This window comes from Bacillus rossius, chromosome 5, assembly GCF_032445375.1.
Source record: "Bacillus rossius redtenbacheri isolate Brsri chromosome 5, Brsri_v3, whole genome shotgun sequence".
In the NCBI taxonomy this organism is placed as follows: domain Eukaryota; kingdom Metazoa; phylum Arthropoda; class Insecta; order Phasmatodea; family Bacillidae; genus Bacillus; species Bacillus rossius.
The window spans coordinates 80,274,217-80,408,493 of NC_086333.1; the positions used below are offsets into that span (position 1 = coordinate 80,274,217).

General features: G+C 41.2%; 2 protein-coding genes across 24 annotated transcripts; one reads left to right on the top strand and one right to left on the bottom strand.

Annotated features, from left to right (window-relative positions):
- Window positions 1–42,716: 42,716 nt before the first annotated feature.
- Window positions 42,717–104,357, top strand: LOC134532100 (troponin I). Of its 23 annotated transcripts, none has more exons than XM_063368392.1 (9): window positions 42,717–42,816; window positions 62,846–62,881; window positions 71,127–71,144; window positions 72,540–72,668; window positions 74,139–74,262; window positions 77,785–77,885; window positions 96,123–96,166; window positions 97,788–97,929; window positions 103,616–104,357. In XM_063368392.1, the coding sequence occupies exons 2-9, from the start codon at window positions 62,867–62,869 to the stop codon at window positions 103,679–103,681; spliced, it is 639 nt and encodes a 212-aa protein (XP_063224462.1). In that variant the 5' UTR covers window positions 42,717–42,816; window positions 62,846–62,866; the 3' UTR covers window positions 103,682–104,357. The 23 variants fall into 23 exon arrangements, with proteins under 23 accessions (XP_063224462.1, XP_063224464.1, XP_063224466.1 ...); XM_063368394.1 differs by lacking the exon at window positions 77,785–77,885 and adding an exon at window positions 78,533–78,633; XM_063368396.1 differs by lacking the exon at window positions 77,785–77,885 and adding an exon at window positions 85,939–86,039.
- Window positions 104,358–108,243: 3,886 nt separating this feature from the next.
- On the bottom strand, window positions 108,244–119,163 carry LOC134532316 (serine protease inhibitor dipetalogastin-like). The gene is made up of 8 exons (XM_063368734.1): window positions 118,980–119,163; window positions 116,045–116,197; window positions 114,086–114,232; window positions 112,599–112,748; window positions 111,908–112,078; window positions 110,643–110,816; window positions 108,831–108,989; window positions 108,244–108,299 (listed from the first exon to the last, which is right to left on the bottom strand). The coding sequence occupies exons 1-8, from the start codon at window positions 119,161–119,163 to the stop codon at window positions 108,244–108,246; spliced, it is 1,194 nt and encodes a 397-aa protein (XP_063224804.1).
- Between the last annotated feature and the right edge of the window lie 15,114 nt (window positions 119,164–134,277).

Consider the following 134,277-nt stretch of genomic DNA (forward strand, 5'->3'; position numbering starts at 1 on the left):
TGCAACTGGGTTCCTCTCAGTGAGTGGCAGGAGTCGCTGTGTACCTCTCAGTGAGTGGCAGGAGCCACTGGGGAACTCCAAGTGAGAGGCAAGAGTCACTGTGTACCTCTCAGTGAGTGGCAGGAGTCACTGAGGCCCTCTGAGATGGAAGCAGGAGCCACTGTGTATCTCTAAGTGAGTGGCAGGAGCAACTGGGTTCCTCTCAGTGAGTGGCAGGAGTCACTGGAGAGCTTTCAGTGAGAGGGTGGAGCCACTGGGGGACTCCAAGTGAGTGGCAGGAGCAACTGGGTTCCTCTCAGTGAGTGGCAGGAGTCACTGAGGCCCTCTCAGATGGAAGCAGGAGCCACTGTTTATCTCTAAGTGAGTGGCAGGAGCAACTGGGTTCCTCTCAGTGAGTGGCAGGAATCACTGAGGCCCTCTCAGATGGAAGAAGGAGCCACTGTGTATCTCTTTGTGAGTGGCAGGAGCAACTTGGTTCCTCTCAGTGAGTGGCAGGAGTCACTGAGGCCCTCTCAGATGGAAGAAGGAGCCACTGTGTATATCTAAGTGAGTGGTAGGTGCAACTGGGTTCCTCTCAGTGAGTGGCAGGAGTCGCTGTGTACCTCTCAGTGAGTGGCAGGAGCCACTGTGTACCTCTCAGTGAGTGGCAGGAGTCACTGAGGCCCTCTCAGATGGAAGCAGGAGCCACTGTGTATCTCTAAGTGAGTGGTAGGTGCAACTGGGTTCCTCTCAGTGAGTTGCAGGAGCCACTGGGGAACTCCAAGTTAGAGGCATGAGTCACTGTGTACCTCTCAGTGAGTGGCAGGAGTCACTGAGGCCCTCTCAGATGGAAGCAGGAGCCACTGTGTATCTCTAAGTGAGTGGTAGGTGCAACTGGGTTCCCCTCAGTGAGTGGCAGGAGTCACTGGAGAGCTTTCAGTGAGAGGGTGGAGCCACTGGGGGACTCCAAGTGAGTGGCAGGAGCCACTGGGTTCCTCTCAGTGAGTGGCAGGAGTTACTGAGGCCCTCTCAGATGGAATCAGGATCCACTGTGTATCTCTAAGTGAGTGGTAGGTGCAACTGGGTTCCTCTCAGTGAGTGGCAGGAGTCACTGAGGCCCTCTCAGATGGAAGCAGGAGCCACTGTGTATCTCTAAGTGAGTGGTAGGTGCAACTGGGTTCCTCTCAGTGAGTTGCAGGAGCCACTGGGGGACTCCAAGTGAGTGGCAGGAGCCACTGGGTTCCTTTCAGTGAGTGGCAGGAGTTACTGAGGCCCCCTCAGATGGAAGCAGGAGCCACTGTGTATCTCTAAGTGAGTGGTAGGTGCAACTGGGTTCCTCTCAGTGAGTTGCAGGAGCCACTGGGGAACTCCAAGTGAGAGGCAAGAGTCACTGTGTACCTCTCAGTGAGTGGCAGGAGTCACTGAGGCCCTCTCAGATGGAAGCAGGAGCCACTGTGTATCTCTAAGTGAGTGGTAGGTGCAACTGGGTTCCCCTCAGTGAGTGGCAGGAGTCACTGGAGAGCTTTCAGTGAGAGGGTGGAGCCACTGGGGGACTCCAAGTGAGTGGCAGGAGCCACTGGGTTCCTCTCAGTGAGTGGCAGGAGTTACTTAGGCCCTCTCAGATGGAAGCAGGAGCCACTGTGTATCTCTAAGTGAGTGGTAGGTGCAACTGGGTTCCTCTCAGTGAGTGGCAGGAGTCACTGAGGCCCTCTCAGATGGAAGCAGGAGCCACTGTGTATCTCTAAGTGAGTGGCAGGAGTCACTGTGTACCTCTCAGTGAGTGGCAGGAGTCACTGAGGCCCTCTCAGATGGAAGCAGGAGCCACTGTGTATCTCTAAGTGAGTGGCAGGAGTCACTGTGTACCTCTCAGTGAGTGGCAGGAGTCACTGAGGCCCTCTCAGATGGAAGCAGGAGCCACTGTGTATCTCTAAGTGAGTGGCAGGAGTCACTGTGTACCTCTCAGTGAGTGGCAGGAGTCACTGAGGCCCTCTCAGATGGAAACAGGAGCCACTGTGTATCTCTAAGTGAGTGGCAGGAGTCACTGTGTACCTCTCAGTGAGTGGCAGGAGTCACTGAGGCCCTCTCAGATGGAAGCAGGAGCCACTGTGTATCTCTAAGTGAGTGGCAGGAGTCACTGTGTACCTCTCAGTGAGTGGCAGGAGTCACTGAGGCCCTCTCAGATGGAAGCAGGAGCCACTGTGTATCTCTAAGTGAGTGGCAGGAGTCACTGTGTACCTCTCAGTGAGTGGCAGGAGTCACTGAGGCCCTCTGAGATGGAAGCAGGAGCCACTGTGTATCTCTAAGTGAGTGGCAGGAGCAAATGGGTTCCTCTCAGTGAGTGGCAGGAGTCACTGAGGCCCTCTCAGATGGAAACAGGAGCCACTGTGTATCTCTAAGTGAGTGGCAGGAGTCACTGTGTACCTCTCAGTGAGTGGCAGGAGTCACTGAGGCCCTCTCAGATGGAAGCAGGAGCCACTGTGTATCTCTAAGTGAGTGGCAGGAGTCACTGTGTACCTCTCAGTGAGTGGCAGGAGTCACTGAGGCCCTCTCAGATGGAAGCAGGAGCCACTGTGTATCTCTAAGTGAGTGGCAGGAGTCACTGTGTACCTCTCAGTGAGTGGCAGGAGTCACTGAGGCCCTCTCAGATGGAAGCAGGAGCCACTGTGTATCTCTAAGTGAGTGGCAGGAGTCACTGTGTACCTCTCAGTGAGTGGCAGGAGTCACTGAGGCCCTCTCAGATGGAAGCAGGAGCCACTGTGTATCTCTAAGTGAGTGGCAGGAGTCACTGTGTACCTCTCAGTGAGTGGCAGGAGTCACTGAGGCCCTCTCAGATGGAAGCAGGAGCCACTGTGTATCTCTAAGTGAGTGGCAGGAGTCACTGTGTACCTCTCAGTGAGTGGCAGGAGTCACTGTGTACCTCTCAGTGAGTGGCAGGAGTCACTGAGGCCCTCTCAGATGGAAGCAGGAGCCACTGTGTATCTCTAAGTGAGTGGCAGGAGTCACTGTGTACCTCTCAGTGAGTGGCAGGAGTCACTGAGGCCCTCTCAGATGGAAGCAGGAGCCACTGTGTATCTCTAAGTGAGTGGCAGGAGTCACTGTGTACCTCTCAGTGAGTGGCAGGAGTCACTGAGGCCCTCTCAGATGGAAGCAGGAGCCACTGTGTATCTCTAAGTGAGTGGCAGGAGTCACTGTGTACCTCTCAGTGAGTGGCAGGAGTCACTGTGTACCTCTCAGTGAGTGGCAGGAGTCACTGAGGCCCTCTCAGATGGAAGCAGGAGCCACTGTGTATCTCTAAGTGAGTGGCAGGAGTCACTGTGTACCTCTCAGTGAGTGGCAGGAGTCACTGAGGCCCTCTCAGATGGAAGCAGGAGCCACTGTGTATCTCTAAGTGAGTGGCAGGAGTCACTGTGTACCTCTCAGTGAGTGGCAGGAGTCACTGAGGCCCTCTCAGATGGAAGCAGGAGCCACTGTGTATCTCTAAGTGAGTGGCAGGAGTCACTGTGTACCTCTCAGTGAGTGGCAGGAGTCACTGAGGCCCTCTCAGATGGAAGCAGGAGCCACTGTGTATATCTAAGTGAGTGGCAGGAGTCGCTGTGTACCTCTCAGTGAGTGGCAGGAGCCACTGGGGAACTCCAAGTGATCAGTAGGCGTCACTATGTGCTTCTTAGAGGATGATAGGTTAAGTCTGTGGATATATATTTATGTGGCAATCCGGAGTGATGATGGCAACATTTAGCTTACAGATACAATTGGAGACATGTTAGTGAGTGCAGGGATATTTTTTCCTAGTAAACATACTTATGCTTACAAAATAAGTTATATTAATTTAATTTATTATCTAAAAATATATAGGCTGAATGAATTTTTAGACAACTAAAGTACTATTTTGTCTGGTTCTTTAAAAATTGTTACACAATTTTAAAAACTTTTATTTTTTCGAATGTATATTTTTTTTACAAATAAATTTAAGTTATCTTTATATTCAAAATGATAAACATAATGTTAGTAATATTTTTTAATAAAATTTTATTTATCTATTTCTCAAGATTGTTTTTCTTTGTTTACTTCAATACTTCACTTATTTTTTCTATTGAATAAATGAATTTAATCACGAAATCAGCGAAGTAGTAGAAGTAAAATTATTTTGAGAGCAATATATACCCTTGAAATAACCTCCTACAAAGATCGTTTCATAATGGCTTTATAAAATATTTTGTGGCCTTTTTTTGCAATTTTTATTAGTTTATATTTTTTAACACTGGTAGAGTATTAATTGGAAAAAAAATTAAATATTAGTTTCTTCAAGTATGAAGCATTTATTTTTGTATTTAAGGAAATTTTTTATCTTAATTTACAAGGAATTGGAGTTAATGAAATAAACAGCGCAATATAGGTCGGCATTATTTTTTTTTGTACAGTAAACCTCCCAGTCAGGTTTATTTTTTAAAAAAATAAACACTAGCTTCCGAGCTGAATGCCGGCGGAGACACAGTGACACAGGCGCTGTGTTTACCACCGGACAGAGAGCAACGCACTCTGCGACCATGCGCAGAACAGGAGTGGCTGGCCAATCACGCGTCGCGCCGTTGGCAGCCCTGCTGCCGGCCGCTTTGACCGGGACTCGCGCCTCGCTCACGGGGAGAATAACAACCCCCACCCCCCTAGTCCTACCATGAAGACACACTTAACAAACCAGTTGACCTAGCTACGTATAACTGACACAGTTTCAAAACAGTAATTACTAGAGACCGGAAAAATTCGCGAATTAATTTCGCGAAAGGCTAAAATACAAATAGTTATACCTCAGTGCTGCCTCTGCTATTGGCTCACAACTCACCTGGATGACGCTGGCCCAATGAGAAACACCCAACCAAAGCTTTATCGAATCACAGGCTGCTACGTTGGAACGCCTCACAAGACAGCAGCCAATGAGTGGGTGATATTTTACCGAGTGTACGCAGAACTATGGAGTTCATCCTGGAGTTAATTGAACCCGCGAATTTCTCTGGTCCTTAGTTATTACCTTAGTTATTAAAGTAGATAGAAAAAAATATTAGATACAGTTTATTTACCATAACCTGGAGCTTCAGAATGATTAGAATTCCAATACTTTTTTTTTCTGGCTTACACGTTAATTTGTGTATACATTATTTAAAAAGTAGGGCTTAGCAGGAAATTGTTAACTTAAGTTTTAATGTTATTTACTTAGGGAAGTTTCTTGCGAGGGTTAATTTTACGTGGTTTTCGGATTCAAAAAGTTATGATATCTACAGGGAACTGGACAGCAGAAGACACGCTCTACTCCTGGAAAAAAAGTGACTTTTTTCACTTCCTTGCGGTCAAGCAGGTAGCTGATTCTTCATAGCTGCCTGTTCGTCAATCAGAGATCAGTTTTCGCGTTGTCGGGGTTCCGCAGGCAACTAACGCCTCGGCTCCGGACTCGTCATCAGCTGACAGACGAGCTGACAGCTGACAGCAGACGATCCCCAGTCAGCTCGTTTTTCAGGTTAGCCAAATGAAAACACGAGTTTGTGAAATATTTCCCGGCCACTGCATCACAGTTGACTTCATGTATTTTCCGCAAAAAAAAATATGTCAGCTCATTATGCATGCTCTAGCGATTGTTTCCTTGTATTTTGGAAACGTCTAGAAGAGAATATTGTCCTGTTGGCCGGTCCATTCATATCACGTTTGTTTCCACACTGAAAGACTGTGATTCGTGGGTCGACAGTACACATTCACCTGAAAGAAACCCAACCAATCAGGAAACACAGACGATGGTACATGTTTTAACAATCATCTAGTATCGAAAACTTAAAGGCATCTGCACACTGCCAGTTGCCTGGCAGCAGGAGCTACATCGTACACAGTCGAGGTTCACTGCCTTACTGCACGAGAGCTTACCAACATCATGTGTCTCTATTTTTAGTCTCTTTTTTTTCTTGGGTTGTGTAATATTTAGAGCTTGGTTTGAATCCCTACATAGCCGTAATGATAACACCGTGGAGCGGGCTAGGTATGACAGATGACAAGACAAGGCCCGTCCTCTAAAAGAGCCTGAGAAGTTTATAAATAAATTTAGGATAGTTAAAAATTGATTTTCCTTTTTTTGTAATCATTTACTAAAATCACTTCGCAAACCTGCATGGAAAAACTTACGATCAATAAAAGGGTTTTTGAAGCTTATAGTTACTTTACGTGATACAAAAGCGAGGGTTGGTGTTTAGAAACACGAGCACGTGTTTTGTGAGGAGTGACGTCACCACACAGTGTCGTTCCAGTGACGAGTGCCCTGCTATTCTGGCGGACATTGCTGAGGCTTCCTGGAAAGCTACCAAGGACTTTAGTTGGTTCGCTGGCCTTCACGGGCTTCAACAAACTGTGTTTACAGCGGGTGAGGTCCAGTTACCATTCAGAACAACATTTGACTCGTAGCCACCGAAGACGGGTCGAATAAATTCACACTTGCTTTGAGTCAGGCCTGTCATTCTGCATATAGTTAGGATCATTATTGACTCACTGACTCTGTAACGCCAAGCAGACATGAATACCTTGGAGGCAAGTTCTTCATTGAGCACAAATATTAGCCTACTCCATAGAGATTTCAATAAAGTAGGAAACAGAATATTAACAAATAGAACAATTTCAAATACAGCTACATAAGTGGAATAGGCCTACATCTTAGTTAAGAGTATATTCATATTTTTCAATGGGAACCTTAGGAACCTTAGAATAACTATTCTTATAATTACTAATATCAATAAGGCTTGTATCTCAGAAAGATTAGATCTAAAAATGTAGAAATATTTGCCTTTTTGGAAACCTAAATTAGCGTCACTGGGAATATTTTGATGATATTTTTAATTTTATATTTAGCCCTTTAAAAAAATCTAAATGCTTATATCGTTAAAGTTTATATTTTTATTATAAAACTTTTGCAATTGTTGTCTTTTATAAATGTGTGTGCATTTGTGTGTTTGTATGACCGGAAGTTTTTTTTTTTTGCAGATTTGCTCTTTTGTAGTTGCGTCTTTTTGAATTTTATATTACATTATTCTTCTGTGGTATCTTAATTTCTTGCTGTTAAGATATGTTAGTAGCGCAGATAAAGTATTTGTTACATTATTGCATTTAAAGGGCGGCTTAGGCGCCTTACAACATCCTAGACTTATAATATTTTTAGCAGAAATCTCGCAGTTTCTTGAACTTGGTCCATGAAAGTTTTCGCGGGTTATTTTTTTGCCCCCCTCGGGCCTGACCACGCGGCGCGGGAGTCAGTGGGGCCAACCTGCGGGAGACGCGCGCCACGTGGTTCGCCCCGGAGAGCTGGCAACGCCGCTCTCTCGGGCAGAGACGTCCCGCCCGCTATTTACAAACAAGCCTCTGGCCCCCGCTGCCATGACACGTGAGCTGAGCCGCCGTACCTGGGGCTGGCCTGTGTCACGCGACGAGGCGGTCCTCCTAGCGAGAGCAGTCCTTACTAGGTACAGGCAGGTCGCTTAAGGCGGTTGTCTGTAAAGTCGGTTTACGGACGATAATTTTAAGTGATAACTTCATAAGAAAACATTGATGAAAAATTGCATACTTTTTAATTTTCAAATTTTATTTACAGTTAATGCAATATTTAATTTGAATAATTTTTTTTTAAATATAATCACGAACTATTCTTAGAGACCTGTCAAATTCGCGGATTCATTTCGCGATAGGATAGAGTCCAAATACTTTTGACATTATTTTGCTTCAGTGATTGGGCCACAGTTTATCTGAAGGACTCTGGGCAAATGAAAAATCTTTAACAGAAGAATTGGCGAATCACGATCATTCCAGTCAACAGGTGTTACGAGTCGGCAACCAATCACCTGATGTAATTTGCACGAGTGCGTAGAGGATCATGGAGTCTATCTATTAGGGATTCGAAATCGCGAATTTTACAGGTCTCTACGAATCACGTAGCACCAGTCGATGTGTTAGCGTTTTTTTTTAAAAAAAAAAAACAGTCAGTCTCGAGATCACATCGAGAAACAACACATGGTCCTGGTGCTCGCCCACGACAGCCAATCAACACACGAGCTCTCCCGAAGGGACTGGTGGGTGGTTCATGAGTAGAGACCGGAAAAATTCGCGGGTTCAATGACCTCCAGGATAGACTCCACCATCCTCTTCACACTCGGGCAAATGCCAACTGTTCATTGGCTGTTGACTTGTGAGTCGTCTCGACTGGGTAGCCTGTGATTCGACACTTCTATGAGCGAGGGTCTCTGATTGGCCCTCATTACTCCAGATTAACAGTGAACCAATGTTGGAAGCAGCACTAAGGTATAATTATTTGAACTGTAGCGTTTCACGGAATGAATCCGCGAGTTTTGTCCGGTGTGTGCTCGCGAGGAGCGGAGGTGAGACAGCGTGCACTGACCTCAGAGCCCGCGGTGTTGCCGAGGAGCGCCGGTCCCAGCGGGACCAACCACAGGTGTTGTCAGACACCACAACGGCGACGGACCGCACCGGGGAGGGTGGTGGGGGGACCCTCAGACGCGCAGCGAGACGCGGGCCCGACTGCCGGCCGCCTGCTCCGCTAGCGCCCACGTGCTCGCGCGCCGCCAGCCGCCGCCAGGAGCGCTCGCGTCGCCTCAACGGCGAGCGGCAACAGCGCCCCGGTTGAATGGGGCTGTTCCGCCATTGGCCCGCCGCGCCGCTGACGTCAGCGCATTGATTGTCACATCTGCCCCGCCTTCTCCCCCCCTCCCTCCTCTCCCCTCTCCCCCGCCGCGGGCAACAGATAAAGACAAGTTACCTTTTTGAAAAACAGGTCAACTTGGGAAACAAACATTTACCCCCCTCCCCTAGGAACACACGGCCGCGGCTCATGTCCCTGAAGATGTTGGCCCGGGGGGCGGAAGGGGGAGAGGGATTTAAAAACAGAAACCAATTTTACGTCGTGCCTTATTCCCCCCTCCCTTCCGGGACCTGCTGACCCACTTCCGGCGAGAGAGGACGTGAGCGAGGGCGCGAACCCGGGACCCGTGTGTCTGCCGGTCCAGAGACTAGTGACGAGCCCACGACCTGTGCCATTGGCTGTTCTGTTGGTGTCAGAGTCGCAATATGTGGGACAATCTACAAGAAGTGTCGTTTGTGCTGTCTCCAACACGGGCTGTTGCAGAGTCAGTAATGTATGAAATAGAGAGACGTGTTTGCTTATAAATGTCCTCTATATTTTAATGTTATCATGTTTAATTGATACCAGTCTTATAAAGACTGACCTCTACTGAATATTCCTGGGGGCTTACTAAATAACCTTGAAAAACCTAACACGTTTGTTTGCATAAACTTGATAAAAAATTTTGTGTTGGTTTGTTTCATTGAAATTTATTGATGTATTATTTTAAATCTAAATACTTAACAAAAATGATATTGCAACCAGTTATGTGTTGAAATAGTACATGAAATTCGATGTTAATCTTTTTGACAGTCACACATTCTTTCACAATTATTTTCAATCTGGCTTCCTATACAAACTTTATGTACTTTTAAATTTGCTCTCTTGGTTAGAGAGATGAGATAAATAACACTTTCAGCATTTAGAATGGTACAGAAAGTCTACCATTGTTATTTTCACTTGTCAAGACTCTCTATAACGTAATGAATTAGACCACAGGTGTCAAGCATGTTCTTCCTCTATGTTTTGAGAACAGACCAGAGAGTGTCTTCTTTAAGAACGTATTGTCGTTTTCAACAGTGGAATTAATGTTGGACACGGTCTTTCGGAAACTAATTGCTAACTTTTAAAATTCAAACTGAAGGAAATTTGAAGAAAAAGTTGAGCTTATGACGATTACAAGTTTGACACTTAGTGTTGTTCCGCCTTTATTCAGTGCCGTGAGATACCCAGCTTCAATGTTTACTGATGGCTAGGGACAAGTATTTTTCGCGAAATAATTTGGACGCCTACTAAACTACAACAAGGTATATCCGCACCAGCAGTTTCTCCCTAGTGATTGGCGGCCGTCTGCGAGAGAAGTCGTTGCCTTATTCGACCAGGCCACTCAGGACACGTTTGCTTCCTCACTGAATTGCTGTGATTGGTGTTGTAACAACCGACATGTGCCTGGAAGAAACTCACCCAATTAAGAAACACAGCCGATGCTACAGTGTTTTAACTTTCAGCTAGTCTCGGAATATTTTCACGAAATATGCATGCCCCTACTGATGGCAATTCGGGCCGCCTGCAGCTTATGCAACCAGCTCAGCTTTACGAGCTAGCGGGTTGCCTATGCGGCCAGTGGTCGCCACCTCACGACACGAAGACCACACAACCAGTCTCTCGCAGGAGGTGGTCGCCGCTTACGTCCAACATCCCTCGCCATTTGTGGTGACCCATGGAGCGTGTGCCTAGTTCAGCCAATCAGCGCGTCCCACAGGCCACTGCAGCCGTCGCTGGCCCCGAGACTACACCAGCAGGAAGCAGTGACACAGTCAAATGGGACGTCACGGAATGTTCCGGTGACCAGTGGTCACACTGCAGTGACCGCATGCCTGGCGAGGACAGTCACTCTTCGGTAGCGAGGTCACATGCGATGTCACAGGTCTCTAAGGAGGAACCCACCGAAATGCCTACAGAGAAGACTTATTAGGAGAAAGGCTTTCAACTTAAAACTGATGCGAGAGAATCACTAAACGGTAAGTAAATTTAGGAAATTTTTTTTAAACTAGTAACTCGAGAGTGTATTTAAAATATCTTCACTTCTGGAGAGGCTGTTGCTGGAAAAGTTTATTGAATAAGCACAAACGATAATTGTAAAGGACTGGCTTCGCGAGTGAAAAGGTTCGCTCCGCAGTCACGCACAATAAACATGTACGCCATGCGGGTTGATAATACATTTTTTGACGTGATAACGTCTTATAAATCAATGAACGCCGGCTGCACGCACGAAAAATTTATCACGTTCCGCCTGAGCTCGTGCGTGCAAGAACCGGCCAACCACCGTGCGAGAAAAATCTTCTATAATATCAAACAGGCTAAGGCGGTGTTTTTTTTAACTAATTGTTCGTGATTATATTTAAACAAATTATTTAAATTAAATTTGCAAAAAAAACTGTAAATAATATTTGAATATTTAAAAGTATGTAATTTTTTCATCAATGTTTTCTTATGACGTTATCAAGTAAAATTATCGTTTGTAAACCGACTTTACAGGCAACCAAAATTTTTTATAAATAACTTTGTTGGGTTAGCTATCGGTTGTATACAATATCTGCTCTCGGGGTGGATGGTTCGCCCAGGCTGTTGCCCGCAGTGACGTGGGAAGGAGCAAGGGGCGTGGAACCAGCTTGCACGCGCGGGGGGCGGAGCCCGGGTGCCCTGGTGATCCCTCTCTGGCCAGGGACTGGCGCCGGGACACCTCGAGGACACGCCAGAAACGTCCGCCACGCTTCCTCCTCGTGGCGAGGCAGTCATCGGGTGTCTGCTGCAGCTGGGAGACTGGTTCAGCGACGGCTGAGATAGTTCTAGTTACCAAAAAAAATAAAAGAGGCACCCCACACCAATCACTACACAGTTCAAACTACGGCGAAGAAGTGAAATTACACTGGAATTATATTTATAATGCTTCAAACTGATTCAAAACAGAGAGGTTTTAACACTGTTTCGGTAAAATCTCACTAATTTGTAGGGACCGGAAAAATTCGCGGTTTCGATGGCCTTCAGGATAGTCTACGCATTCCCCTGCACACTCGGGGCAAATAACGCAAGTTCATTGGCTGCTGACTTGTAAGTTATCTCAGCTGGTTTTGACTTTGATTAGATCTTTCTTTGGTTGAGGGTGTATAATTGGTTGAGATTCGTCCAGATTAACAGTAAGCCAATAGAAAAATCATCTAAAAGGTATATGTATTTGAATTTTAGCCTATCGCCGAAGGATTCGCGAATTTTTCCGGTCTCTAATTACATCACGTCCGCCATCTTGAAATTTTGTAATTTTTATATCAAAAATAAATAAAAAATAAATAAAATTATTAAATGATTTATTTAATTACAAACTAAGTACAATTTTAATAAAAATGCAATTATCTAATGGAACTTGGAGTTTTCGGTTCGAACCCGGTGAGGTCATTCGTTTAAAAATGTGGACGGATCCTCCCTCCATGGAGGCTACCAGCGACCCCCCCCCCCCCCCACCTCTAATACCAAGGAATATATATTACTCCAACCAGTATGACGTCTTTCTGTACAGAAAGCCAACCACTGAGCCAAGGCTGCGGCAGAAAAAGCTGCACAAGATTGCGCCGCTGCACTACAGCGTCAGATGCATATGCAACTGGAGGACTTGCACAGCAGAGCCCCTCCAGCCACATCACCATTGACTGAGATGTCGTCCAGCCCGCCAGCCATTACTGCAACTCCAGCTGTTCAACCATCAACATGTGGCTCAACCCACACAAGTACAACCTGCCATACGACACACTTGGACCAAGCTACGTTGCTCCACCATCCGGCCAAGCATTGGTCAGAGTCCATCCCAACGTTCTCCGGGAAATCCCAGGAGAATCCTATCAGATTCCTCAACAAATTTGAAGAATATTCCCGTACATTTGCCTTGACGGATAGCGAAAAACTTAAATGCTTGAATTTCGCATTAAAAAGTACTGCTTTCTATTGGTGGGAACTGCATAGCACCCAGACCAGTTCTTTTGATCAGTTTAAGGAAAAATTTAAGAACCAATCTTGGAGCTTAAAGATACAGGGAAATCTGAGGGCTCAGCTTCATGCTGATCGCTTTGATAGTAGGAAAGGTGGATCTCTCGAAGTGCATATCTCCACCATGTATGAGCGCACGTGATATCTGGACATAACTATGTCAGATGAAGAATTTATAGCTACCATGTTCACACAACTACCTGTAGCGTACCAGATCCAGATGTCCGGTCACACGTATCGTGATTTGACTGAGTTAGAGACCACGTACTGACAGTAGACAAGTTGCAAAAACTGCAAAAGGGGCAGACGAGCAGAGATGAGTCTGACCATCCCCAGCAGCAACAGCCCTACCACAAGTCAGGTCCAGTAAATAATTACTGGCAGAACCGGCCAAAGGAAGACCGGAAAGCTAAAGTACACACCAGTAACATTTCCAGCACAATATATAACTCCAACCAGTATGAAGTCTTTCTGTACAGAAAGCCAACCCACATAGACAGGTATCTACAGTCAAGTTCACACCACCCTCCATCTCAGAAGAGAACAGTCATCTCAACTTCGGTAAACAGAGCTCGAGCCATTTGTGAAGAAGACAATATTGGGGAAGAAATGAAACATCTTACAAGTGCTCTTCAAGCGAATGGCTATTCAAAGACGGTAATCAGGAAAGCCATGAAACCACCTCAACAGAAAAAGAAAGAACATATTCCTAATAAAGCCTTCATTCCTCATGTCAAAGTAATTTCTGACCAAGTGGCAATAATTCTTAGCAAGCAAGATATTCACACAGTTCTCAAACCCATAAACAAGATTGAGGGGTCTCTGACATCGGCGAAAGACAAAACCCCTGCCGAAAACCTAGCCGGTGTGTACAAGATTCCATGTTCATGTGGCAAGGTATATACGTATACGACAAACTGGCAGACGAATAATTACAAGAGTTAAAAAAACACATCAATAGAGACCGGAAAAATTCACGAATTAATTTCGCGATAGGCTAAAATACAAATGGTTATGCCTCAGTGCTGCCTCTGCTATTGGCTCACAACTCACCTGGATGACGCTGGGCCAATGAGAAACATCCGACCAAAGCTTTATCGAATCACAGGCTGCTACTTTGGGACTTCTCACAAGACAGCAGCCAATGAGTGGGTGACATTTGACCGAGTGTACGCAGAACTATGGAGTTCATCCTGGAGGTCATTTAACCCGCGAATTTTTCCGGTTCCTATTTGCGTTCTTGGATATTCCCCCCCCCCCCCCACCCCCCCCCCCCCCCCGGTCCGTGACAAAGAGTGCATGACTGCAATGGTCGCATGTCCGAGAAGTAGTGTTGAACAGGGCACAGGTGGTCCAGAAGTGAGGGGTGTCCTGTGGGTGTCCGGTGGGTGTCCTGTGGGTGTCCGGTAGGTGTCCGGTAGGTGTCCGGTAGGTGTCCGGAGTGGTCGAGGACAGGCAGGCTGACGCAGTCTCGAGGGGCCTCCTTGCAGTTATTGCTGTGTGTATCGGCGCCCCTCCGCCGCCGGTATTGACGTCGACAACGCCTGCGCGGAGGGAGGGGAGGGGCGGCTACCCCTCTGGTTCTGACGTCGTCATGACGTCAGAGTTGGGCCTCCCCCGCGGGGGAGGGGGGTGTTGCCACGTGCTCCTCGCCAGACCGCGTGCCGGGTTCGAGTCCCGCTGCCTCGCTGAGCGGCCACCCCGCACTGGCATACCTGCTCGTTGACCCAGAGAAATGGTCACGACAGCTCAACTGCAAATAATTGTGTGTTTTTCCGCATCTATATCTACAGACCTGAAAAATTCGCAGATTGATTCCGTGAAACGCTACAATTCAAATAATTATACCTTAGAGCTGCTTCCGACATTATTGGTTCACTGTTAATCTGGATTAATGAGGGCCAATTAGAGACCCTCCTCATAGAAGTGTCGAATCACAGACACTCGGTCGAGACGACTCACAAGTCAGCAGCCAATGTACAGTTGGCATTTGCCCGAGTGTGTAGAGGATAGTGGAGTCTATCCTGGTGGTCATTGAACCGGCCAATTTTTCCGGTCTCTACTGAAGACACTTTGGTCAGAATGTACGTGAAAACTGTGTTTGCAGGTTGTTGAGACGGCGATTTATCAACAAATGTTGAAGTTTTTTGCAGTTTTATTTCCATTAAAGTAAATTAAAAAATACATTTGATATCTGTAATTAGTTTAATTGCCTCATTTATGTATAAATAATATTTTATCGGTGATTTTCTCTTTCTCCGTCAGACCTACGTCTCAAATGGACGAGAGCATTCAAGTTCACCAAGTTTTTAATATAGCTCGGAGTGTTTTTATAAAATACATCAACAACGCGTTTGGCCGAAATAACAAAACATATTTGTAGCATTTTCTCCATTTAATTGTTTGCTACGACCATGATGACTGCAAATCGTCGATAAATACATTCTAAATGTAGGCTTGTATATAAATAAAGATAACTGTCTGTAGTATGAAACTACTGCACGGGAAAATAAAGTGGTGATTGTAAATGCTGAAATAAAATTATTTTGCCATATTACCAAACAGCCACTTCATCAAAAAACCAAGGATAGAAAATTAATATTAAAAATAATGGACATTTCTTAGATAAGGTGCTCCGCTAAAATATAAAATTTGTAATTGCATTAAGGGGTTTTTCTTTAGTACTACGTTTCCTGAATAATGTCGTTTAGTATTTTTGTTGCTAAACTAACCTAGCCAACCATTTACACAAATTTATAGTATTTTAAATGCCGATTGCATAATATAGGTAAACAAACTTTCACGCCATTTTACAGTATTTGAAGTTAGACTCGCCTAATCCAACCAGCCATTCATACGATCTAACGGTATATTAAATGCAGCTAACCAAACCTAACCAACCATTCAAATGATTTTACAGTATTGTAGCTAACCTAACTTAACAGAAACGTAATAAAATGGTAAACTACCATAAAACTACTTGAAATATCTAAATGACCATTTATATAAATATCAAATTTTAAGGAGGTAACTCAATTATAACATTTTCAGATGTTTAATTATATTTGTTCAGAAAATTACCAAAATAATTACCTAAACAACAATGTTAAGCCTGCTTTGAAGCATGAAGATAAACATTTCAAATTTATATACCACTATTATTTTTGTTATTACTGAAAAAAGAACATTACAGAAACTTATAATTTAATTAACTACAAATTTTTGTCATCCGATCCCAATCAATACTTGGGGACACGTTTATAAGTTTTCCAAAGTTTATGTAAATTAATCAAATAATATAAGTAAACATATATGTTAATTCACGTGTCAACATAAGATTGTGGTGGCTAAATGAACAGTGAACTTTTGTCTGCATCCTACATTCGTGACAAGGGTATACGAAGTTTAGAGAGCCATTTAAAAAAAAAAAAATTAAAAAAAATTTTCTCAACTTTTTAAGCATAGGCCCGGACAAAAATAAAACATTTTCTCAACATTTGTTGCTATAAAAAAAATTATCTTATAATTCATACATTCCTACCTACCTTGCTTTGTGATTAACTATTGTTAAAATTAGTATTTTTGCGCAAATTCACTCATTTCTGCCAAGTTAGAGTTTTAGAAGAAAGTGTAATGCTTTATTTAATTCACTTTTGTTCGTTTACTGCCATTAAGACGACCATATTGCGTACATTTAAGCAGTCTCTCATTTAATATTATCAAACCACGGTAAATACCCGTGCTAGATTAGCGCCAATATCGTCTGCAGTATCTCCATCGTGACGTATGTGCGCAGAACGATATAAAAAAAGGCCCACAAATCGAGCAGACCTGTGTACTACTCAGGCCATGATTGTTCAGTGGCTAGGGACCGGAAAAATTCGCGGGTTCAATGACCTCCAGGATGAACTCCATAGTTATGCGTACACTCGGTCAAATATCACCCACTCATTGGCTGCTGTCTTGTGAGACGTCCCAATGTAACAGCCTGTGATTCGATAAAGCTTTGGTTGGGTGTTTCTCATTGGCCCAGAGTCATCCAGGTGAGTTGTGAGCCAATAGCAGAGGCAGCACTGAAGTATAACTATTTGTATTTTAGCCTAACGCGAAATGAATTCACGAATTTATCCGGTCTCTAGTGATATCCAATTATTAGAGTCCCGGAAATTTCGCGGATTCCTCTGGCCTCAGGATAGAATTCAAAGTTATAGGTGTGATCGACCCATGTTTACTTTCCCATTGGTTGATTTCTTAGCGAGAACATTTTTATCCTTGTTATTTGGCACTACCTGATTCGCTTACTTTTCTCCTAGCTGGACATCGTTGGCTCACGGTCGTAGAGGGGCGTGTCCAGATAACTGCGGTCCAATCATGAACACAGTGCGACAGTGTGGAGGTTTGCGTTCTAGCTTGCGACTAAACGAATGCGCGAAAATTCCGTGGCTCTACCAATTATTTCTCGTGGCTCTCGGAAGGCTAATTTTCCTCATGCGGGGTTGATTTCTGCACCGACGAGCCGCACCGCGTGTCTGGCGCGTGGGCCCCGCCCACGTGGTGACGTCACAGCCGCCACCGCCTGGCGCTGAAGGCACGCGTTCAGACGTGCCCTTTCGCCCCGGCTGAAGTCTCACTCGGCGATCAGGGGCTTCCCCGGCATCGGCCTGTTGGCCACTGCGCGACACTGCGCGACACTGCGCGACACTGCGCGACCCTGCGCGACACTGCGCGACACTGCGCGACCCTGCGCGACCCTGCGCGACACTGCGCGACCCTGCGCGACACTGCGCGACACTGCGCGACCCTGCGCGACACTGCGCGACACTGCGCGACACTGCGCGACACTGCGCGACACTGCGCGACCCTGCGCGACACTGCGCGACACTGCGCGACACTGCGCGACACTGCGCGACACTGCGCGACACTGCGCGACACTGCGCGACACTGCGCGACACTGCGCGACACTGCGCGACACTGCGCGACACTGCGCGACACTGCGCGACCCTGCGCGACACTGCGCGACCCTGCGCGACCCTGCGCGACCCTGCGCGACCCTGCGCGACACTGCGCGACCCTGCGCGACACTGCGCGACCCTGCGCGACACTGCGCGACCCTGCGCGACACTGCGCGACCCTGCGCGACACTGCGCGACACTGCGCGACACTGCGCGACACTGCGCGACACTGCGCGACACTGCGCGACACTGCGCGACACTGCGCGACCCTGCGCGACACTGCGCGACACTGCGCGACCCTGCGCGACACTGCGCGACACTGCGCGACACTGCGCGACACTGCGCGACACTGCGCGACACTGCGCGACACTGCGCGACACTGCGCGACACTGCGCGACACTGCGCGACACTGCGCGACACTGCGCGACACTGCGCGACACTGCGCGACCCTGCGCGACACTGCGCGACACTGCGCGACCCTGCGCGACACTGCGCGACCCTGCGCGACACTGCGCGACCCTGCGCGACCCTGCGCGACACTGCGCGACACTGCGCGACCCTGCGCGACACTGCGCGACACTGCGCGACACTGCGCGACCCTGCGCGACACTGCGCGACCCTGCGCGACACTGCGCGACACTGCGCGACACTGCGCGACACTGCGCGACACTGCGCGACACTGCGCGACACTGCGCGACACTGCGCGACACTGCGCGACACTGCGCGACACTGCGCGACACTGCGCGACACTGCGCGACACTGCGCGACACTGCGCGACACTGCGCGACACTGCGCGACACTGCGCGACACTGCGCAGCCACTCACAGGGACACAGCCTACCCTCGCTTCAATCCCCCGCAGCAACTGCCACTGAGCCGAGAAGGAAGTTATCACAATGATAGCAGTCGGTGGGTTGAGCAGTTCCTGGCTTTATTGTGCAGTGGGTTTCCGACGCCGAATTAACCCACGACATTTCCGCGTGTCTGCACGTAAATGATGTTTGTAACGTTGAGGCGAGCTTTGTGTGCCTTCTCTCCCTAACAACCGCCTTACGTAAGTACTTCCTTCTTCCAGCCATTCACTCGCGCTTTTTTTTTCCCTGCCAAAGATGTACATATATGTTTCCCGCGATGTTGGCGCTTCCGGTAGCGGACATCCGCTTGCCTGTCCCGCCCACGCCTTTGGCTCCTCATTCACCGGGTCTCGTCTCAAGGTCGCGGTAAGTCGCGGGCGGTCATCTGCGGGCTGATTGGAGCGCCGAGCCAGCCAATCACAGCGAGGGGCCGCCCGCCCCCCTCCCTGCAGACACCGCGCCAAGTTTCAGGACATCCGAAGAAGACTGGGAGAGAACTAGTGCCCTAGACCAGAAGATATTCTAGAGTTATATGCAGAGTATAAAGTATTCATCATTGGAAGATTATCAAGCAGATCTGATGACAGAAGGGACAAGAAATTGTAATTGTATTTGCGAAGCTGATGTAATATTGAGAGGAAGAGTTGAATCGCTCACAAGTTCCTGTAATTAATTGTATGAATCTGTTTAGGATATAAGCAAGTACCTAATACAGCAGAAAGAAAGAAGAAAGATCATATATAAATATAAACAGAACATCTTGCATAGGTTTCTTGGTGGTCCTATATATATAATCGCATTTAATCATATATAATTATATACTCTATATAAATAATTATATATATGCCCTTAAACCAAACTAAATTAAAAAATAATTAAAGAGAATGTATTGGCTAATGTTATACAGAATCAAATTTGGAAAAGGTAATTCCTTCTTGCATACCCTAGGGGTTTATATCAAGAGGATAAAAGTTTAAATATATGCCTATTAAGAATAGGATTAGTGAGTGAGACACCGCGCTACGTCTCCGACTGGAGATGGAAACACAACAAGTTGAAAAGTTTCCCCTATGCCTGCGTTGCATTATTCGCGTCCCGCAATACTTTATAAACTAGTTATTGGAAAATGTCGTCTCTCACTTTATAAACCCGGCATAGCTGTGAATTGGCATTATATCATGTTCTGAACTATTTAGACGAATTCAGATTTCTTGTGCCACCATTATTGATATAATATAGCTAGGGACAGGAAAAATTCGCGTGTTAAATGACCTCCAGGATGAACTCCATAGTTCTGCGTACACTCGGTCAAATGTCACCCACTCATTGGCTGCTGTCTTGTGAGACGTCCCAACGTAGCAGCCTGTGATTCGATAAAGCTTTGGTTGGGTGTTTCTCATTGGCCCAGCGTCATCCAGGTGAGTTGTAAGCCAATAGCAGAGGCAGCACTGAGGTATAACTATTTGTATTTTAGCCTATCGCGAAATGAATTCGCGAATTTTTCCGGTCTCTAGTGATGAGGACTAAATTAGACACCCTCACTCATGGAAGTGTCGAATCACAGGCAACAGCCAATTAACAGTTGGCATTTGCTCGGGTGTGTAGAGGATAGTGGAGTCTATCCTGGAGGTCATTGAACCCGCGAATTTTTCCTGTCTCTACGCATCATATCAACAGTCAGCTTGCTGCTTGCTACGCAAGCGCGAATCTATTAACGTTTCAAGGTTAGCCTGTGGCAAGATCAGTCCGCAAATTCTTCTAGTCGCGCATCATGAGTCTTCTTGAAACATATATTTTAAGTCACTTAATGTGATTGAATCAGCGCTCTTAAAATTAGCTATCGGATTAATGAACGTTTTCCCAATTTGTTCACAAAATCATTTTAACCTGCCAACAGAATATTTACGAATGTAGATTGAATGAAATTTTGAATATTAAAATTTATTATCATCACTTATAAGTTATAAGTGCAATAATAAAAGTAAATTTTTCAAGATACATCCGGATGTTTACTTGGGATGTTTCAAAATGTAAAATTATTGTTAAAAGTTTGTAACGTATAAATGACTTTAAAAAAAAGTAATGTGTATATATGTATATTTAACAACCAATAAATATTTTTAGGTAGTTAAAAATAAACAGAAAAACGTTGCTTTCATTTACAATTAGATTTTCGTGCAAATTACATTTTATAATAAAAACCTTTTTAATCTTAAAAAAAAATTCCCTTGTTTTCTCCAGTTTTATTCATCAAAATTATTTTTAGGCGAGAACACACGAATAAACGCCCAATATTTTTTTACGATTTCGGTTATAATGGGATTATAAAAATTCTATATTTTTACAGGTTATTCTTATAAAGGAAATAAAGGGAAAAATTGTATTACTGTAACTGCAGATCATGCTAATTAAGACCAAAATTATAAGGTTTTATAAGCATTATCATACAGTAAACTTTTGCATAATAGATACTATAATTAGGCTAAATACATATCCAAGATCAAACTTGTGAATTAGAAAAGATTCAATAAAAATGTGTGGCTAAAAAAGTGCATATTATGAATTTTTCCAACAAATTAATTATTTCATTATAGCTAGGAAGAAAATGTAAGAAAAATAAAGTCTAATTATTCAACCGATTCATATTTTGAAGTTCATGAAAATTTGTTTTCTACAGCTTTGCCATGTGAACATAGTAAAAAACAATGTACAAAAATGACTTTTCCCCTCAGTCACTTATCTCAGCTCAGTTTATGTAATTTTTAAGTAACAGGGAGAGCAGCCAAACATAAAATTGTAGCGCTGATTTCGTGTGGTATGATTTTACTTAAAGACGTAAGGCTACGGGGTTTCCAGAACTACAAGTGTTCTTCGAAAAATGTTGTTTGTCGCTCATAAAGCGAATTGTGAATGTGATTGGTAGAGACCAGAAAAATTCGCGGGTTCAATGACCTCCAGGATAGACTCCACTATCCTCTACACACTCGGGCAAATGCCAACTGTTCATTGGCTGTTGACTTGTGAGTCGTCTCGACTGGGTAGCCTGTGATTCGACACTTCTATGAGTGAGGGTCTCTAATTGGCCCTCATTACTCCAGATTAACAGTGAACCAATGTCGGAAGCAGCACTAAGGTATAATTATTTGGATTGTAGCATTTCACGAAATGAATCCGCGAATTTCTCAGGTCTCTAGTGATTGGATTCGAATAATCGACCTCCCGATATTAACTTGAGAAATCATAGTTCCGGACCAGCGATATGTACTTTGACACCTGAATGAACGGCAGGAAGGGAGGTCCTGTAGAGTCCTGTTGCGCCACTGAGTCGGGCAGTGTGGCTCGCTGCCTCGCTGTGGATCCACACAGCTGACCTCCTTCCCCTCCCCTGCTCCTGTTGCCCGGGAGGGGTGGTGTGGCATCGCTGTGACGTCAGAGACCCTCCCCGACACCATTCACGGGGTGGCAGCCCCGCCTGCTGCCGGGTCGTCGACCCGTGCCTCACACCGTGCCTCACGAGGCTCGTCTGGCGGTGGGTCTTTAACCCGTGCCTCACGAGGCTCGCCTGGCGGTGGGTCTGTAACCCGTGCCTCACTCCGTGCCTTACGAGGCTCGCCACATTGTGGGTTTTAACCCGTGCCTCACGAGGCTCGCCTGGCGGTGGGTCTGTAACCCGTGCCTCACTCCGTGCCTTACGAGGCTCGCCACATGGTGGGTTTTAACCCGTGCCTCACACCGTGCCTCACGAACCTCACCTGGTAGTGGGTCTTTAACCCGTGCCTCACACCGTGCCTTACGAGGCTCGCCACATGGTGGGTTTTAACCCGTGCCTCACGAGGCTCGCCTGGCGGTGGGTCTGTAACCCGTGCCTCACTCCGTGCCTTACGAGGCTCGCCACATGGTGGGTTTTAACCCGTGCCTCACACCGTGCCTCACGAACCTCACCTGGTAGTGGGTCTTTAACCCGTGCCTCACACCGTGCCTTACGAGGCTCGCCACATGGTGGGTTTTAACCCGTGCCTCACGAGGCTCGCCTGGCGGTGGGTCTGTAACCCGTGCCTCACTCCGTGCCTTACGAGGCTCGCCACATGGTGGGTTTTAACCCGTGCCTCACACCGTGCCTCACGAACCTCACCTGGTAGTGGGTCTTTAACCCGTGCCTCACACCGTGCCTTTCGAGGCTCGCCACATGGTGGGTTTTAACCCGTGCCTCACGAGGCTCGCCTGGCGGTGGGTCTGTAACCCGTGCCTCACTCCGTGCCTTACGAGGCTCGCCACATGGTGGGTTTTAACCCGTGCCTCACGAGGCTCGCCTGGCGGTGGGTCTGTAACCCGTGCCTCACTCCGTGCCTTACGAGGCTCGCCACATGGTGGGTTTTAACCCGTGCCTCACACCGTGCCTCACGAACCTCACCTGGTAGTGGGTCTTTAACCCGTGCCTCACACCGTGCCTTTCGAGGCTCGCCACATGGTGGGTTTTAACCCGTGCCTCACGAGGCTCGCCTGGCGGTGGGTCTGTAACCCGTGCCTCACTCCGTGCCTTACGAGGCTCGCCACATGGTGGGTTTTAACCCGTGCCTCACACCGTGCCTCACGAACCTCACCTGGTAGTGGGTCTTTAACCCGTGCCTCACACCGTGCCTTTCGAGGCTCGCCACATGGTGGGTTTTAACCCGTGCCTCACGAGGCTCGCCTGGCGGTGGGTCTGTAACCCGTGCCTCACTCCGTGCCTTACGAGGCTCGCCACATGGTGGGTTTTAACCCGTGCCTCACACCGTGCCTCACGAACCTCACCTGGTAGTGGGTCTTTAACCCGTGCCTCACACCGTGCCTTACGAGGCTCGCCACATGGTGGGTTTTAACCCGTGCCTCACACCGTGCCTCACGAACCTCACCTGGTAGTGGGTCTTTAACCCGTGCCTCACACCGTGCCTTACGAGGCTCGCCACATGGTGGGTTTTAACCCGTGCCTCACACCGTGCCTCACGAAACTCACCTGGTAGTGGGTTTTTAACCCGTGCCTCACACCGTGCCTTACGAGGCTCGCCACATGGTGGGTTTAACCCGTGCCTCACACCGTGCCTCACGAAACTCACCTGGTAGTGGGTCTTTAACCCGTGCCTCACAGCGTGCCTCACGAAACTCACCTGGTAGTGGGTCTTTAACCCGTGCCTCACAGCGTGCCTCACGAAACTCACCTGGTAGTGGGTCTTTAACCCGTGCCTCACAGCGTGCCTCACGAAACTCACCTGGTAGTGGGTCTTTAACCCGTGCCTCACACCGTGCCTTACGAGGCTCGCCACATGGTGGGTTTTAACCCGTGCCTCACGAGGCTTGCCTGATGGTGGGTTTTAACCCGTGCCTCACACCGTGCCTCACGAGGCTCACCTGGTAGTGGGTCGTCAATGAGTGCCTCGTTAGAATCCACTCAGCGAGTTCGAACTGAGTCTCGTCGAGACTGCAATTCCACCAACTGTTCACGCTTGCGCGGAAGCATATCTTCTCCGAAGCGTGTTTCGTTTAGAGACGAGATGTACTACTAGCATCTTAGCGTGTCGCTTAGTTGGGTACCTACTTATAATGTTGGCACTTGATAACTTCTTCTACTTTATTAATTCAGTGTCTCCCTGACGTACTTCTCACTCGTGTTAGGAAATAATAATTAGGATTGACCTCCCGTGCAAGTGAATCGAAGAGTGTGACACTTATTTTCGAGTCAAATCACAATCAAATAAAACAGAAGGATAAGTGACTTTGTAACTCTTACATCAGAGTAACAGGAAACAAGTGCGCACGTAGCTATGTAAAGATTTATCTGAAAACACGCCTTTTAGCCATTTTAACACTTCCGAAAATACAATTTAAAAACTTAATCTGGAAACCAAAATTCTTATAGGCCCTCAGCGAACTCTCAAATGCTTTTCGTAAACAGACAGGACCCCATTCGGAAATCTTGAGAATTTTTCAAATCGCGTAGTTTTTCCTGAAGCTCTGCGCACCTTGTGTGTGTGCTCAGGTAGGCGGGGCCCTTGATGAATGGAGATAGATTACTTTTCATTGATAAGAGGCATATTCAGAGTATATATATATTCAATGGTAATACAGTTACAACAGCCCTGACTAGATGGATCCCTTAAGGCGCTAAGGGTGACATTGGCTGGTCCATCACACGTCTCTTCACCTTTACGCGCCATGCAGATAACTGGCTTAGAGTCTTATAGTTGGTAACACGTCTCTATGGGACTTTAAACGATGAGTTTATGCTTGTAGGTTGGAATATGATAGTTAAATGTCACTGCATCTAACTATCCTACTTAACAATACGTACCTACCAAATCTTTCGCGCCGATTCATAATACAAACACAACCACTACAGGAAAGTGACATATAAATGCTATTCGTAATCATAAACCCTTTAATAAATCTTGAGTGATTTCTAAATGTAACTTTGTTTACATATATTCAGTATAATAAAGCACACAGACATTAAAAAATTATTACTTTAAGATTTGCAAACTAAGTAAACTATACGTATATACCATCAAAGTGACATTCTATATGTTAACTTTTTAAAAAAAAATATATTTTTGTATAAATATTCTGAGTTATATCGGATAGAAAAATATAAATATTTGCTGTTTAACAGTATAGATTAATAAAAATTTTACATATTGTGAATTTGATTCTAGTATTGAGTGATATGATCTCGTTCAGTCCTTTTTCCGTGTATCCAAATTAAAACGAGCGACTGTGCTGCTATCTACTGGATGTCTAAACAATCTCTGAAGCGCACTCTACCGATGGATAAACGAACTAGCTGCGCCAACAGCCCGGCGGGACTTTCAAATATACGGCGGGAAATTTGAATGAATGTGAAAATTAATGGAAAACTGATCTTGATGTATGTTAATACTGTTCTGACAAAGTTTTAATACCTGATATAAAAAAAATTAACTCTACAAAAATGGTTAAACTATGTCAGCATAAACAAAACGAAATGTAACCCCATCAAAACTATAAATATTTTTATTCCTTTATGTTTATATACATATATACACGAACACACTATAAATTATATACACATATACATGTACATAGACTGCTGCAGTGTTTTGATTTTGATTTCATATTTTCAGTATTTGTTACAACCTGTTTAATAAAGAATCTTTCAAACGAAAGATATTTCATTATGTTAATGTCAAAATTTGCGCCAATTTTCCTCTGTAGTTATTTTTTTTTTTTTGGCAAATATTAAAGGCTTTATTGAAATTCTCTGCCTTGAAATAGATTTAACAGCATTAAAATACACAAAAAAGAATTTTTTCTACACACATATATACTAACCTTTACATGCAGTTTGGCCCACGAGGTATTTTTTTATGTTAACACATACCATACTCACCTATTAACGCAAAACAATTCAAACAATTTTTTTTTACCTAAATGATATGTATTAATGATATTAAACAATTCTCAGTTAATAATCCAGTTATGTCAAATTTAGCTTGTAATAATAAATAGCTCACATTATAAACAGATTTCATGTATCGCCACAAATGCTATTAATAATGGATAAAAAATATGAAATGCTGATTTCTAAATGATAGAATGATAGATTATAAAATTGTAAATAATAAAAAAATGTTGGCCCTGATTTTACACCTTTTTTTGATGCTGTAAATTATTACTGAAGTAAGCATTAGCTTTGAGCGTTGTAAACAATTAGCACATTCCATTTGATCTACCGCAATAAAAACAATTTTCAAGTTCATTGCCATATCACAAGCTATATGAAATAAAATTTTACGGAGATTGATAATCCAGACGAGCTGTTAAAGTGGAACAGATAGAAAGAGTGATAACTTTTCTATAACATGATAATGATGACTTTTTTAAGTACTGAATAAATTACTTCCAAGTACCGGTTCGGTATATAAATAAAAACAACGGTATTTATTTACTTGGGCGGTATTTCCGAAAAAAAATGTTAAAAATCCGAAAATACCTTTATTTTATGCTCTTCAACTTCCTCTTTTCATTAAAAGCGGCGGAGATTAGAAATTCCAAATACTTTAGGAGATATCGAATTTTTAAATTTCTTCATATGTAGTTGAGCGGTATTTGCGAAAAAAAATGTTAAAAATCCGAAAATACCTTTATCATATGCTCTTCAACTTCCTCTTTTCATTAAAAGCGGCGGAGATTAGAAATTCCAAATACTTTAGGAGATATCGAATTTTTAAATTTCAGCACAAAACCAGCGCATTCCTGTGGCGTGCGTGCACAATTGTTTCTTGTTTACGTACGAGTATCTGTTTTTTTTTTTATTGGATAATGATGTCACGTGATTGTTCGTGATAGGCCAGAATTCAAATGAACTAATACGTGATTATTTAGTTCAATTATTGTTTAAAACGGTGTTTAATTACCGCCTCCAACTTAGGTGAGTTTTTAACGTTTCTAATTTTAAAGTCTTATTTGTTATTTTGATATTGTTGCGCAAGTAATAAGTAACAAAAAAATTACGTGAGTTGTTACTGTACATCCTTTGTTACGGGTTTGTTATGTAAGGTCAGTTACATTATAAATAATTTAAAACTACAGAATAATTAAAATTAATTCACATTATTTTTAATATCACCTTAGTTTGAAAGTATTTATAATGTAACTGACCTGACCTAATCGACCATTTTAGTTTACTGTTCACCCTCTGTCCGGGTTTGTTTGGTCAGGTCAGTTTACATTATAAATATTTTAAAACTAAACAGCCATTAAAATTAATTCACAAAATAATTTTTAATGTCGGCTTAGTTTGAAAGTATTAATAATGTAACTGACCTGACCTAATCAACCATTTTATTAATTACGCATTCACGATTCACGTATTCACGAACACGGAAAAATAACAAAAATGGCGCCGCTCGAATGGTTCCACAGGTCTTGTATTGCAAAAATAAAAAATTCGATATCTCCTAAAGTATTTGGAATTTATTATCTCCGCCGCTTTTAATGAAAAGAGGAAGTTGAAGAGCATATGATAAAGGTATTTTCGGATTTTTAACATTTTTTTTTTGCAAATACCGCTCAACTACATATGATGAAATTTAAAAATTCGATATCTCCTAAAGTATTTGGAATTTCTTACCTCCGCCACTTTTAATGAAAAGAGGAAGTTGAAGAGCATAAAATAAAGGTATTTTCGGATTTTTAACATTTTTTTTCGGAAATACCGCCCAAGTAAATATTTACCAAAACAACACCATAAGATCCACTCATATTACCCAGAAAAAGTAATAATATAAATAATAATAATAATAAATAGTTTTCTAATAAACGACCATATAGTAACAACCAAAAACCTGATAAGGTATTTAAATATTTATAAAAAATAATTTAGTAATTTTCAAGATTCTATATAAATATGTCAACAAATAAAATAAAACAATAAAAATTTTAAAGTAAAAAAATTAACAAAAAAATCATTAGTAGTTTTATAAAATGTCTGAAGTGACTAGTTGTATGCCCAGCTGTTGCTGTCCATATGCCCAAAAAAAGATGATCAGGGAAATATTTTATCCATTAAAGTTATACCCCCTGAAAATGTTATTGAAACGAATTAGTAAGCCGTGTTATCGATCAGCGACTAGCGATGCTGACGCTACCTAACAGGGCGCGTCGTACCAACTTCCAAAAACGTACAGCGTCGTAACCGCTACATAGCGCGCGGAGTTGTAACTAAGATAAGTTCTCTTGCACACATCTCCCGCCAAGAGCGCTGGTATTCACAAAATCTTTGGTAAATGGTATCACACCATAAATACGTTTTACATTCAACTTTACGATATTGATATTGTTTAAAACGTTGTAAATTATAAATAATTATTTAAACTAACTTAAAATACAACCGAAGCCTAACTAAATAATACCAAAAAAAAATTGGTTATCTGTAAAGTCGGTTTACGGACGATAGTTTAACGTGACAACGTCATAACAAAACATTGATGAAATGATTGATCCAGAAGAAAAGGAAATAAATCATATTCGGCCTGAGGCTGAGCCGTAATAGGTTTTTGCAACCAAACCATTTAGGCATTAAAAATATTATATTATTTGAGGAAGAATTATTTTTTTTAATTTTTCTATCTTTTGCATGATAAAATCTACCTCTGCATACTTTTATGAATAAAATTGAATCATTTTTATTGAGTTATCACTATTTTGTATGGATACAAAGGAGTGAAATGAAATGTGCAATTGAATTAATAAATTTACTTTTATTTGCATTCATTAATTCAAATATATTTATTACTTTTGAAATTTTGCGAGCGCCATTTTTATTTTTACAAGTACAAAAAAAAAAATTTCGCAGCTGTCGGATTTCGTACCGACAACCTTAACTTTAAAAGTTAAGTACGCTAACCACACGCCCACGAGGCCATACTAAGGTAATGTAGTTTCAAATGTTATATGCATATATTTTTAAAAACTTTGTTCACGTTAGAGGCTATAATATTAACACGATTTTATAACAAATACGCATCCCAAATACATCAAACTTATTTTTAATGTGTTACAATATTTTTTAAAACATTGTGAAAAAGATCCCGGGTGTAATTTGAATTATTATGTGTAACTGTAAAACACCATTGTTGGTTCAAAACGTATTTGAATTTTCAACATTACTTTTCAATAACCGTACCGATTGTGCTAAAAATAGGTGGACGATCGTTAAATTACATAATATTAATAATTCAAACGACGAAAATATGATTGAAAAGTCAAATCGATGGTTTTCCAAACGAGTGGAAGAGAGATGCCACGCATGCGTACAATGAGCAAACAGAACACATCCGTAGTGGGACATCCGTAGTGGGACACTTTTTCGTGCGTGCAGCCGGCGTTCATCGATTTATTAGACGTTGTCACGTCAAAAATAAAGGGGGTTTTCTGTAAAGTCGGTTTACGGACGATAATTTTACGTGATAACGTCATAAGAAAACATTGATGAAAAATTGCATACTTTTTAATTTACAAATATTATTTACATTTTTTTGCAAATTTAATTTAAATAATTTGTTTAAATATAATCACGAACAATTAGTTAAAAAAAAAGCCCGCCTTAACCTGTTTGATAATTATAGATTTTCTCGCACGGTGGTTGGCCGGTTCTTGCACGCTCGGCTCAGGCGGAACTTGACAATGAGTCATGCCTTTTTCGTGCGTGCAGCCGGCGTTCATCGATTTATAAGACATTATCACGTCAAACCAAACTATTTGAGGAGTCACAGACCGTGCGTCTCTATTGCTCACGTTTAGCCAGTAGTGCTATCGATATAATTTTATAAAAATACATTTTATAAATACATACGTCCGTCGAACAAAGGGCTAATGCTTTTGAGAACCTTTAAAATAAAATTAACATCATTAAATATTTGTCTTGGTGTACATGATATACAATAAATCGCTTTTTGCCGAAAAAAAACTTAAGCATGTGAAGTGCTATAAAAATTATACAACTTCAATTTTTTTGTCATCTGCTCACTTCCATGACATGTGTTCTTAACAGTTCTAGTAGCGATTAGCTCTCGTTTGTAACTATAACTAAAGAAATGGCGGTTACGAGAATCTTTATCGGGTGAGGGGGTAATTTTTATTTTAAATAATTTAAATTTAAACGTGTGTAATTACATTACTATTGGCACTAACACACTGGCTTATCCATATGGGCCGACATCAGTAGCGGTAGGACGTAGTCGACGTGACTTCTGACAGATATTCGGAAAAATATTTCGTAACTTCTGGGGGGGGGGGGGGGGGAGTATATCGCCACCACCACCTTTTTCCTCCCTCCCCCCCACCCACGCGGACCAGCATGGTCCAAATGTTAGAATTCTGCGCACTTGGTTGTCCTTATTTACAGAAGAAGAAGAAGATAATGAAGAAAGTTGTTAGAAATTGTTACGTAATTGCTCAACAAACCATCGGATAAATCCAATGTCTTCTTTTTTTTTTACGACTTTTTCCTTTGCTGTAGCAACAACAAAAACAATGCACTTAACTTCCTCAAAAACCATTTTACACTGGCAGTTGGGTATGAATGTTGTGGAGTGACGCGTTCGCAGTCGCTCGAGACAATTCTTGCGCGTCTTCCTAACACCCCGCGCGTCTTCCTAACAGCCCGCGCGTCTTCCTAACAGCCCGCGCACCGGCCTTTGGTAGTGGAGTGGCCCAGCGTGAAGGAGTCAGAGATAGGCTCGGAATATTTACAAATTTGTGGCCTGATATACTGTTATTTAATAGCTTTAAACAACTGTTGATGAAAGGAAAGTTTAACACGCATTTAAGTTGACATAAATATACCCTACAAAAAAATGTGGGTGGGTGGACTAAATGCCCGACAGAAGTGAAATTGCTTGCTGATTAGTATAGTTAGAAATAATCCATTGTTATTTTTTTTCTATTGAATAAGAGATAATAATTGAAGGATGCGGGTATGATATCAAATGGAAGGGAAAAAAAATTCCGTGCTCTGTACTCTCGCATCCATTCACTGGCACTTTTTAGCGACTGTTTTGGCGGTTTATTTCCACGTTGACTTTGATAAGGCCTCTTTTCTGTTTATGCCTTTTTATTATTTTCAGGCATCATGTTAAATCACGATCTCCAACTGAATAAAATGAAAGAACGAAAACCACTCCAATCGAACTTAAATTGCACCTGTAAAGTATGTCTCACAAGTTTATAAGTCCTTTGGACATTTCAAATCACAAGGTTCACATAACGAAAAGAAAGTACACTAAGACTGTACTTTTTGTTTTTACAATTTCAATCACACTAGTCACGTAAAAAATACTGCTACTTATAAAGTTGATTGCGCAAATCAATACAATAACTCTTATCCACACGAATAAATAAATAGTAGATAATCTAAATTAAATAAAAGACATATCGTAGCGTTAATTATTAGCCGTTACAAAAACTGAGGAGTAGACAAACGCAAGCAGTGTTACGAGAATCATGTGATTTTGTGTCCGAGTTTCGTATTATAAGTGTACAGTACATTCCCGATGATCCGAGAAATTAAGTGGCAGGGCCACCGCGGATAGTGAAAATCGCGGATAATCCGCAAAAGAGCCGAAAATGGGAAACAACAAAGGAAACATTAATTTTAATTTAAAAATCTAAAAATTTATGTTCAGTAAAAATTACAATGAATAGTAAGAAAATTTTAATGATGCTACAATTTTAGTTTTTTAATGAATAATTAACATACATACATTTCAGTAATGTAAAAGTGCTCGGTACTTACTTCATAACAAGGGTACAGTACTGACAGTACAGGGCCGGCCCTACACATTTTTCAAGTGTAAGCGAACAACAATTTGGAGCCCCCCCTCCCCCAAAAAAAAATTTTTAAAAAAATCGAAAATGATAACTTTATTAAAAGCGCTTTTGATATTTTTGGTATACGAAGCAGTACCACGTGGTTATCTGTAATATTATTTATAAACTCACTACTTTAATAAATTAAATCATGATATAGGATAAAATAATTTACAAACTTGCATCAATTTTTACAAGAATAAAAAACGCACCTATGTTATAACCGTACATAAAATAGAGAATATAAATATATATAACTACACTCACATTATAAGAACGTATTGCAAAATTTAAAAAAAGAAATCATTAGAAAGAGATTTTTCTGGCTTTCATTTTTGCGAATTCATTGAGTATGAAATCGGTGTTCATTTCACTAAGCAACTCATTTTCAATGGCCGTTGTTGCCAGCACACTCAAACGCTCTTGAGACAAAGTTGATCTTAAATAAGTTTTTATCAGTTTTAACTTAGAAAAACTTTTTTCACCACTGGCCACTGAAACCGGAAGATTCAGAGGAATTCTCAGCGCAACAAAAATGTTTGAGAAGGTGTCCATATAACCATTTTTGGCTATGAACGACAACGCTTTAGCTGGAGAACTTTCAGACGGCAGCATAAATCCAAAAATTTGTAGCTCGTCAAACAGTTCAACTCCGTTTATATCACGTACACTTTTGACGAGAACCACTGAGCTTTGCAGGTCAGTTTAACCTTTTGCAAGACCTTACTTACCATGTTTATTTTAAACAGAATCTCATACCAAGTTACTAAACAACACAGAAACTTGAAACTTTGCAGTTTTCTTGCGATTCCTAAAGCAGCGTTTCTGCCAAATGCATCAAGTTTCTGGTCTCGAGAGCATCGTATATTTCCTCAATATGATATATTAGAGGCAATAAGGCCTCAATCCTACTCTCCCATCGAGTGTTGCAGAGAGCTTTTACAGTAAGATTTGGCGTGTGTTTCATCAAAATACTCCATCGGTGAGTTGAACATGAGAAGAAATAAAAAAATTTGTTGAATAATGCTAAAACAGTCAACTGCAGTAGGGCAAGTCAGAGCGGCATCGTTAACCACTAAATTAAGGGAGTGGTTTCCACATGGCACAAAAAATGCTCAAAAATGCTAAAATTTGTTTGTCCAATTCCTTTACGGAAGTTGAAGCCGAAAAAAATCTCTTTAAAGCTTTCGATTGCTTCTCATCTTATTTCGCATGTTGTAATTTCCTTTTGCGGTTAAATGACCCAGATGTTTTTTTACTACTCGACATTATGTTGATTAAAAATAATCACAAGAACAATAACACGAAAACCACAGCTGCACAGCATTATTAGTTTATAGGCAACAAAATAAAATATAACCTTCACACAACAAATTCGTACAACTCCGTTGACACAACTAATTCGGAACTGGCATTTCCATTTCACGTCAATATCATCCTATTTCCACCCTGCCGTGCCGAGGTATTATTTACGGACGAGTTCATATTACCTAACAGACGCGTTGGAAAAGAGGTGTGGCGCCTGGCGGCGTGTGTGTACATGTGTGAGAAAGAGAGATATCGTCTGCAGTGCTCTGCTGCGTCATGCGTCTTGCGTGATGTGAAGAGACGTCACACTTTAGAGGGCGTGGTACATAAGTAATGATAAACACCTTCGCAGTATGTCACGAGAATGTGCAAACTAAACAAGAAAAAATAAGTAATGCCATGAAGAAACACTATACTCTAACTGCTTGTTTATTAACAAATATTCTCTTCTCTTTGATATTAATGCTTATTATTTTATACTTGGGGCCGCGGCGGCCGAGCGGTTAGATCGATCGCCTTCCACCAAGGCGATCCGGGTTCAATTCCCGGCCGGGTCACGCAAACTAGGTACTAATGTGTACCATGGACAAGGCCGGGGGTTTGCCGCCTTCGGCGGCTCGGCGCCCCCCTTTGACCAGCGCCCTACGCGGCCGCGTAACTTGCTTATACCTAGGACCGGCCCTGAGTACTGTACGTACCCAGAGACTTCATTAGACACTAAAAAAAAAAGCAACAATACGACTAGAAAACAAAGCGCGTCAGAGAAAAAAAATAGCAACGCATGCTAGCCTACTGCGTGAGTTCCGAGAAGGCCTGTGGCGTTTTACGGTGTACTGCACACAATACACTCGTCAGTAGAGTTCAAATTTTCTCACTTGTAATAAAATACTGATTTGCATATGTGCTGTATTTTTTCGTAGCATGCGCGGGTAATAGGGAGTTTACTGTATTTTCAACATGAGAACATGTGATTTGCTCGTTATCGAGGTTAGATGTTACACATCTCTGGTGAGTACTGAAATACTCGCTAACATTTTTCATGACTAATTTCCTTCCCCGGAACATTCTGTGCTTTTTGATATTTAAAGTTTAAATGAGCTGAATTATACTTGTTATCAATGGGTTTATATTTTCATTTTTAATTTGCATTCTTGAAGTTTTGCAATGGCAAATGCGGCAAAAATGCAGTAGCGTATGTATATAATTGCATTAAATCTAAATTAGACGTTGTAAAGAATTCAACTTTTTAATTTTTTAGCAGGGTTTACTGGAAGGCTACCCTTTGTTGAAGTTAAATTTAGGAGTGTTCCTTGCCTTAAATGGGCTAGTAACGTACTCTTGAAAAGGATTATTTTAGCATTTGTAATGTTAAGTTGTTGTGTTCTTCAGTAGTTAATAATAACAATTGTTTTGAGTCATGCCGCAATCGCTGATGGTTAAGAATCAGTCGCCGAGACGTATGAAGATAAAAATTCTTGAAACTATATTGTATTGGTTTTGGTTTAATAACAACGCTGTTAATGGAATTCAGTAAGTGTCTCTGGTGCATCTACCTCTGCCCTTTCCTAAGTCGTTATCGTTGTGACTTACACAACATAACAACAAAAAAATCCATAATATTAATCATTTTATAATTAATTCATAAAAAATATTTTCAGGCTTAATATTGATTAATTATTTTATGTGTTACTTTCCAAAATGAGATATTGATGTCAACCCGATACAGCGTCAAATTTAATGTTAAAATCGGAAATATGAAAAGTTCACGGCCGAATCCCACTCTTTGTATGTACGCTAGAAGCTATTATCAGAATGTGAAATATCCGAACCATTATTTAATTTATCTCTCATCAACGAGAACCATAATTTCAAAGGAGCAGAATGTAAAGGCTGCAGTGACATACTGTCAGCATTCCGATCGATATTCATTTCATTAGCATTAGCATCACTCCTTACTGTTTCTGACGCCCATTAATCAATAGCAATTAGAACAAAGCACTCAGAAAGATCAATGCAAAGAAACCCGCACAACCTCATTTGGTCGGCTCGTGCGAGCATTACCGCACACGCGACCACGAATATAAAATATTTAGTCTGTGTTTATGATATTCACGAAGTTTCTAAATCTGTTTACAAGTTTATCAAACGAGATCCTGGTTTTTAATCAATTTTTTCTGCTGGAGGCTGTGTGACTATGAAGATATTCGCTCCTCTGAGCAGTTCAACCTCAGCCGTTAGGCCTTTGTTTGTAGTTCTGAAGATCTTCGGGCTGGCACCTATCAGTTACCATGAAGATGATAACCTCCAGCTTTACAGAACCCGCATTGGAGGAACTGTGCAGACTGTTGCTTACACTATTGCTATGGTTACAGCAAACATTTGTTACGATTACCTTAAATTTCAACAAAATGAGGGAAGTTCTGTTTTTGAGTTATTTTTTTTCTGGCTCAATGCCATTGTAAGCAACGTTTTGATTGTAGTCATCTTTGCGTCATGCGCAAGCTCTCATCTAAGTGATATAGTTCGAAGTATATGTCTCATTGATAGATCACTTCGAACAACTTGGCTCAACTACAGACGCCTCAATGCTTTTGTGTGGATTGAGATATTTTGCATGTCAGTGGTTCCAATTTGCGCCTCCTTTATGAATTTCTACTTTAAACATAGTTTTCAACTGTTCAAATTTTTTGCGGTTTTTTGGTTTAATTTTACTGCTAGATTGGGATCATGTTTATACTTGAACCTACTTCTGGTACTTGGCATGATGCTGGATTACTTGAACAAAGAGATATATGATCTATGTCACCAAGACATGAAGAATAATTACGAGGGTTGCATGATGCAATTTAGTCACTCTTCGAGGAACTCAGCTGGCGATAGTTTTGCAGTGTTGCTTAGTCGTAACGCAGTTCATCCTGTGCGTCAAACACAACCATGGACAGTCCAAGAAACTACTGGTGTTGAAGCTGCTGCCAAACTGAAACAATTGCGGAAAACCTTTTTCTACTTGTACGAGACAATGCTAATGGTGGACCATACTTTTGGCTTTCAGATATTAATTACTGTTCTATCCAACTTCAGTTTCCTTATGTATAATGCAAACAAATTAATCGTCAAGTTTGCAGATGTGGCTGACCAAAACTGGTCCAACAGTTATGCATTCCTAGTGCCAATGCTGGTGTGGGACGTTATTGACTTGTTAATGATAATGCTTACAACATTCCTGCCACAACATGTTGCCGACAAGAAAGAGGAGACCATTTCTCTGCTGCAGAAGTTAAGCTTCAAGAGACCTCTTAGTTCAGCTGCCATGGAAGAGCTGCAGGTATTCTTCCAGCAAGTGATCCACAGTCCAATCAAGTTCAGTAGTTGGGGGTTCTTCAACTTGAATCGCAGTACCTTCAGCTCTCTCCTAGGCTCCCTGGCTACTTACGTGGTTGTGCTGATACAGCTACGTTAAGTTCGTACGCTCAAGATTGTTTTACTGGCTGCCGTTGAAGAGCTCCAGATATTCTCCCAGCAAGTGATCCACAGTCCAATATGGTTCACAACTTGGAGGCTCTTCATCTTGGCAGGTAGTACCTACTGTTCTCTCTTGGACTCCATGATCACTTGTGTGGTTGTGTTGGTACAGCTGTGCTAAGTTACTGTGCGCCAGATGGTTTTACCACCCACAACGGAAGATCTGCTAGTATTCTCCCAGCAAGTTTGAACGAGCCAGCCAAGCTCACAGCTGTGACCACTTTTTCGGGGCATCCTTCTTATTTGTTCAAAACTAGCTCCTTGGAAGGATCACTACGATGTCTTATAGGTACATGTGTTTGTAGTTGTGTATTTATTTTGACAAATGTGATCATAGTGCCCGGACAACCCAGATATCTCTTTCATAAAGATCTGCCAATGAATGTAATGTTAAGCTCTCTAACGCATATAATTTTATGGCTGTACTGGTCACCAATCAACCTTATGTGTCATAGTTTTAATTTGTTGATTTTATACTATTCTATACTTGAAAGGGGCCACAGCCCACAGAGGGTGCCAGGCCCGTAGCGATCGCTGTTCACCCCGGGAGGGTCTCTCCTCAGAGTCAGGTTGCTTGAGAATGCAGCCCTAAGTGGGTGGTAAACTCCATCTAAGGCTAAACATGACCACGAGACCGATAGTGAACAAGCACAATGAGGGAAAGTTGAGAAGAACTTTGAAGAGAGAGAGTTGAAGAGCACGTGAAACCATTCGGGGGTCAACGGGAGAAAAACCTGAATTCAAAATTGTCAGCGCACTGGGCGTTTGGAAACAACGCACCCAGCAGAGGGGCGTCGCACCCCTCCTCCTTGTCCCATCCTTATAGACCGGAAAAATTCGCGAATTCATTTCGCGATAGGCTAAAATACAAATAGTTATACCTCAGTGCTGCCTCTGCTATTGGCTCACAACTCACATGGATTACTCTGGGCCAATCAGAAACACCCAACCAAACCTTTATCGAATCACAGGCTGCTACGTTGGGACGTCTCACAAGACAGCAGCCAATGAGTGGGTGACATTTGACCGAGTGTACGCAGAACTATGGAGTTCATCCTGGAGGTCATTGAACCCGCGAAATTTTCCGGTCCCTACCATCCTCCATCTTTTTCGCCGCGAGTTTCTCTGTAATGCCCCTTCTTCGATTCCCCCTGGGTTGCACCTAGCATGCGTGGCCTGGCAACCCGCATTGGCATTCGAGGCCGTGACTTCTTTTACTCGGGTTCATATTCGAGGTATTCTTGTAATGTTTTATTTACTAGGGATGATGGTGCCTGCGCGCAGGAGAAGATCACGGGTGCATTGTATCTCCCTTTATGGTGTTGCAGCGTCCTGTAGCGACACCATTAGACGTAATCAGTAGGGACCGGAAAAATTCGCGGTTTGGATGGGCCTTCACGATAGTCCACGCATTCCCCTGTACACTCGGGCAAATAACGCAAGTTCATTGGCTGCTGACTTGTGAGTCGTCTAAGCTGGTTTTGACTGTCATTCAATCTTTCTTTGGTTGAGGGTTTATAATTGGTTGAGATTATTCCATATTAACAGTAAGCCAATAGAAAAATCATCTAAAAGGTATATGTATTTTAATTTTAGCCTATATCGCCGAATGGATCCGCGAATTTTTCCTGTCTCTAGTAATCAGTCATTTTCGTGTGCTTGTATAATTATTTTCTTGGCAGCCACTGGTTTAAGCCTAAATTCTGCCTGAATAATGTCTCTTGTTGATTGTGCGTTAATGTTTTCGTCCTGGTGTTATATTGATTCCGCACTCTTGGCTTACTCCCTGGAGTCATGCTGGTCAAAATTCCACCTTGTAATTTTCTCTTTTTGGGGCGTCAGTACACAGTCCGTTTTCTTGGGATTATCGTTATTTCTCTTTCATATATCTTTTTTATCTTATGTGGTAAAGTTTCCTGCCAACCAATCAATTACGATCATCATGTAATCACGTTTGGCTAGAGTAAAATTTTACTTGTTTGTTTTCACTGTGTGTCTCTTTCTATCCAAGTTCGGGGCTGAAGCCTTAACCACGCAAATTACTAAGCGATTATTGAAGTCCAATATGTGTTGAGCACACTCTTGTAGAAATAATTGTTTGTGTGCCCTTTTTCCTTGTTATTGGGATGTTTGCTGAAGCAACTTGCTGACATTTCATTGAACGATGCTTATCATGGTATAGTGAGATTTTAGAAAACACAAACACCATTGTCCACATATTTTCACCAAAAACAACCATTGTTGGCAGTATTTTAAGCAAAAAATTAACATTGTAAGCTGTATTTTAAGAAAAATAAACCATTGACACAGTATAGGCTATAAAGGAAAAATAACCAATTGTACTTAGTATTCTGTACCATAAATGTAGCCAGCCACCTTTATTTACATTTACGTTGTTCACTTGATGGTGTTGTCTGCTTTCCTTGTATCAATAATCAATCAATAAAAATAATTCCTTTCATTTTGGTTTATTTTGATTAATTTGTTTTGGGAAAAACAAATTTAGTACTGAACCAAGTAAGTTTCAATCCTAATTGTTTAACTATATTTACATATTAATGTTGGTAAAAACATCAAAGATGTGTATATAGAAGTGTTATTTGTGTTACAGCATACGTTACACATTATTTAAATACCAAGGAGCAAAAGAGGGGCATTTTCGCTTCTCCAAGAGCTCTTCTATTAACATCAACACAAAACATGTTTGCATCGTTGTGAAACTAGGAAAGTTTACATAAGATACATTAAATATTATATTACATTTGCCTGAGCGATGACTTAATACTTAGGGACGAAGCTCCAAAAGATGTCCTTGGAAGTACTTCGCGTTGATGGATTCGCCCTCAAACAACCTCCAAATTGGCATTGATCCCCCCCCCCCCCAATATGGTCTTATATATATATGTATATATATATATATGCATGTATATGTGTAGATAGATGAATAAGTGTACTTAATTTTTATACCATAAATAATGGACAGTTTGGTTGGTAGGAAGTAAGAGAAAAAAAACGGTCGAGTGTTTTTAAATATAATAACATAATATATAAACAGTTTTGTAAATTAAACACATTACTTTCATTACTAGCTTGGAATCCAAACAGAATAGTTTACATAGATATCATAATACTGTATGCCTCAAAGTGAACTAAATAAAATAACAAGCATTGAAACGTACAGCATTACATACAGTACTGATGAAGGTTTTGTAGTTAAGAATCAACAAGAAAGAAAAAAATACTATCTTTCGCTTACAATTAGATAAAATCACGTATGACAGAAAGTTTAATCGACGGACAGAACATGTCTCAAATCAGAGCAAACTACTAGAGTAGAGTAACTTTTAATGAAATGCCAATTTTTCCCCATCTGCATAATAGGTTTGATTTTTGCCCTCGCAAGGATAGCTAGTAAATAAATTTTTTACATAGATTCAACTGATACAAGTAATAATTTTATTTATTGTAAACATACATGTTTAAGCACAATACAGTTCAAATCAACATATCAACTTAAAACAGTTCGCATACACATTATCCCAAAGAATAAATTAATTGATTCGTAACTACATGAAAGTTTAATTAGTTGGACAGCGGTTAGCTACCGAAAATCATGCAAACAAAATACATTATCCTAAAAATAAGCGCAAAACCAAACTTTTATCTTTGGTAAAGCTCTTTCACCCGCTACGGAACGAAGAACAACTTTTTATAAACACTGAACATTTTACAACACTCTATATAACTAGAGACCGGAAAAATTTGTGGATTCATTTCGTGATATGCTTAAATTCAAACATGTGTACAATTCTGCTGGTTCTGCTATTGTCTCGCAGTTTAACTGGAGCTCTCTGGGCCAATGAGAGACTATCCACCAAAGAAGCGTCGAATCACAAGCTACCCAGTGGAGACGCCTCACAATTTAGTAACCAATGAACACGCGTGTTTACTTGAGAATTGCAGAGGATAATGGAGGCTATCCTAGAGGTCAATGAATCCGCGAGTTTTTCCTGTCCCTATACATAACACTATTAGATAGAGAAGTTATATAAAACACGTAATGTAAAGTCAGTATAGTAACGGCGTGCAGTATGTCAGTGTTAATAAGACTGCAGGTCGCCGCTCTACCACTCTGGCTCCGGGGTAGAGCGCCTGCCTTGTGACTTGTAGGACCCGGGTTCACGCCCCGGCTCCTCCAAGGCGGATTGCTCAGACAAGTGGCGGCATTTGTCTGATAGGAACGCAATCCCTTGCAACAAGTCAGGCTACCAAAGAGACGGTGGGTGGAAACAAAAAAACCTTCCAGGTGGCTTCCAAATGGGGAGCCCGTTTCTCTTCTTGGGCTCCCCATGCGGTGGCCATTCCGGGTTTTTTTCCCGGGGTCGCGGAGTTTTACAAAATATTTGTCTGATTTTTTAAATATACAATGTAGCAGTTTTATTTAAAAAATTAATAAACACATGTTCACTGTAATTAGAAATATCCTCGATATTTTTTTTAGATGTTATTCATTATTTTCATTCATTATTTTCAGAATTGGTTTGCTAACCAATACTGCCATATGAACGTATGCCAGATGTATAAGATGAAAAATGCATTACTATATTATCATATAGATATAAAAACGACATAGACAGACGCAGCAATATACAAAAAAATATAACTTCTTGTAGCAATACTTACGAATTAGTAAATCAGTGGTGTATTTAAATACAGGAATAAGTAAACGTATTGATGTCAATGTTCTCTTATGTACTCCATTCAATATGAAATTTACACAATTATGTATTAAAATTACAAAAATTTAAAAATTACAAAAATCTTAAATTTAAACTTCTGAAAAATGGTGTCACTAACTATGTTGTGGCCTTGTGGAACTTCCACGGTAGAGTGGTGGAGGGTTTAGTTGGTGTGGTGCTAAACCATTACAATTTTCTCTTTTTTTCTGACAAAAAATAAAGGAACGATACTTTCGAATTTTTATTTAATCCGTGATACACCAACATACACAATTTTGAAGTTTAGCCTGATGATGGAACTTGATCAAAGGTATTTTGTAGTGCCTGCAAATTATGCCCTAGCCATTGAACCCATTAGCAGAACGTATTTTTCGTGCTAGCGATTGTTCGCCTTTTTTTAAATTTTATCTTACGGCCGTCTGCCATTCAGGAAGCGGTAGCCGTGGATGTGAGGTAAGCCCAGCGAACCACGAAACACGGATGGTATTACAAACACAGCTGGCCTGGAGACCTTTTCGCTAAAATTACAAAAACGACTCCATACCAGCATTCGCACGGGGTGGCATAATGTCCCGAAAATTTTGGGGGTGGTTTTTGACGTGATGACGTCTTATAAATCGATGAACGCCGGCTGCACGCACGAAAAATTGTCACGTTTCGCCTGAGCCGAGCGTGCAAGACCGACCAACCACCGTGCGAGAAAATCTTCTATAAAATCAAACAGGTTAAGGCGGGCTTTTTAACTAATATGTTCGTGATTATATTTTTAAAAAAATATTTAAATTAAATTTGCAAAAACTGTAAATAATATTTGAAAATTAAAAAAAAGTATGCAATATTTCATCAATGTTTTCTTATGACGTTTTCACGTAAAATTATCGTCCGTAAACCGACTTTACAGACAACACCCCTTTATTTTAACCGACTCATGGTGCTCGTATGTTGTATACTGTCTAGCAGCGGATCCAGAGGGGGGGCTAAGGGGCTCAAGCCCCCTCCAAAAGCATCTGGGTCCACTATTGTCTTAGTGTTTGCCTTGATAAAGCCTAGCCTCAGCTGGGTCAAGCCCCTCCCAAACCTAAATCCTGGATCCGCCACTGTTAACTGTCCGTATTTTGGCCTGCATGCGTGAAAAATTTAAAATATACGATACGGTACGGTACGAAGGCTACCCTGAAGGCAGCCAGAGCGCGGGTGTAACTGTAACCGCCAGCGGCGCGGGAGGGGAGGGGCGCGCGTCTCGTCTTTCACCCCCTCCCTCGGGCTATAAGCGTCCCGGCGGGAGTGGGGAGGGGGTGAGGGGGTCTCTCGCGCGCCGCCCGACTCAGTCAGTCAGTCAGTCGCCGGCAGCAGCACTGACCAGTCGCGTCGCTCCAGGGGTCGGCTCAGCAGGTGAGTGCTGCCAACCTGCCGGCAGTCATGTGTTACATCATCATTAGAGACCTGACAAATTCGCGGATTCATTTCGTGAAATGCTACAATTCAAATAATTATACCTTAGTGTTGCTTCCGACATTGGTCCACTGTTGATCTGAAGTAATGAGGGCCAATTAGAGACCCCTCACTCATAGAAGTGTCGAATCACAGGCTACCCAGTCGAGACGACTCACAAGTCAACAGCCAATGAACAGTTGGCATTTGCCCGAGTGTGTAGAGGATGGTGGAGTCTATCCTGGAGGTCATTGAACCCTCGAATTTTTCCGGTCTCTAACATCATTTCGGCGGACGAGCAATTTCGTGGATGCGACGGAAGTCAAGGAGCGGGAATGTGTAACCACCACGCTGCTGCCATCTGTGGCGGATGGTTTGAACCAATGTTCACAAAGACAAAGGGTAACTGTAGCATCAACTGTTTAATGAGATTTAACACAAATAGCAGTAATAAAAAGATCCCAGATCGAAAGCAGGGATTTAGTATTTTTGAAGGGGAGGGGGAGGGGTTCGTATTTATCGGAGACGTCTCCTTATGCAGTTTAAAATTTATTTCTGCTATTAAAATGATTTGATAGTCGAAGTAGCTGCTCCGGCAGTGAACTCTAGCGGCGGGTGCGGGAACTACGTATAATTCGCGTCCAGAAATGTGGTTGAAATAACAATTTGCGTTTACATTTTATCATGCTCGGCATTATTTTAAAGAATTCTACCTTAAATTCGTGACCAAATTTCGTATTACACGTGGTATTTTAAACACAACAATTGAATTTTCTATTTACCGATGATATATGTTGTACATCAGTGACGAATACAGAAAGATTCACTCACTTTTTTTCTCGAGTTTACTATCAGTAAATCTGTAAATGTAACACAAATATTTACAAAAACTAAGTGTTATATAATGGAGGTAAATAGTGTTTGTAAGTTATTGCTTACGCAACCCTTTATAGCATATATATATATACACACACACATACACACAAATGCGCCATTATATTACAGTGACGAAGAGAAAATGAAAACAAAAATCGATTTGGTGTGTGTGATTCCGCCTTAACTTTCTTCTCTATTCCAAGCATTTTTTTCCTTTGACATTAGCCACTTTCAAATTGAAGAAAAATATTTTATATGTTTGTATCTTTAGCCAGGAGTATTACTTGTGAACTGTGTGTCAATAGCGCATTTAGCTTAGTGGTATACACATTTCAACTGTATTCTATCGCGAAATGTATCCGTGAATTTTTCCGATCCCTGGTGTAACATACGTAAATAACATTATCGTATTATGTAAGGTTTAATTGCCACAAATAAAGTACAATGTTGACAATACCGTAGGCACGACATGAAGGAAATAACGCTGCAAATACAAAACAACTAATGACCATATGGCCATGAATCACGTTGCATTTATAGTCATACGGGTTTCTTTAAGTATGCCAGGTTTAGGCATTCAGTAGCTGCAGGGCTGTGCTATATTCAGATATAGAGCTCATATGACCGAGCATTTTGATATACAAGTAAAATAAATATGTGCATTTTTTTGTTATAAATGAGCACTATTTTCATCAAGTAGATAGTAATATTTCCTTAAAATATAAAAAAATTTCGGTTATTTATTTAGTTTGATTCTCCTAATCTGTATTGCACCAAAACGTTTAAAATTTAAAAAAAAGTATGAGATATATATATCCAGCCAGGCAAAAAGTTTACAAGTTTAGCGGTGTTGAACTTAAATGTAAAAAAAACAATCCTGGAAAAGAACGTACCTCCTTAAGACTTAATGGTGGTCGCCTGTTTGGTATTTGCTATTCCTAAGGACCGGAAAAATTCGCGGGTTCAATGACCTCCAGGATGAACTCCATAGTTCTGCGTACACTCAATCAAATGTCACCCACTCATTGGCTGCTGTCTTGTGAGACGTCCCAACGTAGCAGCCTGTGATTCGATAAAGCTTTGGTTGGGTGTTTCTCATTGGCCCAGCGTCATCCAGGTGAGTTGTGAGCCAATAGCTGAGGCAGCACTGAGGTATAACTATTTGTATTTTGGTCTATCGCGAAATGAATTCGCGAATTTTTCCAGTCTCTAGCCTATTCCATCGTAATTTTTTCTCTCAACTGAACCAGTCCGGAAGTGGATTCTGAAAATGACTCCTCACTCACAAACATGGTGTGGCATCTATCTCGTCGCTGCTACATCGGCTAGGTTGCAAATTATTGCGGCACTTATGCTTATGTGGACAAGTTATTGCAGCTCCGTCGGGGCTGTGGACTCGCTCTACTCCAGCCAGGACACGACTGTGACGTCACCGACGGGTGGTGCTGAGTGGTGTCCTGCGCAGGACATTCTCGAAAATACCTTGCCTTCTGTCGAGGACCGTGACCGCTGAGGACCTATGACTAGAGACCGGAAAAATTCGCGGTTTCTATGACCTCCAGGATAGACTCCACTATCCTCTACACACCCGGGAAAATGCCACTTGTTCATTGGCTGCTGACTTGTGAGTCGTCTCGACTGAGTGTCTGTGATTCGACACTTCTTTGAGCGAGGGTCTCTGATTGGCCCTCAGTCCTCCAGATTAACAGTGAACCAGTGGTAGAAGCAGCGCTAAGGTATAATTATTTGAATTGTAGCATATCACGAACTGAATCCGCGAATTTTGCAGTTAGGTTAGCGTTATTTAAAATACTCTGTTACCGTTATTCGGGTTTTCTCCACGAAGGCGTATAAACAAAAAAAATTTTTAATCGATCTCCCGACCGCATTGCAAGAAACGTTCAAAGAACGAAACACTCACGATTTCTTCGCGATGAATCAGTAGAGACCGGAAAAATTCGCGAATTCATTTCGCGATAGGCTAAAATACAAATAGTTATACCTCAGAGCTGCCTCTGCTAGTAGCTCACAACTCACCTGGATGACGCTGGGCCAATGAGAAACACCCAACCAAAGCTTTATCGAATCACAGGCTGCTACGTTGGGACGTCTCACAAGACAGCAGCCAATGAGTGGGTGACATTTTACCCAGTGTACGCAGAACTATGGAGTTCATCCTGGAGGTCATTGAACCCGCGAATTTTTCCGGTCTCTACCTATGACTAGGGACCGGAAAAATTCGCTGGTTCAATGACCTCTAGCATGAACTTTATAGTTCTACGTACACTCGGTCAAATGTCACCCTCTCATTGGCTGCTGTCTTGTGAAGGTGTCCCAATGTAGCGGTCTGTGATTCGACACAGCTTCGGTTGAGTATTTCTCACTGGCCCGGAGTCATCCAGGTGAGTTGTGAGCCAATAGCAGAGGCAGCACTGAGGTGTAACTATATGAATTTTAGGCTGTCGTGAAATGAATCCGCGAATTTTTCCGGTCTCTACCTATGACTAAAGACCGGAAAAATTCGCGAATTCATTTCGCGATAGGCTAAAATACAAATAGTTATACCTCAGTCCTGTCTCTGCTATTGGCTCACAACTTAAGTGGATGACGCTGGGCCGATGAGATACACCCAGCCAAAGCTTTATCGAATCACAGGCTGTTACGTTGGGACGTCTCACAAGACAGCAACCAATGAGTGGGTGGCATTTGACGGAGTGTATGCAGAACTATGGAGTTCATCCTGAAGGTCATTGAACCCGCGAATTTTTCCGGTCCCTACTCTGAGCCAATGAGAAACACCCAACCAAAACTTTAAAGAATCACATGCTGCTACGTTGGGACGTCTCACAAGACAGCAGTTAATGAGTGGGTGACATTTGACCGAGTTTACGTATAACTATGGTGTTCATCCTACTGTTCATTGAACCCGCGAATTTTTCCGGTCCCTGCCTATGACTAGGGGCATGCATTTTTCACGAAATAATCTGAACGTTCGTCAGACTGCAACAAGGTATGCCCGCCCCAGCGGGTGTATCCTTGTGATTGGCGGCCGTCTGCGATTCAGGACGCGTTTGCTTCGGCACTGGATGGCTGTGATTGGTGTGCTGACAGTAGGCATGCACCTGAAATAAACACAGTCAACTAAGAATCATAGAAAATGCTACAAAGTTTTAACACACAGCTGGTCTGGAAATCTTTTCGCGAAAATTACATGGCCCTACCTATGACGTGTGAATGAAGAGTACCGGAACTATCTCATCTGATCATTGCCAGCTCTAACTATAGTGACGTAATGGCGTAAAGTTCGTGACCATCGTTATTTTGGCGTCAGGCTAAAATCCACAGGCCCGTGTATAATATGCCCATGATTGCTTTCCTAATGACTGATTTACTATCGCGAAACCTCTCCTTCTTTAAATGGGTTAACTTTGTTCGGGCTCTCTATCGCTCGCTGGGAGATAAATGACCTACAGTTGCAGCCCAATAATCAAATAAATGCAAATTTATATATGTTCGAAGTCTACTTTGGAACGAAAACAAATTCGCGAAATTTCCGCACCTCATATCAACTAACGCTATACTTGTCCACATGGCTAGACTAAAAAGCGTTGTAGAGACTAGAGTATCACTCTATTAACTATTCATAAATTGACGCTTCATCTTTAAGCAAACACCCCATAAATTCCTGGTAAATTTAACCACCCGGCTTGACTTCAAAGCCTCACACATACTGAGAAATGGGTGTGTTCTGTTCACGTAGGATGCTGTCATTTTCTTTGACGTTGACCGCACGTAACTTGCCACGCAAAAGCTGAAATTTTACCATTGATCCGAGGTTATCTAAGGTGAGTCAAATTAAAACTAACCCAACCACTCAAAAAGAAGAGACAAAGATGCTTGAAAGTCAGCCTGGTAGTCAAATATACATATAAATGGCAGGTTTTCCAATAAATACTGATGGAGTAACGAGTAGTGGTCCGAACATTTGTTCGCAGTACGATGGACTTAAAAAACGCATAGACATGGGTTTTAAAGTCAAGACAACTGGTAATCTCAAAAAGACAGGAACGAAATCATGTAAGGTATAGGACGAGGACAAATATGTTACCAACTCGGTTCTCCTTGACGATACACCTTGGTGTTCGCCGACACAGAGGTCGCTGCACCTCGAGTAATAGACTGAGCACCTGACTCATGGACTGCCCAGTCCACAGGAGCGCAGGGTAGCGGCTGTGGCAGCAGCCAATGTACACACTTCAGTGGCCTTCCACCGAGTGAAGTCCAGCGTGAGGACAAACAAGTGAACTCCTCGTGTCTCTAGGGCCTTCAGATGTTGTAGTGGACTAGTGAGGAAGAACGCAATTTCCCTGAGTAAATTTTCTTCACGCCAATCATAATCTTTTGCGAAACCACTATATACATTCCCCGTTAGGGGCGGAACTAATTCGGCGTTCCGACAGGTAATGGGAAATTGATAATCCATTTCATTGTGACTGTAGTTGTTATGTGAAGAGCTACAACGAAATGCTGAGGCAATCCATACCCAACATCCTATACCCATCCAACTACATGTGGTTGACTCAAAGGAGAGCCCCATCCTAAGAGTATCGCAAGGCGCCTATCCAGTTTATCACATCTCTGGGACACTTCAGAAAACCCATAGAGCCCGTGATCTAGCTGGGGCCTATTCAGACTACTAGCTTCCCACGCTAGTACCGGAGCTGTATCGCCGCTCACTGCGTTCGCCCATCAAAGGAGTGAGGACTCCTCTGGATGTGCTCTAAGCGACTAGTGACCAGCTGCCTCGGCATTACCTCACCGTGCGACCTGGGCCGATAGAGGGAACCTCAGCATGGAATCCCAGCATCAATAAGGGTCGTCTTGGCACTTGAGAGATTATACGGTCTGTTGGCCCATAAGCTAGCACGGTTACTGCCCCAGTCTAGGCCACAGGAAACACCATCACCTCGGAAGCAGGAGACCCTAAGGATCAGCCCCTCAGATACCCCACTGGTTTGGAATGCCCCGATTGCGGACCTTTCCAGAGCAGAAGCCATGCCCAGACGTCAGACTAACCATTGTCATTACACCTTATGGTTCTTCACTGCGAAGACCCGATGGCCTGAAGGCCCAGCAGAGTTAACCTTTCCCCCCCCCCCCCGCGCAAAGTTTCTGGACCATTTGCTGTTACCTGCCACCTCACTAGATACCTATTTCCCGATAGCTGAAGATGGCGATGGACGAGAACTCTGGGGCAGAGCTCACTTTGGTAAACACTCCTAGTACCATCAGGTGGTAGTGATTTTCTGAGAGGCTGTATATTAGCATTCATGCACCCTTTCCGTGATCCTTTTGTATTCTGCCTCGAATGCTAGATTCGGGCAACAGGTGATCTTCTCCCAGAGGAGCGGGCCCACTCCCAGGACCAGTGGAGGGTCAGTCGCAGTGCAGCCCGGCGAGGCTGGCACGCAGCCCTCGCTGAGTAAATAAAGCCCCTTGGAGCCGCGAGAATGTTTCGTCACGGTGCCACCGCCGGAAATAGCAACTCCGCCGCCTGCTTGCACCTTGTTGCAGCCCACATAGAGTACAGCAGAAACTGTTTCGCACCTCTGAGACCTTATTCGCACTTCTAAGAGTGTGTCAGGACCTGCTTCGCACCTCTGAGAGTGTGTCAGGACCTGCTTCGCACCTCTGAGAGTGTGGCAGGGCCTGCTTCGCACCTCTGAGAGTGTGGCAGGGTCTGCTTCGCATCTCTGAGAGTGTGGCAGGGTCTGCTTCGCACCTCTGAGAGTGTGGCAGGACCTGCTTCGCACCTCTGAGAATGTGGCAGGACCTGCTTCGCACCTCTGAGAGTGTGTCAGGGCCTGCTTCGCACCTCTGAGAATGTAGCAGGACCTGCTTCGCATCTCTGAGAGTGTGGCAGGGTCTGCTTCGCACCTCTGAGAGTGTGGCAGGACCTGCTTCGCACCTCTGAGAGTGTGGCAGGGCCTGCTTCGCACCTCTGAGAATGTAGCAGGACCTGCTTCGCATCTCTGAGAGTGTAGCAGGGTCTGCTTCGCACCTCTGAGAGTGTGGCAGGACCTGCTTCGCACCTCTGAGAATGTGGCAGGACCTGCTTCGCACCTCTGAGAGTGTGGCAGGGCCTGCTTCGCACCTCTGAGAGTGTGGCAGGACCTGCTTTGCACCTCTGAGAGTGTGGCAGGGTCTGCTTCGCACCTCTGAGAGAGTGGCAGGGCCTGCTTCGCACCTCTGAGAGTGTGACAGGACCTGCTTCGCACCTCTACAGTGGGTGATCATGCCAATCAGTGTTCAGTTATGCAAGCCTTTGTCTTCAAATGCATACAAATGTCATCTGCTTATCCGTGTAGACAAGTATCACGAGTTGAAAGACTTTGAGCCAGTGGCAATTACTAACCAGTCTTTGACCAAGCATCTCCACACAGGCCAGCCATGAAACGACAGACAGAGAATTGTTTTCTTTTTCTAGATAGATAATATGTGTCACTTTGAAATCCAGTCTTGTGGTCAAATAAAACATGAGAAAATGAGGGGTCGCTACTGATTGCATGAATAAATTAATATGACAGAAAATGTCTGGAAAGGACTCGTTAATTGAACACATATAGTAATTTAAGTATATTGCAGGCTTTCGCGGTCATTGTCTGAAGAGCAGTGGCGTGTGCATAAATATCAACAAGGGAGGGGATTTAAAAATGCAGATAAAAATTATAATTTGAATAAGTTATTTAAAAAATGATTAGATAACTACCGACACTAACAGAGTGACAATTGGGCCTATATTATTAGCCACAGCTCATCTTGCATACTCCAAAATTACATATTGCCTTCACTGAAGTTTTGCAAATATTGCCCCCCCCCCTTCTCTTTTAACAAATCTAACGTCCGCCACTGATGATAAGCTATCTTAGCTTTAGATGTTTAACCGCGTCACAGAGTTGTTGTGTACAGATGATGAACTCTTATTTGCAGCCGACATCGTTGGATTGAGAGTCAATCAAATAATAGATACTCATTACCATATTTATAGAAGACTTATATAAGGTGTTAATATCTGTTATGACAAACACTTTCAGGTCTCAGATTACATTATTTTTGTGCTTTAGTAACTAAAAAAAATATCTGCTACAATATGGTAGGGTGACGGAAAGATGGACGTGATTGAAAAGCAGGGGTGAAGAAATGGGAAAGTATAAATCTCGGTCCCTCTTCAACCCATTCACCCTCCAGGAAATAAAGTCCCTTCAGGGAATACATATGGAAACATGAATGAATAGTGTTGTGCGGAGTCTACCGGCACTGCTAGTGTGGCCATCAGGCCAGTGCCAGCAGACTGCCTCGTGTGGGGAGTCTTCCACCGCGTGGCCTTTCCCGCGTTTTCGAGGTTATATTCCAAAAAAACGAGTCGCCCGGATACTAAATCTCTGACGTATGCCTACAGCTTGTTTATTGGCTTTGAGTGTCCACGAGTGTGGCTTTGACTTGCTTTGTCAATCTACGTCGCTGAATTGTTTTTTTCTTTTGTAGAGTTGGGGCTGCCACCAGTTAAGATCGCTTCTGGTCACTGACAGATTGATGAGCTACCGTTTCGTGTTAGTATTTACAGCCAGAATGCCCTTAAAAACATACGTACCCCTTATGTTTTGACATTGTGCAAGAAAAGGTAAAAGTAACATGAGATGAAGACGTTTTTGTACGAATAAAAATAATTTTAGGAACAAGTTATTACTTGAAGAAGAATCTAAACTGAATAAGAAAATGATTACTGTTGTAAGAATTTAAAAATATAAAACAGTGCTGGGAGAAAAGTCATTCAACTATTTGGCCGGGCCATTCAGGACGAGATTGGTTCCTCACTGCATGGCTGCGATTGGTGTGACGACATTTGACGTGCACCTGAAATAAAACCATCCAACCACCAAACAAAGACAATGCTACAAAGTTTTAACACATAGCTGGACTGAAAATCTTATATGTAGAGGTTTGGCTATAGTTGGAACTTTAAGTGTATATTTAGATATCTGTAAGCTAATATTATAATACATTTACCTTTGAGTTTAGTTTACTATTGGCTCAGTGTTCATCTGGAGGCTCTGGGCCAATGAGAAACTCTCAACCTAACAAGTATCGAATCACAAACAACCCAGTTGGGACTGCTTTCGAGTCAGCAACCAACGACCTGATGTCATTTGCCCGAGTACACAGAGGACATAGAAGTCTACCCTGAAGGTCTTCGACCCCGAGGATTATCACCAGAGACCGGACAATTTCGCGGGTTCAGTGACCTCCAGAATAGACTCCACTATCCTCTACACACTCGGGCAAATGACAACTGTTCATTGCCTGTTGACTTGTGAGTAGCTGGGTAGCTGAGTCGACTGGGTAGCCTGTGATTCGACACTTCTATGAGTGAGGTTTCTCTAATTGGTAGGGACCGGGCGTGTTCAATGACCTCCAGGATAAACTCCATAGTTCTGCGTACACTCGGTCAAATGCCACCCACTCATTGGCTGCTGTCTTGTGAGACGTCCCAACGTAGCAGCCTGTGATTCGATAAAGCTTTGGTTGGGTGTTTCTCATTGGCCCAGAGTAATCCAGGTGAGTTGTGAGCCAACAGCAGAGGCAAGCACTGAGGTATAACTATTTGTATTTAAGCCTACCGCGAAATGAATTCGCGAAATTTTCCGGTCTCTAGCAAAATAGGGGCAGGTATTTTTCGCGAAAAGATCTGAACAATTATTAGACTGCAACAAGGTAAACCCGCACCTGTGGTTTCTTCCTTGTGATTGACGGCCGTCTGCGAGAGAAGTCGTTGCCTTGTCTGACCGAGCCACTCAGGACGCGTTTACTTCTGCACTGAATTACTGTGATTGGTATTGTAACAATCCATATGTACCTGGGAGAAACTCGCCCAATCACGAAACACAGACGATGCTATATTCTTTTAACTTTCATTTTGTCTCAAAATCTTTTCGCGAAATCTGCATGCCCCTAGCAATCAACGACCTGACGTTATTTGCCCGAGTACACAGAGGACAGAGAAGTCTACCCTGATGGTCATCGACCCCGACCATTTTCACAGTCGCTATGCATGTACGCAGCAGGTAACGAGCCCGTGGTTGTGGCACATAGCGCAGTGCAGGCTAGCGTGCGCGACTCGGGGGTCGTCAGGAAGAGACTCTCTCGTCGCCGCACTTGGCTCGCGATCAGGCGGTCGTAAACAACGTGGCAGTCCTGCCAGCAGCGAGTTGCCGCCCACTCGCGGCGTATTAATACCGCGGCCAGTTGGCAGTTGGCAGCGCTGCGGGCCATAGATACCCCCCAGCTCCGGGAACCCCGCGTGCGTCTGCCCATAGAGCAACTAGCTCCACAGACTCACTCTTGGATGTGAAGCTACAGGAAGGGACCTGTAAAATTCGCGGATTCATTTCGCGATAGGATAGAGTCCAAATACTTTTGACATTATTTTGATTCAGTGATTGGGCCACAGTTTATCTGAAGGACTCTGGGCCAATGAAAAATCTTTAACAGAAGAATTATCGAATCACGATCATTCCAGTCAACAGGTTGTACGATTCGGTAACCAATCAGATGATGTAATTTGCACGAGTGCATAGAGGATCATAGAGTCAATCCTTTAGGGATTAGAAATAGCGAATTTTACACGTCTCTACCTATAGGGAAGGAAAAAAAAAGGGGGGGGGGAGTTTACTTGCACCATTGTGGAGCATTTTTACCTCCAAAACACCAGGACTCGCAATAAAAAAATACACTCCTCAGAAAGAATTATGTCAGTATAATTTAAAAAAAAATTCAAACGCAACGAACCCGAAATGAAGAACACAAACAAACAACTCTAGATGATACAACAAAGACAGCTTAATAAATCAATACGTCAATAGAACTCGAAAGGCTTCCAATTACGGTACAACTCAGACTTTCTGGGAACAGTGATTTTTTCCTCGTCATCTTGCACACTTTTGTACTGTCTGAGAGTCCCATTGCTAACTGGTCACCATGATTCAGGGTCGTAGTGGCCTTGTAGTGAGAACTGGGAATGTTGATTCCCCTTAAGTCTCAGTGTCGTAGTGGTCTTGTTGAGAGATCTGAGAGTTAAGAATCCCCTTAAGGCTCATGGTCGTAGTGGTCTTGAGAGATCTGAGAGTTATAAATCCCCTTAAGTCTCAGGGTCGTAGTGGTCTTGTTGAGAGAACTGGGCATGTTGAGTCCCCTTAATGCTCAGGGTCGTGGTGGCCTTGTCGAGAGAATAAGGCGTGTTGAGTCCCCTTAAGTCTCAGCGTCGTGGTGGCCTTGTAGAGAGAACTGGGAATGTTGAGTCCCCTTAATGCTCAGGGTCGTGGTGGCCTTGTCGAGAGAATAAGGCGTGTTGAGTCCCCTTAAGTCTCAGGGTCGTGGTGGCCTTGTAAAGAGAACTGGGCATGTTGAATCCCCTTAATGCTCAGGGTCGTGGTGGTCTTGTCGAGAGATCTGAGAGTTATGAATCCCCTTAAGGTTCACGGTCGTAGTGGTCTTGTAGAGAGAACTGGGCATGTTGAGTCCCCTTAAGTCGTAGGGTGTAGTGATCTTGTAGAGAGAACTGGGTATGTTGAGTCCCCTTAGGTCTCAGTGTCGTAGTGGTCTTGTTGAGAGATCTGAGTGTTATGAATCCCCTTAAGGCTCATGGTCGTAGTGGTCTTGTATAGAGAACTGGGCATGTTGAGTCCCCTTAAGTTTCAATGTCGTTGTGGTCTTGTTGAGAGATCTGAGAGTTATGAATCCCCTTAAGGCTCAGGGTCGTAGTGGTCTTGTAGAGAGAACTGCGTATGTTGAGTCCCCTTAAGTCTCAGTGTCGTAGTTGTCTTGTTGAGTGATCTGAGAGTTATGAATCCCCTTAAGGCTCAGGGTCGTAGTGGTCTTGTTGAGAGAGCTGAGTGTTATGAATCCCCTTAAGACTCAGGGTCGTAGTGGTCTTGTAGAGATAACTGGGCATGTTGAGTCCCCTTAAGTCTCAGTGTCATAGTGGTCTTGTTGATAGATCTGAGTGTTATGAATCCCCTTAAGGCTCAGGGTCGTAGTGGTCTTGTAGAGAGAACTGGGCATGTTGAGTCCCCTTAAGTCTCAATGTCGTTGTGGTCTTGTTGAGAGATCTGAGTGTTATGAATCCCCTTAAGACTCAGGGTCGTAGTGGTCTTGTAGAGATAACTGGGCATGTTGAGTCCCCTTAAGTCTCAATGTCGTTGTGGTCTTGTTGAGAGATCTGAGAGTTATGAATCCCCTTAAGGCTCAGGGTCGTAGTGGTCTTGTAGAGAGAACTGGGCATGTTGAGTCCCCTTTATGTCTCGAGGTCCTAGTAGCCTTGTAGAGATAACTGGGCATGTTGAGTCCCCTTAAGTCTCAATGTCGTTGTGGTCTTGTTGAGAGATCTGAGAGTTATGAATCCCCTTAAGACTCAGGGTCGTAGTGGTCTTGTAGAGAGAACTGGGCATGTTGAGTCCCCTTTATGTCTCGAGGTCCTAGTAGCCTTGTAGAGATAACTGGGCATGTTGAGTCCCCTTAAGTCTAAGGGTCGTGTGGACTTGTCGAGAGAATTGGGCGCGTTGATTCTCCTTAAGTCTAAGGGTCGTGTGGCTTTGTCGAGAGAACTGGGCATGTTGAGTCCCCTTAAGTTTCAGGGTCATGGTGGTCTTGTCGAGAGAATTGGGCGTGTTGAGTCCCCTTAAGGCTCAGGGTCGTGGTGGCCTTGTTGGGAGATCTGAGAGTTATGAATCCCCTTAAGGCTTAGGGTCGTAGTGGTCTTGTTGAGAGAAATGGGCAATATTGAGTCCCCTTAAATCTCGGGATCGTAGTGGTTCTGTAGAGATAACTGGGCATGTTGAGTCCCCTTATGTCTCAGGGTTGTGATGGTCTAGTGTAGGGGTGGTCTTGTAGGGGGAATTGGGCATATTGAGTCCCCTTAAGTCTCAGGGTCGGGGTGGCCTTGTCGAGAGTATAGGGCGTGTTGAGTCTCCTTAAGTCGCAGGGTGAAGTGGTCTTGTAGAGAGAACTGGGCATGTTGAGTCCTCTTAAGTCTCAGTGTCGTAATGGTCTTGTTGAGAGATCTGAGAGTTATAATCCCCTTAAGGCTCAGGGTCGAAGTGGTCTTGTTGAGAGTTCTGAGAGTTATGAGTCCCCTTAAGGCTCGGGGTCGTAGTGGTCTTGTAGAGATAACTGTGAGTGTTGAGTCCCCTTAAGGCTTAGTGTCGTAGTGGTCTTGTATACAGAATTTGGCGTTCTGATTACCCTTAAGGCTCAGTGCTAGGATTTGGTCACTCTCGCTACATTGGTTTTATTTTTTTCGTTAATATTATTTAAGTGGTATTTATAACATTTTTACTCCCTTATATCTGTAGTTCAGTATCAAATGCATTTAACATATTGTACACTTAGTGGTATATAATTGGCAATAAATATCGCGGAAGGAATAATTACTAAAAATTATTGCGTAAATTTCTACACCCAAAATATTACACTAATTGCATATCTGTTTACATTGACTGTGACAGAAAAACAAACACATGTAAGGTAACTAGTTAATATTTCAGAATGAGCCCTAAAATGAAAGTGATGGTGAAAAACTAACCCCCCCCCCCCCCCTTTCTTACATGACATCTGAGAACGAGCCTAAACAATATAGGTATCCTTATGTAAATCACTGTAAAATTTAACTTGCAACCAAATTTACTCCCATAATGTTCTGTTCTCTGTCAGTTTCGTGACAAGTACAGGTGATGATTCACAGTAAAAATTGATTATTTGCTAGCTAAGGTCCACTGTGTTCTTGTCTGCAGTGTTTAGTTTGTCACAAACAGACACTTTGATCGGTGGAAGCTACTAGTGACACTCTCGGCTGGCGAATGAACACGCAGTAGTACAACTCAAACATCTGTGAATCATCTGAAAAAAAGTCACGTAAGAATATGTCCATCCAGCAAAGATTAAGATGAATTCAGTATATTGTAATTTCGTGAAGATATTTTGCAATAAATTATCATTTTTGATAATGTGGTGAATTCTAGCATATTAAAGATCACACAATAATCGACAGAGAGAAACAAAGATAACATTAGATAATAGTAATTAAGTCTGTTTGCCAATCGGAATTCTAGGTCAGAAAGCAAATTCAGACTTGTAAAGAATATTAAAAGAACTAATGTGAATAAGAACTTGTAAAATTGCATATCCGAGGTGCGCTTGCAAATAGCTGCACACTATTTAATTGTTTCTGCTAACTAGGGGAGTAAACCAAAACTAGTGTTTTGGTGTTTTGACAAATATCTTGATCCGATATGCTAAAATTGATTATAATAATTATTGATGTGTGTATATATATATATAATATTTACGACTTCAGTGAAATTTTAGACCACACCTCCCTGAAAGTTCCGTTTCCTGACGATATTATTGATAACATATTCTCTGAATACCAAAATGTTCGAAGTCCTTGCTGCCGTGGTAAAATAATGTTCGTGAGAGGGGTTTCATCCTTTTCCTAGTCCATCAAAAATTAATTTTCGGAATGTGTTAAACTAAATCGAATATTATAATTTTAGTTAGGTGCTAATAATCCATTTTATGCCTTACATACGTACGTGTCTGTGTTTGTCTAACTCGTCACGTTGTCTATCAGTGTTTGAGTTGTAATCATTGTTAGCGTTGTTCCCTTCTGGTGAGTTCTGGTAGAAACCTTTTTTGCTGTCACTTTAATTCGTTAACTCGTGAAATGTGGATGGTGGGAACCTGTACTAGTTCATGTCCGGTAGCAAAGAGGACTCGGTCCAGTAGTATGCCAGGCCAGATAGCGATCCGCGTGAAGTGCTACTCCTGTTGGAGTCCCGGCATGTAGCTACACTACTCAGACACGAGCAGTGTGTCAACCTGCCTGGCGAGTAGCGCCCCGAGCTACCCCCGCATCAAGGACCGTGTTGTTGTGGCAGCAGGGGGGGGGGGGGGGGGAGTATAATGTGTGTCTTCAATTCGGTGCCCAAATCTTAGAGACCGGAAAAATACGCGGATCCATTCGGCGATAGACTTAAATTCAAATACATATACCTTTTAGATGATTTTTTCTACTGGCTTACAGTTAATCTGGACGAATCTCAACCAATTATAAACCCTCAACCAAAGAAAGATCGTATCACAGTCAAAACCAGCTGAGACGACTCACGAGTCAGCAGCCAATGAACTTGAGTTATTTGCCCGAGTGTACAGGGGAATGCGTAGACTATCCTGAAGGCCATCGAAACCGCGAATTTTTCCGGTCTCTACCAATGCTACATTAATATTATATTGAAATATTTAACTAGCGTAGTCCTACTTTCTCAGGGAGAGTTCTTGAAACCTAAGAACCTCCCCTCCGGTAACACGCCAGCAAAATTGACCGCACGCAAACCATCATTGACGTGAAGTGACCTCGTATTTCTAGAATCCTACTGTTTTGGGTAGCATTATACACTAGGTTCAATTTAAAGCGCATATAGTATATTTCCATAGCTATGCCTTGTGGTGCTTTCGTTTTTATTAGTTTTCAGCATTTCGGTATTTGAAATTTTAACGGCACATCTTACATGAATATAAAAATATAGATTTTTATAATATATATAAATAAATCATAATATATTTTTACATAAGAATATTTTACGGTTTAAATTATAATTTTGGACATACAACATTGCTAGCTTGCACTCTATGTCATGGATAAAACTCGAATAGCGGTCAAAGAAATATATGAATACACAGAACAGAATCTGCGGATGTCAGATGTAGGCTGATTTTGGCTTGTTTTCTGTTTTTCCGTGAGTTCATATTTTTGACGTGACAACGTCTAATAAATCGATGAACACCGGCTGTACGCACGAAAAAGTGTCCCGTTACGCACATTGTTCCGTTACGCTTTGTCCCGTTACGCTCATTGTTCCGTTACGCTGTGTTCCGTTACGCAGTCGGCGAGTGCAGTAATAATAGGTTATGTTACAATTGACTAAAAAATTATGGTGATTCATATAATTGATGATAGATTTTTGATTACAGTTTATTTATATGAAAACTTGTTCATAGTTATATTTAAACTTTATAGCTAAACGCCAGTTTTTAAAATTAATTACAAGTCATCTACACGTGAACTGTTTCGTCGACTGTTTATAAAGTGAAGTGAAAAGTTAATGTGGTTTTAATTGGTTATTACAACAACAATTTCGGCAATAAAGGTTAATTATTCTTGCATTTTAAAAATCTGATTACTAGTATAAATTCAAGTATTTATTCTTTTATTATTAAAATAAAAAAATTTCAATTTAATTCATAAAAGTATGGAAATATTTCATCAATGTTTTGCTATGACGTTGTCACGTTAAACTATCGTCCGTAAACCGACTTTGCAGACAACCAATTTTTTTTTCGATCTTGGGGTTTCCTCTATGACATGCAGTGCCGACTAACAACGGCGTACGTCCAAAATCATTCAGAGGACGTAATCATTTGAGTTTCTCGTCAGTCGAGGAGGAGGTGAAGGGTGTCGCCGGCAGCTACCAGCTCCGCCCTGGCGCGGCGCGGATATCGGGTTAAGACGTCGGCCGGGGGCAGAGGGGTCCCCACCAAATTTGGCCAGGGCCTCCCGCCCGCCCCTCCCTGCCCTACCGGGGGGTGGAGGAGGGGCGGGTTTATTTCCGCCGCCGCCAGTCCTCGGCTATTCCTGTAGCTGCGGCCTTATTCCTCCGGCGCGGGCTCGCGCGGCGTTGAGTCCCGCACTCCTCGACTGTACACGGAGCAGCAGTGCTCACGTCTCATTACAGATGTTTGTACATTTGTACATTTGCCTACATTCTGTCTTGATGTAAGCTTTTGGACATACGCCATTGGCCATTGCTAAAGCACATGTCTGTCCGTAGAAAAAAAACTACAAAAAACACAAAAGACAAAAACACAAATTAAGCAAACATTTGCTGTTGTCAACAGGATATAAACACCACATAATATTCCATAACAGGAATATGGTCACAAACAAAGAAAACCAAATAAAATTGACTAACAGAACGAACCCCCCCCCCCCCCCCCCCAAATGATGACAGCACAAAAATATTGAACCCAAAAAATTCAGCACAACAGTTGAAACGAGATAAAAAAAACAGCAAAACGAAAAGACTAAACAAACACAATAGTTTTCAAGAAAACAGAAGAGAACGAAAAAACCCCCACAAATGATGACAGCACAAAAATATTGAACCCAAAAAAAATGCAGCACAATAGTTGAAACGAGACAAAAACACGACAAAACGAAAAGACGAAACAAACACAATAGTTTTCTTAAACAGAAAGCTTACAAGTCATGCACTCCCATTGCACAAATCTTTAAAAGATAATATTTGCCTGCATCGCTACAAAAACAGTGTCCTCATAAATGATGCGTTCGGATTCTCACCCGGGCATTTATTTATGCTTTGTTTTGTCCCAGTACCTTGAATAGTTAAAACTTATTTGTAAACCGTTCCCTGAATAGCTATCCGGTACTAACTGGCAACATAAAAATCAAATTATTGAATATTTTATTATGCTTGAATGAGACATTCTATAAAATTACGCGCTGAATTTCGTAAGAAGTACTCGGTATATCTTGAAGAACGCAAAAATTACCGTAGCCATTGTGTTGTTTTAAGTTGCAATATATTTCTTGTAGTGTTAAAAAACTTCTTCTGTGTATGTAATGTCGCGATATGATCGCCAACCATCCAAATGTTAATAAAAATTTGGTTTCTTCTCATCTCAGCAAAACCATCTAATTAGATACACGAAGGTTATTTTTATAACAGCAGCGCCTGGCGCTTCTGGAAGTAAACCCTGCAACTGACGTCACTTCAGTGAACAGGTCGGAACGTGAGCCATGTCATAAACTCCAAACTCAAGCCAGCCGGTTAGGCATAAGTGTCCTTGCCGCCCTGACTTAAAGTACAAAAAATGTTTCATCGAAGACGCTGCAGTAGTCATAAAGTTAAGCAAGCAAACACTGTAGGAAGACAGCCAAACACAGAAATAATATTTCAAACTAAAATTTATTTTTGAGGTGTTTTACGAATTTAATCTTATAAAAAAAAATTCTTGCTGCAACTTTATTAGAGAGTTATTATGTACAGATTTTATAAAAAAACATTGATGCGGAACATACGGAATTAAAAATATCCACAACTGGTTAAATTAGGGCCTACTATAGGGAGTCATGTCCGTACATGCAATACATTTTCAAAATACTAGTACAGTAATACGTAATAGAGATGCCAAAGCCATAATTTTTAATTCTTTCTTAATTTGTTACAGTCTGTTGCTAAACCAAACCAATTTTTTTTTAATTTAGCCCAATAATAGCATACCTATGTCTGACGCAACACTCAAAACGCTTGGCAGAGCGATAAGTTACATACTCTGTCCCCGCGAGCCATGACGTTTGTTTATGCACCCGTCGCTCTGAATCTATTCAGCGACATGAATCAAACACGTGTGTATTAGTCAACAACTCATTCTAAATTACATGCAAACAAAGTTGCGGGCACAATGTTCAATGTAATACTGCAAGTCATTTACAGCATAAATAATTCTGCAGTCCACATTAAACTGAAGTTGAACTAATACAACTTCTACTCGCATTTTTAATTCAAAAATCACTAGGCCACTACAAAACTATGTAATTTACATACCTAACGATGGCATTTGCATGACGCTTGGCATTCAAGTTTGTGTTGGCAAGCCTGCACTCGTGGATTTCTGGCTGGTCGCCTTGATTGGCTCGGATCCCAATGCACGAGGGCATCACCCTCAAGGTTGCCAACACCAAAATGTGAAAATCCCAGGCCTGCGCGTCTCAGCAGCGCAGTAACATTTGGAAAGTATTTCGTTCTGAGTTATGTAGCTCAAGACTCAAGAACTCAAAAAAGGGGGGGATACAAAAAATTTATTTCAAGAGGGTATATTTAAAAATAAAATAAGAATTTTTTAAATTCAAAACACACTTACAAGGGGTTTAAACAGTTGCGTTATCATTCTCTACGTACATCACTGGCTTTGTGGTTCGTATTCCAGATGTTGTAACATCTCACCTCGCATTGACCAAAATAACACACTGCATTGGGGACGCACTACAACGCCGAAATACCACAATGCCGAACGTACAATAACGCCGAAAACCATAACGCCGAATTTTAGCAGTTTTCGGTACTTAAATTTAAATATTGTAATGGTAAAAATTTTATTAGTTTTAATATGAAATTTGTTAGAGTGATGAATAAGAAATTAATTAAAGATTTGGTGCTAAGGGGGTGGGGGGGGGGGTTGAACCCCTAAACTCCCCCCCCCCTCCTGGCTGCGCCCCTGCATCACGGTAATTCTTTACATTATAACCATATTGTCACGATGTGAAATTAAAAACAAATATTATTCCGCGTACGGGATTTATTAAAACTTTTTTAACTAGAATATTCGTAGTTGGTCTTAACATATTTACACACTCGTTGGCTCATAATTACAAAACGGTGTGTGATTTTGTTAATCAAATAATATTTCGTACTAAATAATTATCCTGGCAAATTAAAGCGTGAAATGTATTATACAAGAAAAAAATATTTAGTTACACAGCTAAAACAATACTGATATAACACTGTTTAACAATGTCGATTTACACAAGTAATTAAAATAATACGTACTTGAAGGAACACAATTTTCTTGCGAACATGTCCCGTGTCGCGGTGCACAACAATAACCTCAAACCCCGCTGTGTCGCCCTCTGCCCAGACACTCCCTTACTAGACGCCAGCAAGTCGGGTGGCGTCAGGCGCAGGCGGGTCCCTACCACCGCGACCCGCCTATCCCTGCAGCATGGCGGCCCGACGAGTTCTCTGCACCGTCCGCAACCGACTAGCGTCAGACCAACAATGTTTCACGAAAACGTTGATTAATATTCTAACTTTTGAAATTTTATTCCATCGCGCCTAAATAAGTTTCACTTAAAGAAAACAATGCAGTGTGTGCCTCGTTGCCGTTGGCCATGAAGTGATCGCTGCTGTTTTGTTTGTTCTAGGTTCGGGAGACAGCATCCATCATGGCGGACGATGAGGTGAGGTGAGTGCCAGCTGTTAGGCGTCGGCAACACTGTCCTTCCTGTAGCGCGCGAGCAGGTCTGTGACGTCACTGTCTCTCCTGCGCGACGCAGACAGCTGACAGCCGGGTGCACTACTGTCAGGGGAGACCTTAGATGCACACAAAGTTCTGCACATTCCCGATTACACCCGAACAATTCACCTTCGGCCAACTTCGGGATTTGATTTATTTTTGCGCAGGTAAAATGAATTCAAATATTAAAAGTGGTCGGTTAGGTTAGCTACATTAAAACACTTTAAAACACTATGGACGGTTAGTTAGGTTAGTATAGCTATATTAAAATAAACAGATAAATATAAATATATATAAATAAACCCGAGGTTGGCCGAAGGTGAATTGTTCGGGTGTAAACGGGCAGGGACAGAACTTGATGGACATCTTAGGCTTCCCTACAGTGACAGAAGCTCGTGCGCACAAGACTTTGACCGCCATCTTGTATAACCTACTGATTCACAATGGTGCATAGGACGATCGTGTGCGTGGGACGCACGGCGCAACAACCAATGAGAGCAGAGTAGGAAGCCGTTTTGGCGGGACTAGAGAACTGTTTATATTTATCAACCATATTGATGGCGAGAACCCGTCAAGATATTACAATGCTCTAGTGTGATTCCTGCTTTAAAAATTAATTGATGCTATTACTTATAAGTTACTAGAAAAAAATGTAAATAACAAAAATATGTGTCGTGGTTAGAATGGTGAGCTAAAAATTTTATATAACTCATATATTTATATGTTGAAATTCTGAGCTCACAAATTAATGGTCAGATGTCACGGGATAATCATTTGGTAGTTAATATCACTCATTGGTGAATATAGTTACCAACACTGCCAACAGATGTCGGATGCATCGCGAAATTACATTGGCTGAGCTGAACAGTACGATTGAAAATGTGAACCGACTTCGCACAATCTTGCATTGTGATAACGAAAGGAGAAAACATCTTGAGTAACCTCCTCAGACAAGTGCAGTCTGCGTGTACATGAACAGTAAATCAAGGATATGGGTTTATTTTTATTTAGGTATACTAACACACGCGTGTCTGTTTCATGTAAATAAATCCACAATCGAGGCCTTTATTATTGAATCTGTCATCTCAAGCTTATATATAACATTTTGTAATTGAATTTAGTTGTGTGGATACAATTTATTTTTTTTTCTTTTACCCTTGGTTTGGTTTTCAAATAAGCTTTGCAAAGAAGTAGAACATATGTAGTAGTATAGTTTCTTAAACATTGTAAAACATCATTAAACAAACAAAAGTTCACAAATAAGCAAGCTATAAGCATTACTCGTCACATGGATGATTTATTGTCGTTGTGCATGATGAAGTTTTATTTTATGTCAAAGTGTTATTTCTAGAGACCTGAAAAATTCGCGCATTCATTTCGCGATAGGCTAGAATCCAAAAAGTATGCATTTTTTCTGCTTCGGTGATTGGACCACAGTATATCTTAAGGACTTTGGGCCTATCAAAAAATGTAAACAAAAGAAGTATCGAATCACGAGCATCCCAGTTAACAGGTGCCACGAGTCAGTAACCAATGAGCGGATGCAATTCTCCCGAGTGCATAGAGGATCATGGAGTCCATCCTAGAGGTCATTGAAATCGGGAATTTTTCCGGTCTCTAGTTATTTGGAAACGTATTGTAATTGTTGTTTCCGCTCTGTTCCCCCCTCCCCCTCTATTCACGACACGCTCCGTGGCGCTCATGGACTGCACCAATCACGCGCCGCCCTGCTGCCCACGTGACCTCTTCGCCTCGCTGCAGTACCGCCTTCAGGGGCACCCTGTACTTGCCAGGTACGGCCTTGCATGCGCGCTAACGGGTGGTTGTTGACTCTTCTCTACACCTTTTTATAGAACTCTCATTCGTGTCTCAGACCCTCGATTTCCGCAGCTTCCTACTGGGACCAACCGACCCACGTGTCTTTCTTGCCGATGGGACATTATTCTGTGTCACCCTGTGCGAGTGGCTGTGAAGCTGTGTTGGCTCTTCAACGGAAGTGATACTAGTTTCTGTGCGCGGGTCTACTTCAAACACTTCAAGCAGCCGTAGAGCATCCACACAGTGTCAGTGTAACATACGTATTGTTTCTCCATGCAGTGTAGTGACGAATGGGCTACGATTAATATGTCATTGCTTAAAATGTAAACAAACCTCACACAGAGAAAAAAAAGTTTGTTCGAATCAAACAAATATTTGATTATATATTATGGCGAAACAAATATTTACTTGGTTGAGCAAAATATTTTGTTAGCTTAACCAAACTCGGTAAGTAACAAAAATGATTTGTTACACCTTAACCAAATATACATTTGAGTTGACAAAATCATTTTGTTGGGTCAACAGAATCTTTCCTACTACAAAATATTTGTTTGAATTAACAAAAAATATTTATTTCACCATATACAAACAAATATTTTGTTGAGACAAACAAACCTTTATCTCAGTGCATATAGAGAAATAATTATCTTCTGTTGCAAAACTTCGTAGTCTTAAAATTCACTTTTTTTATGTGTAACATCTTAGCTCTCGGTATACGGCATCTGGTAAGGGTAATTTCATGAATGTAACGGAAATGTGTAACTGCCATCTGTGGCGGATGGCGCGAATCAAAGTTCACAAAGCTAAAGGAAAAAATTATAGTATTAACTGATTAATGAATTTTAACACGATGGGCAGTGTTTCAATGAGATTTCTGGTTGAAAAATCAGCTTAAAAGCTGGGTTTTAGTAGTTTATTAATATTTATCTTGCTTTTATCGGACCCGTTTCATTAAATAGTTTAACCTTTCACTTTTCAAATCAAATTATTCAAAAGTCGACGCAGCTGCTCCGGCAAGCAACGAATTCTAGTGGCGGGTGCGGAAACTACGTGTGATTATCGTTCAGAAATGTACTTGAAAACACAATTTGCGTATATTTAACACGCTCAGAGTTATTTGCAACAAAAGAACACGTGAATTTGCTCGTTACTGAGGTTAAATGTTACACATCTCTGATTAGCGCTGAATGACTCGCTCACTTTTTTTTGACGTGATAACGTCTAATAAATCGATGAACGCCGGCAGCACGCACGAAAAGGTGTCACGTTCCACTTGAGCCGAGCGTGCGAGATCCGGCCAACCACCGTGCGAGAAAATCTTCTTTAATATCAAACAGGTTAAGGCGGGATTTTTAAAAGAAGCAATTTAAAAAAAAAAAAAAATTGATTTATTTGTCCAATTTCGTCATTTCAAATTAACAATTTATTGAAATTGATTTGATTTCAGTTTATTTCTGTAAGTAATTGTTCGTGATTATATTTAAACAAGTTATTTTAATTAATTTTGAAAAAAGACTGTAAATAATATTTGAAAATTAAAAAGTATGCAATTTTTCGTCAATGTTTTCTTATGACGTTATCACGTAAAATTATCGTCCGTAAACCGACTTTACAGACAACCCCCCTTTTTAAAAAGTAAATGTAACTGCGCTATGCCACGTATTGAACATCAGCCAACACAGTTCCTGCCGCTGTTGCTAGTTGGCTCCGCAGACAGGCACGGGGTCACTTCAGACGCTGACACGACCCCGTGGCGCCGAGGGCGTAAGTGCGCGTGTCCTTGGACTCTGCCAGTACACTCACTCACTCGCTCACTCGTCTTCACCAGAGCTATGCCGGGGAGCACTTCTCTTGTTCACACAACGCTTGTTTGATGATGGTTAAATAACAATTCAGAACGTTTAATTGAACACCCGTACATTGTGGTCCAGTAGTAACACAAGCTACGGAAATCGAGCGACCAACGTAAGAGAATTTAATTAGCGTTGATAGAGGCCTTTTATGTGGAATATTGAGGCAGTGTTTTAAAGGTTGGGAAAAGATAGTGAACTTTTGAACTTTTTGTTAGGTTAGGCTATAACAATTTTCTTTTACACGATATAATTTTGTTTAAGAAGTAAAGAAACAAATTGAATATACGAATAATGTAAAATAATCAGTGTTAAAAGCAAATCTTAACTGTTAAAAACATTTTTAAAAAAAATTTCATGGTATTTATTAGTATTTTCATTAAATATATTGTATTAAACTGATTTAAAGCAAAGTTTGGTAATGAGGTGATCGGGTTTACGCTTTGTTCACCCCAACCATAATGAGCTCATTCACAGACATATGTTCACGTAAAAAAGAAGTAAATTCAGCTATTGATTAAAACAACGCTACCTTAAGTTGAAAATGTTTCTCTTCCATTTGATCAAATGAAAAATTCTTCAAAATGCAGTTACTTTAGTTAAGCATTTTTAATTCGCACGAGAGTTATTAACTGATTTCTCTTACGTTTGGTAGTCCTCTGTATACCCGCCAAAACATGTAGCTCTGTTTCATTGCTGATGTTGTGGCCCATAGTTGAGTTGGTTGAAGTACATGCTCAGAAGTAAGCGTCGATGTTAAGTTGTGGTAAGTATGTTTTAAGTAGGCCAACTATGAAATGGAAACCTCACACAAATAGACACTGCAACGTTACCTTCACACTCACAGTGTTTAGTGAACAGTTTGGTAATCTAGTGCTAAATATTTACACCAGATTTTTTTGTCTAGTAATAGTGAATTAAAATGTACGTAACTTCGATTACCTGTAAAAACAAAAAAAAAAAACAAGGTGCAAATATTCTAATAATCCCAAATAGTGGAGAATTCAGTCGTCTACGTTCAAATGTTGTTTAAGAGTTTGAAAACACCCTAACTTAAACATTTTAGTTCCACTTTACAAGTAGGTATTAACAAACAAGAAAAGTAATATTTATGAAATTCTGAACTGTAATGTGGGATGAAATACCTGTCGTTAAAAATTCCGTGTAGTTATTTCAGATGACGTGTAATTAGTTTTATTATACATCTGGAATTTGTTTATATTAAGGCTAGAAGTTATTTGTTTAGGCAAATAACTTTCCCAAATAAACAGTTGGTACAATCCAAGATGGAGTTTCTGTCCGGTCATAGAGAACACAGTAACATCATGAGACCCTTCCACTCCGTGTCACGTCTTTCTAGAATTTGGCCGGCAGATTCGGAAAGCGCGTTTGCTGAGAGATCTGGCAACATCGTGTAACTCCGTCGTGACCTTCAACCGCGCGGTTCATGCTTACATCAGGCAATCGCGGTTTTGAATACAAATACGCCCTCTTTAACGTAGCTACTTACTTCGTTTATATAAAGATTATTTTCACATAAACTACTTCTTTCTGCTGATAAAGGTCAAAACTTTGGAGTGTGAGGGGTGATTAAGAAGTACGCAGTTGTGTCCAAACTAAACGGGTTACGTTAAAACTGGTGATGTTTACGCACCATTTTTAATTTTCTTACTTTTTCTGCAGACATTTCCAATCGTCACCCACACAGCACAATAGAAACAACAGTACTAGTTACACGTGAATATAATTTGTGACAAAGTACCACTTTTTTTCGTAGCATTCCTTCTCTGCAAGGTTGGATTTGCTATGTAATTATTTTATGATGTTCGTTAATTCGGTATACATTTAATATTAGTCTTTAAAATATATAAATTAAAATAAAAAACCTTTTTAGTTTTTTTAATAAAATGAAACATTATAATCAGAGTGATTAGAAAGGTTAATCGGATCTTATTTCAAAATTAAATACTTACAATCTCAAATCAAACTTATTGTGAAGAATAATTAATATTAATTAAGTAATGTACACAGGCACATGTTATGAGTGAGTGCACATGTATTTCACAACAGTTTGAGCTTCTAGGGTGGAACTTAAGTTTTAAGAAAAATTTTTACTGAGATTTCATTTTATTTCGCATTTTATAAAAACAACACACTAATTCTCTTTTCTTAACAAAGGGCACCTTGGTTTAAAATAACACAGTTAACAAATTACAATCATTACTTGAAATCGATTTTTAAAAACCTATTATTTATTTCCTAACGCTGGTTGCACAAACTTTGTTCCAAAATAAATAATAGCGTATATTTACCATTCTCATTTTAATAAACAAAAAATTACGCTTAAGTGGAATATACGCCTCCATTTGCAACTTAAAACTCATGTTTGACTACAAAATAACACTAAAATATTTTGAGGAGATGAAGTAATGTAGTGCATCTCTGAACACATCACAAATTTGAACTCACCTCTTCATGAAGAATAGCCATTCGTCTATCACGTGAGTATAGATCCAGATTAGTGTTCGTTTGCGTTTTCCGAACTAGACAGCCTTGCCTAACTCCTCGTTGTATTTGAGTGGACATTTTTTAATCTGCATGATTAAATGTAAGCCTATTCATAAGATTTCTGTTTTTAATTTTTTTATGACTGCACGAAAATTATCTATATTTTTCACATAACAATGTTTCAAGATTGTGACAGTGTACTTGTTGTGTTGCGCTGAAAATTATTCATTGAAAAATACATTCATACTGTTTGTTGTTCATCGCAAGTATTAATTTTAAGGTAAAACACGTAACTTTTATTTCTTTCATTTTGTAAATATTTTTCAATTTTATTTTTATTTTGTATGTTTTCAGCTTGTCATCAATTTATTTGTCTCAGCATAAACTGCTTTACTTACTACTTTTTATAAAATATTTAACATATTTCAGCTTGAAGCATATGCATAAATTAATTACTGTACACAACTTGCTTTCTGTGTCTTTTTTTTTTTTCAAACATCATTTGTTGTTTTAATGTACGTTTGAAATTTTTTAAATCAAGAGCTTTGCGTCTGCATAAAATTATGTTGGCACTATATTAAACACGTGAAGTTAGCAGTTTGGTATTTATGATTTTTAAATTAATAATTTTTTTTTTGTTTTTGTGATTGAACGTTAATAGTTATAAACTATCAATTTCCAAACAACCGTTAAATTTTTAGACGATACTCACATCCTTGTGGCACTGGATGACTTGATGACACGGGGCGGCTTGATGACATAGGGCTTGAAGACTTGGTGGCTTAATGACACATGGCGGCTAGCTGTCACAGGGTGGCTTGATGAACCTGGTGGCTTGATGACACTGGGTGATTTGATGACACAGGATGGCTTGGTGACACTGAGTGACTTGAAGACTGGGTGGTTTAATGACACAGGGATTTGAAGACTGGGTGGCTTAATGACACAGGGACTTGAATACTGGGTGGCTTAATGACACAGGGTGGCTTAATGACACATGGTGTCTTGGTGACAATGGGTGACTTGATGATACAGGGTGGCTTAATGACACATGGTGGCTTGGTGACAATGGGTGACTTGAAGACTGGGTGGCTTGATGATACAGGGTGGCTTGGTGACACTGGGTGAATTGATGACACTTGGGCGACACTGTAGTCGGTGTGCGTGTGACTCAGTGCCCGAGGAATGTGCCATCTGTGTTTTCAGATACCTTACGTATGTAAACAGTCACATTGCTTTGGCTTTGCTGTTTACCAATGCGCATCTGTTTGTACATTTTGTGGGATTTTTTTTAACATTAAAATCTGTACATATTTTTGGTGGCTTACGATTTATATGAAAATGTTTATCTTTGTTTCAATCGCAGAATTTTGTATGTGTAAAAATTATTTGTCTACAAGGAATATAAAGGCTATTTCTTAAAGCTTCCATAGAAAAACATTATAAAATGTATTATAAATTCATATATATTTTTCTCCATACTAATTTGTTTAATTATCAATAAGTGAAAGGATTTGCTACATATTGAGGTAGGAAAATTATTAGACTCAAAGCAAAATCGTTTGATCTTTTTTCACTTCCCACATTCTTCATAAATTCTAGAATCACTCAGCCACGTAATATTGACAAATTAACTCAAATAAATGCACACAAAATACTCATTTTCTGTTTAATTGATGAAAAAAATTCGTTCTTAAAATATAAAATGTTTTAATTTCAGGAAACAAAAATAATCTTGAGTCTAATAATTTTCAAACTACTGTACAAGACGATGTTACTTAATGCAGATATAATATGACTGCAATTGCGAGATAAAGTAAATGCTCTCTTATGAGTGATAGCAAATATATATCTGAAAAAAGAAATGCAGGTAATATGTGCATAGTAGGAGGATATTGTTGATTTAATGAACAGTTTTCAATGAGGTGATTTTTTTTTTGGTTGGGATTTGGTTGCATCAGCCTTCAAGTTGCTGGTCTCTAACACAGCTGTGTTTGTTGTTTGTTCCCACAGAGAAGACGCATCGAGGAGGCACGTATTGCAAGAAGGAGGGCGACTCGAACACTCCGGGGCAGCCCGAGCCACGGAGAATTATATTCTTGTTCGCTTTGTTGAGACTTCCGCGTTCCACGGACAGTCGCGGCCATGTTTGAGACGTTCTCAGTAATTTCATTGCAAAGTTGGCACAGCGTTCTCGAAATTTCGTAACTATTAATTTTGAAAAAAATTATGTATACCTATAATTTAGTTCGAAAACAGAAAAAAACTGATCAATGTTAAATACTGACCATATGTTATATGAATTTAAATTGGCGTTTCTCATACTTTATACATATCTACAAGGATTACAAATGATGAGGAACTACATAACAAAACAAAAAATTCATAAAAAGACCCTGGCAGTGAAATAGCCGTTAAACATATGACAGACACGAACACATAACCACATAAATCAGCTAAGCTGACAATAAATATGGGTCACGACCACACATTCCGGGGAAAGAGCATCGAAAGAAGACAAATAGCGACCCAACAAACGGTAGTCTTTTAAAAGAAACATGGACAATCAAATAAAATACAAGGTAGGTAGCGCAAATGAACAAAAAAGGACGACAGAGAGGACAACACTAGCATTCACGGGGATCCGAAGCCTGTAACCCCTTCTTCAGGCGAGACATCGACAAGACAAACGGAGTGTACTGAGTGTTTTCCCGTCATTTGGGGTCTCCTTCACTCAAGCCAGGGCATTGGAAACGCCAATTTAAGATCATGTCGCAGTAATCAATTTTCATATTGCTATTAAACTTAAAGATAAACGCTAATCATATAATTCTCAGTGGACATTTTCATATTTATAATGGACTAACCCAATGGATACCAGGTAATACCTTTTACTCTATTTCTTTTTTTTTTCAGTGGTAAGAAACAATATAATATATTTGAACTTGCTGTCAAAATCTTTTATGACATTTACCAGCTAGATCAGAAAATTAAATAAGAGTTAGATGTGAATCTTTCTTGAATATGAATCAAGATTGTTACACTCAGGTGCTATCATGTTTCGAGCGGTAATTTTAACACCTAGATGGACAATGCATTGTTTGGTGATCATTATATATATATATATATATATATATATATATATATATATATATACCTTTTTCAGTACATTAATTGTTTGAATTTTTACATTTTTTTTCCCTTAAAGTAAAAAAAAAGAGCTCAGTTATAAGACACAAGCTGGTTAAAATAGCGATTTACTGTTGTCTTCTCGAAATTTACTTGTGATTAATCAGAACCTGAGTACTACTTAGTAGTTGAGTTCAGAATGTCAACCACGATGCGACGAGGTTGAAACGCTGTGGCAAGATGGCGGCGGAGGACAAGATGGCGGCGGACGACAAGATGGCGGTGCTCGTGTTGCAGGCGAAGAAGGCCAAGCAGGCGGAGATCGACCGCAAGCGCGCGGAGGTGCGCAAGCGGCTCGAGGAAGCCTCCAAGGCGAAGAAGGCCAAGAAGGGCTTCATGACGCCGGAGAGGAAGAAGAAGCTGAGGGTAAGCGCCGACACCCCTCCCCCCCTCCCCCCTCACCCTTAAACAGCTCCTGCGACCTCCAGAAGTCACCTTGCGTGACCTCCACACCTTCCAAACCCAACACTTTTCCAACGCTACATTTGCCCCAACTATGGATCCCTCAAAACTGTGCAGCATCCAGCACAGAATATCCACCCAATTTTTTTTTCCTTGCCTTTAGTTTTTATTTATTGACTGGTACCGGCAGGCCTGCTAAGTCCAGGGTGATAAGATGTAGTTGCACACTGGGTTTAAATGGCGACTCAATTCCGAGACGTTTATATGAATCGTAGTTAGCATTCAGTTCCATTTTTCGGCAGTGGGAGCAACTTCCCGAGTCATTTGAGCACAGTAAGACCGCGTGCAGACTTAACGTATTGATTACATTTCTTGTTATCGTACAGAAGACACAGACTTAATGTTAGCTTGTGGACATACGCCATTGCTTAGCAATGGCGTATGTCCAAAAGCTTACATAAAGTCAAGCACTCCCATTGCACAAATCTTTCAAAGATAACAGAAGACATATGTTTGCAAAAACGAATAGTTTTATTAAGCACCGGTGCAATTCTGATACTAAATATACTAAATATAAATATAGACTAAAAAAGATAATCAACAAGTATCAACATGATCTATCTCGTAGGGTTCATGTAAGCGCAAAAAAAATGTGTTTATTTACGACATCACATTATAAACCTTTAAAATTATCATTGTTTCTCTACTATATTATGCATGAATTAAACATTCATATAAACCTACATCTTGTATCACTCTATCTATTAATAGAGACCGGAAAAATTCGCAAATTCATTTCGCGATAGGCTAAAATACAAATAGTTATACCTCAGTGCTGCCTATGCTATTGGCTCACAACTCACCTGGATGACGCTGGGCCAATTAGAGAAACAACCCGACCAAAGCTTTATCGAATCACAGGCTGCTACGTTGTGATGTCTCACAAGACAGCAGCCAATGAGTGGTTTGACATTTGACCGAGTGTACGCAGAACTATGGAGTTCAACGTGGAGATCATTGAACCCGCGAATTTTTCCGGTCCCTATTTATAGGGACCGGAAAAATTTGCTGATTCAATGACCTCTAGGATAAACTTTATAATTCTGCGTACACTCGGTCAAATGTCACCTTCTCATTGGCTGTTGTCTTGTGAAGGTGTCCCAATGTAGCGGCCTGTGATTGAGTGATTCTCACTGGCCCGGAGTCATCCAGGTGAGTTGTGAGCCAATAGCAGAGGCAGCACTGAGGTATAACTAATATGAATTTTAGGCTGTCGTGAAATGAATCCGCGAATTTTTTCCGGTCTCTACCTATCTATTTTAAAAAAAACCTCATCAAAATCCTTTGGCGTAGTTTTAAAGATCTGAGCATACATAAGGACAGACAGACAGCGGGAAGCGACTGTGTGTTATGCTATGCGTGGACTGCCCGCAGCTGCTGCTGAGGAAGAAGGCCGCAGAGGAGCTGAAGAAGGAGCAGGAGAGGAAAGCCGCGGAGAGGAGGAGGATCATCGAGGAGAGGTGCGGCAAGCCCAAGAACATCGAGGACGCCAATGAAGGTGAGGGGTCGCTCTCCCAGAGGCTTCGCCCCCACGCCCCAGTAGCTGCCACTCGCGGGCGGCAGGTCATTACCCACGCACTCTGACGGCAGAACCAGGGCCATCGAGAGATAGAGACCGGAAATAATTCACGGTTTCGATGGCCTCCAGGATAGTCCACGCATTCCCCTGTACACTCGGGCAAATAACGCAAGTTCATTGGCTGCTGACTCGTGAGTCGTCTCAGCAGGTTTTGACTGCGATTCGATCTATCTTTGGTCGAGGGTGTATAATTGGTTGAGATTCGTCCAGATTAACAGTAAGCCAGTAGAAAAAAATCATCTAAAAGGTATATGTATTTGAATTTTAGCCAATCGTCGAATGAATCCGCGAATTTTTTCCGGTCTCTAGCCATCTAGAGAGACCAAAATACCCCTGGGGAGAGGGGAAAGGGCACAGAGATGTAAACATCACTTCAGCCATCACTCTAAAAGAGATCCGTGCATCTCGCATTACTATTTTTTTTCCTTTTAACAACAAACTTTTGAACTCAACCCATCTAGACCATCATACCGTTAGTGAGAAACATGTCTTCTTGGGCAGTAGTCAAAACAGTGTCCCGAGATTGTCCCCTACAGTCATTCCATTAAGACTGACGAGTATCCCATGATCTCGGGTCCATGCAGTGGCCAATGAAAGACCTACAAGCGCAAGAGACTCGGTGCATCTCTCCTGTTCAGGGGCTGTCGAGAAAACACCACGGCCGTGGGGTAGGAGGGAGGGGGCAAAATTTGTTTCTGTTGGGCTTTCTCCCCATTAACTTACGTGCAACTTCTTAACTCCCACCATTTGAAGGGGGATAAAAAAAGAATTTAAAGACTGTTAACTTTACCATGGCCATAATTGTAAATGCAATCTAGGCCTATTGCATATCTCGTAAGGTTCCAGTGCATTCATTCTATTAGCAATATTGCTTGTATGTCTTCCTTTGAGGGCTCGGGACCACGTGGTTTCTCCCACTGAGCTCTTGATGGACCTGCTTCTGCTGAAGCCGAGTGTGAGCGGGTCGCTCTCTAAGGGCGAACACGCACTTGATTTCCCTGGAGAGGTCGCCGCTGTGGTGTTCGTTCCCAGCGCCGCTGGAGCAGTCGGGAATGTGAAACTGTGTGCTGCTCGGCATTGCTGGAAGTTGCAAGGCCAGATGTGGCCTGGTTTGATGTTCCCTGCAGTGAGCTTCAGCAGTGACGAATCCCAAGATTGGAGGGACTTTCTCTAGATGTTTCCAGATCGTGAGCCACTGTCAACAAAAACTACTTCTTGGCTTCTGGTTTCATGCCACAGCCTTGTAACTGATGACGTGGCTGACTTCAGGGACCAATCACAGCCCAGTTGCGATCGAACCCTGCATGTAGGGGTGGCCAAAACCTTTGCAACACATCGATACATCGGTCTTTCGATATATCGCTTGAATTAAATGTATACCGACTAAATATCGGCCTTAAAATATCGATATTTTGATACATCGGTCTATACAATCATTTACCCATGCTTTACTTATTATAAAATTATTCTTGATACATCTAAGCTAATACGCGCATAAAGGGATTACCTCTTGCATCAGTTTCATTGAGTTTTGTAAAGTGTCTTTACACGGCACGTTTAGGAGCCATACCGTCACGACACTGAAAAAACTGAATGCGAATATAAAATCAGTTCCCAGACATACGTCCACGTATCTGCTTCCGCGTCAACGGCCACTCCATTGCATTGCAATGCTTCACTTGCCAACCTATGATATTTCCTAACGTGAACAATATTTCCCATGTTACCCCTCTTTTAAATACTAATTTGTTCTTTCAGAAGCCTTCGGTCCACCATTTTATTATTTATGTAGCAAATTTTATTACAAATAAATTTAATAATATTGTTGTTTTACTTTTAAAATATTGTTTTATTCAAATTCGATATTGTGGGAACAAAATATCGATGTCAAAAATATCGACACTAGAAAACCTTATTATCAATTTTGAAACTGAATATCAGTATTTCCAATATATCGTTATATCGTTGTCATTCCTACCTACACGAATACTGTGACAGAACACCTGACCCCATTTTCAAATCGCCCTTGAAGATGGTTGCAACAAGTCACGCCGAAACGTCGACACGTCATAGTCAAAAGTAGGTGAGTCACGACCCAGAAGCTAAGAAGTAGTTAGTGGCTTGCGGTAGTCAGACTGAAATAGATCGAGTAGTAAATAAACCAAGGACCGATAAGCAAAGAGCGTTTTACAATGTTGCGAACAAATTATCCACAGTTCCAAGTATATTAAAAAAAAAAACTCTACGAAAAAACGTGAAGCCGATTAATTTACAAGTAGAGGATTGACTAAAAGGTTTATTTCTTTGCAACTACCAATATGTTGAGTACTATTAGATAATGAGTCAGTTTTAGTTATCATCCCTTGATTTTGTAACACTGTTAAATGTTGAAATAAGACAGCGGTGAATTAAAATAAATAAAATATCTTTAAATGATCCATACATTTTCTTACACACTGTTTACACGGTATTAAAATATATTGATACTAATTGCCAATGTTACATGCCATATAGATGAAAATTTGTGTAATTCCCATTATGATGGCCATAATAGGTGAACGGGTGTTAGTAAAGTTTTTATTTGCTTTAATGTTAATTATAAAAAAAATCAATGTATATTGACGAATTCAATGGCGAAGTGTTGATAGTAACGATCACCAAAAAAAGGTATCTTTAAGGTGTTTCTTTATAGTTATGCTAAAATATAGTTAAAATAAATTAATAAACATACTAGTGATATGAAATTGGTGTAGTTTAGCTAGTCCCTCTCAAAATAATTTTTTCAACTGCTGCAAATTTATTAACCTTAGTTGCAAATGAAACTAAACTAGTAAAGTAGTAATTTATTTCTAAGGTACCTCAGTTGTCATTTTACTTAAGTACTGTGTATTGTTTTATGTTAATGTTTTGCTGCACATAAAAAACATAGTTTATACCTTGTGAATGGTTATCATACTGAATTTAAGAGTTATGGTTAGAAAAACTAGAAGTAAGAATTATTTTAAAAGTGAATGTAATTATGCTCAATTTCTTTTCTCGTATTTAAAGCAATATAAACTATAAAATGCCGGCAAAATTCATATGATTAATTTAATGGCGTTATTTAAATTCCAACTCTAAAATTTCATATTAATCATTTAAAACATAAATGATTTTTTTTTTGTTTTAATACAGCAGATGTATAAAATTTAATCAAATAATTAACATAATTTAAACCTAAAGCAAAATAATATGTTTATTTTTTAAAACAATATTAATTCTATAAAATTAACTTTATTATTATTTGAGCTTTATTTTAGCTGTGTTAAAAGATAATTGTTCAAAAATATTTTATTTTACTTTAAATTATTTTGTAAACATAATAAAAAGTGAGTTTTTGGTATTTAATAAGTGTTCCAGTATTGTAACAATAAATTTTAATGTGACGTTTTTAACTGACAGAAACTATTAAGCGTGTGATCAAGGACTATTATGCCAGAACCATGGACTTGGAGGACGCCAAGTTTGATCTGGAGTACGCCGTCAAAAAGAAAGACTATGAGGTAGAGGCAAAGTACATTTGTATCGGAATGAGTGCTGACATATTTTTTTATACTAGACAGTAAAGTGAAGGTATTATTGACTTACACGCATTTAGCATAATCACACTATTATATACATAAGCAGGTAAATAAAATAATAATAATCCGGTTTTAAAAAATTACCAGTTTTTTATATTTTAAACATGTGTAGACACACGCACACGAATTTTGCTGTCTGGTATAAATAAAACCTGACCCAAACCATGTCTCACTCAGTCGAAGTGTATTTTTTTTTTACTTTTGCTAGTAGCCATACTTTAAGTTTTGACATGTGGTTTTTTTTAACATTCTTTCTTTTTCTCTATTTTTTTGCGCGCGTTCGTATATTTATTTTCCCGCCCTTTTGGTTGGTTGCCATCCAACTGACTTCTGTGCATCTTTTTTTTTCTTAACCGCATCACCTTGTTAACAGCGGAGGGCGGTGACTGGGGGTGGAGGGACATGGTTCTGGCGAGGTGCAGTAAGGGTCAATGTCGCCTCGCACGGTAGGAGGTCCCCTCCCAGTAGCTAGTCGGTAGCCGCGGCTGAGCCCTGCGAGGCGAACAGCATGCGGGACTGCGCAGTCGCCCGCGGCTCTTCACGTGTGTGTGTGTGTCTCTTCCCGCCAGCCAATCTCAAGTCGACCATCAACGCGTACTACAAGCGCATCAACGCGCTCGAGGAAGAAAAGTACGACCACGAGGTCGAGGTGGCTCGCAAGGACCTGGAGGTGTGTGTGCGTGTGTGCGTGTGTGCGTGGCTGGCTCAGGGGGAAGGACGCGGGTCTGGCGAGCATTCGGTACTTTGCCCGGCTTTAAGTCGAGCCTGAGTGTAGGACGACCCTGAGTGTAAGACGACCCTGAGTATAAGACGACCCTGAGTATGAGACGACCCTGAGTATAAGACGACCCTGAGTATAAGACGACCCTGAGTGTAAGTCGACCCTGAGTATAAGACGAGCCTGAGTGTAAGACAACCCCGAGTACAAGACGACCCTGAGTATAAGACGACCCTGAGTGTAAGTCGACCCTGAGTATAAGACGAGCCTGAGTGTAAGACGACCCTAAGTATAGGACAACCCTGAGTGTAAGACAACCCTGAGTGTAAGTCTACCCTGAGTATAAGACGACCCTGAGTGTAAGACGACCCTAAGTGTAAGACAACCCTGAGTACAAGACGACCCTGAGTATAAGACGACCCTGAGTGTAAGACGACCCTGAGTATAAGACGACCCTGAGTATAAGACGACCCTGAGTGTAAGTCGACCCTGAGTATAAGACGACCCTGAGTGTAATACGACCCTGAGTGTAAGTCGACCCTGAGTGTAAGACGACCCTGACTATAAGACGACCTTTGATACAAGGATATAACATAATTTGGCATTGAATATCAAAAAATTTAGAATATAAAACGGCTTTAAATGTAAAAGGACTGGAATACAACTTCCATAATAATATATGTTTTTTACTTGAGTTAGAGAGAAAAAAATGATTTTTTTCACAGTCTTATTAGGCATTAAAATCAGAACGAACCATTGTTAATACATCTATTTTATTTTTATTGATATAGGTATTTCGTTGCGAGAGTACTAAAACGAAGCCTAGTTTGTGCAAGGCAGAGCTCAGGAGAGCTGTGAGTTTTGATTTGTCTCAGAGCTGACGAGTAACAATTAGGTACATATTGTTTTGAACTTTGCTGACATCTTATTTCAGTGAGTTTTTTCATATTTAGGAATATCACCCACCCACAAATATATATTTTTTTTCCCGAGTATACCAGTCCAGCTATTGACTATTTAGACAGTGAGTCAATGCCATTTAGAGAGTTTCAAACTGAAATAGAAGCATTCAAGAGGACAAAAACTTCTCATCAGACTTCAATCGACATGAGCTTTGGTTCACACAGACAGACGTACTTATATGCTTGATAGGTTCGTGTAGAAACTGCTTAAAGCCTGATGGATGACCAGGGAACATGGAGTCAGTGTAGTCCCGGCACAGTGCTAGATGCCCTCTGGGGTGTTACGACACAAGGGCGTGCGCTCTGGCTCGCCTCCCTCGCCCCGCCAAGGGACAGTGGCTGCTAGGAGCGTCTGGCGATAGCTTTCCCAGCGACCAGCTCCCCGCGCAGTGAGAGACGCATAGTGCCGTCACGTGGATGCTGTGTGGTGCTGGTGTTCCTTCCTCGGCAGCGCGACCGGCTGTTCAGAGACACGTTCCATCCACTGTACCTGCGCGCACAAGCCAATGGGCGTAGATGCCGATGGGGAATCACCTCATGTGGAATTAAGAAGACCCTCACTGAAGGGGGCCCATTTCGCTTGCAAAATCATCACTGTTAAAGTCAAAATTATGTTCTATGATAAAATTTCTGTTTTTTTTTTTTTTTTTTTTTAGTTTTCTGCTTATTTCATGGCCAAACTGCTGACAGTGTTCCAAACACACAAGCATCGTATCCAGAGATGACTTGTATCCTTTTAAGACACACTTCCGAAATTCTCTGCAAATTCTGTCGGCCTCCCCTTGCGAATTCTTCAAATTGGCGCCCCTGGTTTTGGAAGTGATGGCGTATAAACACAGAGAGTGCAGTAAGATATTCTTCATGTTCTCAACCCCAGAGTTGTCAGCATGTGCTTTCTTCATGGGAGTTCCTCATATTGCGCGTGAAGGCATCCCTCACAAAAAAATGTTCATGTATCCTGATCTTGATCTTCGTCCTGTCCATCTAGACCGCGTTTCATCAGATTTGTGCACCAATTTAACGCCTTGAGCATGTTAACCACCATTGCATTAAGTATTTGGCCAGTTCACTACGTTTCATGATATCGTTTCTTATTTTTTTGGTTCACATTTGTATTTCAACTGCTACAAGAGCGCATGCACCGAAGCATCAGTCCAAGCGCAGGGGATATTTATTTCCTACGGATCAAGTTTAGAGAGGTTTTGACGTGATAATGTTATAAATCGATGAACACAAGCTGCACGCACGAAAAAGCATGACTCATTGTCACGTTACGCCTGAGCCGAGCGTGCAATTACCGGCCAACCACCGTGCGAGAAAATCTTCTATAATATCAAACAGGTTAAGGCGGGCTTTTTAGCTAATTGTTCGTGATTATATTTAAACAAATTATTCAAATTAAATTTGCAAAAAACTGTAAATAATATTTTTGAAAATTAAAAAGTATACAATTTTTCATAAATGTTTTCTTATGACGTTATCACGTAAAATTATCTTCCGTAAACCGACTTTTCAGACAAGCCCCATTTTTTTGGAGCGTTTTTCGCCTCAAGTGAGAATAGTGCCTGTCACGTGAGGAAACACAGCATCACGTGACGAGTCAGTTGCATTTCTCGCCGCGAGGAGCGCCACTCGCTGGGAGCCCTAGCCGCGATGGTTGCGCCTGTACATAGCCTCTAGTTGTGGATGTTTGCGAGTGAGCGCTGGCCAGGGGCCGTATTCTCTAGGTCTGTCCACATTTTAACGACACGCACGCAGTAGCGAAGAGATGTTTGGCTGCTATTCTGTCTGCTGGCAAACATTCAAGTTTGACTAACCTCCTAAAAACTGTTAGAAATTTATGTAGATTTTGTTTTAAATGTGAAAAAAAAAGGACTCCAAATAACAAAAAAAAAACACAATTTCCAGTTACAGGATAGCCAACTTGACTCATCGGTGGCAATGGATCAAAATAACGATCCACGGAGTAATTTTGTAGATTGCACTTGCGTTATACATTTACTGTGGCAAAAAAGAAATGTTGGAAAAATATATGTACGTAAAATTTTTTATTGGTATTTGATAGACGATAAATTTGTTTCCTCGTTTGGAGGTATATATTACTTATTTATTCTATGCTGATGTTCCCTTTTCCTTACTGTTGCCATTAACGTTATCGGCATGATATCATAATGGCTGGTTTGTCAGCAAAGAGAGTCATGGATTGTAGAAAAAACTACGGCAACCATTGAAGACGTAACAATTTGTTCTTATCATGAGACCGGCAGTTGGCAAGTGACTACTGCCGCCCGCGGATATCAGATCGTTAGAGACTGCGGCCCCGTTGTCCGGCTGTCTGGCTGTCTGGCTGTCAAGCTGTCTGGCTGTCCGGCTGTCTGGCTGTCCAGCTGTCTGGCTCTCCGGCTGCCTGGCTATCTGGCTGTCCGGTTGTCTGGCTGTCTGGCTATCTGGCTGTCCGGTTGTCTGGCTGTCTGGCTGTCCGGTTGTCCGGCTGTCTGGCTGTCTGGCTGTATGCTTATGGCACGCTAGTCCAGGTGTCGGGCTCCAACACCTTCCTTCTGGAACATTCGGTCAGCTCTCCAGTATGCTGGTATTATTAGCAAACATCACTCACCTCTTTTGTAGTAATTAAATTTTTCTGTTTTTTTTTTTGTTAAAATATGGTAACTTATGAAACTGGTTACATAACCGTAAAATATCTTGACAAATGATTTTTTTTTAAAATTTGGCCAAAATTATTATTTGCGAAGCATAAAAAATTCCCGGATCATACAAGTACAAATTGTTTTTCATAAAATTTTTCGTATATATGTGTCACCGTGGTTTCACAACGTTTCTATATTAAACACAGTACCTAGTCCTGCGCATAGTCCATGTAGATGTCAGAGCTTGCAAGCTATGGATTTTCATGTTCAATTCTGTACTTTACATCAAATGCACAATTCTGTGGAATTTTTTTGTAGGAAAGTTCAACTTGACAGTGCAAGTAAAATAGGCCTATTTGTGTTGGTAATTTTTTTTGTTAAATGCATCATATTTTCTTGCTTTTTATGAAAATATTTCTGCCAATTAAATTCTACGTTACGTTTGTACGACACACAGTGAACTAAACTGTGTGGACTATGCGGTTCATAGAGGTATTTTTTTTTATTCTTGACATGGCGTGTGAAGGGGACAGTTTGGAGAGTGGCTGCGGTACAGTTAAGTGAAGGTGGTTTGGAATTCCGCGCTTCGGCGCTGGCCCCTGCTTGTGTGGAAGCCCCTCGGCGCTGGCGCCTGCTTGTGTGGGCGCCACGGAGGTGGAGTGTGTGCGCGGGTGGGGTGACTGAGTGCGTGTCTCTCGCAAGCCTCTGTCCTTCGCCAGTGAAGTATGCTTGTTGCGTTCCTAACACAGTAGCTCCTTAGCTTCTTCGGCATTAGCTTTGCTAGTGTTTGCTGTCTCGACTTCGTTAGGAAGCTTGTTTCAACGCAATCAACTGTAGACGTTAAATTATACTATTGTAACCGTATAGTTTTTTTGGGCGTACGTAAAAACAGTAAGGTAGAGTAACAATAACAACTTAATAAAAACTTATTTTAAAAAATTGGCTTGTATGAATTTATTTGTACGCGTTATTTTCACATAAATACCGCTTTAAAGAATTGAATGATTACCTATTTTTAGCATGTTTGTTTATAAATCGTACGTAGACAGTAACACTAAATGAAAAGAAAAAGGATTTTAACCACCTACCATTACAATACGTAAATAATAGCCTATGATTATAATTGTTCTATTCCGTCACTTACACACTTTACGAAAACAGTTCAAAGCAAAATTCCGCTAAGCCAAATTTTTTTTAAAAGTAATATTTACGTTATAAGTGCATCATTAATTTTTTTTTTAGTTTTGCTTTCAAATGTAACTCCGTTCAGGAAAATTATGTTGAAGATAAGCTTGCCATAAACAGTGATCCAAATCAAATGCCGTCAATCGTTCGCCTTACTTCGTTGTATTTCATGCGGTACCTTAGTGGGTTTCCTTCCTGCACATTTTCCAAGTCATTTGTTTTGTAAGTTGTAAGTTGTTTTGTAAGTCATTTGTTTTTAAGTCACATTCTCGTCTTCTTCTAAGCAGCACAGCCTTTCTATTATTTTCTCCAGTTCATTTAATAAATTTTAATGTATTTTTCTATTTGACATATCTCGCAAAGAACTAGATTCTTAGAACTACCATTTATTTCGAGGTGGAAATTAGGGAGTGTTTATATCTAATTTCAGTCACAAAGCATCGTCGTTACTTCTTCGCCTCCCTAGTGGCTCTAGTTGTTCTGTGTGTTCTTTTGCGAGCAGAAACTTGCATCAACATCACCCCAGTCGTTAGCTCCTTATAAATTTACATTTAATATGAAAATGAATATAAAATATTTGAATATTTGCCTGAACTACCTAATATCACTTCACACTCTTCCAACAGACACGATTCACCACAAATTCCTGTAAAAACGCGTTGTTGCTACGTGAAAATTCCAGCAGCCATCACTCAGCTGAAAAGTTCTCTTCCCGCGATAGTTCCTCGCAAGGAAATGAACTTAACGAAGTGTGCGATCTCTGAAGATCACCTTATCTCTGGTCAGGCGTCTTCAATCTGGAGAACAGGTACTGCAAACTTAGCGTTGTAGATCGGAACCGCAGACTCCACAGTCCTTCAACTTCTGAACTCACTGTTTGACTCGTGGTCAGTCTGCTGCTGGACATGGAAACATGGAACCAAGCAACCTGATTGGCAGAACTCTGCCATTGGTCCAGAGCACCAGAGTCGATGGCAATTGTGTAACTCACCGTGTGAGTGCGCTGATCAGCGAGTCTATCTTCTGGTTGTTCATCGTGACAGACGAGCGTGATATGGCATTCTGGACGGGTTATTGCCATTGGCTCATTAAATTCATTTTGTATGTGTCATATGTTTCATTTACTACTAAGCATCCTTAAACATTCACTAAAAACTCTAACGAACGTTTGCAAAATGTTCCTACACACTGCATCCTCAACAACTTGATAGTATATTTGTTTTGTAGGATTCAGTTGCTCATGATTTGGGTTTTTTATGTGTGTGCACCAGACTACTAGGACTTCAGATGAAAGTTCACTTCTTTTGTGATTGTTTTACCGCCCGATCGGCACGCTGTAAATGACCTTGAACCAGAGGTTACGTCTACAAATAGCGCGCTGCATGCGCTGCGGCCAGTGAACAGATGTCTGGTCTCGTTTCTGTACGGAGCTGTGAGGTCTATCTTTCGGTTGGATGTCACGCGCATTGGTGTGTTCTGCACACATGGTCCTCATATTCTTCGGCTATCTACTCCAGTGCTTCTTACAACTTGACACTTATCGATGGTTTCCGTTGTTCAGATAACAGGTATCATGCGAACTTACAGTTTTTGGCTGTTTCATTTAATCCTTTTCCGCTACTTTTAAAGGTGTGCCATTTTTTTTTACTGGAAACACCCTGAGTTACCATCGTGATTGGATCACGGTTTATGATGGCAAATTCGCACCCCTCGGAGGTGCGTGATTATCAAATACTGCTTGAGTAAGCGACAGTGTTCGTTCAACTAACACGTATTAGTCGGGAGCATTTACAAAATGCGTCATAAAGTAAAGCAATGCCACGGATATCGCCCCTCGCCTCATTCACAGCAGTTCGTCAACATCGACGTGTTCGCGTCTACGTGTCGTCGTGTTCCACGCGAGGCGATAGTTGGATGGAAGGTCTACTGTAGTCCTCGACTTCTTTCTTCTATGTTTTACATCTAACGGGTGCGGCTTTTGCTAAGCTTCTGTGTTGCACAACTAAATATCTTTATCCCCTCCTCCCAAATAGTCCTTCCTCCAACTCACGGAAAAAACAGTTATACACAAAAACCTGCGATTCAGAGAACAAAACCTTTATCGCCATTGATTCCAAGATGGTGTTCCGATTTTAACTACAGTTTTTTTTTTTAAGTTATTTTTTTCTTCGAAATTTATCCACAATTTGTTTCATTTAACTGCGAAAAATTAACACGATTCGAATAAAAAATATATCTATTAATTAAATATCTAATTTTTTTCCACCCTACCTTCACAAATAATAAACAATCTTTTCTGAATACATAAACATTTGAAAATCTACCGAGTTAAAATGAAATAAAACTCTATCGTTAAACAAACAAAAATTTGTTTCGTACTAAAAATACTTTATTTATAATAATTTTTTTTCTGTGTGTTTTGCTCGTGCGGACTCAAATTATTTTGTTCTTTCTTTGTCTTCTAGCGGAACTGCAGACGATATGCAGGCAATATTGGAACAAAATAGCTGGTCTAGAGGGTGATAAATTTGACCTTGAGCATACTAGTAAGATAAAAGCAATGGAGGTAAAGAACCAACGCGAAGTTTGTGCGAGTGTTGTCTCTCCATGCACATTCGAGCCCAGACTGGACTGCCTTTGCTTCCTCTCCCAGTGGGAGGCTCGGGCTGACAGAGTATACCTGGTCCGCTGTGGTAGTGCACGATGGTACAGCCGTCCGTCGTCGACGCAGCTGAGAGCTCTCCCTTTGCCTCCTTTCCTTGGTACAGCTTCGCAAACTCGTCGCCAGTCAAAGACGGAGTCGCTCTGCCCGTCAGGCATTTGTTGTCCCTGCCTTCCGTTTCGGCGAGCATGATCGTCCATCTTTGGAATAACTTAGTTGTCAGCGTCCTCCACTTTGGGGGTCTGCGAGCAACACTCGTGCCTGAAGATGGCGACGCCAATGACTGGCGAAACGTGGGCGAATGCTGCGGCTCATCCATTGGATTCAGACCACAGCCGCGAATGCCATAGAGTTCTAGCCCTTGTTTACAAGCCAAAAATTTAAAGGTTAAGGCGAATTTCTTGCTTCGACCACGAAGTTTTGAGTATTACGTAAGTAAGTTTACACACGCGTGACTACCATTCCAAAAACATTATTTATATAAACTACATTATTTAAATAGAAAAGGACATTTCAGTATTGGTTTGTATCCGTTATAATACTTATGACATAAAATGTGCAGTAAATGTCCTGTTTGAAACAAATTTTTTTGAAGGAGACATCACCTTGAACGTCAGACGTTCGTCTGTTCATGTAAAAAGTGGTCGGTAGCAACGAGACCTGCTGAGAAGTCTGCTCGCTGCGGGAGTTGTGTCGAAGCTGTACCAACCTCCCCGCTGCCCCACTCCCGAACTCACTGCTCGTCTCGCCTCCTGACTCTCTTGTTGTTTTCAGGTTGGTAGCGCCGGGCGACAGTCAGCTCTCGCCGGCGCCTGTAGAGAGACGCAGACCGGACGCGATGCATGCCGGTCGACAGTTCAGTTCGGTTCAGCTCCTTATAACTGTCCGAGTCACCTCCTCGCGTTAGAGTCGGAGAACCGGAGCTGCACTCAACTTCAGATGGAGAAGCCTTAAGATGCACATCAAGTTCTGTCCCTGCCCGAACACGCCCGAATATTCACCTTCGGCCAACCTCGGGATTTGTTTTATTTTTGCGCAGGAAAAATGAATTCAAATATTAAAAGTGGTCGGTTAGGTTAGCCACATTAAAACACTTTAAAACACTATGGACGGTTAGTTAGGTTAGTATAGCTACATGAAAATAAACAGAGAAATATAAATATATATAAATAAACCCGAGGTTGGCCGAAGGTGAATATTCGGGAGTGTTCAGGCAGGGACAGAACTTGATGTGCATCTTAGGCTTCCCCTTCAGATGCGACGTGGCCGGTTAAAGTTCAAACCTCGAAGCAATCGTTGTTGAATCACTGATTATTACATTGATACGCACACCTGTAAAGTTTAACATGATCTTAGGAAGATAGTAACGTTTGGCACACACGGAAAAATTTTTTTTGTACTTTTACGAACGATTCCATTGGAAACCATATGCCAAGAAATATTTTGTAATGTTATAAGAAAGATATGATAACTTTGTACAACATATGCCTATGGTTATATTTGAATTTATGAAATACGTTTTTTTCGAGATAATATTGATTATTTCTTACGAATACTGGCGCAAAATTCTTATATTTAATTTTTTTTAACTATGAAAAAGATAATCTATTTAATTTTGTTTTATTATGCTTAATAATGTGCGCAGTTAATACTGTAAAGATATTGAGAGAACGGTTTACAAATATTGTAAGTACCGGAACAAAAGGAAGCACGAATGCGCGCCCAGTGTTGCGTATCTCTGCAACACCACGTGGACGTACAGGGCCGCTCTCGGCCGGGGCGTCTCCGCGCGTCGGGTCTGCGTCTCTCTACACCTCGTGCTCTTGTGTTTGTTTGTAGCGAACCTCAAGTCGATCGTCAGGCAGTATTTCGACCGCGTTTGTCTGTGCGAGAGTCAGAAATGGGATTTGGAATACGAAGTGAAAAAGAAAGATTTCGAGGTATGCAACCCCCGTCAGTGTTTCTCGCAGAGCTGTCCGGTCAGTTCCGAGTGACATGTGTCTCGCCCCCCCCCCCCCCCCCTTCTCACTATGTGATCGAGGTGCGCAACTCAGCGCCACAGTGGCGCAGCAGAAGTCCCCCCCCCCCCACAACCAGCCCTGCCCCGGGCCAAGGGTTGCCATACTTCACGACGGGTGCTCGAGACTAGCGAACAGCTTCCAGGCCACTGCTCATAGATTGTCCTTTTGCTCATCCGTCATTGGGCGAAATGTTCACTTTCAAATCACACCGAGTTGGCTTCTCATGACTAGAGACCTGAAAAATTCGCGCATTCATTTCACGATAGGCTAGAATCCAAAAGGTTTGCCTTTTTGCTGCTTCGGTGATTGGACCACAGTATATCTGAAGTACTTTGGGCCAATGGAAAAATTTAAACAAAAGAAGTATCGAATCACGAGCGTCCCAGTTAACAGGTGTCACGAGTCGGTAGCCAATGAGCAGATGCAATTCTCCCGAGTGCATACAGGATCATGGAGTCCATCCTAGAGGTCATTATATCGCGAATTTTTCAGGTCTCTACTCATGACTAGGGACCGGAAAAATTCGCGGGTTCAATGACCTCCAGGATGAACTCCATAGTTTTCTGCGTACACTCGGTCAAATTTCACCCACTCATTTGGCTGCTGTCTTGTGAGTCGTCCCAACGTAGCAGCCTGTGATTCGATAAACCTTGATTGGGTGTGTTTCTCATTGGCCAAGAGTCATCCAGGTGAGTTGTGAGCCAATAGCAGAGGCAGCACTGAGGTATAACTATTTGAATTTTAGCCTATCGCGAAATGAATTCGCGAATTTTTCCGGTCTCTACTCATGACTCTCAAGATACAGAGCAGCGTCGCTGATGCAAAATTCACCCGAACCACATTCATACATCTCTTCTATGGTTTCAAAACACCTGATTATGAACCAGGCTAATAAAACCAAAATTAAAAAAAAAGGAGGATCTTATTTGACCACAGTAGTTCACCTCTGTCCACATAAATGCGAGTGGCGTCACTGGGTCTCACACAGGCCCTTCTACTCCGTGTCAACCCGGGCTGTATTCGCTAGTGTGACGACCCGATCAGCTCATGTTATTTCTAATCGGACCGTTAATCATGTACTCGAACATACTTGGAAAGTTAAAATGTTCACGTGACGTGCCAAAGTTTCAAAATCACAGGGACTTGCAGCCCTATTCTGGTCAAAGTGACAGCCGATACATTTACAGTGAAAGTAGTGCGTCTTTTTTTATTTGCTAAACGTTATTTTATAAGTACCACGACTACCTAATTTAACATGTACATTTAGATAAGATGTATTTATTTAGTTTTGCAAGTGACATAACGGACGCGGATTAATTTTTGTGGTAGGAAAAATTCAAAAGTCGTTTTTGTATTCCCGCTACACATTGGCCCATCACTGGCTTAATTCTTTCTAAGTGAGACACTTGTCGCTCATGAAGTTGTGTCGCGCGCATTTTGGGCCCGTTATTGCGAGCAGGTCATTAGTGACCTCGACTGCTCATGACGGGGAGTACGAGCTCATGAAACGTCTCATGAGCACCGACCCAGTTCACCTCGGGCAGTAGTCAGCTGGTCCTCATTGGCTAGGGACTGCAGAGGGCGCGACAGAAGAATTTTGGCTTATTAAACAGGACCACGCAGGTAAACAGTGCTTCAAATCCACTTTGTGAACGAATGGACCCACGGGATAAGCAGGTTTTTTTTAAACTATGGTTTCTTTCAAAGTTGCCTTCTTGTTGCGCCCTGTGTGTTACTCTGAGGCCATTTTCCCATAGCAGTCCTTACCACGTCGGTCATGTTCCAGAGAAACATGCGTCATGATCCAGCTGATACAATATCACACAACTAATCTCGTTTGGCAAATCTTGCAAAAATCTCCATTAGATTCACCCCATCACGTCAATTTTTTGTTTTTAGCTTTGATAATGAGCGTGAATCAAGAAAATTTACCTTCTCAAATATTTACAGCACTTAAAAACATTTTTTAAAAAATCTTAAATGCAGCTATTATCACTCCTATTAATTGTTCCTAGACAAAAAAATAGTTTTACATTTATAGCTCTCTCGCATTTGTCATGATGAATGGTTTTGATGACACTCTAAGGAAGAATTATGGTAAATTATAACACCGTAAACAATCAAGAGTTATCAGAAAGCATAATTTACCAATATCTGATAATACGTGGTCAATCGAAAAAAATTATAATTTATTATTTAAGAAATATAATTATTAATCAATAAATGGTAAAGAAAGCTTTGATGGGAATTGTAATGCTATAGTTTTCTTTTCTTCTCGATTTGATCATTCACGAATGTCCCTGCCACTGGAGCAAGTGCTGCCGTGATTGACAGCACAAAGCACCGCTTGCCGGGAAGACCAGCTGACTGCTGTCTCGAGACTTGGCTGATTCTAGGGCACTAGGGTCTGTGTTCAACCCTGTGGTTCATGAAGTGCCTCACTTCGCGCCAACTGTGCTCGCTTGTACATACCGCACCGTCCTTGCGTCCTAGCGCCCTTCAGCGCCCAGCGCGGCCGACGTAGTGGTTGTCATGGAAACAAAAGCCTGGTCTACAATTGCAATGTCCTAACTTGTGTCCGAAGGACACTCGTCGCTGATTGGTCCACGTGACCCTCTGACGTCATGCGTCAAGTGGGCGAAGGTCCGAACCTACCAGGTCCGAAGACATTCGTCAATTTGAACTTTTTGTCCCAACCTGTGTCCTTTGGTAGCATAGAACAGCAACAGAACACTTGCGATATTCGAATTTCCGGTTCCCGTTTGCAAAACATGCACGAAAACAATAAAAAAAAAACAATCGAAAGACATTTACTGCGCTCTGGTGACAACTTTAGAAATCAATAGTTTCGTACATAGGACACTACAATTGTAGACAAAGCTGTTTTCCGTGTGTCAATGTGACGTCATTCACATTCGGATAAGGACGCGGACCACGCACGGGTCAGGACAATTGTAGACGGGCCTAAACTCCCAATCATCTGCAGTCCCTTGCTGGCCGTCTTTCATCTCGGCCGAGACGAGTGTGTTTCTGCAACTCTGCGCGTGCCGAAACTTCTTCCTGACGTGTAGTCGTAAATCGTTGAAATGTGGCAACTCAGAGGTTCTGTCAGGGCTGGTTTTTTTTAAACAGCGAAGATCTGAAAGTTGGCTGAAATAAAGATAAAATAATGTGAAGTTATGATCGCCTAGGCTATTTCGTGTGCTATAACGTGGTGCAAATTCCCAAGGCAGTAGAACTGTTGTGTTTTTTTTTAGTGCATTTCCTCTTGTCTTCAAAATGTGGTGTCTTTCCTGTGTCGGATCTCCTCAAAGGCTGTGTCATGCTTCGATGACCACGCAGTTTAAATTGTAAATACAAGCTGAAATGTTTCAGTGAATATTCTGCTCGTGAAGGAGAAAGTAACTGTTCTGTAAATACTTTAAAAAGAACATCAAAGACAAGTTAGTGGCGTGTACTTGAACATGTTACTTTAATATAAAAAAAAGTTGAAATTATTAAAAAAAAAATATTTTTAAATATTTCAGCTTCATTATATTTCCAACCACTCACTCTAGTCAACTGTGATAAGTAGAGCAGAAGCTTATGTTTGCTTAGATCATCGTATCTAGTAAAGAAATAAACGCTTCCTTACTACACATAGATGTGTTCTGCTGTAAACAATTTTAATGTTCTCATCATTGTAACTAACCAGTTAACAAATTCAGCTGTTAGTTACTTATGATTACCTATTGCAGTTTATCAAGTTACACCTTTCGTCTGCTGCTTACGAATAATTCTAACCCACCTCCCACGCCATAAAATATTTCTAACAAGCGTTTCGCTAACATCTTTATAAATAGCTTTACAACACTATCCAAGAGTTCCTTCCATAAAACTTATAACTGACTGTTAAACTACAGCTTACAAAATCTGTTATAAATTTGTACAAAGTAGTGCACTTCGTAATTTTTAATATTTATGTTTCCTTTTTTTAAAAATTTAGGCATAATAATTTGATAGTCGAATTGAGATGCCATTTTTTTTTAAATATAAAATGCACGTTTACTTGAAATTTTGGTAATTTTTATATATTTTTTATAATTTTGAATTTTGTTAAGGTATTTATATTTTTTTTTTTTTAGTTAGCCACCATGGGTTTTACTCGCAATCTCTTTGACGTGTTTATCAGAAAGTTGTTTTTTTTTGTTTGTTTTTTTAGGTATCGATGAAGGGGGGGGGGGGGGGGGTGACACACTTCGCATTCCAAATCCCTCCCTGAATCTTGCCGAGTAAATCGTTTCGAAATGTGCCAAAACGCCGTGAAAGTAGTTCTGCGGAGGGTTCGGGTCCACCTCGTGTGTCTCTCACCTCGTCCTGTGCTTCGCTCTCAGCTGTGTCGATGTCACCCTGTCCGTCCGTCTGTCTGTCTGTCTGTCCTCGCTTTGGAGTTTGCACCACGTTTTCTCATCCCCTCCCCCCCCCCCCCCCCCCCCTTTTACAACTCCTCTTGATTGTTGGGTCTATCTCCGATTTCCTCTCTCTTACCCGCTCACGCCACTCTTGAAAACACTTGCACTGGACGCAGAAGTAGTCTTCCGCCCCCTCGCCATCTCCCCCCCCCCCCCCCCCTTGGGTAGATCTCCTGGCCAAGTGGCGGAGGGACTACTTGCCAGACCACGTGGCGCCTAGCAACCGCCTGTGGCTTGGCAAGTGGTCCTGGCCCTCCGCGAAGTATTGTTTGCTCGGCTACAGGCCAATAGCGTGACTGCAAGCCTGTGTCTCTGCAGATACCGCCTCCGCTAACGTGTCTCGAGCCACGATGCAAACAATACCATCGCCTGTACATAGTCGTTGCGCGTGTGCCTAACAGCATTAATATTTTTGATGAAATATTTTAAAATATATTTTTTTTAGTGAACATCTATAATGTGACATATTTTTTTTGTTGTTGATTAGCAACGGAAGTAGATTTTTTAATATTTTTTTTTTTTTTAGTTAAACTAAACATTAGTCATTGTTGTGCCTTTTAGAGCCGTAGATTAACGAGAAGGCCAACTGCTCGGGACCAGAAGGGGCCTCAGCATGGGGGAGGGGGGGGGGAGTCCGCCGGCTCGTGTTCTCACCAACATTCAGTCTGCACTGCAGCCCGCCAGAGCGAGACATCGCTCCCTACTGCCGAGCGGTCGAAACATTGCTCTCGACAGTCCAGTCGTCGAAACATTGCTCTCGACAGTCAAATGATCTAAACATTTACCCGACAACCCAACGATCGATAGATTTGTCTCCACAGTCTTAGAGATCGAAACATTAATCTCAACAGTCAAACAATCGAAACATTGCTCTCGACAGTCCAGTGATCGAAACATTGCTCTCGACAGTCAAGTGGTCAAAACATTGCTCTCAACAGTCAAACGATTCGAAACATTGCATCCAACAGTCTAGTGATCTATACATTTGATTCCACAGTCTTAGAGATAGAAACATTGCTCTCAACAGTCAAGCAATAGAAACATTGCTCACGACATTCCAGTGGTCGAAACATTGCACTTGACAGTCCAGTGGTTGAAACATTGCTCCCACCAGTCAAACGATTCGAAACATTGCATTCAACAGTCTCGTGATCGAAACATTAAACCCAACAGTCTAGTGATCGAAACATTGCTCTCGACAGTCAACATTGCTATCAACAGTCTAACTATCGAAACATTTGACTCCACAGTCTAGAGATCGAAACATTGAACCCGACAGTCTAGTGATCGAAGCATTGAACCCGACAGTCTAGCGATCGAAACATTGCTCTCGACAGTCTAACGATCGAAACATTTGACTCCACAGTCTAGAGATCGAAACATTGCACCCAACAGTCTAGTGATCGAAACATTGCACCCAACAGTCTAGTGGTCGAAACATCCTAGAGCTTTGATTAAACTACTGAGTCACCACTTGGGCACTTTGACATAATTACTCGTGTTTGCAACCACTCAAAATGATTAATTATTTTGCTCAGAATATATTCCTAGCTTGAATAAAACAGAGAATACAGCTAACAAACTGTTGTCAAATACATAGATGTCTCAATTAAAACATCTGTGTTTAAAGGGCGCGTACAGGGAAAAGTTTTTCAGTAAATGTTATCCTAGTCATACATGGCTACACTTTTATTAAACTTTTCGGAATGCAGCCCAGAGGGAACGACTCGCTGATAAAGTAAACCGCAAATCATGCGTGCACTATGCAGCTACACAACACAAGAGGCTTTTAGATTGTTATCTCATTAAATATTGAAACCAACACCGGCAGAAAATTGACTGCACTTGGAGAGAGTGAATTTGTGTTTTTCTTTAATATATTTATTCGTTTGAAGTTCTCCAACGTACAAAAAAGAACATCCATTTTATCACAATGCAGGAATTTGAAAATAGTTGTGATTGTGGCAATGCAATGTTTATTTTATTGTAATTATCGTGAGTATTCTTGCCGTAAGAAATAATTATTATTTCTTATTAAAATGTGGGAAGCTTAAATTATATATTTTTTTATGCAAATCAGTGCCATTTTAAACAAATCGCTTGCTATAAATTTATTTTATAGTAAAATCATTACAATCATTGCATTGCTACTATCTACATATGTATAGATATTTTTTTATTATTACGTCTGTTTTGAGACTGATTGGTTTTGGTAGCACGGGAAGTTATTTTTTTCAGTATTTGTCCCTTCGTGTACATCCGCTTGATTTTAATATGAGTATGAAGTATTCTTTGAACGTCACTAGAATAACCACAGGTATGTCTCGTTTTTAATTCCTTCGCTTCCACACTGCGGGACTCATCAGTCTACCAGTTTACAGAAGACATTCATTTTACGTTTCGCACATGTTTGGATTTTTTTAAATTCATGCTTGTACCTAATAAAACATATTTAAATTTAAAACTAATTTTCTTGTGGAGTATGAATGTTTGAACAATATAAGGATTATATACATACGAATATATGTATATTTACCATATTTCCCCATTCGATAATTACATTAATAATTTTTCCGTTCAGGTTTTAATTTAATTAAATTTAAAGTATTGGTAATATATCACCCTCGAAGAACCAGCAAAATAACGAATTTATTTTTGGATGATATTTTTGTAAAAATGTGTGGTATTACCAATTATAACTTGTGCATGGTTTAAAAACCACAAACTACTTCACAACAAGAAAACCACACCGCGCAACTTGTTTGATAATTCTTTCTCCCAAATACACAGTCCTGTACAATAATCCACGACGTCCTAATGCAAATGCAACTAATTTGCTTCGACTAATTTCTACTCCAGTTTTAACAGAAATCTAAAGTAATTGCTGCATGATATTGAAAATTTTTAGTAATTTGGAACATCTGTCACTTTTTTTTTTTTTTTTTGCTCTGACCCTTATTCTGTGTACCATATTTTTCTCCTTGTGAGTTGACTTGTATAAAATTGCTTGAATTTTCAAATGTGCTGATGAATTTATACTCAGTTTCTGTAACCAAAATAATACCTACTTAATAACTGTGATATGTGTTTTGTGCGTCAAAAGTTTGTAATTTATGTTCTTTGTGTTGTTTATGTGCTGTTGTGTCTATCTTCTGTTTGATGTAAGTATAAATTCTCTTTTTCCTAATAGTAAATAAGTTCAAATATAATTTGATCAAATTAAAACTAGGTTTTGCAACTAAAAAACTTGTTTGTATTAAAATTGGATATTTTGCACTTTGATACTCAAGTTAAACTGTAGTCTTTGCCAAAATAAGATTTTACAATGAAGCAGTAAAGTGTAATACGTATTTTCATTACTGTTCGCATCATCTGGCACAATTGTGCGAAGCTGTCACGTTAGTAAACTTTTTTTTTCTCGAGCTCTTGCAACGAGCTGAAGGCAGATAGATGGCTTCGCTTGTAGATGAAATTGCACCGACTGAGACCTAACCGACCTGTGTGTGTTTTTGCAGATCTCAGAACTGAACAGCCAGGTGAACGAGCTCCGTGGAAAGTTGTAAGTAAAAATTCGCTGTTCACTGTTCACTGTTCACGATGCACTGCTTTCAGGCGCCCAACCCCCCTGGAGCCATTACTAGGGACCGGAAAAATTCGCGGGTTCAATGACCTCCAGGATGAACTCCATAGTTCTGCGTACACTCGGTCAAATATCACCCACTCATTGGCTGCTGTCTTGTGAGACGTCCCAACGTAGCAGCCTGTGATTCGATAAAGATTTGGTTGGGTGTTTCTCATTGGCCCAGAGTCATCCAGGCGAGTTGTGAGCCAATAGCAGAGGCAGCACTGAGGTATAACTATTTGTATTTTAGTCTGTCGCGAAATGAATACGCGAATTTTTCCGGTGTCTAGCCATTACGCGGCTCAGTCGAGTGAACACCACTGACAGTTCAGTTAGTAGAATGAAACTTCATCGCTTCATCCAAGTAAATTCCGATACCACAATTCAGCTGGTTTGGACGTGAACCAAGCTCTTGATCAGAGGAAGTTTGATGTAGCAGAGGATGTCTAAAACACAACTTTAGAAATGAATCACTAACAGTACATAACGCTTAGTGTTCTCATTTGTGTTAAAGTTATAATTCCTAAAGTTTAACGCATTTTTTTTAATTTCGGAGAAATATTTTTGTTTTATCATTTAAATTCTTACATAACTAATTATTTTCTTAAGATAGCTTTGTCGGAAGCCATGTATCACCTTGCTGACAATTCCTGCTGAATGATTTTGTAAATATTTCTAAATGCGATGTAATTTGAGAAAGTGAGTTTAGAATCCGTTAGAACTTCTTGAATAGACTTACAGAAACAGTTGAGTGACTGCCCTCAGCAGTGGCGTACGCAGGGAGGAGGGATATAGGGGATAAACCTCCCGAAATGAAATTCTGAGTACGCTCCTGACAGTCAGGAAAAGTGTCTCCATGTCGCAACACGAGACAAACAGTCTCGGGGGTGGCTCCAGGGCGAGTATCGCCGGCCCAAGGGCGCGAGGACGAGTGTGCACTGACGCCGAGTGCCCTTGGAGGTGTGTGCACAGACCCAGAGTTCCCTCGGACGACAGTGCACTGATGCCGAGTGCCCTTGGACGAGTGTGCACTGACTCCTAGTGTCTTTGGACGAGTTTGCACCGACACCGAATTCCCTTTAACGAGTGTGCACTGATGCCGAGTGCCCTTGGACGAGTGTGCACTGACTCCTAGTGCCCTTGGACGAGTTTGCACCGACGCCGAGTTCCCTTTAACGAGTGTGCACTGATGCCGAGTGCCCTTGGACGAGTGTGCACTGACTCCTAGTGCCCTTGGACGAGTTTGCACCGACGCCGAGTTCCCTTTAACGAGTGTGCACTGATGCCGGGTGCCCTTGGACGAGTTTGCACTGACTCCTAGTGCCCTTGGACGAGTTTGCACCGACGCCGAGTTCCCTTTAACGAGTGTGCACTGATGCCGAGTGCCCTTGCCGAGTGTGCAATGACTCCTAGTGCCATTGTACGAGAGTGTACTGACGCCGAGTGCCCTTGGACGAGAGTGTACTGACGCCGAGTGCCCTTGGACGAGAGTGTACTGACTCCTAGTGCCCTTGGACGAGTGTGCACTGACGCCGAGTGCCCTTGTGTGTGTGCGCAGCATGAAGCCCACGCTGAAGAAGGTGTCCAAGTACGAGAACAAGTTCGCTAAGCTGCAGAAGAAGGCGGCCGAATTCAACTTCCGCAACCAGCTGAAGGTGGTGAAGAAGAAGGAGTTTACCCTGGAGGAGGAAGACAAGGAGGTAGGCTTCCTTGCAGCTGCAGAGTGCCTCTATGCCCGTTTACCAGTAGCCGGCCTTGTGGTCACCTGGGTGCCCTGGGCTCTTGGCACGCGGAGGCCAGAGTCAACTCTCTCTCTCTCTCTCAGTGCGAACGAGAGTAACAAAACAAGCCTTCTTGTCAGTGGACTTCAGTAGAAACATGTTTCTTAGGAAGCTGATTTCACTACAAAAAAAAAAAGAAAACAGTTAAAGTTACCAATAACACAGTGGACCTCAGCCACTGGAATTAACTTCAGACGCAAGCAGTTTCACTGAGATATTTATGACGTGTAGATCTTTGAACTTCCGTAGAAACGCGTGTTTTAGGAAGCAGATTTCACTGCAAAAACTGTTAAAGTCACCTCAGCCACTGGAATTAACTTCAGACGCGGGCAGATTCACTGAGATATTTATGACGTGTAGATCTTTGAACTTCCGTAGAAACGCGTGTTTTAGGAAGCAGATTTCACTGCAAAAAACTGTTAAAGTCTCCAATAACACAACGGACCTCAGCCACTGGAAAAAACTTCAGACACGGACACATTCACGTATCCAAGAGGAGCAGTTACAGCAGATCTGCAATCAAAGTTCACTGTCTCAGAGAAGCCCCCTGCTTTTCCGAGTGAAGAGTGCGGAGCTGTGTTTGTCCGGTCCATCATTGGCTGCCGGACTCGTAGAGACATGCCCGGCTGAGTGTGTTTCGACAGTTCCCTTTGCTGGTTGTTGATCTTGAGGCATGTTAATTAAATGAGAAGATTATAGGGTAAAAAAGCCCAAAAGTAAAAACAAAGTCTTTTTGGAGTTGAACTGTGCGATGTATAAAATAACTGAATAAGTAGGGGAGTGTGTATGTTATGGAGCAACAAAAGATATGCAAATTAGGTAATTAATCACAGTCACCCCTCCCTTCTCGGGGTAGTAGGGGAGGGGGAAGGGGCGTGGTCATAGGGGAGGGGAGATTGATGACCGCGAGGTGGGCCGGGGAGGGGGAGGAGAGGGAGGGGTGACAGTGATTAATTACCTAATTTGCATATCCTTTGTTGTTCCACAACATACACGCTCCCCCTACTTGTACATTATTTTTTCGTGGACCGCAATTTTAAGAGAGCAGTTCTTGTTTTGAGTAGATGGTCAGTGAACGTGGGATAGTCCTGACTCCGACACGAGGTCCTGACAAGCTGCGACTCTCAGACACAGCTTGAAGTCCTAACTTGAGCTTGCAGTGAGCTTGAAACGAGCTCACTGAATACTCTCGCGTCCTTGAAGCCTTAACTACCAGCGTTACATCGTACATTAGTGTTGAAATCATCACGATGATCACACTGAGCTTTTTTCAATCAGTTTAAATGAGTATTGCAACCTTTAAGAAGTGCTTGAAACTTATTTCGAAATGTAAGTACATTTCTAATTCCTAGTACATTAGGAAACTTTTGTTTGATAGTGGCCGTCAAAGTATGAGTTTTTTTAAAACATAAAAAATAAATATAGCTAAGAGAAAAAAAAATTTTAATTAACCATTTCTGAACTATACAATATTATTATTTGCATGCTTTAATAGTGTTATTAATATAAGAGAAGTTGAAATCGGAAACTTTTTTTTTCTACTTGTGAAATAAAGTAGTTAACAAGTTCATAATTTTGTAAGCCTATTTTGATGGACATTTTCATAGCTTTGTAAAGTTTAATTATTGTCCAAACAATTGTATTTTTGGTCAGTTTTGGTTAAAATATTTTCTCATAATAAAGAATATATAATCGATAATATTTTTAATAAATAATTATACATATGTTTCATTATAATAAACCTCTTAAATAATGATTTTATCAAATGCTTGATTTTTGGTGTTTGGTTAGATTTTCTGGGATTTGTTTTTGGCGAAGTTCAATTTTTTTTTTCCCATGAGAAATTTTGTTTAAACACTTTTAATATTTCACAGAGTTATAGTAAAAAAAAAGGTAGGATGGTAAAATAAGTTTACTTGTGTCCTTTTCACAGCCCAAGAAATCCGAGAAGGCAGAATGGCAGACGAAGAAATAAATGACAACATTTTACATCTTGTTATTCGCATTAACATAATACTTTGATTACACCTATTTTTTTGTAAATTATAATGATGTAAATAATTATTTTGAGTTGATCATGAAACATATTTTTTCGAAATACATTCTTCGTACGTGACACAAAAACACACACATATCTTTTTCTTGCTTTATTTTACCCCTTAAGCTTTCTTCAAGATATTCAACCTAATAGTTTTCCTTTTTTCTCAGAGAAACCTTTTGTTCTTGGTTAGAATTTTTTGTGGTTTGTTTTGAAGCTATGTTTTTTGTTCGTGTGAAACGTCTTACTAGTTTTTTTTTGTGCCATCTTGTGATGTCTTTGTGTACTTTGCAATTTGTACTTTGACTTTCTTCTGTGTCCTCGTTTTGTTCTCGTTTTGCTTTTTGATAACACACTTTTCGTGTGTTTGCTTTTTAATTTTTTCGTCAAAAAAATTTTTTATAGAAGAAAAAAAGAGCAAGGCCTAGAGATTTTTTTTTTAAATTTTGGAAGGTTAGTTTTATATATTTTTACTGATGGTTGAGAACAGCAGTGTTGTGGAAGTGAACGCTAGGATGTGAATGCACCTCACACGACACAGGCTTGCCAACCTGCCAGACAGGAATGTCGATGTCGCCGGGTGGTACGCCTGAGGTGAGACAGCTTTTGCCTCGAAAGGGGGGGGGGGGCGTGGCAAGACTGTTTGCCAGACCCCCTACCCCCCTTTACAGTCTCCTGCCCCCTGCTTCAAGGTGCATGGCTTGCAAACACCCACCTCAACCTCCCCCTACCCCCCTCACCAAGCATGTGGCCAGAATATCCCCTGGAGTACAGTTCTTCAGCTGCAATGCCATCAGCACATTCGGCGTGTGCGATGTAGAAATATTTTTGATTGCCAATTCCTTGTTTGGTTCTTATGATCGTTGTTAATATATGGATTTTGAAAAAAAAATATGTGTTTTTGAGGGTAGTTCATAAGGAAGTGAAAGATAGATAGTCGGTAGTTTATTCAACATCTAATTTCAGAAAATATACTGATATATTTTGGTGTGAGTAACATTTAGAATTTTTATATTTTAGATTTACAGATATATAGAATATCTGGCACACAGTCTTATAACTTACATGTTAAATATATATTTTTTGAAACTATTCAATAATATTTGTAAGTTTTGGCTTCAGATTTTATAATTGTGAGAAAACATTGAAATTGTATTCACTGCGATTATGTTAGCTCATTAAAAAAAATTAATTTTATTTGACTGAAAGATTGGCTTAGAAAATTAAGATAAACAGTAGATATCGTAGTTGGTTATAAACAGAGATGTATGAATAAATAAAACCAGTTAGAATGTTAGTTGTAATTTTTTCGTGAAAACATTTTCTGATTCGTCTGGAACAGTGAGATTTCTTATTATTTTAACACGTGATGAGTATGACATTAATTCGTCATAAGCAGTTGAACTGTGTCAAAAGACACAATCATTTCAAGGTCTTAAAAGACTTAAGTATCATTATGTATCATCATTTTAAAACGTATTGTGGCGACACAACCTCGCTGTATCTCATTAGTAGAGACCTGCAAAATTCGCGGATTCATTCGGTGATAGGCTATAATTCAAACACATATACCTCTTAGATAATTTTGCTATTGGCTTACTGTTCATCTTGGCGAATCTCAACCAATTATAAACCCTCAAGCAAACAAGGATCGAATCACAGACAAACCAGCTGAGACGACTTACAAGTCAACAACCAATGAACTTGCGTAATTTGCCCAGTGTACAGGAGAATGTGCAGTCTATCCTGAAGGCCATCGAAACCGCGAATTTTGCAGGTCTCTACTCATTAGGAAAGGCTATAATAAAGGACTGGAAAAATAAGCGTTTTCAGTGATCTCCAGGATATAATGCACAGTCCTCTGTACACTCGGGCAAATATCTCCTGTTCATTGGCTGCCGACTGGTGAGACTCCCTTACTGGGAAGCCTGTGATTCGGTAATTCTTTATTTGAGGGTACCTCATTGGCCAGGAGTGTTCCCAATAAATTGTCTGCGAATAGAGGAAGCAGCATAGAGGTATACTGAGTTGAATTTTATCCTATCTCGAAATGAATCCCCGAATAATTCTGGCCTCCTATATGTAATTTCACGAAACTGAAATTAGTATGAAACAGATAAACCTACGTCATGTTTGCAAAGTCAATTTACTCATTTAAGTTTTCCTTGCAACTAGAGGCAGAAAGTTAATAATTTAGTAAGCTAGTATTCTTGAAAGTCTGTCGCTTGCTTACTTCTGTTAAGCTGAACTGTGAAAGTCCTTCACTATTAATATATGTGTTGCAGTGTTAAAGTGGTCCTTATGAATTCCTTCATGCCACCTTCCAAGTGTGTTGATTAAATATTTTATTCAGTCTGGCACATTTGGGAAAAATATTTTTAAGTACCGAAATAATATATCATGTAGAGATCTCAAGACCAGTATTTTCGTATTCATTTTTCACTCTAAATCCTTATCTATGCTAACACGTGCAAATTTTCGGGAAATACAAACACCAGTTACATGATTTAAAATAAAGTGATCTGATTTTAGAATCCATGTGACCCAACTGAAATAAAATATTTTAATATCTATTTTTGTTAAGTGTGTTCACATTCATTCGTACTAACATATGTAATCTATATACTTGAGAACAATTAAATTTAACCTTAACCATTATAAATGTCATACCTTATACCACTTTTAATTGTTTCTTTGATTACTTACGTTTGGTATTAAACAAATAATACTCGAATGTCAAGAATAATAATTATTTTGAAGTGCTCTTGTTAATAAAATGTTTAAGGCATTATAGCATAATATGAATATAATTTTTCCTAAAAATATTGAAATCATAATCTAATAGTTCACAACCAATGTATATTTATTGAACAAACCAGCATGAATGTTTTAATATATAACTGAAAAACCTTTGTAATTTGTTAAACATTTAAGAAAATATTTTAACATATTTAGTCGAGAATCCATTGATTAAATAAAAATATTACGGAAAGTTAATGCCAAAAATAAACATTTATTTGAAAACAGCATTTTTTGTTTAAAATATGATTGAAGTAATTTACTTATAGAAGAAATATTAATTGGTGGAGTGGTATCGTATGGACTTTGATTTTTTTAAAATAACGTAATTGAAATTAGTATTTTGTTTCTAAACAAAACATACAACAATAGTACTGCGACTTTGAAAAAAAAATTGCTTATTTTCGAGCCCATCTTTAAGAGTTAGCCATGCATAGACTTCAAACACATTACAGCGCGGGTGGATGCGTCTAAGTGACGATTTTCTTACCAACATTAATATTATTTGCCAAGTTTCTGTGATGTTTTCAGTGTGTTTCTGATTGTCAGTGACGGTGCAGCATCATATAAGGCGTGCCAAAACAATCGCTGCTTACTCCCCTACATTATCGGATATTTGTATTTCTACACAACGATATTATGCTCCGCCACTTATACACGGCACCAGAACGAATTTGTTTTACGTATTTTCCATACGAGACATGTCCACATTGCGGATACGTCACACTCGAATGATGCTAACGTTCCTCTTGTCCTGTTTTCTTGCAGAAGAAGCCGGACTGGTCGAAGAAAGGAGACGAGAAGAAGATAAAAGAAGAAGAGGTGGAGGCATGATTGTGACGTCTTTCATCTACAAACGCTTTCGTTTCGTTAAAAAAATTGTAAAAAAAATTCTAATCATATAGTCACTGAATGGGATGTTGAAGACCTTGGGGGAAAGGGAGGGGGGGGTGTTTTGTAGGATAAAATCTGCCAAGAAATATGTGATGTGAGACTTTGAAGATATTAAATTGGTCGTGATTCAGGTTTTTTGTAAATTTTGTTTTGCATTTTCTTATGTTTATTTTTACTGGGGGCTCGTCGCTACGGCTATAAGAGTGGACAAGTTCGGCGGCAGCTACTCGGGCGCCAGCAGCAGTGTAGCCACAGTGTAGCCACAATGTAACCACACTGGTGACCACATTTGTAGCTACAGTGTAGCCACAGTGCTAGCCACAGTGTAGCCACAGTGGTAGCCACAGTGTAGCCACAATGTAACCACAGTGGTGGCCACAGTTGTAGCCACAGTGTAGCCACAGTGGTAGCCACAGGGCCTTGTGGGAAACACGCTCTGTGGGAATGTCTGTGGCGCTGATCTTCGCTCGGAGAAGCAGCGCCGGACTTGTCTGTTCACGGCTCGTAGCTACAGTTGTCGCACTATCCTCATGTCGTGTGCTGCCTTAACGTCATCAAAACACGGGATGTACGTCGCCACCAGCTGGTTTAAATAAACTATACTCTTGTTTCCTAACGCCAGACTTTTTTTCTTTCTTTAATTGTGTCTCCCCATGTGTTCTTTCCCCTGAAACTCCCGTAAATGAAAAAAAAAAATTCATTTTGCATTAAAGTGTTTGTTTGTGCAGAAAAAAAATCACCATCAATTATAAAATTAATGTCTAATTTCTGTCGTTTCATAGCATTTGCAATTAGGCCATATTCATGTTCTTTACAGCTGCCCAAAATTTTAATACCTTCACTAAGATGGCTTTGATTGATATTTTAATGTCAATTATGTAATGTCTAGCATCTTGATGGAATGGCTTTTGTCGGAAGCTCATTCTTACATATTTTTTAGCCTAATTTATATTATTAGTAACAGATGAATTTATTTTCCTTTGATATGGTTATGAAACATGTATTACAATTCATTTATTTACTTGCAAACACTACATAAACAAATTATACATATTTGATATTTGACATGCCATTCAATGAGTATTTAAAAATTTACTTTCGTAAAAGATAATTAACAATAGGCTATTACTAAATTGAAATGTTTGCACATATTGATTAAAGATCTTACAGATTAATAATATCTTTAAAATGTGTACATATTTCAAGCAATGTTATATGTATGTTCCTACCCAAAACACTTGAAAACATTTTTTTATAAAATATTTCTGCTTTTGCCTGGTGTTTAAAGCTTGTAACAAACACTACACTACATTTGAATGCTTTTAAACACTATGTTTCATTAAACCCATTCATAAATAAGTGTTAAAGAGCAAATATTTTTAATACTGAAGTTTTACAAAAATAAAAATATGCATTTAAAGCAAAACATTTCAGGTACTAATTTTTTTTACATTCACAATATCATTAACCATTCTTACTGTGAAAAATCCACAAGACACCTTATAGACTTTCTCACTCTATGACTGTCTTTTACAAGGTATGTAATATTGGTAAACGTCACTTATAGTTTTATCTGGGTACTTTATGGACATAATTATGAACTAAAAGGTAACAGAAGTAGTAAAAAGGGGACTTTTCGGGACAATGCAGTGACGTCACAGCTCAGATATTCACGTGACAGCGGCATAGAAGAGAACAAGATATGTGCAGGGAGTGTTTGTATCAAGAGAAGGCTCTAAATGATCAAATGACTTTTAAAAAGCGTCAAAACGATTCAAATTAAATTTACAAAGGTTCCAGAAATGAAACGTTTTCTATTGTAGAACAATACATTTTTTTTTTTAAATTCTACATTTGCCAAATCTTACTTTGTATTTATATTTTTTATACTGCTAAATTTTAAATTCTTAGTTTTATTAGTTTTGCCAATTAACAATTTGATATAGTCCTCGTTAGTTTATATATTTATATATTTTTAATGGTAGTATTATATTATGATATTTGATAAAAAAATTCAGTTTGATTAAAATTACTATTATATAAATTGACTTAATTGTATTATTTCCTTTGAAATGGCACATAAATAATTTATTTGGTATATTAAAACATAAATAAGAATATTGAATTATAGAGTGCGTGATATTTAAAAAAAAGTTTTTTGTTTTAAAGAAATAAAATTAATTTGGATTTAATGTTTGTGATGATTTTATTTAAAAGAATCGTTAGAAGGTCAACTAATAAAACTGATTTTAAAAACTTAATACAGTGAAATGTCGCTAACCCGGCATTATATATTATGGATAAATCAATAATCCGGCATCAATCAGTCAACATGTTTTCAGATTTGTCCAGATGGATTCTGGCTATTAACCCTCGCCGCAGTTTTCATTATTGCGCTTCGGACATTTTTTATTCGCTCAAAGTTTATTTTTACTGCCTGTATCCATTTTAGTACAGTGTTTCTTGGCTTCAGCGGACTACTGTTCCATGATGATTTTTTTTTTCAATAATAAATCTGAAATACCTACGCCTCAGCATGATATAAGAGACCTTTTAAACAGTAACGCTCATATGAATTTCTTCACAGATAAGATTATTACAAAGTGTTTCTTATACAATTGCAGTGCTCTATGTTAATATTGCATTGGTATTCACGTTAAAAAACTATTGTTACGAGGATGCTAGAGGCGAAGCAAAGAGGCAGGCCAGACGGCCAGGCGCGCCGGTAAAGGGCAGCCCCCTCCCCTCCCTTACGGACAGATAGCGGCCATCCCTCTGAGGCAATCCGGTTAGGAGTGGCGTCTCTCTCCCCGTGTCTCGAGGGTTCGGCACATTCCCGGAGCCCGTCTAACTAGGACAGCTTCAAGTGTTAGGTCGGGGGATTCTGTTGACACCACACTTCGGAGGGCTAAGAGGTCTTCTCAGGGCGGGACTCGGCAGATATTTAAGAGTCGTTGGCGGAGACACCAGCGAGAGTACGAGAACGGCGAGTCCTCGGAGCCATGAGAGGGGATGAAGCGAAGAGGGCGAGCGATCCTTGGTGAGCGATAACGGGCGGCGAGCATCGGATTTCGTGCGCGAAGATTGTTTCATCGCGGACTGAAGTGTTGTTAACGTGTGTGCCTTCGTACACACCCATAATCGTCATTGCCCCATAACTTGTCTGTGGATGCCGCCCCTGGAACACTGAGCGCGGGGGCTTTGAATGTTGCGGCTGGTGGTCGGGCTTTTTCGGAAGCGGTCGGACGTCATCGGTTGCGCGCCGATTCGCCGGAAAAGGAAGTCGGCCATCGTTTCCTCCAACGTACGAGACTATTCTGTTCTAGCCTGGTAAGGAGTTCTGCGAGTATAAAAGGGCAATGCTTCGAGTCAACAGGTCTGTGAGTAGTGGGAGGCAGTGCGTTGAGGCATAGGTATGTGGTAAGAGACGAGCAGTCGAATAGTGCTCCAGTGGGAAGAGTAGGTTGTGGACTTAATGAAAGTATGATATTAATTTGTGGACAGACAATTAAACTGTCATAACTTAACTAATAGCATAACTATTATTAAATAAATAAAAAAACTAATTAAATAAATTGGTATATTTCCTAGGCCTGTTTTCCAACTTTGCAACACTATAATGTATGTTCGATAATGTTTCAGAATCATTAATCTTGTCATGTTCCCGAAATAGCTGGATGGAAGACTTTTCTCTAGAAATTGTTTAGGGTTAATACACAAAATATTTGAAAATATATTTCCTGTGGTATAAATGAAATTTTTTTTAACTTTGGTGAAATTAATTCTTAAATTCGATACAAATAGAGGTTTTGAAAAAGGCTTTTATTTATATTTTGAAAAATTATTTATGTATTAATTTATTAATAATATTGACTGAAACTAAATGTTATTAGAGAGCCAGATTATAGAAATAATATATTGATTAATTAACAGAAATATTATAAACAATTGCATCATAAATATGTTAAATTTACTTAAAAAATTTGAAACACCGATTGACCCTAAAAACAAGGAATATGTCTTATTTATTTATGTTTTTTTTTAACTTAACAACAGTATAATTATATAATTTTATAATATGTATTTTTAAGTAATTATAAAATATAACAAGTTTCCCCGAAAATGGGCCAGAGGTGATCTTAAAAACCCATGTTTGGGGGGAACAAACAGCTTCTGATGTTGGCAGAAACTATCGAAAAATATAGTCATAAAGATTATCGAATTGAAAACAAAGAAGAATATTATTTTTGAGGGTAGTAAGAAAACATTGGAATTCATCATTTGTCGTGAAGCCTTCGATGGTAAAAACAAAAGTTAAATGATTCAAGAACAATTCAACCTGGGTTTAATACATTCTTGTACGACCTTCCTAGTTGTGGCGCCATCGACACGTCTGGTGTCTCTATTGCTTCTCGGCGGACTGAGAAAGGCCAGTGTCTGAACCCTGTGGCGACAGGTGGAAGGAGTAGCTGGTGGGAAGGGGGTGCCCCGGAAGAGAATGGTCAGTAGAACTGGCTTGGACTCGGCAGACAGGGTCCGTCATGGACGTAGATGAGACCTGCAAAACAACATCACCATCAGCACTAGGGAGCCACAAGCAGCTGCCAACATCTTACAAACTAACTCTTTTGAAACATTTTGCAAATCAATCTTCGGAGTCTAGTTGCCGAAATATATTTTGCAACAGTCCAGGCCCATTATTGAACACACATTTACCAACATATTGTTGTCAAAGAACAAAAGCATTGCAACTGGATTGGGATCCCAGTATTTCCTACTTGTTATCTGGGGGTTCTCTCGTGATATTCCCATCGCTACCACTACATCCAGCCTCATGAGAATACATTACTGAGGCTGGCATGTAGTGATGTAATTCATGATACTTGTACATCCTATTTTGCTACCACAAGCAGCTCAGCTCAGCCCTATATGAAAGCACAATTGAGGCTTGTATGTGTGATATCACTCATGATACTTTTACATCCCGTGTTGCTGTAATATCCGTCTCAGGTCTGGTTGTCACAGCAGCCTAGCCCCAAGTGAGAACAGAGATGAGGCTGGCGTGTGGTGATGTGGTGATGTCGCTCACGGGAGTTGTGTGTCCTGCGGTGGCACCAAAGTGCCGCTGGAGTGACGTAGCTGCGGCCGTCAGAGCCACACACGGGACATCCCCCATCGGCGAGGTCGGTGCTCCGTCGGCAGGGGTCGTCGTGTTGCTGGCAGCGACCCGGGTGCCTGAGCCGCAGGTCTGTGGAGCAAACCGCCGAGCTTCGCCCCTCCTCCCTCCGGCGGATACCGTAGCTGCCAATTTCTTAGTTTGTTTAGATCGTGTCTGCTTTTAACATGCTAGTGTATACGAACATAACAACAAACATGCCAGGCAGGTGCTGTCTCCACAGGTCTAGAGGCTCTCGGGGATCTCGATCTCACTTCCCCCCGAACGGCACTCATTAGTCAGGATGGGGTGCATCGCGACTCAGGTCCGCAGCAGGAGAATGACTGCCACAGTCCCCAATCAGGCAACTCAACAGTGCCTAGACCTGCAGTCCATCGGGTCACCCCCAAAAGCATTCTTATCTGTTACACTTCTGGGCAGCATCTCCTCCAGGCAGCTCCTATCGCCACTGATGCATAGTCTTATTCCTCTTCAGTGACCGAGAATAGCCAGTACCAGGATGTTAGCAAGTCAAAACCCCTAGTCTCACATAATCTAAGAACTTTAGCATCATTTTACAATTATTCATGCATACAACTAACGACCTGTTCACTTTTAATGTTCTTGTACCTGGAGAACCTCATGGAACACACCGGGTAAGAACTTCCATGGGACATAGGGGAAGATTATGGACTGCCACGCATCACAATTGGACCAAAAAAAACACTCCCATTCAGTTGCAATGATGCACATTTCACCTGCCTAGGACTCCAAACCCAGACAGTGTCTATCCCCACTCCTGTAACTTTGTTTGATAGTTAGGAATCAAGTACTACTGCTTTCAACCATTTCTACTTAAGGAGGGTAATATCACTCAGAGCCTACCCCAGCATATGTGGTTAACCACATTCACTACAATACCAACTACATTCCCCTCCTGGGCCTACCCAAAAAAACCTTAGCAGAGACCAATCTCTTTATAGATTTGATTCATGGTACTCACAAATATCAATGGTGTGTGTTTATGTCTAATAGTAGGGCTAAAGCTCTCATCATCCAGGGAGAGATGATTGCCTCTGTAAAACCCTAGGATAGCCACCCACTCCCAAAATTACAGTTCATGGAGCTTACAATCTATTGAGGCTCAGACTCCCTCCCCAGAGTTAGGTGCTTATTTACAGCCATAGGAAACTACAGCAGTTTGGGGCATGGTTTGATATCTGTGGCAGGTATCCTTGGTCTCAGGTGCTCTCTTATCAGTCCTTTGGGCATATACCAATGAAATTCCTCGAGGAAGGGTGTAGGCATGAGGTACATCTGGCAGAGAACTTTCCTATGAAAACAGAGGTTAAATGAGAAGCTAAAGGGTTTAGAGTTGATGGTAAAATGCTTTCGAAAAGTCATTACTATTATTATAGCTCATACAGTACAAATGAGGATACTCTCAGATACTACTACGAACATATCCAGACAAACTCATCTAATTTCTCGCCCTAACACATGTACTGCCTGTGCCTCTGTAGTAAGTACTTTCTTCTCATTCTAGAGAGAATAATCTTCAATAATTAATCATACTTTTATCAACTTACAGTCCAATAACATTAGCTAATTAGTGAACACCTTCCCAGGTTATAAGAAATCCGATGATGACTGCAATGCCTCTTTAAATCTGTGCAGCCGTAATCAAGATGCTAAGAAAGCACACCTTGTCTGCGGTGTGCAGTGAGGATGGAAGTGTTACCGTACACTTGCTGCTCCTGGAGACACAGCGCAACTCCTCAGCAGAGTTATAAGTCTCTCCGTCGCTGCCGCAGACAAGTCGAGGGGCCGCCCTGGGGGCACAGTCCCTGTCGTAGGCCGCCTGCTCGCAGCTGGCGTGCAGCTCGGAGCCGCACTCCCCTGGCTGCCACCCCCAATCATCTGTGCACACACAAGGAGCAAGCTACCTCATCACACAGCTGACTCCTTCTGTAATCTACAGTGTCTCGCATGGTGTAGTCTAGGTCATTTGCTCATGGGTTGCAGCTACTTCTCACTCATGATCCAGTCTAAGATTTTACTGACTCATTCCCCTTCAATGGGCTGGACATAAGGAAAACAATAGAACGGATGATACTCTGTTGAGTACCACCCAAAGACTTGTGCAGTTTGATATGAGAACCAAGTCCACTGGACTTTTACTTCCTGCCAAGGGAATAGAATTTATTTTAATCTTAAATTTAAATTTGGTTGGCTTTTTAGGATGCTTATATTTATGCTAACTGGGCCACCTGATAACCTACCATTATTTTGAATGGCCAGCTATCCAGCAGCCGATCGTACATAAACACTCCAGATTATCTGTTTAGAATCATCAAGACCTACACTTTTGTCTCTATGTTGCCTAAGGTTGTTCTTTTTCTGTATTTACTGCTCTTGTTGTAACTGTCTCATCATAGTCGATGTTGTGATAGTGTTGTGATTAATTCCTTCCATGGGATTTAATGTGCTGTCCATACATTTAACATTTGACATCGGCTGCTTTTGGCTTGGCCTCTGTGTGTTTGTGTATCAATTTCCCTTTTTTCATTTTTTTAGGTTTGCTCTGTGACATACAGATTATTCCGACCTTACGGCCGGCGTACTCGTGTTCCCCTCCCACATATGCACCCTAATATGATAGGGTGGTAGTAACTTCCGGTTCTCTTAAATTTTACATTCCAGAGCTTTAAGAAAACAGAACTGTAAGGAATCGCTCCCTGTTGTTGATCGGAAGGGTATTAGAGCTTCGGCGCCGAACAGCGGCTGGGGCCACCAAACCAGCATAATCGCCACCTCAGCCCCTTTGCCACACTCAGCTAACCAGACAGTTGGCTGTGTCCTGAGCCCTAAGACTTTTCAGCACTTCTGGTGCCTTCCCTGATCTCCCACATCACATACTTTGAGACATTCAGTGTAAACCACCAATATCATAAGTCCATTATTTTATTTTAATCGATCTTCCCCATTGCGAGAATCATTCAAGGACGCACTAGGCCTGCGGCAGAAGACCAGCACTGGGGAGGGGTAGGTGACGCCGTCCAGCCCGCAGACGGGGTTCCACTCAGGGTGCGTGCGTGCCACGAGGCAGGCGTGGTACTGCGACCCCACCAGTCCCCGCACCTCCTGCAGCGAGCAGCCGCCCTCGTGCCGCACGTACACCCCTGCACACACACACACACAGTCAGCACACACTCGCCACGAGCACAGGGCTTCCTGAGACCATGCAATAGAACATCACATATCTTCCGGTATGCAGATGAAACACATTTTCATGTAACAGTGAGTCATGTCACGTTGAATGCTTTGCCAATATTTTAAAGAATATGAACAGTACATTGCAATGCTCGCTGAATTTAATTACAAACCTTTAAGAGTTTGTACTAAAATGTGGGTCTTGAGTATGCCACTGAAAATAATTATAAATGAATACAACAGTGCTTACATTTATGTCCATCAATCTAAAGAGGTCTTTTGGAAAATAATTTGCTAATTTTGAGGACTTGTGAAGAAATGCATAATGAGCCTAATCGGGTTTTGGTCATTGCTTTGATTGTTTTACCAACCAAATTTTAGACTTTTTTCATGGCAGTATGATATTGCAATGTTTACACTATTTTACTTGCGATGTTATAAATATAATTTTACCGATAGTTTCAAAGTAAGTGTTCTGGAATGAGTTACCGGCGCCCATGCTGCGTAGACAGGCCACGTCATCCAGGCTGGGATAGGTGAAGCCATTGGATGCGCAGACAGGGGTGCCCAATGTGCCGGACCGACGACACGGCTGCAGGGGGTAGCACTCCCCGGTGTGGTGCATACGCACTTCCAGCTCTGCACAATCCCCACACTGTGCTCAGACTGAGCCAGAACCGCCCTGATTATACTACTAACTCTCGCTCTGCTCCAGAACCACCCTGTTCATGCTACTAACTCTCTCTCTGCTCCAGGGGGTCATTATGGTATAATTCCACTTATTGACGGTATCAATTTCAATTTAGCATCTTATTTTCTAGGTACTTCCCAAATTTTTGTTAAATTTTCAAGATTTTTTTTTTTTTAAATCAAAAACTAAATAATAAATCATCTTAAAAATCACTCAATTAGTAAGGGATACCAGGTTCACACTAAAAGGTTTTCCCTTTTGTAGCCCAAAGGTGTGAAATGCAACAATTAGTTTTTATATTTATATCTGACACTTCAAATACTGAAGTGGACCATCACTGAAGGTTATAAAACCGATTTTGTTTTTTCTTGTCATCTGCACTTGGTAACGATTCAATGTGCGGAACGTATTTCTGCCCTTGTGGAATTTCGTCAATCTTAGGTTCAATGGGAACTTACATAATAAGTGCAAACATTGTAATTTCACGTTATGCTCGAATTTGACACTGAACCTCCAGCTGTCCCAAGTCAACAACTAGCCAACAGTTAATCGACAGAAGTTCCCGTTGGAGGCAATCTTCAAGTGCGACTTGGCCGCAAAGATTTCGGGTCAGAGAGAAGCAAGCAAACGATATTCAGCGATCCGGCGATTTCGTGAATTCGTTTTGTCGCCATGCTTGTCAAAACAGAAGGTAAGATTACTTGAGACATATTTTAAAATTTTTGGCTGGCACAAATTTCAGTTACACCAGCATTTAACTTAGAGTCGTGAAGTTCCAGGGACAGGAAAATTTCGCGAATTCCTCCGATGAAACACCCAATACTTGTAGCTTTGCACGATTTGTATAATTTATTGTCCTAGGAGATGTATAAAGCAGAGACAAAAGAAAGGTCCAAATCACGTATAACTAGACACCTGAAAAATTCGCAGATTCATTTCGTGAAACGCTACAATTCAAATAATTATACCTTAGTGCTGCTTCCAACATTGGTTCACTGTTAATCAGGAGTAATGAGGGCCAATTAGAGACCCCTCACACATAGAAGTGTCGAATCACAGGCTACCCAGTCGAGACGACTCACAAGTCAGCAGCCAATGAACAGTTGGCATTTGCCCGAGTGTGTAGAGGATAGTGGAGTCTATCCTGGAGGTCATTGAACCCGCGAATTTTTCCGGTCCCTAGCAAAAGTGGGCAAAGTATTCACAGGACTGTGCATTATAACATGACTTGAACTGAACCCGCTGAGTTAGCGGGTATGTATCTGCGTGTGTGAAGAGCACCCACCAGACGGCCGCTGCAGGCACCGACACTCCAGCGCCTCCGTGTTGGCATACGTGCGGCCGTCTGTGCCGCACACAGGGGTGTACAGCGGCGAGAAGGGGCAGGAGGGTCTCGTCCGGGCGCAGGGCCCGGCGTGGCGCACCGACACCCCTGCAACAACCAGCCGGTGCCCCTGTACTCCCAACCGTAGGCCTCCACCGGACCGCGGGTTCGCTGGGTGATTAAGGGGTCCCAGTGTGAGAGCGGGAGACTGGGGTAGGCGCTAGAAGTGATGACAACTCCGGAGGGCTAAGGGAGCATCCAACTTTCTGGTTAGCTGAGTGGAGTGGGGGGGCCGGAGGTGTTGCATAAACTGAGATGGGTAGCCTCAGTCCCTTTGCATAGCCAAAAGCTCTAACGCTCTTCCTGGTTGCGTATGCGGCGTATCCGCATCCACGCCCGTGGGGGCCCCAGGGCGGTAGGGCCTTACGGCTAAGAGCGCTGGGTTATCAAAGAAAAGGGGGGGGGAAACCCTTATTCGTGACTTATGTACTCCCAACCAGAGCAAGATGTGACCCACGGGGAAGGTAAGTACTTAATGTCTAGAGACCTGAAAAATTCGCGGATTCATTAGGCGATAGGCTAGAATTAAAACACATATACCTCTTAGATAATTTTGCTATTGGCTTACTGTTCATCTGGACGAATCTCAACCAGTTATAAACCCTCAACCAAAGAAGGATCGAATCACAGACAAACCATCTGAGACGACTTGCAAGTCGGCAGCCAACGAACTAGCGTTATTTGCCCCGAGTGTGCAGGAGAATGTGCAGTCTATCCCGAAGGCCATCGAAACCGCGACTTTTGCAGGTCTCTAGCTAATGTCAGTCATCATCAAGTTACTGTTCGGGTGGTGGTGGGGGGAAGTGGGGTTAGTGGCATACAAACTCCTTTCTTCGAAATTACGATTTTTTTTTTTACAAAATATCAATGATTACAGTACACAGACAAAACATTTTCTGTACTTAAAAAAAATCTCTTTGGAAAATAGTTGCCAAGAAATAGTTTTTAATACTACAAGTAGGATATTGTAACTTTTTACAACACATGGCTATAGTTATTTTTGTTTACGTGAATGAAATACTTTTATCGAGATAATACTAAGTATTTTTTTATAAAAATTAGTAATTTAATTGTTATATATAAATTTTTGTTTCATTCAAGAATAATTTTTTTAAATCATAGAAATTATCATCAAAAATTTAATAATTTGACAGTAGTATATAACATTGGGTTCTGGGTGCGGTGTCTGAGGCGGGGTTAATGACCGACGATCAATACGTCATGGCGGCCATTTTCGGTGTTTATTGAAAAATTTATTCTTGAATAAAACATCAATTTTTATAAAATTATGCCCGAATGTTCGTAAGATATACTTAGTATTACCTCGAAAAAAAAATTCTTAAATAAATAAAAAAATAACCAGTTACACGTATTGTATAAAATTGCAATATCTTTCTTGTATTTCTTGGCAAACAGGTTTTTAAAGGAATTTTTTTTTAAAGGCAGAAAATGTTATTTGTGTGAGTATACTTGGACAGTGTTGGTACTGCAACCGAGCCACAGGCACTCAAGGGCAGGGAGTGGGGAAGCCATCTTTTCACAGAAAAGAGAGCCAAACGCCCGATCGTGCATCTTCGAGGTTTTTTTTGTTCATTGTAAATAAATATAGAGGTGTTGATAAAATGTTACTAATGGTCAATTAGGTTAGGTTAGCTACATTATAAATTAATTTAAAACATTGTGGACGGTTGATATGGTTAGAATAGCTACATTAAAGATACGGGGGAAAAAAATGAACTTCGGGGAACTTCGGGTTTTGGCTCTCTCGTCTGTGAAAAGAAGGCTTCCCCAGGGAGTCAGTGCTGGCACCTGCCAGGCATGCGGCCGGGACTCGGCAGTGCTAGGGCAGGACGTACTCACGGCGCTCAGGCTGCTGGTAGTTGAGGCAGCGCAGGTAGGGGGAGCTGGGGTACGTGATGCCGTCAGAGCCGCACACCTCGCCTCCGAACCTCGTGGCGTCGTCGTACAGCCGGCAGTCCCCGTACAGCGAGGACACGGGTGGCCGCGAGGCGTCTGCGGCCACACGTCCCTCTCAGCGCTACTCTAAAGCCTCCTACCTTAACATGTAGTTTAAAGGTAAAATTTACCATTCTGACTACAAACATGCCTAAATATACTAGAAATTATACATGGGTTGTCTATATCATCAAAGTCATTGTTAATATTGTGTTTTTCATGTGGGATTATGTAGTTTTTTTAATATTTCTACTTTTAATGACAGATAAAAATCCAATTATTAGTTTGAATCAATAATATATAAAAATAAACGACAAATTTTGGAAAAAAAAATTAGTTTTGCAATTTTTTTTAATTAATATTTTTTTTAGTTACAATCTGGTTTAGTAACGTTTGAGAAACTATTCACCTAAAAATTTCATTTCTCACTCCAAATCTGAGTCTAATTTAGTTTCCTCAGCCTTGGAAATAGAACAAAACTAAAACATTCACTGTTCATTTCAGTGTTAACCATTTTGAATTTTGTACCGTCGGAGTCTTCTGAAATAATCTTTTCTAAGTATGTTTCAGAATCTGCAGCAGTAGGTACACATGCTCGCCCTCGCCTATTTGTTGGCTTGCATTTATTTTTCTCAAGCCGACTCTGGCTTCGTGCCCCTTAGACACGGCATGATAGCATCTTTCTTCCACTTTCCCCTCCATGATAAAAAAAAACAACCGTTTCCATCATAAAAATTCACCAGAGCGCGAACACCCCTTCCCCTCGAGGACTCTAGCCGTAAACACCCTCCTAACCCCCCCCCCCCTCACCACCCCCCCCCCCCCCCGGGCCAGTGCCGCGACCAATCCCAGCGCGCTTCAAGTTCCAGCACGCGAGTCAACCTAGGGTTTGGAAATACGCTCCCGGTACGTTGTCCTGTGCACGACGAGAAGTCCGCGTGGCATTCCAGAGGCGACGTCGCGCCAGAAGCACCAGCGATAGTCGCCCTTATCATCCCGCCTCACTGACACAGATACACCCTTGGGATAGTCGGGCTCCTTAGGTCATTGTGATCACAGAAACCCCGCCCAATGTCCTTCACGTACAGTCAGTGCAGACGTGGGGCTGGACTCTGAATGGCTGGACGCGGGCTTCGCCGTTCATCCGTGACTCTTGACTGCTTGACGCGACCTCAAAGCCCCCCCCCCCTCCCCCCCCCCTCCCGTCTCAGCAGGCGCTGGATGACGCGAGCGAAGCCGGCTACTCATTGTGACGTCAGCCACTGATGAAACGACAGGTGAAAGACTTCACTGTCCGCACACGTGTTGGTTTCTACATCATTGAGAAGCAAAAAACATTCCCTGTGTACTCACATTCGGCAAGATTTGATAAATGTCTTGCTATGGAGTGTCTCACGCTTAGTTGGCAGTTCAGACTAATTGTGCGACCACCGTTTCTGAGTTGATGCTACCCGGATTGTTAGCATTAAAATTCCTATATTGTGTATTAAAATTACAATTTCAGTATAGTTCGATGCCAAACTATTTGTAGTAGTAGATCACTACTAACAACAACAAAATTCAATAGAAGTATGTGCTATGTTCATAAAGGCAAAAAAGTTTTTTTATTAAATGATATTGAAAACCAAGATGGCGTTTTCCAACTCAGAATTAAAATTTTAATATTGTCAGATGATGCTCTTGATAAAACCAGCAGGAATTTTTTTAAATTATCATTCCAAATATAACTGATAGGCAATAAAGCACGCCAAAAAAAGTACACCATCGATGGCGGAAATCGAGCATTGAAAATATGAAAGGATGAAACAAGCTATAGACGCATCAAGGGTTGTAGAAAGAATGAGGGATAAATGGATAGAGCGCCTACTGGTAGGCAACACGTCGTACTTCACGACTGGGTGACGCGCGCTGGGTTGCATACTTGCAGGCGATCGGCCAGGTTTTTGTAAAACTCCCATATACGTGTGTTGTATGACTGTGTGTGTAGTATATATGTGTAGTAAACGTATTCGTGCCAAATCAAATAATCTTGAAAATAAACCGACTAATAAAAATACTACAATCTGCAGACCTTCGAAAGCTTAATAAGTTTATATGCGCATGTATTAGATATGACACCCTACTTTGTTTATAATTTATCACTTATGTTGTTAATAAATCACCCAGACTTCATAAAAGTGCTATGCATAATTTTTTTGCCTCCATGTACATTATGTGCAAATTTTTTTAAATAATATTTTAACATCGTGTACTTAAGTTACATACATGTGTTTTATGAGTATGATATATTTCACAAACTATATACATAGATTAAATGTCCACACAAAATATAAAATAAAAACACATAGTTTTCGGTAATTGATACATATTTAAAAATATAATATTTAAAAATTAATTGTGAAAGAACAGGAGCTGACTTTTACTGAGATGTTACCTTATTATTAATCCTCAAACATAATTATATTAAGAATATAAACATATAAAAATAGGTATATACAAATATTTAATATATATGTATAATATAAATATTTATTTCGAAGGAAAAATTCACGTTTTAAGGATAACATTCCTGTTAAATTCCTTAAAATTTTGAAAATTCAAAATTCAAAAAACCTCAAAAGACTTTTTTGCTTTTAAAAGGACCTTAAGTCCGCTAAGCAGCTTAAAGTCCGCATCTACAAGCCACGCAAGCCACCGAGGTCATGACCTTGAACATAAACTTGAAATTGATGAAATTTATTAGGTTTTCAGTCACATAAGTAAGTATTGTACTTGTGCTTGTCGAGTGAAGTACTCCACTGTGTAGCGTGTGGCCAGATGCTCTTGAAGCTCGCCGAACCTTCCAGCGGCGCGAGGTCTTCCTGGACACGTGATCCTCTGCGCGCTCCTGGAGGCTGAAAGGCGGCCTTGTGGTCGCCGCCCCCAGCCGCCCCCAAGCGCTCCCGCCGCCTCCGGCCAACAGAGCCGCCTCGCAGAGGCGGACGACGAAGAAACACCGCCTTCACAAGTCCCGGGAGCCGCATGGCTTCGCTGGCCGCAGACCCGGCGGTCTTCAAGAAGCTTGTGGTCCCGCGAATGTTTCGGGGAGCCCGGGTGATAAGTGCGACTCTCGCTGGTACTTCCAGCGTCACGTCGCCTCTACGGCAACCATGCCATCCGAGAGGTTAACCATAACTAGAGACCGGAAAAATTCGCGAATTCATTTCGCGATAGGCTAAAATACAAATGCTGCCTCTGCTATTGGCTCACAACTCACCTGGATGACTCTGGGCCAATGAGAAACACCCGACCAAAGCTTTATCGAATCACAGGCTGCTACGTTGGGACGTCTCAGAATACAGCAGCCAATGAGAGGGTGACATTTTTACCGAGTGTACGCAGAACTATGGAGTTCATCCTGGAGGTCATTGAACCCGAGAATTTTTCTGGTCCCTAGTTATGGCCATTTCCACTGTTCTAAATACACTGTTTGAAAACGAAATACTGAAACAGAGCTACTCAGTCACTCTCAGCGTGTCCATGGATAAATTTCGTTAACAGTCACCGCATGGACAGGTTGAGCAGTTTTCAAACAACGCGATTTCTTCTGAAGCTGTGGCCAAGTGGGCGTGGCCCTCAAAGGGGATTAGTACCCGCCATTTTGGATTTGCCCAATTCTATTTTTTTACGTGTCAACGTCTAATAATTCTATGAACGTCGGCTGCACGCACGAAAAAGTGTCCAGTTACGCACATTGTCCCGTTACGCTGTGTCCCGTTACGCTCATTGTACGCTTGCGCCGCATCTATCTCTCTTCCACTCGATTAGAACAACCATCGATTTGACTTTTTCGAGGCACATTAAACTTGAAACACTCCCATTTGTTTCCTACTTTTCCTATCATCGTCCTATCCTTAACAGAATGACACAGATTGGAAGAAGTTAAATAGCAAACATGTATAAAAGTTATAGTTAAAATAATCTCTTCGTTAAAGTAATAAACATATTTGAATTAATGAGTGCAAATGAAAGTAAATTTATCAATTAAATTGTAGATTTCATTTCACTCCTTCTTTGTATCCATACAAAATAGATATATTTAAAAAAAATGATTCAATTTTATTCATAAAAGTATGCAATCATTTCATCAATGTTTTGTTATGACGTTGTCACGTTAAACCATCGTCCGTAAACCGACTTTACAGAAAACCATTTTTTTTACTATTTATCCCAGTTTTTGGCATATATCTGATCTCCCAGACCTTCTATACCTTGTCGTGTTTACTAACAGGCTCCAATTTGTAACCCCCAGGAGAAAATAAAAATGACTGATTATTTCACACGGGCAACTACATCAGTCATGATGTCGCACTATTACACAACTTTTAGATTTCAACAAGTAGCCAAGGCTAAGTTCTATGCCATTTCAAGCCAAAAATAACTTTCATACGGAAGCTTTATCACAAGCTGTATCCAAATGCGAAACGTGTTTTCTAAGTAATACCGTTTAGAAAAACAAAGTAGACTTTTCTTAACAGTTTTGTTTTTACATTAAAGCCTGTACCATAATCTACTTTTCTACATAATTGTTTTTTTCACCAATATTAAGGCACTTATAGTATCGTAAAACCAGCTGTTGCATCCCATCCTCATAGAAGTCTGCCGCCTTATTTATAGGATGGACACCTGTATTTCGCGATTTCATTTCATGTCAAGGTATTTCACAAAACACTGTAGCTTTTTCTACGAGTCATGGCAAATTGTGAGGGTGCAGCAGTACGGTGACAACATTCTCATTGGCCCCGTCAAGAGCGGGACGACACCTCTCACCGACCTCAGCCAATAACCATAAGAGAAAAGCTACAGTATTTTGTGAAATACCTTGACAGGAAATGTATTCGCGAAATACAGGTGTCCCTATTTATAGGGACCGGAAAAATTCGCTGGATTAATGACCTCTAGGATGAACTTTATAGTCATACGTACTCTCGGTCAAATGTCACCCTCTCATTGGCTGCTGTTTTGTGAAGGTGTCCCAACGTAGCAGCCTGTGACTCGTTAAAGCTTCGGTTGGGTGTTTCTCATTGGCCCAGCGTCATCCAGGTGAGTTGTGAGCCAATAGCAGAGGCAGCACTGAGGTATAACTATATGAATTTTAGGCTGTCGTGATTTGAATCCGCGAATTTTTCCGGTCTCTACGTATTTAACAACCAGTGAGACTTGAGGAAATTCATAAGTTAACGACGAAATCGTAGAACGTCTTTTTGCACCGAATCTCCAGTAAGGACAGAAGGTCGCCCAATTTGTTCATCGTGAACATTTCGTGTGGTCATCTTTAAAAGCTCTAATACATTCCCGTACCATTCCATAGGTCATAATGTTTTCTCCAATCACTTCGCTGGTCTGACGATGAATTTCAGTCACTTTCACGCCTCTAGCAACAAAGAAAAATAATCGCAGCACGTATTTCAAAGTCGGCGGGATTCTCGGTCGGCGGAGGCATTTTCCATACTCACAGACAAATTTTAATACAGTTGAATTTTTCCGGCCGAATTTCAAAAACGGTACTTACTGAAAAGAAATAATTCTGGGTAGGCTGTATTTTGGACTACAACCGCCAGGGGCTTGTTTCATGAATTTCCATCGCACTGAACGTGAATTTTTTATATGAAATAAATAAAATAATTATTTCGCAAAATTGATGTCGCTTTATTTTTTGACGTGAATTCGAAGAACGTCTTTCTTGACTGTCGGGCGGCCACTCCAAAAAAAAAAAAAATTCTACATCAAAATCAAGTACTTTGTAGAGGTTATGACTAGTGACCTGAAAAATTCGCGGATTCATTTCGTGAAACGCTACAATTCAAATAATTATACCTTAGTGCTGCTTCCGACATTGGTTCACTGTTAATCTGGAGTGATGAGGGCCAATTAGAGACACTCACTCATAGAAGTGTCGAATCACAGGCCACCCAGTCGAGACGACTCACAAGTCAACAGCCAATGAACAGTTGGCATTTGCCCGGGTGTGTAGAGGATATTGGAGTCTATGCTGGAGGTCATTGAACCCGCGAATTTTCCCGGTCTCTAGGACTCAGAAACTAAGCTCTCACTGACTTCAGTTCGACGCTCCCCACCAACTTTAATTACGTCATCCCTGCAAATGTTAACCGGGTGAGTCATACGTAACGACCACCAGCAAAGTCTGCTCTACTGAGATGTATTTACTTCAACTCTGTAGCGAGTGTTTGAGCGGTGTGGAATCCTCGGCCGAAGTGACACCCAGCCGGTGATTGAAGACAGTCACGTGGCTGTCAGGGGCCGCGAGGGGGCGGGGCCTAGTCCTGGCTGGCCACTGGGAGGACTGCAGGGGACCAAGGATGCTGCGCGCCTGCAGATGTGGGTCACAGATGGGAGCCGCGAGCCGAGGATACGCCCGTCTCTCTCTCTCTCTCTCTCTCTCTCTGAACCTGTAGCGACGCAAGCCCGCAAGCACGGCCGCAAACACCCGGGGGACCCCCTGGGATTAAGGAAGGCCTGCCTGAACTTGCGAAAGCGTGCGAACTCTTTATAAATCAAATCTTCAACCTGCATTCACACTCACTTTAGTTCAACATTTAAAGTTGTTTGTGTCCTCGCACAAGAAGGAAACGTGCATCCTCCAGGGAAGCCTTTCCTTTCACAGACGAGAGAGCCAAAACCCGAAGTTCCCCGATGTTCATGTTTTTTTTCCGTATCTTTAATGTAGCTATTCTAACCAAATCAACCGTCCACAATGTTTTAAAGTATTTATAATGTAGCTAACCTAACCAAATTGACCATTAGTATCCTTTTATCAACACCGCCATATTTATTTACAAATAATTTTTTTCCCTAGCCTAAGTTATTCAGTGTGTAAGGGGAGGGTCCAGGTTAGGGGAGGACCTAAGTGTGTCTCAGGCCTGAAGCCTATACACTCTACCATGCGGGGTATTAACCATGCAGGACAAGGGCGCGTGCATCATGTGCTAATTGGGGTTTACTGGCCAGCCATGGTTGCGATTGGCGCCATGGCTGACGCCCCATTGAAAGTCTAGCTTAAAGCTAACTAATGTGACCCAGGTAAAACCTGCACAGACACAGGGAAAACCCTGGGCCGGGTCATGGGGGGATCAAATATCATGCATTAAGCAAGCAGGTAACTACTGGACAAGAGGGAAGAAGGGTCCAGGTAAGAAGAGTTGGGTGGAGTTGAAAAATCAACTGTACAAAAAAAACCGAAGATGCAAGATCGGACGTTTGGCTCTCTCGTCTGTGAAAAGAAGGAAACGTGCATCCTCCATGGGTGTGTGGACGGTCGCGGGGAGGAATCACGACGGAAGAAAGCCGAGGCGGGGCAGGTCTCACAGGGTCGGTGCGGCGCTAATGCCAGGGAGAGGCTAACCAGGCGCCAACACGCGCTAACTCGTGCTAGGCTCTGGCTTCTGCCTCCCGGACTCGCGAGAGCAGATGGCAAGTCACGTGACCACCAGTCAACCTAACCAACCTACATCCTTCGCTTTCCGTTTGCGTGCCAAACTGGCAAAGCCCCTATAATGGTTGTTAACGTACGAACAACCAACTAAATGGCTTAGAGAACCAAAAAATTTTCTGCACGTTTACAACTATTTCCTTTGGAAACCAGTTGCCAAGAAATAGTTTGTAATGCTACAAAACCACGGAAAAAGATAATCATATATTCAATTATTTTATTATTTGGATTTATTGTAGTCATTAATGTGCGCCGTTAGTACTAGGAAGCTATTCAGGGAACAATTAAAAATAACTTTTAACTATTGGAGGTAGTACTGGGTCAACACAAACCATAAATGAACGGGAGAGTATATTATTTTAGAGTGCAAATATACAAATTTAAAAGTATCTGGAATGTTACGTGAATATTTCTGTTCCATTTACAAAAAAAAATTGCAGTGTTTTAAAAATACGACGCTACTAGTTACTTCTAGAACCAATTAAAAATTATTTACAAGTAATTCATTGAACTTTGTTTTAGAATAAAACTTCCGAAACATTTAGTAAATATTTACAAACTTGTACCGAGTTATTAAACAAGAAATATGTAATATTTTAAAGTAGGTAATTATCTTTAGTGGTTTAGCATTAAAGTTAAATGCAATTTTCGTGTATATTTTCTTTTAGATGAAATGTTTATTGTGCGGTTGTTACAAAAGTTATAAAAGTTCAACCTTAATAGAATGGAACACCTCAAAACACATCCACGCTCATGTGTTTTTATTCATAAAATGTATGTTTACTAGATTTTAGTAATTTGTAACCTGTACTTTATAAATTAAATATTTGGTAAATTTGAGAAGTGCTTGTATGTATTTTTAAAAAAATAGAAACTGAGGTTATGATTTTCAGCCATGCAGTTTTAAACATTTGAAACAATAGATGAAGCATTTTAACATACTGTTTTGGATGTTCCGTATTGAAAAAATGAATAATCTTAAACGCAATGCGACTGATATTCCCAGCAACGAACAAACCCTTTAAAAATAAAAAAAATAAAAAAATAAAAATCAAGATTGCCAACATTTACTTTCGAAATGATTTTTTTAACGACTTTTCAGGTTGTTAGGTTGCCTCTAAACAGCGCACAGTTCTCGGGTGTCCAAAGAGAAAAGTAGGAGCGTTGTTTACGGCACTGAGCCGCGACTGTGTTCCTCGCTGCGGGCAGAAGGCTTACCGCAGACGGCGACCAGCAGCAGCAGGCGTCCGGTCGGCGTCATGGCGCCCAGCGCTACTGCCCGCTGTCCGGCGCCGACTCCACTTCGCATGCGCAGACCTGCTCCCCTCCCCTTGCCAAGAGACCGGCTCCGTGAAGCTCTTGCAGCTCGGAGGCTCTTGGGCTCGACCCCAGCCGTCGAGACACCGACACCGGCGGCTGGTTCCTTCAAGCCCTCCATCTACCTCTATGCTACTAAATCTATTGGAAGTTGAGAGGGAGAAAATGTATTATCATATTATTTATGTTAGTTTTCTTATTTATTTTAAAACATATGATACTTTTTTCTATGACTATTTTAGTTTACCAAATATATTCCCGGGTACCTAATTTCAGAAGCACAAAGTTTCATTTGGAGCACCAATACGTTTGGTACGTAATGTTTACGAAAGTGACTATATACGGGTTCATGTTGCTACACATGGGTTCACCATTGTGACAACTTTGGCACCGTTGTTACAACATTTCCATCCATTTGACTTCCGTTCCATTCACGAAATTACTCCTATCAAATGCAGTATACTGAGAGCTAAGATTTTTACACAGCAAAAAAAAAAAAAAAAAAAAAATCCTTCGACATGCGCACGGACAGGATTTACATTAATCAAAAAAATTAAACGTTGACTAACATACAAACACTAGATATTCTTGTACTTGAAACCATTTTTAACGTAGGTATTGTGGCCGGCAGGGCCACATTTTTACTTGTAATTTATTTTTGTTGCTGGTCTCTAGTTTTATTTGGTTTTTTATTTCACGTATTTTTACGCTTTTTTAATTAATGTTAATTTATCTGTAAATTTTTTTAATTATATTTGTTTCTGTTAATTAGTTATACGCCGTTTGGTAGCTATCGATTATGAGTTTAAGAATATCGATTGTGTTTCACGTAAATACCACTTGGTGAGCGCCCGGCGGTTGGCTGATGACGTCAGACATTCGGCTTGCCGGGAAGAAAAAATCAGCTGGGCCGGCGTGAGAGTTTGTGCCGAGCGACCGTCGAGGACAGAGCCATGTGACGGCGAGACTGGTGTGCCGGGCGGCGAAGAGTATGGGGGTGGAGGCTCCACGCTGGGTGACAGGGCAATGGTTTGCCCTGTGATACTGAACTTATCAAGGTAAAGAGAGGCCGCAATTTTGATTTTTACCCTCGTGGTGCTGCACTGGTTTTTGGCAAACCTAGTGAACTGTGTATTTTCCCATACTAAATTTTATTTGGACGGAACTTTTATTAGCCAGTTTGGTGAAGAGGCCCATTTGTTTCACACGTTGTTCCAGTGTGGGATTTTTTAAAAAAGGTCGCCCGTTTGCCTGTAGTTGTAATAAAAGTATAAGTTTGGAAGAAACGAACATTTTGCAATTTGTTTTTGAGACTTTGTCTTCGGAATTGGCATACTTAAAGTTGCATTTAGCTAATATATCAGCTTGTGCAGTATTATTAAATGTATGCGATCGGTATTGGACTACATGCGCAGCCTGATGTTGGCTGGTGCGGCCATTCTACGTTTTTATAAAATCATTGGCAAGTTAATAAAGAAGTAAGACTTTGTTTGAAGCTGATGATAAATACTTCTGTGGTAACATGGTTATGTTACGTGAAGAGTTTTTGCTACATTTCCCTTAAAAATAAGATAATTTTTTTTTGGTCATCGTTCACGCCTTTGTGAATTCGTACCTATGGCCCGGCGTGGCATTAGACTCTGGAGTTGGTGAGGAAGGTCAGGAAGCCAGCGCACGCCTAGGATATTAACTTTGTTTTTTTGGCAAGTCTTTAGCAACGAACATCTGAAGAAAGACTAAACCGTTGATTGAGAGTTTAAGAACTTTATTTAAATAATTTGTTTGTACTTCAGTATTATTTTTGTAGATTTTTTATATATTTGTATTGATTGTCTTGTTTGATTTTTGGTATTAGGGCAGTCAGTAAATTTTGATATTTTATAGTGGCCACGCCTCACGCCCTTATATATTTTTATACTTGTTGTTATCAGTATTTATATTTTTACGATTTTTTAAAGGTTATTGTTAGTATCGCAAATGGGGATAAGATGCTGCCATTATTAACGTCAGCTTTTGTAACTAAGCTTGTATGGTTATGTATAGTAAAAATTATTTTTGCAAATTTCTATTTTTTAATAACATACGTCCAAAGTCTTGCCTCTTGTTTGTTTAATGGTTACTCTGCTATTATATCCTTTAAATTTTTTGGCCTGACCCCTGGGCAGTGGTGTGGGGAATTTATATTGTTTAGCTTTTTATGCCTGGTTTTAATATTTATTTTTTCCCTTCGCGCCCAGAGTGAGTCGGGGACGCAACCCCTCTTCCAATTAAGGAGGAAGAAGGGTTACAACCTGCGCCACTCTGCTAGGCAGAGACTTTGGACTTTTGCGATTTTGCTGACTTTTTTGATTTTTTTAATAATGTCAGTTTCTTGGATTTATAAACTTCCCAAAGAACAGGTTTACGCTAATTTGCAAGCAGCGGGAGTAGAGAGTGGTCTGGAGGATGACATTGATACCTTACGCAGGAAATTAAGTACCCACATTAAAGAAGGGAGGAAAAAACCTGTTGAGGAAAATGTGGAGAATTCGGAGATCAGCCAAGTAAATTCATTGAATACTGCTATGCAAAGTAAATTACTTTTCAAAGAACTGTATAGGTTGCCATCTTTATGTTCCGGTGGGCCAAGTGATTTAATAAAGTTTTGCTTGGGAGTAGATAGTTTGAAAACTAATTGTTGTTTACAAAATGAGCAAGAATTGTTAAGGTGTATTTCGACTAAATGTAGCGGGATCGCTAGAGACGTGATTACGTCAGGTATAAATAAGTCTGTTGGATGGTCGGTAGTGAAAGAGAATTTGTGGGAATATTTGTGCCCTAAGAGGGTGAAGGACGATCTAATTAAGGAATTGATTTTCCGTTTTCAACGGGAAAATGAAAGCACCTTAGAATTTATACAGGATATTAGAAATCACGTTAATGTATTTGGTCTGCAGTTAGATGATCACCGTTTTGTAGCTATTATTTTGGAAAATCTAAATCCTGCCATCAGACACGAATGCGCATTTATTGGCAGACCTAATAGTGTGGAGGAACTCAACACTTGGGCTATCCAGGTAGATAATATTTTTTACGCTAAATGTGAATTCGATAAGTGTAAAGGCAAAATCAATTTTAAACCGGTTTGTTTTAAAACGCCGGGTAATGAAAAAATTGATAAGACTTGTTTTAAGTGTAATAAGGTAGGGCATTTTGCTAAGGATTGCTCGGTTTCGGAGGTTAATAAATTTGTTTGTGGTTTTTGTGGCAAATATGGTCATTTAGAAAAATTTTGCTTTAAAAAGAAACCGGAGCAGGAAAGACACAAGACATGTTTTAGGTGTGGCAGCATGGACCATTTGATAAAAAAATGTAATCGCAAGAAAAAATTAGTTTGTGGTTTTTGTAATAAAGATGGTCATAATAGCGGGAAATGTAATTTCCGTAAGGAAGTTAAGAAATATCGATTTAACAATAAGCATAGTTTGGCGGTCATTCAGGCAAAAAGAGGTTTATGTGTCAAAGTTTGGTTGTATGATCGTGAGATAGAAGCTTTACTTGATACGGGGGCTAGTTGTAGTTTCATCCAGCAGAAATTTTTGAGTAATTTGGTGCGCGATCATAAATTTTTGAAAACTAAGATCGTAAGTAGTCAAGGCATTAATGTGGCCATGGCGGACGGGCAAAAGGTTCAGGTAAAGGTAAAAGTATTTTTACATTTTAAATTGGAACATTTATCTTGGACACGTGAATTCTGGGTAATGCCCGATTTGATCCATGAAGTAGTTTTGGGAATGGATTTTTTAAATGATAGTAAGGCTATAATAGTGTGCGGCGAGAAAGTAATGAGGTTCGATTTTAATGATAAAATTAAGATAAAATTGTGGGAGAATAAAAAAAAAAGAAAGGTGGTTTGTGGTGGTATCGAAGGGTTAGAGCAAAGGTTGGGTGAGAAGGAAAAATTGCAGATACAGCAATTAAGCGAGGAATATAAGGATGTTATCACTACTAAAATTGGCAAATGTACGCTAATGCCATACAAGATCGTGCTGGTAGATGAAACCCCTATTAAATGTGTGCCGTATCAATGTGCCCCGCCTAAAATGAAAGCCTTTCGAGAAATTATTAATGATTTACTTGATAATAAGGTAATAGTCCCTTCTAAATCCAATTTTGCCTCACCTGCCTTTTTAGTAGATAAGAAAAATAAGGGCAAATATCGTTTGGTCCTTGACTATCGCCTCCTTAATGACAGGGTAAAACTAGATCCGTTTCCCATGCCTAAAGTTGAAATTGTTTTGCAATATTTGGGAAAAGCCAAGTTTTTTACGGTGCTTGATTTGAACTCGGCGTTTCATCAATGTGAATTAGAAGCAAGTAGTCAGAAATTTACCGGGTTTGTCACTCCTTGGGGGCACTTTGAATGGACTAGAGTGCCTTTTGGGGTGAATTTTGGGGCCCAATGTTTGTCACGAATTTTAGGGCACATATTACAAGAATATCAGTATAAATTTGTAATAAGTTTCTTGGATGATATTTGTGTTTTTTCAAATAGTTTTGAAGAACATATAGAACATATAAGAAAAGTACTTGAGAAACTAAAGGGAGCCGGCTTTACCGTAAATCCGGAAAAAATAGTTTGGGCCCGTAGCGAGATAAAATTTTTAGGATACATAATCCGAGAAGGTGAATTGGTCATGGACCAAGATAAGATAAACCCCATAGTTAATTTCCCGGCCCCCCGTAATGTTAAGGGAGTGATGCGCTTTTTAGGAATGCTTGGTTATTTTTCCCGTTTTATACCGAATTACGCTAACCTATGCGCGCCTTTAAATAATTTGAAAAGGAAAGATGTTAAGTTTGTATGGGGGGAAGAGGAAGAACAGGCCTTTAGGAATTTAAAGAAAGCCATAGCTCAACCCCCCATTTTAATACTTCCGGATTTTGAGCAAAAATTTATTGTGCAAGTGGACGCTTCGGGAGTAGGTCTGGGGGCGGTTTTGTTGCAAGAACGTGAGGGAGGTTTAAAACCGGTTATGTATGCTAGTAAATCCCTAAATAAGCACGAGTTAAAATACAGTGTATATGAGAAGGAAGCATTAGCGTGCATATTTGCGTTGGAGAGATTTGAGAGTTTTCTTGAACATGAGAAATTTGAATTATGGACTGACAACCAGGCTTTGACATGGCTTTTTTCCCACCCGCGGCAACTAGGGAAAATAGGGCGGTGGATCATGCGGTTGACGCGTTTTCGTTTTGACCTCAAACATATGAAAGGACAGGATAATGTAGTGGCCGATGCCTTATCGCGCATGTTTGATGAACATGAGTTTCAGTGTAAAGACGAAATGAGAACTGAAGACAAGGAAGAATGTAACATCCTGAGGGAATTCCCTCAAGGATTTATTGATTTGCGCGAAATACAAAAAGAGGATCCTGAGACTAAAGATTTAATAACGCGTTTGGGACAGGATACTACTATAGACTTAGGAATGAAAGACGGGCTTTTGTGTTGGATGAAAGATGGAGAACATAAAGTTTTTGTTCCTAAGGGGGTAAGGAAAATGATAATGCGGTATTACCATGATTCTAATATAGGCGCGCATGGCGGAATCGAAAAAACTATAGATAAAATCTCTAAAGAATTTTTTTGGCCAGGTTTGAAAAAAGACGTAAAAGATCATGTTTTAAGCTGTGAAGATTGCCAGCGCGCTAAGCAATCTAGACATAGTAAGATAGGTAAATACTCTGTTGAAGCTCTGACTAGACCTTGGGAAAGGGTTTATTTGGACATTTTTGGGCCCCTACCTAGATCATTAGGGGGGAATAATTGCTTACTTATAGCGGTAGATGGTTTTTCTAAATTTTGTTTTTTTTTGCCTTTGCGTAATATGAAAAGCGAGAATATTATTAAGGCTTTAGAAACTAAAGTGTGGGGTTTGTTTGGTAGCCCGGAGCAAGTAGTATCAGATAATGCTACATATTTTAAGAGTAAGTGTTTTGAAGTGATGTGTTTAGATTGGGGTATAAAACATATTACTACCAGCCCCTATTATCCCAACCCTAATTTGGTTGAAAGGGTGAATAAAAATGTCAAAGTGGCCCTCACGATTTTTCATCAACGTAACCAACGGAAGTGGGACAGTGTTATCCACGTATTAAATTTAGCTTTTAACATGACCATACACAGTGGTACTAAATTCACACCATCGGAAATTTTTTTGGGAAGAAATGTACCCCATCCTTTACTAAATTGTTGGGGTTTGCGTCCAGCCCTTTTGGAAACCCGAAGCCCCCGTTTGTTGGAAAAAATGTGGGAAGAAGCAGCCGAAAATCTGCAAAAGGTTAGAAAGAAAATGAGTAAGTTTTATAATAAGGGGCGAGTGGATAATGTATTTAAAATTGGTGATGAAGTGCTATGCAGGCAATTTGTTTTGAGTGACAAAGTAGGGTATCAGAGCTCTAAGTTAGAGAATAAGTATGATGGACCGTATAAGATTGTAAAGATTTTAGGGCCGGTTACTGTCTTGTTGGAAGAAGTTGAAAGAAATAATAAGGTAAAAAAGGCCCATGTTAGTCATTTGAAAATGTTTGTAAGGCGGAGTTCCTAAAATGAATGTGGATGACCCTTTTAGGGTGAATATGGCTAAATATTTTTATTTTTATTTTATTTGGAACTTACTCTGGTATGTTTTTTTTTTATATAATTTGTAGTTGTGGTTATTTTTAAAATTTTCTTTGCTGTTTAAATTTTTTTTTTTGTTCAAGGCGGAGGTTGTGGCCGGCAGGGCCACATTTTTACTTGTAATTTATTTTTGTTGCTGGTCTCTAGTTTTATTTAGTTTTTTATTTCACGTATTTTTACGCTTTTTTAATTAATGTTAATTTATCTGTAAATTTTTTTAATTATATTTGTTTCTGTTAATTAGTTATACGCCGTTTGGTAGCTATCGATTATGAGTTTAAGAATATCGATTGTGTTTCACGTAAATACCACTTGGTGAGCGCCCGGCGGTTGGCTGATGACGTCAGACATTCGGCTTGCCGGGAAGAAAAAATCAGCTGGGCCGGCGTGAGAGTTTGTGCCGAGCGACCGTCGAGGACAGAGCCATGTGACGGCGAGACTGGTGTGCCGGGCGGCGAAGAGTATGGGGGTGGAGGCTCCACGCTGGGTGACAGGGCAATGGTTTGCCCTGTGATACTGAACTTATCAAGGTAAAGAGAGGCCGCAATTTTGATTTTTACCCTCGTGGTGCTGCACTGGTTTTTGGCAAACCTAGTGAACTGTGTATTTTCCCATACTAAATTTTATTTGGACGGAACTTTTATTAGCCAGTTTGGTGAAGAGGCCCATTTGTTTCACACGTTGTTCCAGTGTGGGATTTTTTAAAAAAGGTCGCCCGTTTGCCTGTAGTTGTAATAAAAGTATAAGTTTGGAAGAAACGAACATTTTGCAATTTGTTTTTGAGACTTTGTCTTCGGAATTGGCATACTTAAAGTTGCATTTAGCTAATATATCAGCTTGTGCAGTATTATTAAATGTATGCGATCGGTATTGGACTACATGCGCAGCCTGATGTTGGCTGGTGCGGCCATTCTACGTTTTTATAAAATCATTGGCAAGTTAATAAAGAAGTAAGACTTTGTTTGAAGCTGATGATAAATACTTCTGTGGTAACATGGTTATGTTACGTGAAGAGTTTTTGCTACATTTCCCTTAAAAATAAGATAATTTTTTTTTGGTCATCGTTCACGCCTTTGTGAATTCGTACCTATGGCCCGGCGTGGCATTAGACTCTGGAGTTGGTGAGGAAGGTCAGGAAGCCAGCGCACGCCTAGGATATTAACTTTGTTTTTTTGGCAAGTCTTTAGCAACGAACATCTGAAGAAAGACTAAACCGTTGATTGAGAGTTTAAGAACTTTATTTAAATAATTTGTTTGTACTTCAGTATTATTTTTGTAGATTTTTTATATATTTGTATTGATTGTCTTGTTTGATTTTTGGTATTAGGGCAGTCAGTAAATTTTGATATTTTATAGTGGCCACGCCTCACGCCCTTATATATTTTTATACTTGTTGTTATCAGTATTTATATTTTTACGATTTTTTAAAGGTTATTGTTAGTATCGCAAATGGGGATAAGATGCTGCCATTATTAACGTCAGCTTTTGTAACTAAGCTTGTATGGTTATGTATAGTAAAAATTATTTTTGCAAATTTCTATTTTTTAATAACATACGTCCAAAGTCTTGCCTCTTGTTTGTTTAATGGTTACTCTGCTATTATATCCTTTAAATTTTTTGGCCTGACCCCTGGGCAGTGGTGTGGGGAATTTATATTGTTTAGCTTTTTATGCCTGGTTTTAATATTTATTTTTTCCCTTCGCGCCCAGAGTGAGTCGGGGACGCAACCCCTCTTCCAATTAAGGAGGAAGAAGGGTTACAGTATTTAGAACATTAACAAACATTGCTACCACCGCAGCCATGTAAGTACATAGGTACTCGCTTTTATTGGTTTCACGGAGCGACGTTAACGGAAGAAGCTCAGAATTGCCTACCGAACCCGTCTCATTTTGCGTGCCAATTAGAAACTATGTTCCGTGAGATCCGTCTACATCTACAGGCTTACGACCAGGGCCTCAACTAGAAGGGGGGGGGGGGGGGGGCAAGCGGGGCATACGGCCCGGACGCAAAGCTGTGGGGGCGCCGAAATCGCTTGCATTGTAATTCCTACTACAACTGGTAACTGGTAAAAAGTTTTTTAACTTGCATGCCAGGAATGTCTAATCTGATTTACAATATAACGTCTCAACATATTTAATGAACAAGTCTAGTGATTATACGGACTACTTTATGGACATAGTGGGTTCATGCATGGAAGGTACAGTAGCACAGAAACTGTTACATGTAGGTATGGAAAACTGCTTAAATAGCACCATTTTTCCGTGGGAGGGCCCCCGGACCCTCCGCTTTATTGGTGTGGTATGAGCAAAAAAGTGTTGGGGGGGGGGGGGGGGGCCCGCATGAATCCATTCATGCCCCGAGTGCCAGAGACACTAGTTGCGGCCCTGCTTACGACCCGTTCAACAATGAAGAATCGGAATCCGGATTAAATCTATATTTCACTGTTCTTCTGCTGCATATCTAGTGCACGGAATGTAGTCGGTAATCAATTTTTTTTAACGTATTTAAAAAAGTAAACACACATGTCTATCACTGCGTCAAAACTTTCGATTTCTATGCTCGCACATTATGACGCATGCGTGTTCATAACATTTTGTATTTCTTTTGTACTATTAATAAAATATTTTTAGACATTTTAAGGAGTTAGTAAAATGTATGTAATTAGTA

What these genes read in the sequence shown, in the direction of transcription:
- LOC134532100 (XM_063368385.1), top strand. An exon ending in CATCGAGGACGCCAATGAAG is followed by an intron (nt 74,263 to 77,784) that starts GTGAGGGGTCGC and finishes TTTAACTGACAG; the next exon opens with AAACTATTAAGCGTGTGATC. An exon ending in AACGAGCTCCGTGGAAAGTT is followed by an intron (nt 96,167 to 97,787) that starts GTAAGTAAAAAT and finishes GTGTGTGCGCAG; the next exon opens with CATGAAGCCCACGCTGAAGA.
- LOC134532316 (XM_063368734.1), bottom strand. Translation starts at nt 119,163, where the DNA reads ATGCGGCTCCCGGGACTTGTGAAGGCGGTGTTTCTTCGTCGTCCGCCT. An exon ending in CTACCAGCAGCCTGAGCGCC is followed by an intron (nt 114,233 to 116,044) that starts GTGAGTACGTCC and finishes TGGTTGTTGCAG; the next exon opens with GGGTGTCGGTGCGCCACGCC. An exon ending in GGTCTTCTGCCGCAGGCCTA is followed by an intron (nt 110,817 to 111,907) that starts GTGCGTCCTTGA and finishes GTGTGTGCACAG; the next exon opens with ATGATTGGGGGTGGCAGCCA.